The 144,179-nt window shown below is 39.4% G+C and overlaps 2 protein-coding genes across 7 annotated transcripts; one reads left to right on the top strand and one right to left on the bottom strand.

The window, feature by feature from the left end:
* Positions 1-67,899: 67,899 nt before the first annotated feature.
* On the top strand, positions 67,900-110,900 carry CEP162 (centrosomal protein 162). 6 transcript variants are annotated; one of them, XM_056486753.1, is made up of 28 exons: positions 67,900-68,131; positions 68,721-68,806; positions 69,646-69,749; positions 74,309-74,444; positions 83,028-83,180; positions 83,439-83,625; positions 84,563-84,621; positions 85,816-85,931; positions 86,745-86,775; positions 87,100-87,222; positions 87,934-88,125; positions 88,382-88,463; positions 89,297-89,558; positions 90,670-90,937; positions 92,563-92,705; positions 93,441-93,668; positions 94,265-94,399; positions 95,271-95,383; positions 96,130-96,235; positions 96,956-97,082; positions 97,935-98,098; positions 99,528-99,632; positions 100,701-100,925; positions 102,029-102,699; positions 103,518-103,659; positions 103,872-103,970; positions 106,775-106,909; positions 108,579-110,900. In XM_056486753.1, exons 3-28 carry the CDS (start codon positions 69,690-69,692, stop codon positions 108,795-108,797), a joined length of 4,281 nt encoding a protein of 1,426 aa, XP_056342728.1. In that variant the 5' UTR covers positions 67,900-68,131; positions 68,721-68,806; positions 69,646-69,689; the 3' UTR covers positions 108,798-110,900. The 6 variants fall into 6 exon arrangements, with proteins under 6 accessions (XP_056342728.1, XP_056342730.1, XP_056342727.1 ...); XM_056486755.1 differs by having other exon boundaries at positions 67,900-68,120; positions 74,309-74,447; positions 85,816-85,883; positions 108,579-110,899; XM_056486752.1 differs by having other exon boundaries at positions 67,900-68,120; positions 74,309-74,447; positions 108,579-110,899.
* A 3,833-nt stretch (positions 110,901-114,733) lies between these two features.
* Positions 114,734-132,656, bottom strand: MRAP2 (melanocortin 2 receptor accessory protein 2). The gene is made up of 6 exons (XM_056486760.1): positions 132,182-132,656; positions 126,661-126,755; positions 123,032-123,136; positions 122,471-122,614; positions 120,382-120,481; positions 114,734-115,985 (listed from the first exon to the last, which is right to left on the bottom strand). Exons 4-6 carry the CDS (start codon positions 122,592-122,594, stop codon positions 115,634-115,636), a joined length of 576 nt encoding a protein of 191 aa, XP_056342735.1. The 5' UTR covers positions 122,595-122,614; positions 123,032-123,136; positions 126,661-126,755; positions 132,182-132,656; the 3' UTR covers positions 114,734-115,633.
* Between the last annotated feature and the right edge of the window lie 11,523 nt (positions 132,657-144,179).

Raw genomic sequence — 144,179 nt, 5'->3', positions numbered from 1 at the left:
AGTTCAACCCTGCTCATATGTTTTTGCTGTTGTTGTTCATCCTGCCAGGAAAGTCATTCTGTTTGGTGCCTCTAAGCCAGCTGGCACAAAGGTTTTAGGATAGCACAGCAAAAATGAAGTGCAAGAAGATGGATAGTACCTGAAATACATCTCTTCCATGGGGTGCTGTGGGTCTGGGTACTGGCACCAAAGCAGATTTGCTGGTTCATAATGTTCACTGCTAGTATTGCTTTTCCTTGGGCCTTCTCATGGATGTATTTATTCCTAAATGTGTCTCTGAATACCTTAGCTGATACCACGTCTTGGGCCTATTTTCCATCCCCAGAGAATTGTCTTTAACCATCAAGTGCAGAGGGGACATCTTCCTTCCCACCTTCTTTCTTTGTCACCCCTTTAATTCTGAGGTTCTGTAGGCTGCTGGGAGAAGAACAGGACCAGGTTGTCTTCTGATGAGCCCCAAGCCAAGCCCAAATGCAATTGTTTTCTTTCTCCTCATATGTCATCATTGTGACTCTGGACTCCGCTGTTGTGGAAAGCTCTTCTCTTTATTGTCCTTTTTAATTATGAGATCCTTTCCTCAGTAATTCGCTGTGACTCGGTAAGTGACTCCACATGGCAAGGACGTGACTGAGCTGATTGAATTACTGTGGAACCGAGCGCCTGCGTGCGAGCCCTGGCGCAGCTCGGGCTCCCTTTGGCGGGCGCCTGCAGCACACAGGTGGGGACTGCAGCTCCTTCCTCAGCCCCCTGTGCCAGGAGCAGCCTGTCCCCCCCTGTGACCACCCCAGAGACGGTCCCCTCTGTGACCCTGCCCCTCCCTGAGGCACACAGACCCGTGGTGGTGTCTGCTCCTGGGTCTGGCGCGCTCAGGAGGAGCTGCGGGCACGCCTGAGCCACAGGCAGCACCAGCACCGTGCAGACACGACACCAGCACCTGGGATTTGGGCTCACAGTGGCACTGGACATGCACACACCCATCACTGGTGTGGTGCTACCCACCAAGCAAGGTGCAGCACAAGGCGTGCCATGGCCACCCTGGCACCAAGGATGGGCTGGGTGACAGTTCCGCCGCAGATCCACGTCCAGCTTCCTGGCTTCAAAGGAGAAAGGGGGTGATGTGCCTAGCAGGGATTCCGAAGCTGTGGGTGGTTTCCTTTAATTTAGGAAAGCATCTGATACAGTGTGTCACGACACATCACATTTATTTAATTCTTTCTTCGTTTGGATATGATTACTGTCACGTGGAATGGAAACTGAGTGATGCACCATGAGCAAAAAAATATTGAAAGATGGTTTAAATCAGCTCGTACTGAATTAGGACAAGGAGAAGAAACGTTCAGTGTAGGTCTGAGCAAATTAGGATTATTTAACTTTATTGTTAATGAGTTTAAAGGAGGAGGTGAAAGCAGGCCATTGACATAATAAATTGACAGTGGTAACTGCCTTCTTTAATTTACCCCAAGGAGCATTGGTGAGACTCAAGGAATTGCTTCATAAATAGGATTTGTTATGAGAACACAGAAATAGAATTCTAATAACTAAACATTAGAATTTAGCAGTTTAGTTAGGGAGCATACAACATAAGTCCTAGCAGTCTAAGGATCCCACAGTGCTAGATGAAGGGGGAAGGAAGTTTCATAGGAGAAGAGCATGGGTACAAGACATGGACCATTACAGAAGAGCTGCATAGATGGAAAGATGAACAGCAATAGTGACTTTGCCTGATGAAGACTGAAAAAGGAAAAAGAGAAAATTGAATAGCCAGAGACAACAATATTGCAGGAGTGACATGCACGAACATCCCAAAATGAGCATTCCATGAGCAAATTCAATTAAAAATACTTACTCTCTCTCTCTACATGTTTGAGATCTGAAGCAAGATGGAACCCATTTTTTCATGATGCTTAGAAATTGAAGAAAGATTGTCTTTTGTTGTTGTTGTTGTTTTTGAATTCCATGAACTGTTTTCATAGGGAACCTAAGCCAAAGACAAAGGGAGCAGTCACAACAGTCTCATGCAGCCCAGGGACAGAACACAGTGCAACAAATTGTCTGCTCCACTCCAAAGGCTGCAAGCTTGCTTGTAGTTTGGGACTGACATGGCATTTTTGGGGGGCAGGGGGGTAAAAAACCAAACCACATGCAAGTAGAAAAATGAAAAAGGCAGGGTGTGGTGGGGAGGGAGAGAGGGAACAGCTCGTGAACATGCCCAAAGATCTCAGTCAATGTTCAAACAAACCACAAGGGAAAACGGAGGTGCTGTGTCAATATCTTCCAAAACTATTTCAGCACATTCTCTTTGAGCTTTTGCCTTCTGCCATTATGTTGATCTCACCTCTCACTTTTTGTCTTACTGTGCTTTCAAGGAGAATCATCAGTACTGACAGAGATAGGGATCAGCATTTTGACAAGCAAGTCCTTTGCTGCCTGCAATGGGAGAGCACCAGTGGAGCAACATTTGGATATTTAATTTCTGGCTGCAGTCACAAAGATGAAAATGCCTGGTGAAGGCATGCCTTAGGCTGCCACCACATGGTGAGAGCAGGGAACGGGGGGAAGTGACCACTTCATCTGCAATTTCCCTGGCGTTGAGATGTTCCCGCAGCTTTTACTGAAACGAACTTATTTTCAAATCTAACTCCAGAGGGAAAAAAAAAAAAAATTGTATTTGCTTTATTACCTATAAATTCATTTCTTCCAGAACCTCCTTATGTCAAGTCTTTGTTTCATTTTTCTGCGTGGTGAGATATTGTTAGAATAAAAAGTACTAAGGCAGAAACTCCTTCATAAAATGATTTTGCAGATTCATTTGGTTGCCCTGCCCCAGTGTTTTGGCTTTCATCTGCTGTCTAAGTCCCAGGTGTTTTTTCTTAGCCTATATACAGATGCTAGAAAATAAAGGATAATCTTCCACATTATTGCAATTTTTCCTTTGTAAATGTTGACACTGATTAAGCAAAAAGGAGATTGCTTCAAAACACTAATATTTCATTTTTTAGTGTAGATTTTCTACAGAAATATTTTTATGAGAAAAAATGTGCTGCTGGACCTTTGTAGGTGTCATTTAAAAATAATAAAAATTTTAAATTTTTTAGACATGAGGTGAAGAATTTTTTCTGCTTGGTTGCAACTGCTAGGAGAATTTTTAGGGACATAGAGTGGCTAAAGTTCAAACTGTAACTGTGCCCCGGTGCCTGGACTAAAATATGTGACACATTTAAAAAGATTCATGAATTTCATGTGTCCTTTTAGTAGCTAGAAATAAGAACTTCATTTTACATACAATTTAAAAAAAACTTCCTGCCATGATTCTGAGCAAGTCACAAGCCAACTGTAGCAGGGAAAAATTTAATTTTATTTAAAATAATGCTGCATGAAGAACTTTTTTTTTTTTTTTTCCTACAGCAGTGGAAATGCAAATAATTCCAGGGGAAAAGTATTTAACTTACACTTACACCTGATCTTCATTATTTTAAAAAACCTGTTCCTAAGATAATTTGTACCAGTACAACTGAGGAGTTAAAAATTTCCTTGATGAATGAATGAGATGTGCTTCAGGACATATAACATGCTATGTTTTTGAGGAAAAGAGAGTAAATCATGTAATATGTCCACACTTTAAATACTTTGTATTGCAATACAATTGTTTATGAGCAATCTTTTTGTTAATATTAGTTTCAAAGCATTTAAACATCTGATGGAAATGCCTTCAACTGAAAAAATATTTCTATTCCCTCTTGCTCCTTTTTCTTGCTCAAATACACTGCAAAATAATGTCATTACTGACACAGATACAGATTTTTCCAAGCTCCCTCTCCAGCCTGTACCTATAAACAGTGATTTAAATAGGATTCCCACAACATATTCTTCTTATAGACCGTCTCATTTGGAGTTTTAACAGAAACAGCATGTGAATAAATATGTATTTGGGGAGTTCTAAAAGCCAAGCTCTGACCTGCTGTGCAAGGAGCTGTTGCTGGGAGCACACCCAGGCTCTCACATCTCAGTTCTTTTCAGCTGCTCGCAGCAATGAGCTCGTCACACGCTCAAATCCACAGGAAAAATACTGGGAAGTGCAGGTTTCACTTGAGGTGTTTCAAAACATTAAAAAGCTGTCCTTTTTTTTTTATTTTGTGCTTTTCCCATGATCTGCACTAGGTGCTAGCTGGAACTGTTTGCCATTAAAAATCCTGATGTTAAGCAGGAGCTAGTGGAAGTTTGAAATAAATAGATAAAGACATAGATAGTACCCCTCTGTACCTCAGCTTCAATATTGTCTTTTCAAAGCTCAGCAAAATAATAAACAAGTGAATGAAGACATAAAACCAGACTCAGGAAGTTTCTTGTCTCTTTTCAACCCAGAATAAAATTTTAATAAGAAATTAAAATAATGACAATCACTATGACTCTGCCCCCAGATCTCACAGTGCTCACGTTAGGATGCTCTGTGCCTGCTGACTCCATAAAGCAGTTGAAGGAAAAAAATAAAACACCTCCTTTCATATATAAGTGAAGAGGCATGGCTGCCCAAATGCTTGAACTGGTTTTCCCCTATATTAAAATGAAGCATTTCTTTTCATCTTGTGCTCAGAAAACAGAGAGAACAGAAGTAACCAGAGCGCCAAAGGTAGAAAGAGCCTCATCCACTTCTAACACACAGTGTTTGAACACAACATACAAATGATGTTTTAAATTAAAAACACAGACTAAAACCTAAGGCTTCTCAAGTGCTAAGGGCCATAATTTACTTTCTGCTTTGGAAGAAGGATAAAAAACAGCTAGGCACACCCATGGCAAACACCAGGGAGGAACAGGGCTACCTGACTTCTTCACCCTGTGTCAGCTCTGCCCCAAAGAAGCTGAATCCCTGAGCACTGCACAGCAGTGCCCATCTCCAGCAGCTATGAATGCTTAGCTGCTTTAGGCAGCAGGAAATGTGCTTTAACCCCTTCCACAGCTAAGATTTCACAGCACCAGCAGGAAAGCCCAGTGGCAAAGGAGCTGATGCTGCAGTCACGCTCTGCAGAGAGCAGCGAGGTGTCAGCAGAGAAGGCAATGGGTCTCAGAGGGTCTGCAATGCCCAGAATGCTGGAAGTCACATCCCAGTGTCCCCTGCCCCAGGTGCTGAAGGCAGGCTCTGTGCTCCTGAGCGGGTTTTCCACATAAAGATGGTCTGGGGCTGCTCAAACCAAACCCCAGAGGGGGTCTGTTACCCTCATGGCTCCTTACACAGCACAACTAATCCCTCACAAATTCATTATCTTGCTTTTAGTGCTCAAAGAGTAAGGAAAGGGCATTTCCAGAAACTGGAAATAAATGTGAAATATTGCTATGTCACATGATTAATTTCATTCCTGATGAGGAAATCTACCTAGTGCAATTTACCTTCTGTCTGGGACACATTATCTCTGCACAGAGGAGCAGCCCAAAACTTAAGCAGTTCTTAAAACTTCCAAAAAACTGATTAAGAGGGAGTTAAAGAGTTTATAGGTCTTGTGGGACTTTACTACACATGGTTGAATTTTAAGTTCATAGTGGCCTCAAGACAGAAAGTTCAGCTGCATTTTAGATCTTCTAAAATAATTTTGATTTCCTCCCTTCCTTTAACAACCATCTTAAAATAACGAGATTAAAAAGGACATTCTGCATTAGCACTTTCCACACCCATCTCTAAGTAGTATGTTATACATCTAGTACTTGACACACCAGATTTATTATTTTTCTCTTTTACTTCTAAAAGAGTTTAAATTGGGTTTAAATTGTTTTTCTCACAAAAAAAAAAAAAAAAAAAAAAAAAAAAAGCTTAAAATACTGGCCTGATTAAATACCATTTACACAGTCTACCATTCTCCCTTCCCCTGGTTTCCTTGAGAAGCCTCCTCTTTTAAACTATTCCTCGTAAATATTTGACTTCTGCAGGACTTTGGGGTGGAAAATAGGAAAAATTGTGTCCAGCTTCTATATGCAAATCAGTGGAAGTTTTGTTACTAGCTTTCTTAAAATTAAAGTAGATTTTAGAAGGATGTTTTTAAATGCTGTATTTCATACTCTTCAATGTACATTTTCAGACATAGATACAGCTGTGATATTATCTGATGACAGACATGCAGGGAACTGCCACAGAAAGAAAATAATTGGGAAGAGATCCTTCAAAAAAATTTTTGTATAATCATATAAGTTATCTAAGCTTTGAAGCTGGGTGTATATATTAAGAAAAAAAAAGAAAATAAAAAATAAAAGTCAAGCAGAAAAATTAAGAAGCTGTTTAAAATAAATCTGCCCTAGATTTCAACACAAAAATGAGGGCTTAACTAAACAGAACTCCTCTGTCCCAGAAGAACTCTGAATTCAGCTTTATTATTGTCAGCTTCCTGTCCAGGGATTTACAAAACCAGCTCTACTTGTTTATACGGTAAACAGCATTTGAAAGTAACAAAAGTGATCTGTATTAGCCGCTTTTTTTTCCCTTTTTTTTTTTTTTTTTGCCTTAGATGTGAAGTTGCATATCTTACACTTGCAGTGTTGGGTTTGATGAAGTGCGAGCTGTGAACTGCTGTGTGAAACTATTTCATGCTTGTTTCTTGGACTCCTTCATGTTCTACCAGTGTTAATTTATGAAACCACATCTCTCATGTGATCAAGAACTAAAAAACACTCTAATTTTAATGGTAAAATAAATTTTGCATTTCAGTGACAAATTTTGACCCCCAATCTTTGTACAGGATTGGAGCCCAACTTTTTTGCATTTTTGAAGCCAGTTTAAGATTTCAAAGGTGCAGGCACTGTCTGTGAGCCCCCCCACACACCAGCACTGCCACCACTTCGGCTGAAGATTTGCACAGATGCCTCCAGGCATCTTTCAGCAGCAGTATCAGATTTGCTTATAGTGCTGAAGCAAATGTTTTCATGGTCTGTCACCTTGATTTTATTAAAGGTGTTGGGCCAGGCTATTATCCAGTGCTGGAAAAGTCCTCTATAGAAGCTTTATAATAGCCTGGGAATTTAGGCTAAGCATTTTGAGCCCATAATAAACTTTTTTTCTTCATGGCACAAGGCAGAGTATTTTCACAATTAGTCCAAACCAGAAAAAAACCCTCTGCAGGTACTTCAGGCTCTAGACTTTTAAAATTTGCACCATCCCTTTTCACAGAGATTTTTTTTTTTTTTTTTTTTTTTTTTTTTTTTTTTTTTTTTTTTAATTTCTCCTACTGAAGAAAGAACCCATGCTGAAAAACACTCTTTCCAGATAACTGTGTGCTTAGCTTAAATGCATGGTATCATCGAATTAACATTTTTATAAACAGCTTGATTAATCATTGCTTTAAAGAGAATAATTTGGGCTTATTCTATAGGATCAATATGGATTTGTTGTTTTGGTTTTGCTTTGCTTTAGCCACAGTAATATAAATAAGAATAACTTGAGATCAAAGATTTCCTCAGAGCTGTAGGAAGCATAATGTGTGTGCAGGTGCCGTGCCCTGATCTGGAATTTGGGCACTTTGTTGAAAGGAGGCTGGGGTGGTGTTTTCCAAAGGCCACAGATCATCTTCACGAAAAACAGGGATTTTTCCAGGGCGAATTCTGAGGTGCTGAGTTAAATGCAATATTTGATTAAGACTGAGAAGTTCTTGTGTACCAACATAAAGGGTTCAGTTGTCTGCTGTTTATACAAAGAACGGCAAAGCCGATGTGTGCAACGGGACCCACATGCAAAGCAGAGGGATTGTGTGTGGTCCGAGTGGACTTTTTTTGTCATCCTGTTTGGGAACCAGTTCAGGATCTGTTTCTGTTGGCAGTTTCCTCCTGTTGTGAATATATTAGTGCATTTCTCAAGGCCTCTGTGCAGCTGAAAGGCTAGTAACTTAAGCCTGGAGTATGACAGACAATCATCTTCCATCAGTTCAGACATGGGTGATGGGATGAAAAAGAAGAGATTACATCTCTGAAAACAAAGGACCTAATGCAGGCCAAGACCAGCCACTAGGCTGTAATCTCTGTTTTACCATAAATGTACAAAAATGTCTTATCTCTGGTTTTGCAAAGTTGTACGAGAGCGGTTGGGTGCACCAGCCAGCTCTAAGTGGTGGCTCAGAAAAACAACAAGACTGAAAGAAACAGTTTAGGGAATGAAAAAACACACCTCATAAAATTTCAGATACAAAAAAAAAAAAAAATCCAAAAACCTCTGAGCATTGTTGCTTAATGAGTTATTTTAAACATTTCATTTCACGTTAAAAGAAGATTTATGCAAGATGTGAGACTTGAAAACACCCAGCCAGTAGAAGCACACAGGATTGCATTGAAATTCCTCATTTGCCACCCATGACAGTGGATTATGAATGCTAAAGATTTACACTAATTCTTCAATGGATAAAAATCAAGTGCCAGTTCCTTAATGCAAACCGCACTGCGATGTAAATGTGCCACAAACCTCTCCCACAGTTCACATCTGCAAATATTATTTCATACCAAGACGAGGAAAGAAAGCAACTCATACTGAATTTCCACCAAGGAAGAGGTTGCTTTGTGTATTTCTTCTGTGAGCAGTTCACTCAGCATCCAAGGGTTTGGAGGAATCATTTCCTGGAAAATTTGTGGATGATATCTCACGGGTGCACGGGGAGTGCTGTCCCAAGCAGCACCTTCCCTGTCTCTTGCTAGATGTCACCCCTCTGATTTTCCTCATCATTTTTTCTCTTTTTTTCCCCTTTTCTTTTCTTTCCAGATTTCCAGATCCAGGACTGAAAATGAAGCGTAAATCTTACTGCCTAATAACCACGGCAGTTACTTCAATAAAATGTTACTTAAAAGTCAATGGACTGCACATGTTAAAGACATTAGAGCTGTTAACAGACCATTGTAAAGTAAGCAGAATCTTTAATAACCTGCATGTAACGCACAACCCCGCGATTTTTGGCGCAGAGCAGACTGTGAGCCTGGCCTCCCCGTGCCAAGGCTCCCAGCAGAAACCACTCCTGCATTCTTCACTCACATGGCAGAACAGGCAAAAGGTGCTAAACACTGAACCCCACGGGGCAGCTCTGAGCACAGCCAAAATCCCGTGTTTCCCCAAGATGAAGTGTAAGACTAGGATGGCTGGAGGGTTCCTCGTGTTCAGGGGGCAGTGCAAGGTCTCTCAAACTCTTCTAGAGCTCGGCCTTGAGCACAGACACGGGAAGAGGAGCACTGCTCCAGCCTGAAGGCAACATAATCCTGACACTGCAGGGTTCTGTAGATGTTCTTCTTTTGGGAAAATCTTGCCCAGGAAGTGATCTGGGGCTGATTGCATCAAAACCAGCCAAGACCACGGAGAGAGACATCTTCTATTCTTTTCTGCTCCTGCTGCACTTCCATTCTCTCCACATCAGTGCAAAACACTGTTAAAGGAAACACCCTTTGTATTTGCACTGTCCTTGTCTTTGAAGCCTTCTCTCCAGCAGGGAAAGCATGTGCTCACAGATCAGCTAAGCCTTGGATGTGCAACATCTTCACTGTTTTCTCTGTCTTCTCCCATTTTTTATTTTTGGTCAAAGGCTCTTCACACTCCTCATCCCTCATAAAAAAGACTGAAGCTGGACAAAATAGCAAACAATTGTAATTTAAATTTTCTTTTAATATGTGCTAAGTGGAAACATTTATAAATAAGCTGGAGGAGGATTTATGCATCACTCTGCTATGACCTGCACGTGTGAGCATGAGGTGTGCAGCCAAATTTACACAAGCTTAAATATCTGCCTCCCTCTATCTCCCAGTGTGCACATACATGCATGCCCTTACCCATGTAAGATGAATGTACTGACCTCATCATTTACACCAGCACCTTTTCTGGCCCTTTCCAGATGCACATCAGCATTGTCAAAATGTTGAAAGTAAGTAATGTACCTAAGCTGTCCTTTCCATAAACCTTTGAAGCATGAGACAGGTGTTTTGTTTTTCCTTTCAAACAAGTGCCCAGTTACCAGAATTGCTGGTTTTAGCACACAGAAATAAGAGATATAAATGTGAGAGATCTGTTGGGACATCTCAGCAGTACAGAGTGTCTCAAAGCATTACTTTGCTCAATGTCATCTCTCACTCAAGTACTCCCCAAGCAGGAGCTCCATCACTTTTTGACTAAGATTGCATCTGTCGACTTCATAGATGGGAAACTGCTCTTATTTTCCACCTCAAGGCTTCCCAGTCAAGTTTTGGCCCCTTGTTCATCCTGCAAGCCTGCAGTGTCCACCCATTTCCATTATAATTTTGTCACATCTTCCAAACCACCTTGCCCAATCCTGGAGCTGAGTTGCAAGCACAGGTGACCTATCAACATGTCTCAATATTACTCCAATCTCTTTTGCTGCTCTCCCCTGATGTCTTCCAACATGCAGCACATGTGTTTGATGGGAGACCTTGAAATGCACACAACAGACCAGGGTAGAGTTCCAGGGAGAATATAAGATCTTTTTGTATATGAAATATGAGACTGATTTTCACATGAGCCAACTCTGCTGCCCAGCTATGCTGGAAGTGCCATTTTAATTAGTTCATTCTCAATTTTTTCAGCCAGCATGTGTCTGTCTGAGGAGCTAAGGCAGCCCTCGTGCCTCCTTTTTGCTTCTCCTTTAGCTGTATCCAGCACAGCCCCCACATCAGGGGTCCTGGGACAAGCCATGCTCCTGGCAACCTCCTTACCCACACCACAACTGCATCCAGCCCTGTGCAGCATTAACACTTTCCAGGTTTCTCCCCTTCCAGATGATGTTGTTTTAAAGCAAAGCACTGTAAATATTTTTGAATTCTTTCATGAATATTTTGAAAGCTGTCTCTCCTATCCCAGACAATTCTGAACTAATTTTGAGGCAAGGTTTTATAAAACCCTACATCAAATGTTCGAGCATTTATTATTTGTTATTTATTTTGCCAAATGTCTCAAATGCATCTATAGGCGACAGGCCAGTGCTCTGATGTATAAGCCAAATACCATAAAGCTGTCTCCATGCAATTTAGAGAACTCTTTGATTATGCATGCTTTGGCTATATTTTTTACTAAATAATGATCTGGGTAGTTAAATTGCTCTAAAAGGTTCAGTATTTGTTGGTTTTAAGTACCTCAAGAGTCAATCCAGTAATTTTTCATGCTTACTTCTCCAGACTCTGTGATCTGTAAGTGATGGTTACTGATTTCTTTCTCTTTCTCCTGTCCTTCACCTCCCTCAAAGACTCTTCTTTTCCTTGGTTTTCATAAAAACACACATATAAAAAACACATGGGAGAGTTGAAAGCTTTAACAATTTTTGATCCTTTCTAAAGACTAGACTTTGTGCCCTTATGTATCTGTCTTTGTGCATATGATGTATGTATACACATATATTTATGTATACTTAAGAACAAAAATACTCTAGTTCTGACTGAGGCCTCTGGACCTCAGATAAAAAAAATAAAAAACACAGTAAAACAATAATTCATAATAACTCCCTAATAGTATGCCACAAATGTTGTCAGTAATTCTGAAAAATAATGCCTGATCTTGGTTTTTGCCACATTTTGACTGTCTTTCATTGAGCATTTTCTAATCTGGTTATGTAAGTCTAGATTTTACAAAGGAATATGGGATAAACTTTTCTTATATTTACTAAAATCAGCATTTTATTTAGATTAATTAAAGAGCACTAATGACTACATGGAAAACAGCTTATATTGCTTTAAGTTTTTAGCTGGATTCACTTTTTGATGCACAAGGTCACCTTATTTTCCACAGCATCTCATCTGCATGGGCTGTTTTCATGTCATACATATACTCTAAAGAAAATACTGGAACCATACCTCTGTTTAAAATCCCAAGGAACAAAACATAGCAGTACAGCCTGTACTGTAATTTCTCAGATTTTGTTGAATATAATATAATCATCTTTGAACCAAACTAGATTTCTAGCAAAAAAAAAAGTGTGGACAGCCCTCAAAATCCCTTCAAATGCATGCAAAAGTGAAGCAATGAGAATATTTGACACAACAGCAATGAACAGCTGAGAGTCCAAAACAAAGTGATGCAGCAATAGGAGTATTATCAGTATTTCAAGAGCATTTTTCTCAAGAGTGTTAATGCACAAACACTCATAGGAGGAACAGATAGCTCAAGGCAGCAAAAAATCCCTGACCTTACTACTAATCCACTTGTGTGAGATCCTTTCTCTTGAAGAATGTATAAGTGGTCTCCACCACCTTGTCAGAAATTTAATCAAGTATTTTCTGTAGTTTGAACTGAGGCAGACATGCAAAGTTTCCTGTGGAGCTGTTTTTGGAGCAACTCTTGCTCCAAGCAGGAGCTCAAAAGCAAAGTGTTCTTTTGACTCTGTTACCTCTCTGTGGTCTCATGGTTGTACAAGCTTTTCCTGTGTAACCCTACACAACTTTTCCCAGAGGAGTTTCCTGAGAAAGTGATATCGACCTCCTGAAATGCCAGGATGGACCATACTCTGCCACATTTCATTTTATGCCTATAAATATATATATAAATATATATATATTTATATAATATAAATATATATATATAAATATATATATGTGCTGTGCACATTCAGGAAATTCTACAGTCCCATCCCAGGTGTTGATCTAGCCATGAAGTGAACACAATTGGATGGTGCCTGTTTATCACATTAGTCCACAAAAAGTACTTTCAGATTTGCCTTCAAATGTTACTGTGAAAGTGGGTGGCATAAAAAGCAGTGCACAAAAATAAAAGGAGAAGGAGGGGGCTGAAAGGGAGAAGCCTGGAGATGGTTTCATCCATCTGGAAGCAGGACCATCAGGTCAATCTCAACAAAATGTAGATTCTCTCCAAGACCATCAAAGTCTTTTTTTTTTTTGAGCCTCTTTCTGCCCAAGACATGCTTATAAATGGTAGTGAAGGGGATGAACTCAGTAAAGTTCCTGCTTCTCATCCATGCAAAATTACTACAAACCACAGAACAGAGCGAACGCCAGCTGCTTCCTTGGCTATTTAATATTACTTACTAATAAAAGGATTAAGTTTAATAGATTGGGGGAAAACTTAATAGGGGGATAATGACTGGTTTCCCCCAAGAACTGCCAGTCTAGCAGCCTCATGGGCTGCTCTGCTGTGCTGGAAGTAGACCTGGCTTTCAAGGAAAGATTCTGATGTCTGTGCCCAGAGTGACCTCCCCTGGGATCTACAGCCATGGTCTTGGAGAACAGCTGAAGACCACCCACACCACTGGCTCTCCTGCTCATCTGGAGAAGTGTTTGTGCAACCAACTGAGAGTGCTGGGAGGAGGTTCCAGCCTTTCTAAGGCATTTGGATGCCACCCACCTTTCAGGAACACACGGCAGGGATTGCCCCAGAGTGTCAGCATGTGTCCCACAGGATGGCAGCATCCATGTCTCCCCTCAAAGCATGATTCCAGCGTCTCTGTGTGCCCAAAGAGCTGCACTAGCCTCTCACCACAGGCCCTCACCATGCTGGGGCACACACCTCCTACCAGGCAGCCACTGCAAGCTCTCTCTGAAGAAATAATACAAAAACAACCTCATCCAGGCAATATTTCAATGCAAGAATGCTATTACCTGCACAAATATCCTCTGCTTATCCTATGCCATGGTATTTTGTGTAGTATATTCCCTGTTTTCTCTATAGACTTATGTAAAAATCTACAGAGAGTAATCAACTTTTAGCATTTACTATAAACTCATTCAAAAGATTATTGTAACCTTTTCTTAGCCAGTTCTATGCTCACTAGTTGGCCACGAGCATAATTTTCTTGATCTCCACTGAGTTTGCAGTCTCTGTGAAAGGACAAATATGTTTAATTTTGATGGTTTTTACTTTCTGTTCCAAGCAGTGCTTCTCTTCAGACTGGCCTTTTTGTTTGGTTGGTAATTTTTTTTTGAGGGGGGGTTCACCTCATCTGCAACTGCTGCTTAAATGTGGATCTCTGGGAAATTTCTTGCACTCTTCAGGGTAGTTGTTTGATTTTCCTGGCAAAGCCAAGAAACAGTATTTTTTTTCCCTTTGGCTATTGATTCATGCCTCTTATCTAACAGTTTTCATCCAGAATTCAATAATTTTGTTAATTTTGTTTTGAATGTCCAATAAGTCCCTCCATAATATTTTTTTAATTTTTGCTCATGTTATGGAGACTATTGCTTGCTCATTGCTTGCTCATTGAGGTTCTTGAATCAAAATTAAATGTTCTTAAATGCATTTAGCATTTCTACAGTGCCTTCTTCTTTTTTGTCCCTTTTTTATTATTTTTTTATTATTTTTTTTCCTTGCTTTATCAATCCACTGTTTTGCTTTGGTTTTTTTTCCTGTCCTCCTTGTTTCTTAACCTCCTGCCATTTGCATTCTGGTGATTTTGGTGGCCTTTCAAACCCTTCTAATGCTTTTTCAAAGTGGAAAACACTTTCAATTTCTTTTGCATGTGTAAGGTTCTTCCTGGGACTGGAGTGTCATGCATAGTTTACTGCCCTCTGACATGAGAAGTTTATTCCAGCAGGATGGCTCCAGACTTGATGGCAATGTTTGGCCACTGAGATAACTTAATAAGGTCTTAGACTGTTACTATTTCCTATTCCCTATTCCCTGGGACCTGGCCCATTCTCTTTGCTGACACCACTGCAGCCCTAACAGATAGGGATGGAGAAGACCCAGGTTTCTACAATGCAATATGAATTTATTACTGCCATTTGGAGAAGTGCAACAGCTGTCCCAAGGTAATCCTTGCCTGTCTGAGCCCTGACCAGTGCTGTGCAATTTCTGCAGCCTGCTGGTTCTCCCAAGTCTCCTTATGGCCTCTGATTTGGTCTATAATTTCTAAATTTCTCTGTTGCATGTAGTAAAGTTAAAAGACTTAATAAATCTTCTGACAGCTCCTAAAAACACCAGCTTAGGCTCTGAACATTGAGGTATTTCATTTACTCATAAGTTTTCTGGCTCCTTTTCCATGCTTTCTTCTACACCCTTGTTAAACTAAGTTCCTTTAAAAATGCCTCAGCTAGAGAAATTCTTGCCTCTCCAGGCTCATACACAGCTTTCCATTGGTTGGGATAATTGGCAAGAGTTTTAACACATTCCTTATTTACAACTGCTAACAGTTTGTTACGACAAATACCTAAAGCCTTTTTAAAAATCATTGATCTTTTAAATGTTTTTTTGCAATGAGTAATACCCTGAAAACAGGACAGCATATTTCAGGCTTATGAAATACTTCTGCCTGTATCATCTTCTCTCAGTGATTTTTTCACTACACTGTGCTGGTGTAGAAAATATCTACCACAACCAATAAATGTCTGCAAATATTTCTGGTGTGGGGAGTCTCCATCTGCCTGTTCATCACTCTCCTGGTGACTTTTGGGGCAGTTTGCACAGGCAGATGGGTAAAAGAAGATCCATGACTGCTTGGCTTCTGTCACACCTCTGGGCAAGGCAGAGACTCTGCTTGCAGAAGGAAGAACCAGAAGCACTGCCAGGGGAAGGGTGATGGGCATGCAAGGAGGATCTAGCAGAGTTATGAGGGGACACCTCTGCATTATAGGGGACTGTTTAAAACACAGGGATGAACACCAGCAACAGGAATAGGAAGGTGAGAGTGTGTTAAAACTGCAGAAGGAGAATATGGGTGCATTAGGCAGAATATATAGGAAGCCAGGCTTTGTTATTTCTGCTCTCACAGAACTTTTTAATCTAAGCCAGAAAGGAAAACGATAATGGGGTTAAGAAACACAAAATCAAAAAAAAAAAGGGGTGACTATGGCCTTGGAATCACCAGCTACATCGGAGCATCACTACTTTCTCCATAGTTTTTACATTTTTTTTTAAAAGCTTTCCATACCAGTCATGTCTTTTGAAAGCCTAATCACTTCAATCTTGAAGCTGCCAGGGGGGCAAAGCTCACATCTGAATACAAGACTCATGCTTTTCTCAAATTAGTGAGTATTTGAACTCAGTCAAGACTTAGATTGAGCTCATCTCTAGAAAATACATCAAACAGCCTGTGGAAAACACAGTTCTGACACCTCATATTTTTTAACTGCTCTGTCAACTGAGAATATTGGGCTTTTTCCTGTTATGTACTCTTACACCATATTGCTGAGTAGCAGATGGACAGTGGGTGTCAGTCTCTTCTCCCAGGTAACAAGTTATAGAGCAAAATGGCCTCAAGTCATGTTGGGCTTATTTAGGTTGGATACTAGGAAAAATTTCTGCACCAAAAGTGTTGCCAAGTATTGGAACAGACTGCCCAGGAGGGTGGTGTGTAAAAGAAGTGTAGGTGTGCCAGTTAGGGACATGGTTTAGTGATAGATTTGGCAGTGCTGGGTTAATGGTTGGACTGGAAGATCTTAGAGGTCTTTTCCAACATAAACAGTTCTATGATTCTATGACAAAAATCCCCTACGTGTTAATGGTCACTAAACCATGAACATAGCATTTCAGCTACATTTTACATATTTACTAGAGTTTGAAGGTCTTATTAACTATGAGTTTAGGCTCAGTAGGTAAGATTTATCCAACCTAATATCAAAGGAGATTTATAGCTAAGGTTGCTTGAATAAACAATGCAGGAAGAAACAGATAGATCTAGGAAAAAACAATCTTAGATGCCAAACACTCCCTGGACCTATCTCCTCTCCTGGCAGATAACAAAGGGAGCCTAAATGAATACATCAGACTTAAACAACAAACCTTTAGATAATGGAAGTTTGAAGAGATTAAGTCCTTTCATTTGAATAAATTTAGAGAATTGTAAGAGGAGATGATAGCTCACAATAAAGATGTAAATGATGGAAATGGTTGACGAGACTTAATGTTTTTTTTAAACAAGATTCAACAACTCATGCACCTCAAAGCATACAGACCTCTGGTTAATACATGAGCCCATTTTGTCATGCCTCTAGAGTCAGTTACATGAAAAAATTCACCATGAGTTGAAAGATACAAGCCCTTATAGAAGTTACTGGTTTCCCTTTCCTTTGCCTCTTTCCCTTCTCGCTTTTCATTTTCTTTTTTTATTTTTAAAACTTTTTTCTTTTCTATTTCTTTTTGCTTTTTCTTTCTTCCTATTTTTAAGAGTTTTTCTTTCTTATTGTCTTTTTCTTTTTCCCCCTCTTTTATTTTCTTTTCTTTCTCTTTCCCCTTGCTTTTTTCTTTTACCAGCACTGAAAGGAGCACCAAATGCACATTCCTCTTAGCATTTCAATGAATTCTGTGGGGGATGAATAGCAAGCGTGTACATAACCACACACATATGTATGTATAAATTTACAAGCTACAATATCCAGACATCATGAGGCTCTGCTAATAATTTTCTCAACCTTGCCCAGACTGTAGCTACATTTATGATCTGGAGATTTATTGATTTTAGTTATTTTATACCTCCCATAATAGGAAACTACCCTCTGGACCATTGACCTATTCTTGTTATAAATATACTTGAGCTTTCTCTCATCATAACACTATCCCAGGCATCTAAGGTGTTGTTATGAGGTAGTGGTGTTACAAGGAAGGTAACCATAACAGAATTCTAAAGAAAATAATTTAACTCTTCCAAATGGGTTTTCTTTTGCACCCGTTAGCTATTGGCACAGACTTTGCTCTGCCATGTATGTCAGGGCCCTGATTCATCACAAAAGCTTCTAGGTGTTTTGGTAGCCCAAATGATGCACAACAAAAGTTGCAATTTATAGCAACAATACACACAGGACAAATGTGTGATGCCACTCAGCAGCATCCCATGAGAGACTGCTAAAACTGCATGACCCTAGGACCTCCAGTTTCCAAAGGATTTCACAAAAAAGGCACTTGGAGCTCATCCTTTGGCCAAATTGCTGCATAACCCAAGCCCTTGGATGTGCCCAATGTGCTTGGTTTGGTTAATAGTACAGCCATGGAGAGCATCAGTTCTTTACATCTTCAAATAGGAACACCTCAAATGCTTGCTGGTTATTAGTGCAGATAGCACCAAAGGTTGTGCTGTATCCTGTGCTGCACTGGGTCAAATGGTGAAGAGCAAATGGTATCCTGTCCACAGTCCTGACAGGGACACCACTGTGTCTGTAAGCACCAGTGGTCGAGAATATCAAGGGCCCAGCACTGACTTGGTTGTCCACATACAATGCTGAAGTTCAGGTTTTGGGGCAGTGGACAATTATAAACAACAAGTAATTTTCTGACTAGCCTATGTAAGAGGTGGTGTTGAAAGGCTGTTATTTTTTGGCTGTGCTGAGGAGCAGACTGACACCCCACATGATTGAAGTGGGAAATTTATCCTTCAGACCAATTATATTTTTGTAACTGAGGCTACAGGCCATGGCTTGGAGGGCCAGTGTGACGAGGTCAATACCAGACACTCCTCAGAGCCCACCATGGAGCCTCTGACACAGCTGCAGCTGCCCAAGCTTCAGCACCAGTGAGCTAGGTACCCAAGAGAAAATAAAATCATAAGTTAGGTACTGACATTCCTGTTCTACATTGATGGCATGGCCACTGTTTGGAGTATTTTCCTCTTCTCATAACCTACATCCCAGTTTTACACAACTTTGAGCAACAGCTTTTCTTCCCTGGTAAGCTGTCAATATACATTCATCATGCTAATATCTTGTTGCTTCACCTTTCTAAATCTCTTCTGCAATAACACATAAAAATTAAACTTCAGTGCCATCAGAGTCAAAACTAGAACAAGACCCAGAAGAAATGTAAATTAGCCCTGTGAAATGGGAGTATGGAACATTCTCTGTTTTTCTTCATAAATTTTCCCGCTTGCATTAAACAAAATAAGAAGAAAGAAGGAATTCTTAGCAGTAAAGTTTCAACACATAAATAGAGAAGATTATAAGGATGGGGAAGAAAATATGTGGATTGTTTGGGGTAATATTTTAGAAGTGTATTGCCCCAGATTCCAGTCCTGACTCAGAATGCAAGTGTAAAGTTGAGGGCCCACCATTTGTCACAGTGTGAAGGTTTGGAATTGTAAAAAATCAAATCCTTTGAGTTTGCTGTGTTTTCTGCTATCTCTTTTTTCCATTGAGTGGTATTTATATATTTTCAGAAGCAAATTTAAATCTACCCAGCACCCTGCTGAGCACAAAGAATGGAAAGTCTGCCCATCCACCATCAGACTCAAGCCCTTCCTAGATACTGTGATGCTGCTTGCAAGATACTTATGAAAAGCTTTGTAGTAATTTAATTTATTTTAGGATGTGTTGGAATAGCAGAGGTAAAACAAATATTATCCTTGGCAGCTATATAGAATAGGGCATTATCATCACCCATGGATGGTATCATTCTTGTATTGATTAAATAAATTCATGGATTAAAAACCTAATGAATAGGTCTAGGCTGAATTACCCAGTGCAGTGATATTTGTAGGAAAGGAATTAAAAAAACTTATGTTTTAGCAGATGAGAACATCAAGGAACTCATAAGAGTACTAGAACAGATTCTGTCATGTTCTTAAGTGTAAAAAGCCAGGATATAAATACAATTATGTAGATGTGGAATTAGTGACTCCACTTCTTCCTTAAATATGGTTAGATATAAGAATATATTTGAACTATATTAGCATGAAATTTGAAAGTCTTAGTCCAAAATGGAAGTTAAGAGAACAAATAATTATATTAGTTCTTCCCTGAAAAATTTGCCTATACTTGGTATTATTGTTATTTCCAAAATGAGACCTTTGGAATTTCTGTAATGTTATTAAAACTTATCCAGATCATGAAAGATTGACATTTCAGATTTATTTCATCATCCTTTGGGTTTTGTTTGAAATAGCTTTTGATTGAGCCAATTACAGTATTCTGAATGGTTAAATATATTAAAAGCAGTAACTGAAATCTGACATTTTATTGTTTGCACTCTTCCAAAAATACATGGGCCATTTTTACTTGAAAAGTGCAAAAAGGGTTTGAGAACATGCTTTAAAAGAATACCATCCATTTATGTCTGGCAGAGAACAAGCTTATACCAGACATAATCTGAAAATAAAAGTTACTGGGGGCTTAAAGATTCTTGTGCTTATTTGTAAGATATGTAAAAAACAAACAAAAAAACAAAACTGAGGAATTTAAAATTACATAGGGAACGCATGCATAAGACTTCCCAATGAGTTTGTGAAAAAATTTCCATAAAGCACTAAGCAGGAGAGAAAAATCTACACTGCTAATTTACACATGAATAGGGAATGGCTGGTGTCTCCCAATGGGTACATCGAGGGATGAAGATGCTGAGGTGTGAATATAGGGGTTACCTTCAGTGCAATGTGAGAGCACGAAACTGTGCCTTGGTTTGGTGGAACCAGGGTGGGAGGGAGCCAAGCCTTGGTGGTCACAGCCTGTGGACCTGGACATGCTGCATGGTGTCCCCCAAAGCTGCCTGCTCAGCTTCCCCACCACATCCCCCAGCTTTGTGTAGTTCCCCATCAAATGGAGGATGAACCTTCTGTCCCTCCTGCCACCCACATTTTAACATTCTTTTCAAAATCCATGCCCATATTTAACCTTTTGGATGCAATACTAGAATATTTTGTTGCCTTGACAAAGGCAAAATCAACAGCACCGTTGGAAGAGCAATAGAAGAAAAATTAGATCACTTTTTTCCAAGCTCTTATTTAGCTGGCATTCACCATAAGACAGCCTCCTACGGGTATCTGTGGAAAGCTACATAATCCAAACCTCAGCCAGCTTTCTATTTCTAGTTCTTCTAGCTCTTTTCTTCTTGTGAGGAAAACCAGAACACTTGAATCTCTATTTTGGATGCATATGCAAAAGCTTCTTACCATCCCTTTCCAGATGCAGAATTTGTCTTAATCAAATGGTTTGGGTTATTTGATTGGAGATTGTTTCAAACATTATATTTAATAAAACTATTTTATATTTAAGCATACACAGCCTTCCTATAGATGAGACAAAGTATGTTGTTCACTCTAGAATCTCTTAAGTTTAGCAATTAATTTGGAGTTCAATGCCAAATCAGGGAAGAACTGAAAGATGATACAACTACCTTGTAGGAGGTATCAACTTATCAGCTTTTCTTGCAAGATTTCCTCAGCCTATCTGAAGCCAGTTACTGTTTAGCTAAAGAGTCCCAGGAAAATCAAGGGAAGCTGTTCAGCTAGGGTTTGGTTTGGCAAATATCCCTGCTCTCAGAGTATCCAGTGGTGTGTGTCTCTCTCTCTAATGCTGGACCACGACCAGATCTGTACTGCAGCTCAACAATACATGGCTCCAGTGTTATTTGGTAAAAGCCACTGAAAGGTAAAAGGCAGAAAATAAATAATTATCATTTTTCTAGTCCATTTTGTGCACTTCTCAAGCCAGGCTATTGATTTACATCTGCTCTTGCAAGCAGTTTTTCTTGTACTGGACCATCATTTGCTAGTATAGAAGAGGTGAATAAACAAGCTGTAATGCAGAACTAGGACACTAGATGGTCTATAACTAGAGGTGCAGGGCCTGGGATAGGCAAATGGGGATTAGTGCAATGCAATCATCTACACAAGGGCCCAGTTTCATTAAAGATGTGTTAGAGCACACATCCATGGCCATCTGTTTCTATTTTGCCAGCTCACTTGATTGGCCATCACAAGTATTCCCATGTGTGCTGAAGCATTGTTGAGCAGGACATCTGGCAATAACCAACACTGCTGTTAAAAAAACATGATAACAACAGAGGCATTAAAGCAAATATATGTACAATAATTTCATTGTTGAAACTTCTACCAAGGCAGGCCTGTTGTCCAACAAAGTGAACACTGAAAATGGTCCTTTCCTAAATTTTTACTTTACTAGGCATGCCAACACTTCAATAGGAAGATGCTTCAGTGGAATGTTTTGGGTTTTTTTTTTTTCCTTGGTCCTGGCTTTTGACATTGCTCAGAAGGCAATCAAAAAAATTAAAGCATTTACAAGGGAATAAAAAGCATTAAAGCAAGTCTGGACTTTTGAATAATTTTCCTGTATTAAATAGAAAAGCACATATTCATGCCATATGTTGCCAGAACATAGAAAAACTGCATTCTAGAAATGGGCCTGAAAAATCAAAACATCTGAATCTTTATCTTGGCAAAATAAAGAATAAGTGTTGAAGGAACCTAATGATCTTTTGGGAGTGAGAAAAGTTGCTCTCACTGAAAATGCATGGAATCCTTCCAACTTTACATTGATGTAACCCCAAGCAGAATTTGAAAAGTTCAGTCAGTAAGTAAACAAATGAATCTATTTACAGCTGCTTTTTGCCACAGACATAAACTTAATGAATAAGCCACTGGTTTTCCTATTCACATTTTTGATGATAACTTTTAATGAGTGATGAGGTATGTCATGTTGAGGAAAGCACACAGCTTGGAAAAAGCAGGATCTTCTCTATCCTTCTATGTTTCTTGATTCCTGTGTCACTTTATTTTCTTTTTCTTCACATAGTTTAAGCCATTCCAGAATAACCAAGCAGCTTCAAGAAGACAAGAAAAGATGGACAAGAGATATGTCTGTCCTTACAAACTGAGCTATGTTTAACATCCTTAAGCAAGCACAGCTGACATGCTCACAGTTTGTTTATGCATTTGAGCATTCACCACAGAAACCAATGTGCATTGATCTCACTTCTTACATTGTAGTATGTAACAAAAAGCTAAACTTCAAGATATGTGTGCACAGGGGCAAAGTAAATATAGCCAAAAAAAGTTGTTGTTTTTTTTGTTAGGCCACCATAGTATCTTTCAACAAGTTACTTAGAAGTGTAAATCCTGAGGCTGCAGGGCTAAAGACCTGTCTCTATATGCTGACCAGCTTCATTGGACAATGATGTTTTACCAAAAATTTCTGTTATACAGGACTGAAGAAGAAAGGAATTTTCTGCTTTTACATATTGCTAAAATAAAGAAATGCAAGGTTTCCACCCTCTTTCCTCTGGAGAGTACAAGAAGAGCTTGAGCCCTGTCTGTTCCTTCCCTCAGTGCCTGAGGATGGTCCATTTAATTTGCTAATAGTGACATAGTTTGGGATGCTGCTACCTGCTGGCAGCCAAGCATGAGGAGGGCTTAGGGGAAGGAGAAGGGACAAGAACCAAGATGCTTTTGCTTATTAACTCACAGTGCTGGAAGAGAGGGAACAGAGCTCCCCTGCATTTACTGTCATAAACTGTCACCTTAACCATACACATAGGTTGTTGCTGGTCCTCTATACCACTATCAAAAATCCTTTAATTTCACACCAGATCTGTGGAGAGTCTTTGCACAGTGCCAGGATAAGTTACTCTGTTCTCAGATACACTGGCTGATTTTAGAGGATCTTGTGGGGATCCCTGCCAGATCTCTGCTGCTAGAGACTGGCTCACATCCCCACTGCCACTCCAGGGGAAGAGGACCTCAGCATGAGCCATTCTCTCCTCTTTGTTGTGACTGATTTTTGCAGAAGATGGTTTAGTTTGTTCCACAGTTGAATCCCAAAGCAAGCTACAAATTGTGCAGAGACCTTGGAACAAAAAGACAGTAGGAATAAAGCTGATGGAGCTGCCACACCCACTTTGGACTACCCCAGCTGCTGAGACCTGGCCCCTGTTGCTGCTTTACAGCTCCTGGCAGAAGGATTAGGCAGAGTTGCTTTTACTGGCAAGAGTGAGATAAGGTTGAGAGGGAACAGTACTGATGCATGACGAAAAATGAAGATGGATGGTCACATTAAAAACACAGTGGTCACAACACAACTGTTAATAACCTCAGTGAATGTGATCACATTTCCCCTATAAGCACTTCTGCTGCCTGAGCAGCTGTACCACTAATTTCTTCCCCTGGTGCTTGAAGGCCCAAGTAGCTGGGATCAGTACCCAGCCTTTGCTGAGAGCTGCAGCACATGTGTCTGCTCAGCTGGTACAGGTTGGATCCACCACTTGAGCAGCCAGGAATATTTGCTTCATAAACATTAATTTGCTACTGAAGTAAATGGCTTGCCAGGGTATTTATTCCCAGATCAAACTCACATCAGTTGGAAGTGCCAGGCTCTCCAACCTGTTTTTCTGACTGGAGTGTCCCTTCAACTCTTCTGGAAAGGCACAAACAGAGGTAAAGAGACATCATCTTCTCCCCCTTTGAATCTTCTGCATGATTGAGGTTCCCACAAAATTTCTAGTATTGCTTTCCCACATCTTTTTTAGTATTGAGTTTTGGATCAGGGCCCCTAGTCTTCCTGCAGCTGTAACAACAGCAGCAACTTAGTGGTAAATTCTGTCAGAAGGATTATGAAATTCATTGATAAATGTTCCTGTATAGTGTGTCAGATTTGAAGTATAACTGAATGGGAAAAAATACTCTTACTCCACAAAGAGTTTTTAAAAAATGTGCTGTACATTGCACCCCTATTTTCTCTTTTTTTTTGCTTTGTTGACCAAGGAACCAATTTTGGTTAAATTCATATTTCTTTTGTCACTGGTTTGTTGGACCAGGTCTGGTGGTGGCTGATGGATCTGTTTTTATGACATTGCCAAGTCCACAGTCCAGAGGTGTGAGGTGGGAGTTCTGGCACTGTGGTCTAATAAAGAGGGGGGAAGTAGAGTCAAAAAGTGCATGTAGAAGTTTGAGAGAGTAATAACAGTTTGAGAGCTGCAATGGGGAAACTTTTTTTCCTTCTCCCTAAGCAACTTTCATTTATCATGACTTTTGGGATGGTAAACAACCTTAGCCAAATTATTGAATCCTTTCTCTTTTGTGACTAAGGCTTTGATGTTTTACTGTATTTGTGACCAGCAATGGCTGATTTTTAAAAAACAATTAAAAATTTAAAGAAACAAATAACAAAACTACTTATTCTTTAATACATGGAATCTGTCTGTGCCAGCCACTGAAGTGGAAGAAGACACGGAGTATTTCTCTGCATGAAGGAAGAACAGAAGTTTTCTCAGCATGTTGCCAGAGTAGAACCTAACAAAACTCTTAGGTTCAACAGCATATTCGAGAAATTATAGTTTCTTACTTACCAGTTTTTAGAATTTTTTTTTAAATGGTCAGATTTGGCTTAAATCTGATACCATTTACTTCAAAAGAACAGAAATAATTCATTGGTGAGTTCTGCATCCCTTGCTCTTCATTGTCATCAGGAAAGGAAAATGCAGCCCTAGGAGAGCAGTGGGTCATGTACAGAAGCTAAATGAAGGATATCTGGATTCCTAATTTTTTGTTTAGAAAGCCCTTGGATGCAGTGGTGAGTCAGAGGCATTACAGCAGCAGGGCCTGGTATCATGCACACATTAGAGATGCCAACCAATTCTCAGGGTAAACTAGGAATAACTAAGAATTCTTAGTTGGGAAAGAGAGATCAAGGGCTCGTATTTCACAGAATGGAAACATGCACTTCTGGAAGTAGGCTGCTGGGCTTTTTTACTGCAGGCAGCAAAATAAAACAGTGGAAAAAGAAATAGAAGCAGCCACTCTATGACTCTGAAATTTTTTCCTCAGCCAACTCTGCTCTGTATGAATGGCAGCAGCAATGTTTTGGTGGGTAACTGGGATGTCCAGGGACAGGAAAAAGGGAACTATGAGAGGTTACAGCAACTGGTGGTCCCCAGATCTCCTAGGATCCTTGTTGCTTTCTTCCCTGTGCAACAGTTGGACACCTGCAGAGCATCAGCCCTGTTTCAGTGGGTTTTCTCCCCTTGACTTCTAGAGTTATGTGGTACATACTCTGAGCTTTTCAAACTCATACCCTGAGGAGCTTTATATACTCAGTGGGGCACCAGGGATGGTTGGAGACCTCTGTGATACTTCCCCTGTGGGAGCAGCAGCCCAGTAACACCCAGTTGGTCCAAGCACACTGCCTCATTTCTTTGGTACATTATCATGTATTTTACACCAATAATGATCCTCAGATGATTTACTGAACCCTGCAGTTGGTGTCAATAAACTTAGCAAGTGAAAACCATGAGAATTTAGAAAGAAAATAATCAAAATCTTCTTCAGAAAATATTCTTCTACGGCTGTGTTAAGTTATGCTTGTGAATTGCCACTGAATTCAATGAATGGTCATTGATATCAATGGGGTTTTTGATGGGATAAAGAGACAAACACTACAGATTGTGAAAGCTGATCCAATATGTCAGAAAACACAATTCCATCTGGTCCTCAGTTGTACCAGCTATCACTGAGGACTTTATGGGATGTCCCCTGCCTCAGCTGCTCCTAAGTGTTCCCTGCAGGTCTGGGGAGTCACGCTGTTCACTACTGTCAGTGTTTCTACGAAGGAGATGCATCAGAGACTGAGATTCCACTACAAGTCATTTATCCATGAGTCCTTTGAACTGAATTGTTATCACTGTACCCTTCCTGCTTCACTTATGAAGCCCCTAAAAGACAAATCAGAAGCACTTTGTCACCTCCTCCAGGAGGCATATTCCATCCAGCAAGCTGCTAATCTCCACACCTATCCCCATGTACTATGGGTGTTTTTCACAAATATTGTCCAGCTTATCTTTTGATAGCTACAGCCCTGCTTTGTGTACAGCAAATGCTAAGTAATGTTAAGTAAATATATTAGCCTCAGATCTGTAACTTCACAAAACCTCATTATAGTGTGTAGGCTTCACTGAAACCTTACCCTGCAGTACTTAACATCTGTGATTCAGGGTGTCAAAGTGTTAATCAGCTGGCATGATCAAGATTAAACAAGTAGATTATTTTGATATTCTCCAGTAATATATTAAAAGTGAAATCTGATCCACTGGCCCTTGAGGTTCAAATCTCAGCACATGCAATTATACAAGGAGTTCCCTGTAAAAGTGATCTGGAGAACTGAAAAAATCAAGTCCTTCCCAGATGTGGTCTTAGCAGTGGGCCATATAATACATGACATCAATGAGTTAAACTAAGGAAACTATGGAAGGCAAACATGTTGGTTTTAAGTTTCAGATGAGGTTTTTGCTTATGCCCACCTCAGGAAATGAATATTGCATTCATAAATTGTTTTTCTTATCCAGGAGATGAACCTTAACATTTTCATTCAGCCCCAGAGTATTAGATTTCTTTAACACTTTGCCACATTAAAAGATGTTTTCCATCTGAATCTGATGATGCAATATCTGAAGAAAAAGTTGGCTGAGTGGCATTCCATAACAAGCAATAAAAGTTTATGATGCACAGAGTATGATAATTGGCACAAAATGAATTGAATGCTTCCTCATGGATAATATTTGATAAGATATAGCATGTGTAGCTATCATAACATTTCAATCAACCCACAATTGCTACTTTAAACTGTATTTATTTTATTGTCTCCATAATGGATTTTACAGTGCCAAAAATTGGTCTGACTTCACTGGAAAGATGAAAAATCAGCGTGTTGTTTTCCCTGGTGCATTTATTTCCCACTGAAATCCTTTTCTCTTATTTTCTTCTCATTTTTTTCAACCCACCTCCTTGCCATGAGCTGTTGACATATGATTTGTTGAAAGTCGAATCTAGTGGACACCAGTGTTTTATTTTTTCCCCTCCATTCTGGCATTATATTTGCATAGGGGCTTTTACAAGGTTAATTAAACTATAATGGGGAAATCATTCATGGACAATGTGCTTTCCCAGTTTCCAGATTTTATAAACCTCACACCTGTTTTTCTTAGGTTTTTGTGCTACGCCAGCCTATAAATCCTCCTGTATTTCCCAGTGTAGTTTCTTATGAAATAAAACTTTTTTTCCCTCCATTTGCTCAACTGTTTTCAATACTTGCAGTCAAGCCTGAAGTTGTCAATCAAGGAACAGCTTATCAGTCTGAGCTTTTCCTTTTCAAGCTTATACTCAGTGACTTTTGAGACCTGTCAACACCCAGTTGATTTTAGCCTTAACAATAAAGTCACACTCTATCTCCCACCTAGTAGCTTTAGATTAAATTCTGATGTCATATACGTCATATTTACATAGTTAAAACTCATAACAAAGCAACCCACAGGCAATAGGATGTAATAACCATGCAACAGAGCCATTTCCTGTCCCCTTTTTTCTCTCACACTATGTTTCGTGTAGTTTATTGGATGTGAATGTTTTGAAAATGAAAATCGTCTGGGAGAAAACTGCTAGCCAGGCGTGAGGTTTAGAAGAATTCAACTAAAAGAATATATAGAGTTGTAAATGCATGGCCACCTCTGGTATTGTAAAATAGAAACTCTTTCAATATTCCTTTCATTTCCACAAGAAGAATAGATGGGAGGCCACAATTATGTGCTCCAGCAGTCGATTTTTAATATCTTTAATTCTGCTCATATTAAAGGAAAACAATTAACTTGGAGTCAGAAAGCCTTAAACACCAAAAGTTTTACAGTTTTCATTTTAAAGCACAAAGGACCTACTTCAAATACAATGCAACGGGAACTTTAACCACGGGCTATATTTAAAAGACAAATCCACCATGGTACTTTAAACAATCAATTAAGGCAAGTTTAACAATTTTTTTTCAGCCTCGCAAAATAGCCCTATTAAAAGTAAGAAAATAAAAGCCACTATGTGTTTCTCTCTCTCCCTCTCTCTCTCTCTCTCTCTCTCACACACACACAGAGTATTCTTTACCCACAGTATTCTTTAAGTCATATCAAGAGATTTTGTGTTATCTAAACCTAAAGAAAAGAGCAAGCCTTAAACTTATGTGAACTTTATGCAGAGCAGTGCAGTACTTTCTGCACACCGTTCTTCCAAACAGAACAACTGAAATGCTGCCATCAATTTGATTATTGATAGCCCTCTGTTTGAAAGCAAAATATCCCTTCAAACTATTTATTCAGAGAAGTTTGTTTTTCACTGTATTGATTTATTTTAAAATTTGAATCTAATGCCCAAATAAGAGACTGCAAAGAGTGAAGGAAAAAAGCATCAGTTTCCATCAGAAGGCCAAAGAATCTCCCCTTCTGATGGGAGGACCCAGTGACTCTCCCCTCATACCCTTGCTGTGCCCTTCTCCACGATGCTCTAGCATGGAAATGAATGGTCTCCTAACACTGAAGAGGGCCACACCAGGGGATCCAACTGCTAAAAGCTTACATGTAGGCTGGACTTAAATGCACATGTCTGTTTGCATCGTGCAGGGCTTGCATCACAGGCTGTGTGCAGTGGGCTTGCCCAGATGTATGGCCAGCATCCAGATCCTACAAACCTCGCTGCTTCTGTTTTCCTTGCTGCCGCCACTTCTGCTATTGTTCCTGCAGCTTTCTTTGCTGCAAGGGCCTGGCTAGCAGAGGTTAAATTAAACTGGTTTTGGGGCCAGACAGCTCTCCATGGACTTGGGAGAACAGTTTTATTTGTGCTGAGTTCCCCAGTTCTTGCTCAGTAAATAATGGTCCATTTCAAAATGAATCATGTGTCAAAGCCCTGGCTTTCTAGTTTGTTCTGAGTGCTTTATTTCTCAGCAACTGGCAGCCTGAATTCCTCAGTAGGGACAGCTTGTTACACAGCAGGCCCCACAGAAAGGGGACTGTGTGGGTGACTCTACCTTATACATCAAAAGTGAGCTGTTAGTGCTGGGAATTGCAGAAAATGGGAATGCTGGGGGTATAAGTAGGAGTGAGACACAATTTGGCATCACTGGAGGACTTCTGCTGAAGTATTGAATCTGGCCTTGGATGCAGCACTTCAAAATGATGTGAAGGGAGGGACTCAGAGAAAGACAATAAGAATAAGCAGAGGTTATAATAGGCAGAAAAACAAGGGAAGAGAAGAAATTTCATAATGCTTAGCCAAAAAAAAAAAAAAAAAAAAAAAAAAAAGGAAAACTGAGATGAGAAATGGTAATAGGCTTTGAAGGACAGCTGTCAAAAGAGAAAAACCTATTCTTGCTTTTATCACCTCTGTTACAAGCAGTAACATACTTAAATTGGAGCAGAGAAGAATGAGGCCAGGCATTAGGAAAATGCATAAGGATCTTTAAACACTGGAAGGTGTTTGTGACGGAGGTTGTGCAATTTCTAGTACTGGCAGTATTTGTAAGAAGAAATGCATCTGTTAGATACTGTTTCAGTACAGAAGATCCTGCCTTGAGTCAAGAAGATGGATAATGTCCTCCCACAGCTTCTCACACCTTTGCCATCTCTATGCTTGGCCTTTGTCTCTCTTCCTGACTAACTTCATATCAACACCTGTTCCTCCTCCTAAGCCATCCTGCTCAACACACCAACCCTCCTAAGGTGAAGTTAATTGTCAGCAGGCAGTAGCACTCATTGGAAAAAGCTACCTCTATTCCCCCAGCCCCTTCTGGTGTTTCCTGGCAGGAGCTTACAACTGCAGGGAAGGGATTGACCAACAGCAGTAGCAGAGAAGGAAACTCACCCAAGGTCAATTTACTGGTCAGCAGCTCTGCAGTTATCTTGGGCCTCCTTTGCTCATAGACTTGTGAATCCAGTGGATCATGTTATGTCTGTCAGTCAACTGGCCTTCAGTACCAAGGTTTGGCTATCTCTACAGAAGGAAAAAATATATGGGTATAGTTAACATGTGTAACTCTAATGCATAACACATGTAGCCATGTATGTAGCCAGAAGGTGTTCATTGTGCTTGCTGGAGTGATGATTGCCTCAGCTTGCACCACATTTTTTTGTGCCACTGCTGCATTTCCTCCATCAATTGCCTCTTTGGCCACAGAGCATGAGTGCTTCTTTCTTCCCACATATGAAACAACTGGTCCCATGCCAGCACCAAACCCACTGTGGACCTCCCTGTACCACAGGAGACTCGAGGATGTCACGCAGCCAGTCTGACATTCAGGCTCGCTGGGCTCTTGCTGAGCTTTTGCACAGCGCGCTGAAATCAGCAAGAACAACAGATGTTCAGCAACTCTGGAAACCAAGCCAAGAGCATTTGCTGGGGCTGCTCTAATGGCAGAAGGATCCTATTCTGTGTATGTGATTTAAAGCCTAAGCTGTAGACTCATTGCTCCTCAAATGGACATGCCATGTAGATTGAAATTGCAGTCTAAGTTTCCTGACTGCTTTATTTCATAAGTATGGAAGTTGATATGAAGCCTTCAGAGAAAATATGAAGCCTACAATATTTGACTGAGTTGACACAGACTGCTTAGACCTACAGCAGGCAAATTTTTATGGGAGATGAGGCTTTTCTTTCATTGAAATTATGTGTTCCCATAGAAATACATGAGCTGCTGCTCATTAGAGAAGCATGAGGCCACTGAGCAGCCTCCAGACTTGTCATGGGCTGACATTAATGAAGGAGGGGTGCAGGACCTGGTACCTCTCACAGACACCCCTTTCACAATACTGTGGTTCCCATCTTCAGACCTTGCACCAATCCTGCTGTGTGTTGTTGACTACCTGCTGTAAGCTACCCACAGGTTCCCAAATCCTCAAGGACTCAGTGTGAGAGCTTTTCTGCTAACCTGAAGTAGCCTATGCATATATGTGAGAAACAGCTACTTGCCTTGGCGTTTGAGCTTTTGAGCCAACAAAATAGCTGAGCAAGAGCTCATGTTAAAACCTTGTGGATTTCAGTCCATCATGGCAATCAGCCTTCTCACAGAAGGCTTCTCTTGCACACAGAATGGTGCTGAGGAATGAAGTCCCTGGTGCCCTCTCAGCTAACAGTAACCTGGGTGTGCAAGGGCTTGTCTCCAGCAGGGGTGGGACACTGGCCACATCCCTGCAGCCTTGACCCTTAGCTCTCAAAAGCCACCCATACTGCCTTCTCTTCTTACTAACAAAGCTTTGTCACAAAATTTCAGAGAAAGTATATGTTTCTTCTCTACTTTCCTTGCCTTCTTGTTTATTTAATCAGAACATTTCCTCATCTCATCTACCAAGACTTTCATTTGTCTATGACAGAGGTGCTTGCTTTCAACATATCAATCATTTGTACTGTGGCTGAGAAAACAGTGCTCTGAATCACTACTGTTCTTTAAATATTAAAAGTAGGGGTTGATGATAAGAATAACAAACTCTTAAGGCTTTATATCTCAGGGAGTCATGAATTGGGAGCTCCATGCTTGCAGGAAATATTGGGAAAAGGAAGCTAGAGGTGACTTGCTTAGGAAAGAGATCTCTACATTTTCCTCCATGAGTTTGCATCATGCATTAGGCTTTCTGGTTCCTTGTAGAATGAGATGCAGTGTGCACAGTATGGAAAGGAGACACTGCACATGAGAATTTTGTGATGATTATAAGGGCAGAAGCCAGAGTGCAGAGTGAGTTTCTTTCAGATAGTCTTCTACCAGGCAGTCTAGGAAGGAAGAAATACAGGGTTAATAAATTGAGTTAAAAGAGAGGAGTAACTGAAACAGTTGGAGGAAAAAAGCAGATTCACATTCAGCATGCCCAGTTTGTCCCTATCAGATGTGTAAGTGATAAAATTATCAGGATAACAGAATAGCCTCAGATATGGCAAACTGTTACACAAGTCAATTCTGTGTGTCACGTTATTGAGTATTTATAAAAATTACTGTGAAACAATGGTAAAAATCAGTTGTTAAAAAAATGACCTGTCAATTGCTTCTACAATTGTTTTCACTACATCCCATGAAACAAAGAACATTTGGAGTCCAGGCCTCTGCATTTTGTCCCAAGCTTGTGATATGTTTTTGCAAATTTGACAAGATGAAAGAAAATGGTAGTTGGTTCCACAACCAGCATTTTCCATCACACTCCACAAGGACACTGGAGTGAACTGTCTCTTCTCAGAAGAGTGTTGCTTTCTCTAGTGTGGGCCCAATGACATTCTCCTGTCCTCAGTTATGAAAGCCAAGCCCTGGGTTTTTCAGCTAGGAGCTAGGCCCACAGACATGCTGTGAAGCAGCAGAACAAATGGTTGCATCCAGAATGGAGGCTAAAGTTCTATTTCTCTACTGAAGCCAGTCAGACCTAAGGACCTCATTGGTATCATCAGCATTTATCACAGATCTAGAATTCGCACCCAAGGGTATCTGAGATTAGTGTGTTTTTTCTCTACACTTTGGGTAGAAGGTATCAGTGGTTACAATGAGGTAATGACTGGCCAACGCTGATTTTCCAGTGACCTGTAAGGACTCTTGCTCTTGATCTCAATTCAGCACTCCTGCTGCTATGTTTTCTTACCCTTTTCTGACTTACACTCTTGGACTGGCTCCCACACATCCACACTTAATTCTCTCAGGCTACATGTAGAAAATGCTGTACCCTTTCTGCAAAAGCCCTTTTTTCTAAATTACATTCTAGTCTTCAATATGTTTTATTCCCTTTTTTGTTCACTTCCTTTCTCCCCTCCATAATTCAGCTTTCCCTACAGAACACACACATCTCAACAGACACATTCAGCCTTCATTTCCACCTTGGGCTTTCTGCACTTGCTGTGTCTTTGTCTGGGGGCTCCTGTTCCTCCATACCTGGTCTTTCACTGTCTCACAACCCATCCCTCCTACTTTCCAGAAGAAAAGATAAATATGTTACAAATCATATTCTTGACTTGGGGTTTTTCTCCTCTTTGGTCTTGGCACCTTCCATTCTCCTTTCATCTTATCCATACCTCCTCCATATGCCATTTCAGAAGTCAAACAAAATATGCAGTGTACAATAATAGAATCATAGAATAGTTGGTTAGAAGAGACCTTAAAATAATCTAGTCCCAACCACTGTGTCATTGGCAGGGACACCTTCCACTAGACCATGTTGCTCAAGTGCACCTTTTCCTTGCCTCCTGCTTTTGACAGCTTCCTTGCTCTCAGAAGTTAAACTGCCACCACTCTCTCTTAATATCTGAATATAATTATTCTTGGCTCCCCTCTTGGCTTCAAAAGTTTTGGGTCTGCTTCTGCCCTTTGCCTATGAAGTTAACCTTACTACTTAGGATACAATTGAGATGAACGAAGACCTGGGCAACTGTGATCAAGTAAGAAAACTGATAATTTGAGGAAAATAATGCTACAGACTTTTAGGAACACTTGAGGAAAAAAAAAGTTTCTTTGTTTTTTACAGAGCTCTTCCTCCCAAAAACAGCTGCAAAAGACAGCTGCAAAGACAGTGGGGATTTTTTGATTGTTTTCCTGGCTCAAATGGTAGATTTATACAGAAACCTGAAAAAAGTTCATCTTGGCTCTAGATACATTCAGTTGTCACCTGCTGTTATCTCCAGAGATAAACTAGTAACACAAGCACAACTCTGAACACAAGTGGAGTCTGGACATAAATCAGACTATGCCCATCAGTCCCAAAATCAGTTCTCCCCCATCTTGGGGTCCCACTGGCACCACCAGCACAGGCAATGCATGGGTTTAAACAAAACCAGGAGGGTTGGAGCCAGCCTGGATGTTTCAAGTACCTGTTCATACTGCCTTGTCCAAGCTCATTGTCCTTCATAATTGCCATCATATGTTGCTACGTGCAATGTGACTGAAAGATAGCTTTATATCCATCCTGCCATTTGCTTCTGCTGCATCACACCATGCACAGCAGAAGTCCCTCACAGCTGCACAAGAGTGGGAATCAAAGTGTCCAAAAACAAGCACAATCAGTAGCTTGGAACAATTTTCATGAGCAATTATATTTCAGTTGTGTGTTTTGTGAGGGAAAGTAGTTAAAATCAGCTCTCTACTTCAACTTATATTAACCATAGAGTTTTCCCTGCTGTAACTGTGTCTCTTCATTTAACTGTTGTTTATTAAAAGCAAAAGTGTATTATAACAGATTCTAAAGAAATATTTCTTCCCCCCCCACCCCCCAAATTTAGCAATAATACTATCTTAACTACCTTTTTCTGCCTTAAGGCAGAAAAAAAAAAATGCATTATTTAATTCTTAAAAAGCTTATAATGGAAGTCCAGCTATATGCATAATTTGTCTCAGATTGTTTCTCACTTTAATGACAACACTATTTTTTTTCCACATGTTTGTTAATTTTAACACTCTCTAATCTCTATTGCCATGAGGAAACTTTCACAATTCTTATACTCAACGGAAAGTGATGTTACTCCACAAGAGATTTTTCTGTTTGGAAGTTAAAATGAAATAATTCTGAATGGATAGCAGGATGAAGTTATAAAATGAAAGACACTGTTGCAAACTTCACAGTACCACTATAAATCAGGATTTTTCAATCTCTAAGTCACATGATCACCATGGTTCCTTGCTTCCTCAACAAATTAAGAATATCCATCAAACAACAAATCTTTCCATCGATAGAGAAAATTGTATCCAGGATCAGTAAATATATATCCAGATACAAAACTGCAGTAATATCAAGAAGATACTGAACACAGACAGAAATTAAAAGTGTCCTACATTTTTCTCATCATTTTACCCAACATCACCCAGACAAATCAAAAATCTGAAATCTAAGGACTTGGACTTCACATTACTTGGAAAAGAGTAGATCATTCAGCAGGCAGACTGGAGACTTTGGTAGCCATTGAAATATCTATAATGCCTACTACCTTGTGCATGGCCAATTATTGCTACAGTGCTCCATTAGATAGAGATTTTAATGCTTAAATAATTCTGGAGGACTAGACAAACATGTCTATGCAGATCTCCATCTGCATCTCCTGGCCAGCTCCTTGTAGATATCAATAGAACTGTGTTTTCTTTCTGCATCAAAACATCAAAGGAGGCTAAACACAGTCAGGGAATCCATTAGAAACCTCAAACCATGGTCCAACCTGCTAAATATTTATTGAATTTGGAAAAATGTGAGACAAATTTAGACTGAACTTGGGCTGATTTATTGTGTTTGGCAAAACGTTGTTGTTTTGTAGATTATGACTCTCAAACCAGACAAAGCTAAGTGGTTTAATTTGAATGAAACTAAAGCTTAAATCAAAGCTGGAGAGACATTACTGGAACAAAAGTTGTTGGATTTTTCTTTTTTTTTTCCCCTTTTTTTTCTTTTTATTTCTCTTTTTTTATCCTGAGCCAAACTCTACAAAATATTTTATCTGTGCCTTTCGTCTGCCTGCACATATGAAAATGGAAAACCATGCTGATTTTTAATACAAGATTTTTCCTGATCAGTATTTACCTATTTTCACCAGAATGTAACAAGCCCTACAATTTTGTCAAGGTTGATTTCTTCACAGCAAACAGATTCTTCCAGAACACAGAACTGCTTATGCCTAAAATATGCAGTCTTTCAACCAAAAAGACAGAGGGAAACTCTTATGTTTTATTGAAGAGGTTAAACCAAATTACCATTCCAAATGTTAAATTACAGGGAATAGGCACGTGAAAGCAACAATAAAATAGCAACAGAAAGATTTTAAAAACAGTGTAATTCTGCTATTCTGGAACTGACATGCATTGCAAAATTTATAGCACTTCCTTTTTTCATCATCATCATTGTTATTATTTGGAATCATCAAGTGGAATGTTGTTTTCCAGACAGAGGGTTCGTAGAATGTATGTTGCAAGCAGATTTATTTTAATTTCATTAACATTTTTGCATAGACTCTATTTTTTCCTACCAAAAAAATAATTTGAAATGTAAATATATTCATATCTTGAAGCTAATGGAGATACATAGCCAACTATTCAGAAAAACAGACATGAAATAGCTAAATATGAAGAACTTGGGCAGGTAGCAGTACATTTTTTTCCTCATATGTTTGCACAAAAAAATTTCCTTTCAGGTTTGAATCATGAAATTCACCAAAACAAACATAATTTTGCTTTGAATTGCAGATGCTTGCCCTGACAGCAGACTAATTTAATTCGATTTAACTTAATTTAATTTAATTTATAATTCAGTCAATGCTGGAGTAAATATAGTTGTACTTCAATTTGTCTTAAGAGACAATTAAACTATATTCACTATTTTCCTCACTGAAGGCTAAAGAATATTTTGGTATCACTAAGGCCAAGTAAAGCAGAATATGATGTAGCTATGAGTTAATTTTCATTACTAGATGTGGAATCAGGGCCTTTTGGGTGCCATCCAAAAAAATCTAGCGATTATATAGGGTTTTTAGATAGATAATGAGACTATGTAGAAATGCAATGCATTATGCTAAGGAAAGAGATGGTAAGAAAAATCTCAAGCTGTGTCAAGGGAAAATTAGGTTGGATATTAGGAAAAAGTTTTCCACAGAAAGAGCGATTAAGTACTGGAATTGTCTGCCTGGAGACATGGTGGAGTCACCATCCCTGGACCTGTTTAAAAAGAGATTGGATGTGGGAATCAGTGCCATGATTTAACTGAGGTGTTAGGGCATGGGTTAGACTCTTGAAGGTCTCTTCCATTCTGTGAATTCTGTGAAAATGTACCTCAGATCTTTATCCTGGCTTTGTTTCTCCCTCTAATCCCATGACCAGAGCATGCCCTTGGAGGAGCTGGATGCTTGTGCACAAGCTGGCTGTGCTGCCCAAATCTTGCTGCAAGGCTGATGGGGACACTGGGAGGCGAGGCTGGGGCAGGGGCCACAGCAGCTGCTCTGTGCAGCAAACCCAAGGCATGACATGGCAGCAAAAGGAAAAACCCTGCAAGGTTTCAGCACAGCAGAGGCTCTGAGGCAGCTGCTGGCCAGCACCCAGCCCAGCCAGGCTCTGCCCCTGGCTCCTCTGTGCCCTGAGTGATGTCCTGTGCTCAGGGGGAGATGCTTCACAGCCTCGCCTCTCACACCCTCCCTGCAATGGAGTCTTTGCAGAATAACAGCAGGAAGGTAAAGCAGGGAGATTTTATACTCCACAAGTATATCTAAAACAATACCCACTCCCACTGTGGTGGGAGAGGAAGGCTAGCTGTAATTAAGTTGCTGAAGTATAGCACTTTCATTCATTAAAAACAATTCTTTGATTTAGCGCTTAACACAAAACACCCACAGACCACAGGAAATCTCTGGGCTAATTCTCCTGCCCTTTCACCTCTCACACATTCGAGCTTTCTGCTTTCTTCCTCCTGTCCATCTGCTTTAATCATTAGCAACAGCCTTGTGCAACACCTCTAACAAGTAAAGTCAGCTGTCATCAGAGCATATTTAAACTCTGACTGTTAGTTTCCACTAAATCAGCTCTATGCCCACAGGCCTCATTAAGCACAGAGAAGGGCAGCAGTTGCAGGTCCCAAAAAGCTCCAGGGGAGACCAGCCTTTCCCAGGCAAAATTGTGGTCCATGCAGTCTGCAGACCAGGCTTATTCCTTCCTGAGCTTTCCAGAAGCTTTGAAGTGGAAAAGCAGTCTCTGCAGAAAACCATCACTGCGTGACCGGCATGCTGGGGGTGGGTCTGAGCATGGTGGATTGGCACTGCAGGCATTTGACTGCCCAAATACACCACTGCATGAGAGCACTGCAGCACAAGACCTGGAGAGGGCTTGATTTTGCTTGGGAAATGCATAACATTTCATAACTTACTTGCTCCTCACAGCACAATGACTGTAGGAATAGAATGAAGGCAATGACAGGAGAAGATCTTGGTGTTCATCCAGAAGACACTCATGGGCAAAGAGGTTTGGAAAAGTCACAATGCTTCTCCTTGAAAACAGCACTGGCACTCATAATAGAGCACATAATGTGAAGATGCAGTCCTGCATTGTGAAAACATTTATACACTTGGATCTGTTGTTCTGTCTGCTGGAGAACAACAGATGAAATCAGAGATGTCATGGAAACTGCTGGGTTAACCCAAAAAACCAACCAGGCAATCAGGCAAGGCATCAGGTAATCAGGCAAGCTGAAGGGATACCAGGGCACTTTAGTTTCAATTGTCTTAAAAGAACCTTTGGATTGTTTTGCCTGTAGTCCCAAGTGTACACATATTATCTGCTTTGCACATATCTTAGAGTGTTGAGTCAACCATTGGGTAGACCTGGAGAAAATATATAAATGGAAAAAAGTCAAGTAAAAATCTGAGACATTGGTCCTGGATATTAATATTAAGTGTATATGTAAGTACACATCTTTGGATCAGGACCTCAAATGTTGGGAATCTAAGTAATAAAATTAGAGAAAATGCCAAGACAGACAACCCAGACAACCACACACAGAATTATAAAAATAGTTTGGACTGTAAGAGACCTTTAAAGGTGACCTAGCACAACTCCCCTGCAATAGTAGGGACATCTTCAACTAGACCACATTGCTCCAAGCCCTGTCCAATCTGATCTTGAATGTTTCTAGGGATGGGGATTCAGTGTTTTACCATCTTCATGGTAAAAAATGTCTATATAGTCTAAATCTACCCCCTTCTGTTTGAAACCTTACTTCTTGCCCTAACACTAAAGACACTATCAAAATTCTGTTTTCACAGCTCTTTAATAAGCTCTCTTTCAGTATTCAAATGCCACAATAATGTCTCCAAAGAACCTCCTCCAGGTTGAACTACCCCAGCTCTCCCAGCCTTCCCTCATTTGAAGGGCACTCTGGCCCTCTGCTCATGGTCCTAGCCCTCCTCTGGACTTCCCCAGCAGATCTTTACAGGGTTGAGGACCCCAGAGCTGGATACAGCACTCCCCAGTCTCTTCCCTTGGCCTATTAATTACTCTCCTTGTTATGCAGCCCAGGACACAGTTGGCTTTCTGGGCTGCAAGCACCAATTTATGTCCATTTTTTTCATCTTCTAGCACCCCCAAGTACTTCTTGGCAGGGCTGGTCTCAATCCCTTCATCCTCCAGCCTGTGCTGATACCAGGAGTTGCTCTGACACAGGTGCAGCACCTTGAGCTTGGCCTTGTGAACCTCAAGAGGTTCTAACAATGGTGGGCAGCAGGCACTGCCCACTTCTCAACTTTGTGCAGGTCCCTCTGAATGGCACCCCATGCCTCGGGCACATCAGCTGCATCACTGACACAACACCTGCCACTCAAGAGAATACACAGGTTGTGTGTCTTCACAAGCACATTTTGGGTAAACAACAGCAGAAAAGTGGTATTACAGAGCAACAGACAGCATTGTAAGTGGCATGGCAAAGAGAAATAAGAAATTCTCTTTGAACCTACTCTTTGCCCTGTGCCACCTGTGAAATTTTCACATTATTAAAATGCCTGTAGAGAAGTAGTTTTTAACACTGCATGTGGTTTAGCTACAGAGTCCAAAAAGAAACAAATGGATTTATGGGAAGTAGGTCTATCTCAGGTTATTGACCACAGTAGATGATGGTGTTGGGCAGTCACTAAGGCACTGATAACTAAAGGATAACTAAGGGAAGATGGGCGAAGCTCTACATGTCTTCTGTTGGTATTTTGTCCCTTCATGCCTGCTGCCAACCACTGCTAGAAACAAGATACTGTGTCTGAGTGATCTTCAGCTTTTTGCAGTGCCAATACCATGTTCATGTTCTGAGAACTTAACAACTCATAGGACATCTTGCCAGGTATTGAATTCAAACATTAAAGTTATAGACTGAAACAGTACAAATTAATAAGCAGTGAAAACTTATGTTCCCATCACAGGATTGCCAAATTATCACCTGATATCTTGAATAGTGCTTTTAATCTCCAGCACACTTTACTTATTAGCTGGTGGAAGGGCAGCAAGTCTACGGAGGAAATTACCCTGAGCTTCAGAAAATAAGAATATGCTTCCCTTAGGGCAGCAACAGATTCGGGTTACCCTGACTATGCACTCTATAAATGGATATATTGAATTAAATAAGTTTGAATGTTTCAATAAAGTTGAATCACTAGCTTTAATAAAAGCATAATTAAAGTTATATCAGCACCTCTGTTCTGAAATTGCATCTTAGTGGGTCAGTTTCAAAGGTGTATTTTGGACAGAAGTTTTATTGTGCCGAGGATGTCCTAGAGGTTCTCCAGAAGGTGCAGCTACATTCAAAGCCCTGGACTTCAGGCACCAGGCTCCTTCCCTCCACCTCCCTCTGGAAAACCTGGATCTCTCAATGGTTAGAGAGTGAGGGAATGCCTTGGACCAGCCTCCCAATGAAGGCACTCTTCCATATATCTGCTGAAATGAACCTGACTGGTTTCTGCCTTCTTACACCTCTCTAAATGGACACATTTTAAAATATACACAAACACAGTGCACATGAGAACATTTCACATTTGGTTTTCACAATGTAATTGTTTTGCTTGCTTTGTTATGGTTTCCTTCACCAGATGTAGGAATGTTGAGACATATGGAAATAACAAAATCAGCTACAGAAGAATGAGCTACCAGTCGTCATTGTAGGTTCCTCAGAGATAGGTGAACAAGATTAAAGACAACATCTACCAACTGGCAGAAGGATTCTATGGAGCACTAGTGTTTCTTCTTCCATTATCAGCTCCCACAGCCCAGAACACTGTAATGCTGTGCCATGCTTGCTTGATTCTTCAGAGGAAGCAATTCCAGAAGAAATCCTGTGATGACAGTCTGTAACTATATAATCTGTTGCAAGATGATAGGAATTAAAAGAAATCTAAAGCTCTTCATAGCCCTGTTTGGGTCTCTTCACCAAACAGTTAGGGAGGTTAAAGTGTTCTCTTATGAGCAGTCCAGACTTAGAGATGATATGTAGAACGAACACCATCAGACAAAGGTTTAAACTCTGTACTATGGGAGAACTTGGACATAGGGTGGAAAAACTAGTAATGATCTGCTTAGTCCTGGTTTACAGCTTAGCACAGTGCCCTACACTGCACTCCCCATGCTTACTAAATACCATCAGTTCTCCAGCTCTGTCTGCCTGGGAGCCTCAGTGGAAACACGGACCTTGGAGCCAGCTTTATTCCCAGCCAGCCAGCCTGTGGATGTGGATCAGCACAGGCACAGCATCGGCTGCAGGGAGCCTCTTGGGGGGCAGAAAACACCCACAGCTGTGACATCTGCCCTGCTGCCGCCCTGAGGTGGGCACAAGGAGCAATGCCTCTTGCTGAGACAGCTGCCAGAGCTTTCCTGCAGCACTCCCTGCTCCTCCTGCCCTGCTCGGTGCAGCAGCCAAGCCAAGCAGTGCTGCTGAGAAGCTCGGAGGTGACGGGATGCGTGCAAGAGGCTGTGGCAGCCGAGAGCAAGGTGGGTCCCTGCCCTGGGCTTAGCCAGGCTCTCAGCTGGGTTTTGCAGCCCCAGCCTCCTCTCAGTACCTCAGCCACCTTGCTCACAACTGGCTCAAGGATGTCTGCACCGCATCACGCTGCCAGCTGCGCTCACCATCCCAAACACACCGCAGGCTCTCCTGGCTCCAGAGATAACCCTGCCTGTGGTCATGCACAGAAAACTCTGGCTTTCCAAGGCGTTGACTCAACCCTTCAGGCAGGCATTAGGATCACTTACAGAATTATACAGAATACTTTGTTTCAGCACTCAATGGTCTGTTTGTGTGTTTACCAACTGGAGGGGGGTGCAGCACGCAATTTTGGCGAAGCAAAAAGGTGTTCCAAGAAGAGCAGCAGCAGCTGTAAGCATGCTCTGGGAATTAAATAATGGCATCTTATAAAACTTCACAAATTGAGCCAATAAGTGTGCAATAAGTCAGTTTTGAAATTACTGTCTTATATCAAGTTTCTCTAATAAAAGTCAAATTTGTGCTTAGAAAAGCTTAAAGCCCATATGTAGGAAAACTTTACAACTCTAATGGGAGCCATGATAGAGCAGCATGTTAGTAAATACATGTGTAAGCAGCACAGTACAAAGAGAAAAGTAGCAATATGTTAATTATCTCCCTCCTGTATTATTTTTAGTTGTCACTGTGGATGCAACTGCAGCAAAACACATGCACGTTCTGACAGCTGCTCTGTTCCACAAGGATTAAAACAGCAGGAAGACTGGCAATGTGAAAGACAGAAAACAGAGACTTTTCTTCTGTAAGAATTTGTTACGTGTCCATTTACAGATAAAAATAACCTTTGTATGTTCTCAGTGATTGATCCAGAGGCAACATTTTTTAAGGAGATATATGGGCTGGGAAAGAAAGCTGTCTCCTGCTGGAGAACTTATCCATAGAAACAGGTTCCTTACTAACTGCCATAGGTTCTCACTTAGCTTGGGTGTGTTGCAAACAGTCATGCTAGCATTGACAGAGGGGTAGCCTTTCACATCCCAAAGAGCTCTGGCAGGCTCACCCAGCAAGCCTGGAGCCAGCCTGGAATCGAGGTCTCCACCAGACAAAAGGTGAGCAAAGCTGCTGCTGCTGCTTTGCAGGTGTGAGACTTGGACACTGTGCAGATCTGTCCTGTTGCTGGAGAGGTTCCAGCCATTCCATATGGAGCACCACTGAGTAATGGCAACTCATCTGCTGGCTAACTGCATTTCCCAAGTGGGCAAACTTTGCATGGCCTGGAAAAGAAGTGAGCAAACTCGTTTTGCTTGTATTTTTTCTTAGCCACAGTACAAGGCAGCACCACTCTGTGCTGTCTGAATGAGGTAACCACTACTCCGTTGGCTGAGGTATAATAATAAAAGTCTACCTGAAAGAATCTAGGCAAGTCCTTTGAAGCCCTCTCATTTGAGCTTTTAGAGGAAAAAACATCTGATAGAACACCTAAATAAAGGACACTGTATGCCTTTTTCCACTGGAAGACCATACCCTTAAATAGGAAAGGTGGAAAGACAAAGAACAGAACAGTTTACAAGGTGGTTTCAGGTGCTGAGTTAATCCAGCAAATTATGGCATAAATAAAGCCCATTATCCATACAGTCATCCCTACATCCACCAAACATCATCAATCTATCACAGGATAGAATCACTTCTCACCCAGAAGACATTAAACACAATGAGAAAAATATATAGAAATGCTTCCCCAAAGCAGTGCATAACTAAACTGAAGATGTTGCATAAAAAAGGTTACAGGGTACCTAACTCCAGAGGGACATTCAAGGGTACAAGTCTTTACAAGTTCAGACCTAATAACCTAAATTCCACACTAGGATGAGTCATTAGGATACAGCTTCATCATTTCATAGTCTACTGGATTTTGTGATTTTGGTTCATAAGCATTTGACCCACACATCACGCTGCATAAGTACCAATCATAATATTTTTATATAGATAACGTCTAGAATCTGGGCATTGCAATGCCTAATTCTTTTAAGGAACTACACTTGGACGTAATGTAGGGGACCTTGTCACCAATTTATGGTTTTAAACCAAGAAGTTTTAAACAAAATATTTTTTGTTTAATCATTTTGAATTAATAGACAAGGCCATTTCAAAGATTTCCTTTGCCTTTGAGGTTTAAAAAAAATTAAAAAGACAGCTTATGTAATTTTTTCCTTATCACCAGGTCTTCTTAAGACCTACTTTTATGCTTTTAGAAATTGACAAATTATATCCTCTTCCTGTGATATGGTGACTAAAACTGTATAAACAAGTGTTTCAGATAGTAACGTGTAAACAACAGATCAGGTCCACCCACTCTGCAAATATAACAGGACCCCAACATTTCCTGGGCCACAGTGAGGATGTAAGCAAAGCAACTCCTCAAATATGCAGAAGGTCTGGACTTGGGGGCCAGAAAAAAATCACCTTACCTGTTATATTCCGCATAACTTTGGTCACAAGAGTATGCAAGTGTGGAACCTCTTCCCTTAGCACAGTTCTGTCATGTATGGCCCATTGTCTGGACAAGAGCTGTGGATGTGACAGGGCTTTATTTGGTTGTTGGGCTCTTCCTTTGCTTTGCTTTTGGGAGCTTGGATGTGCTGGAAAGACACATACCCTCATCCTCAGTCAGGTGCAGACAATCCTCTGTTCTTGTATGGGGTAATTCCACAGGCATGGAAGGTCCCTGCCTCAGCAAGTCTTCAAGGTGAAGACCAACAGCCATCCATGGTCTTTCCTCCCCAACTTTTGGGAAATCCTCTGGAAAACCTGAGCTCAGGTCCTGCCTGTTTTTTGAAGGCAAGAATCGGCACCTTGAACACAATTCATAATTCAGAGGGAAAACTGTTTTCCTGCACACCCTTAAGATGGAAGAGCTCCCTATAGCTCCTTGGACCAGGTTTTGGGCAGCCTAATTTCACATAAAACCCTATGCTTGGGGTTTCCTGTGGTGGGCTATAGACCTCTGGGCATCCAAGGCAATAAAAAACACTTTAAAATTGGTTTTGGAGGCAAATGGGGCTTACTGACCCTAGGCTGTAGGTTTCTACTCCTAAAGGTGTGGGGTTGTTTTTGAAGCTTTATTCTACAGCACGACCAAGATGGGCAGGAAGTGTCCTGGATAACAGCAAATTACAGAACCAGCTGCTGCAACTACCTTGAGCTAAAAACCCCTGAATTTCAGTGGGACTTTCAGCCCTAGCACTCTGGATCCAACTGCTGCTCTTCCATTCTGCAATACAGCTGCAGCCTCCACTGGGTGCAACAAGAGGAGCATCTCAGGATATTTCTGTCAGATGTAGTGAGAAGGGCTAAAATAAATAAGACTTCCAAAATCCTGAAATAGCAACTCTTGACTATACCTTTGCAAATTTTTATCTATGACATTGTAAATTTTACACTCATTCTCTTGAATTTTTTGTGTGCCTATACAATGTGAAATGGAAGAAGGTTCTGGAGCAAATAATACAGTTTGGTTTCGTACAATAATTCACACAAATCTGTGAAGTTGTAGTAGAATTTTATTTGCATTCTGTTAGTAAAATAAATACACAGCATTTTCAAAAATATTTTTATTTTTCCATGAGAGTATTTTACTGTCTATTCCTACCTTTAGAAGCTGTTTTGCTTTTGAGATGCTAAGGCTCCACAAATGTGTAACCAAGAGGTTTTTTCCTAGAATGTCACAACATGTTCTGCTGCTAAAATGGAAAATATCACTGTCTCCATATTTCATGATATTCTGGGGAAAATGAAGTGAGCTCTTTTATGGACTAGGACAGAGGGGCATTGGAACAGCATGTGCAGGAAGTCACAGTGCAACCACTGGGGATCTGGTGAAATGCAAAAAAAACCCTCACATTTTTACTTACAGTTCTATCTGGGAAGCAATTTCCCAATAATATAAGAAGATATATGGATAGCCTGACCTATTTTTTTGTAGAGACTCACTGCAGCTGAGTATTTCCTGTACTGACCTGGATCCAATATCATAGAACCTAATAAATCAGTTAATATTTCAGGTAACTAAAATATTAAAAGATGCCTTAAAGATTTAAAATTTTTCCACACATCATACTCCAGCTTAACAAACAAAGGTAATGTGAAACATGTAAAAAGTCCCCTCCTTTATTAATTTTTCATTCTTTTTTTTTTTCCTTTTTCCTTGAAAGCTATCCAACTAAGCAAGAAAGCCATGGCCTTAGAATGTGTTTTTCTCTTTACCAGAGTGTTCAGAGACAATGTGTGTGGCATATTTAAGTGATACATAATCCCCCAGTTCTTTCCCTCAGTCTCTAAGGAATAAAGACATAATCTCTTGTTGTGGTAAGAACTATTCCTCAGAATACAGATTTCATCTATGCAGTGTATCTAATGTTGCTCCAGTTATTAAACATCCTGTTATGTTCTTATCTGTTCCTAAATATAGGATTTTTTTCTGTGATTTGGCTCGAGTTCAAATTTTCATTTGTGTCACACAGGTTTCATGATGAACCCTCAGTTTTTCTGTGTATGGTGACTCTGTGGAAACACCCAGGAATAAATACACTTGGATTAGAACCAACTAATTTCACTTTGTTAGGCTTTGCTGACCATGATGTAACTGCACAGGCATCACACGGCTTAGCCCAGGAGCAGAAAAAAAAAAAAAAAAAAAAAAAAAAAGAAGCCTTCCTATTGTTTTCCTAAAACAAAAGGATCTCAGTTTCATAGAACCAAGGCTTTTGTAATAATCCAGCCACTATATTTCTTGGAAGTTCAAGAAACAGTTAATTCAACATGATCACTTAGAAAAAGCCTAGTAGCAGAAGAGCACTTGCTGAAGGCATTTTGCTCTTTTCTGGGTTTTAGTTAATTTTATACATGACAACTAGGTCATAATTCATTCTAGCTAATTTTCACGCCAAGAATTCTAGGATTTGTATAATTCTTTTGTAAAAGGGCCAATTTCATGCAGAGCATGCAAACATTCAGAATTGCAACTGTCAGGAGAGCAAATTTGACAATGGCCAAATGGAATTAAATTCAAAAACATTTCAGTTCCTATATTTTCTATTAGGTAAGCACAAAACAAAAATTTTACCAGAAAAAAATGGTTGTGGAGCCAAAATAATATTTTGCTATTGATCCACAGATATTAATTCAACCTTGAATCCTTAAAACTCAAGGCATTTTTCATGAAACTCTGATGGAGGCTTCTATGCTTTCCAGGCTTTCCTGACTCTCCCAGCCCTGCAGACAAATAGAAAAATGAAAAGCCCTTGGTATAGCCACAGCTAACAGCATGGATACAGATTTTAGGTTTTGGCTGTTTTTTTCCATTTATCAGTATCATGTGAACAAGCTGTAATTTGACTGCTTATTTCTTTAATATAAAGTAATATCATTTTCAGGTTGCAGACTAGACATAGAATATTCACTGCAAGTATCAAGCAAAATCCATCTAAGATTTGAGCTAGGATTTCAGATCATCACTGTCAAAGCAGTAGATTAAGCCTAACTGTGCTTCCATGAAATCTATCTATATAATATCATTGTGTTTACAGATGTACCCAATGCTAGAAGACAAGTAGTTAAGCTTTCATCTGGATCAAGGAACTTGTCACATGAGGAACACCAAAATGTTCTTTGGATTTTTTTTTTAATTTAGAATAACAAATAAAAGGAGTTTTTATTGCATTCGTTTTTGCTGTTGTGTTTTTTTAATAAATTCAGACTTGACAGCATAAGGTTTATAAGCACATCAGGTTTATGAAGGCACACATTTTGCTTTAAACAAATCACTTATAAATTAGGAAATCCTTAAAAATGCTAATTGTTCACAGTGACATTATATAAAATACTTTTATATTTCCTAATTAAAATAGGATGTTTCATTTCAAAATATCCTGCTATTTGTTTTATATAAAAAAGGTTAAAAAGTTTACAGATCAATAATAATTTTTAATGTTTTAGGATCTTATCTGTGCTATCCACCAAAACTATCGGAATGGTTTAGATTTGGGATAACTTCATCCCTGTCACTCCAACCCTGCCACTGAAGTCCAAACAAATTATCTATTCTGAAAGACAAGACAGCCACAATCTTCAGTCTGCACTTAAGTGGAATTTCGGTCCTCCTCAATGCTACTAGCAGGGTAGGTGATGCCCATGGGATCATAGCAGCACCTTCCCATGAGAATGCAGCCCCCTCAGCCCATGGCTTGGGGAGGAATCCCTTCAGCCACTCAGTGTGATTCTGTTGTCACAGGTGAGCCAGAGCCTGAAGACTCCCTGGGGCAGAATTGCCACTTCACACCACCCTTGCTCTGAATCTGGCCAAGTCAAGCAGCTGCAACCCTGCATTATTCATTTGGCAGGCAGGTCGATCCTACAATTTGTTGAGCACATATAGCAGTCCATTAATCAAACTTTGATGCATGTGAAGTCCTCAGATTCAATGGGAATATTGCAGTGATTGGGAGATTTTGGTTTCAGGGGTCCCATCCTTCCCGTACTGGTCCATTCCCAGTACGTGGGAATTTTGCCATTGAATTCCACTGGTGTGGGGGGGGCACTCCAGGGTCAGGTCAATTCTGTAACAACATGGAGGAAAACATGCATTTAACCACACCACCTGTGGTTTAACACAGCACTGATGTCCCATTACAGAAAAGTTTTCTGCATGCAAAATCCTCATTTTCAGTTTGCAACATCACAGTTACAGCCTTTGCAAGTGTCTGCTTGGATCCACTATGAAAGTGGGTTAAAACTGAAACTAATTGCATTAAAGGTGTTCCATGTTTGCATTGGTTTAAAATGCTTTTTTCCCCCCAACTCCTCACAAGATACATCCTCCTGGCTAATTCTGTGAATCCAGGGAACAACAAGCCACTTCACACAGTCTGTTTCAACTGTATAATCAAATATCCAGAGGAATTAGTTTGGGCAAATGCTTTGATTTGGAGTTGTTTGAAGGCAGGGCAAGTTAATAGTGCCACTGGTGAAGACAATCCAAAGAATCTGAGATAAACATCAGGTGAAATGTCTCTGGTGTCATGGACAGCTGAGATCACACCTTGGTTTTCTTTCTAAAAGTCTGCACTTACAGAGACTGTCAACAGCACTGGATACAGCAGACTGAAGCTTCCTCATATCCACCAGACAATACTCATTCCCAGCTACCACATATTCTTTGACTTGCAGCTACTTTTCAAAGCCTGCTGCTACACGAGTGCCGACCTACCCCAGTTTCAGTGCACGTGGCTGCTGCTGTTCCGTGAGCACTGAGAGCTGGCTGGAGGCTCCACCGTGGAGCAGAGGAAAAGGTCACTACTGAAACAGCTTTCCAACTACAGGCCCTGTCTGCAGGGGCAGATGCATCTTCTCACACACACTCTGCATCCCTCTGTGATCCCAGGGCTCCAGGAGGAGCAGCTCGGTCTACCTATACCTGGAAATAGGGAAAAAGTGTGGGTACACCTCTATAGATAGAAAAGATGGGTCCAGAGAAGAGAAAATGAAAATGGATTGGGAGAGAAACCATGCTCATTATAACGATCTGGAAGCCAGTTTGAGTGATTTTTTTCCTCTGGTTTAAAAATGCCTTTTTGGAAAGAATGCATATAAGCCACTTAATAAAATTATAGCTTTTTAAGGAAGTGATTAAAAGAAAAGAATATAAAGGCAAAGCCACACAGTGACTCCAGGCAAAGGAGCACATATTTATCAATGTTGCTTTATTTGCAGAAAAAAACAATGCAATATTGGTCAAGTAATTTCTCCCTGCTGAAGACCACAAAAATATTAATTGAACAACTTTCTTGACAAAAAGCTCCGGCTATTATTTAGTCAGCTGTAGCTACAGCCTAATTTATGTTCGTTTCCATTCTCATTGTTATGAGAGCTTCCCTCAGGAGCTAACAGTGTGAGATAGTACAAAAATGTTTTTATTTATTTTATGTTATTGCCTACACCCAGATGCTTGATAATCGTACTAGGTTTTTTCAACACGACAAGAGGAACATGCTGAGTGAGAATTTTAACAGCAAAAATTATTTAAGAAACAAAAAAAATCCTGTTTTCCTCAACTCCCAACTTCTTGGACACCAGCAAATAACTGAGTAGAAAAACATCAGCCAGAAAGAAGCATTTGTGACTTCAACAGTGCATTAACTGGCTTTAATGAGATGACAAAGTACCCAGAATACAGCTGTCTACAGCAAATCTTCCAGATCATCAAGCCGAGGGTACCTCCAAGTCATAAAACTGCCTGAGCCTCCATACAGCAGGCCCTGAGATCCCCATTTCAAAGCATCCCTACAACCTCCTCTTTTCACATACACACAAGGCACAGAAGTTGTTTTTAAAAGGCACAGAAAAGTAAGCACTGTGTGAAACAAAAAATACAACAAAGTCCACGGGTATTTGGGGCCACTGGAGTATTTCCTCCCTTTTTTTTTTGCTTTTCTTTTTCTGCTTTTATCCTCCTGCTGGCAGCAGCCCTTTCTTGCTCTCAATGCTTAGCTATGCTACCTCGCCTGCCACCCCCCAAACATTCCTGCACATCCCTGTGCATCCCTGTGCATTCCCACACACCCTGTGGCAGTCTGCAAACACTGAGCTGGCCATGGCCTGCCTACCCAAAAGGGAGCAGCTGAAACATCCCCTCCAGGGTTTCCCTTCAGCATCTCCATCAGGAAACTTGCTGCTGACAAAGGCCCCAGGAATCAAACAGTGGCCAAAGAGCAGGGGCTCTCCCTGTAGCCCAAACAAACACAAGTTATTGTAATCCCTTGCTGCCTCCTGTGCTTGTGCAGTACAGACCTTCTTGGGTTACAAGACACTTTGAAGATCTCACCTTCTCCCATTACTTGTCTTTTATATAAAATGTCCACAGATGTGAGTCTGCTGGTGTGTCAGAGGGCTGCGGTTAATAATTTATAAAGCAATACTTCCTATCGGGCACATTGCTTGAGGCAGGGCTGCATGGCAGCACTACCTTGCTGCAGGAGCACCCTCTGCTGACCCCACGAGGGGCCACAGCCCTAGGGAGAGAGGTGGCCACCCTGGGCACCTGTGGGGGGACAGCCCCCAGCTGCAGGGACACTGTGTGTCAGCTTCTCCAGGGTCACAGAGACTGCTAAAACCCTTGCCCTGCAGCAAACAGCACAGCTTAATGTCCCAGCAAAGATCAAATGAAAGGACTCAAGTGGGAATACACTGACCTGTTACCCACAGAAACGCCATGCTCGTGAAGCATCACCTGCAGACAAGCCAGCACATCTCTGTGTGCACGCTCCAGCAATCACACCAAAAAGGCTCCCGGAGCCAAAGGCACAAGGAAATGGTCTAGACAGACACAACTGAAAATAGGCCATTGTGTGTGATACTGTATTCCCAATTCCCCCCAGGCAGCACAGGAGAGGATGTGGGCCATGTCAGATAACTCTGTGTAGGTGGGACTGATGCTCTGGGCCAGCAGTCCCAGACTGAGAAGAATCTCCCCTAGGAGTGTGCACTGGGTGGATCTTCAATGCCTTTCATGACTGTGACAGCTCACATGGCAGCAGTAATGGTGAGAACAGTCAAACAGCATCTTCCTGCAGGGATAGTGGAATAGATCCTCATAAATAAACAATGTGGTGGAGCAATGGCTGCTCAAGAAAGGACCATTGTGTAGCTCAAGAGAGCTGGTGGCAAGGCTTGTTCTTCCCGCTCTTACCACACCTATCTCTATGAACAGTAAGTCTAGTTACTATTTCACTTTCAAAAATATTTTTAAAATATTCTAAACACTTTCTAATTCCTTGCTAATTGGAGAGCTAATGGCTATATACCTCACCAGGAATCCTTTGTGGCAAATACTGAATTCTTTCCCACTCATTCATCCAGGGAGAACCAATACCTTCACAGAGGAGAGACTTGAGCCACTGCAAGGACAGACAGTAAACCAAGACCAACCACTGTAAGAAATACAGTGCATGTTGCACTTCATGGAGAGGCAATTTATTGATCCCTGCTTCAGTGTATCAAGATATTTTATATTTTAAAGGAGGTGGAAAGCATAGAGACAGCTTACTTCTGTCAAAAAGTACCTGCTAAGAGATCTTGAGGTATACTTACTTGGAAAAATATTCTGGTTGATCCAGCTTTCAGATTTTGATTGCAATTCTGTTAGTCAGTGCATCAAAACCAAACACACCATCTCCATCCACATTTATTATGCACAGCCAATCATCAGGTAGGGACAAAGGGCTGTTTTAAATACACATTGTTTCACTAGAGATTGGTACAAAGCATCATCTAACAAACTCTCTGACTCACTAAGACCAGAGTCCACAGAAAATGAGGCTTTCTGACAGAACAACCCCCTTGCAACAGCACTAAGAGGATTTGTTCTGAAGGTCTTTTATTCAGGAAGAGCAGCAAAATGTTAAGAAGTGCCAGGATTTTTCTTTTGCATATAAATCCCCTCACATTTTTTTATTTCAGGGGTCATGCACCGCTGAGGTATGTGGTAAGGAAATAGCATCTTGAACTTTCCTTATACTGAAAAATGAAACAGATCTTCAATATTTCATGGAGAAGAGGGTGTGCATCGTTTCTTGAGAATAAGCCCTTTGTGTCTCTATTATTTTTACAATGCACTTTAATGACCTGAAAGCATGTGTGTGCCTTCTTAAATCATCACATACAAAACTACAATTTGACTGTAAAATATATCAAGAGTCTTATAAAGGAAGTTATGCCATGTGTGGAGGGTTTTTTTCCCGCTTTTCAAAGATAGGATGAGCTTGGTCGATATTACAAGGACAAGCTCCAAAACTGAAAAAAAAACAATAAAGAAGGAAGGGGAAGATGGTTGGTTTGGGTTTTTTTATAAAGAATAAATCCTAGCTCTAGACACCAGTGTTAGAAAAGTCAGCCTTACCAGATGGCTAATATAGACAAGGGAAAATAGCCAACTTGATTTCAAATGTGAGAGTGATTTTTAAAATGAATGATAGAAACTACTTCAGATTCATTATTTTAAGCAGGGAAACTCATGTGTTTAGCTTATGGGTCTGGTTTGAATAAAAGTTTGTCTTTCTTGAATAGAAATCATATGTGATTCAGGCAGTGGCCTGGACCATTTGCTAATACTAATTGTTGAGGGTTGAAAGTAGGGTAGAAGATTGTTAAAGTCTTCCCTGGCAGTAACTTGATCTGTGGAAATGTACTTTACAGGAACTGTGATGAGGTTTACAGCTGGCAAAAGCTTGTGATAGGATGGCCACGACTTCACATCTCCCTTTTAATAATGGAATAAAAGCTCACATGACACAAGTTTGGTAGGTAAAGGATGGCAGGGATTGTATAAGCTGAAACACGAATATATCTTTTTATAAATATTTCACATCCTGAAAGATACTTGATGATGTGGCTATTTTGAAATAATATTATCACAATATGCTGAAGTAAAGCTGGCAACTTGGAAAACCACCAACTCAGGCCAGATGGGCTGCTGAAGTTCTCACATGAAACACTGGCAGAGAAAAAAAACACAAGTGTGAGATTTTAATCACATCAGTTTGCCCTTGCCCAGTCTCAACAGAAACCTGGTCAGTTGGTAAACACTTCATTGGCTGATAAGGAAGAGCTCCAACCTTAGCTGAAAAGACAAAATGTGATTATTCCACCTAATTTACATGTTAGCACTGGTATCCTGCTAAATTCCAGAGTGAAACCTTATCTTCTGTTTCTGAAATACCAGTGTTGCATATATTCAACCTTCAGCCACAGCTCACAGTGCAGTGCTGCTATTCACATCCACATCCAAGCTTGCTGGGGCTTACTGCTGTGTGAAACACCTAGGGCATGATTTAAGTAGGTTTTGGTGCCCATCAAATGCCCTTCTGTGTCTGAGACATGCCCATGGCTGGCAGAGAGGGTGCACAACCCACTGCTCTCCATGTCCCTGCCTCCCCTTCCAGAGCAGTGCCCAGCTGCCTCGGGGGAACACACACAAACAGAGCAGGTCACAAGAGCCAGACACCAAAGGCTGAAGCACTGAGCCAAATCCTCTACATCTGTGGTGTAAACCTGCTAAGTCCTTTTGGAATCAGGCATTACAGTGACCCACCCATAACAGAATTGTGGCTGCAGGGCAGAAAGGAGTTCTGAGTTTGACGCCCAGGTAGAATGCCTCAGCTCCTCACCCACGAGCAGCAAAAAAAGTTTGGTCCCAGTCAAAGGGATGAGTGGCTTTTGGTTAGTGTTCATACTAACAACACATCGTTTGTGAGTGTGTCCAGAAGAATTTCAGCCTGCAGTTCCAGTCAGAGAATCACACACTTATTTTCATTGCACATCCAATCCATATCCCTGTGTTTCCTGAAGCTTTGTCATGCTCGAGTAGACAGCAACTATTCTTTTCACTAATATTTGTATTGTTTCACATCTGGTTTGTAATAGTTCTCATGCTATTGTCAATGGAATTGCTCTGCCATTTCCTTTCATGATGTGCTTGATGGCTGCTCTGGAAAACAGTTTATTTACAGGTTCAAGAAGATGCCGTTGGGTGTATTTTCCATTTGGCAAACTACAAAAGTAACATTTACAGTTATAAACACCTGCATAGACTAACACATATGCTGTATAACTTTCTTCACACAGAGGTATACAGCATAAATGTCATGTAAACAGCTTTCCACAAATAAAAATGAACACAGAAAAAACCCAAGACTCTTAGGGACATAAAAAACACAGAACTGCAAGTTTTTCAAAGCTTTTCACTTCCATTCCTTCCCAATCCTAGTAATGGTTACTTCAGATTTTCTCCACTGACTCTCTTTTGAAAGTATTGAATATTGTGCATTCATTTTGTATTCTACAGAAAAACCCCAAACTTTCAAAAACACTGATTTTTTTTTTTTAATACCAGCTGGCTGTGAAAATGCTCTGTGTTGCATCCTGTTCTATGTGGTCCTACAAGAAGTTTTAGTGTGTTCTTCTTTGGAGGAAGCTGAGCTCCTTGGTTGAGTTGTGTCCACATCTAAGTCTGGCACTAAGTTCTTTCACATTTTGCTGGTTCTTACCTGACCATCCTCTGGCATTTTTAGGCAGAGCAGTGTCCTTGCCCCAAAACACAGCTAATCAGTTTTCAGACCTGTTGTTCAGCTGGAGAGCAGAGTTGGACATGTAATGGTCACTTGTGAATAAAGAATGCAGCACCCCTGACTGTGGGGTTTCCAGAAGAATGTAACAAACTCACAGTTGCCCACAGTAAAATGCCTGAGAGAAAATTCAGCTCTTACACTTATAAACCTGACATTGGTGACTGAAATCAACCTCTTGTCTGCATATCTCTGAAAAACTATGGAAATGGCTGTGGAACAGACCTTTCCTGCTCTGCTTCAAAGACCAACATCTCAATTATTTTCCTGGCCCTCACATTCCCATTGGAGTACATCTTTTTTGTCCTGCTCATTGTATGTCCTTCAGTCCTCTTCCATTGACATTCCCAAGGGAAACTGACACAAAAGAAACCAAACCCTCGTATCTCTGCCTGTGGTGGGTGGGGTCCTACCCTGTACAACTCTCCTGCCTCTATTCCTGCACACTTCTAGGAGGTGCAAAGCTACACCAGATCAAAGGACTAGCAATTTATAGCTGCTCATTATAGAGAAGGCTGCAGCATGGACCTCTGGGCAGGGTCTTGGAAAGAAATGGTTTAACTTAACTGGTCTCCAGAACTGCTAAGATTATAGAAAAGACCACTGAGACCCCTGAAGAAGTACAAGATAGAACGAGCCACCTGAGCCCCACACTTCCTAAGCCAGCCTCTGAGAGTTTCTGCTCATGTCAACCTTTCACAGGCAGTTGGGTACAAATGCTGAGCAAGGAATGTAGGCCTTTGCCAGGAATATGCTTTAGAGAACAGCGTGGACAAAGGCTAAGAAAAGCTTTCACAAACAGCACAGAAAACAGGAATTAGTGAAATTCCTTTCCCAGCTGTAATTCGCATGTGTTTTAAGCACTATTAACACAGACAAAAACAAATTTTCAGACAGTTTCTGTAATAGCAAAAGAGGTTGCTCTTGTAACAGGTTATGACTCAAAGTTTCATTTTCTTTCATGCACTACGACTTACATCCAGCCATCTTTTAGCTGGTTCTGTCAACAAGTCTTGATTCCCTTTTAAACCTCAATCCCTGGCACTCATAACTAAAGCAGTGAGACCAAGTCCTTAAACTTATCCACCAAATGTGTTGGCTTTGAGAGATTTCTCCAGAATTATGTCAACCCTCCACTTATCACCTATCTTCCTACCTCCTGCAAGTGCCCCCATTCACCACACTTTGTAAACAGCCTGGGACTTTCAGAGATCATCATGTAACATATTAAAGCCATTCTAATCTGCTGCTTCACACATAACCCCTCAAATACAGCTCTTGATTCCAACCAGCAGGCTTCATAATCTTTGTAGCATATTAGCCAAAAAGGAAAAAAAAAGAGAAAATCCATTTTCATTCTATCTTATCCACAACATGTGCAAATATTACCTCATCCATTCTTGAGCTGGCTCCAGAGATTAACTCAAAGTTGACATGATAGATGTCTAATTTAAAAAATAGTCTGTTTCCTGGCAGTTGATTTTGTTGTCAGTTTTCTTTTAAACTTCAACTTTGGGTGTAACACTGCTACCAGAATTTCATTTTTTTAAATACCATTTCACTTTCAAAGGCTGAAGCCAAGGATGATGTCATGTGTGCTAGTACCTTAGCACATATCTGCAGTGGGAGCTTAAAGATTAAAAAGAAAATTTTCCTTCCAAAAACAAAAGCAGGACACATAGGAAAAAGATTTTTGCAGGAAAGCAACATTACACTATTTAACCTTCTGATTAGGTAAAGCATTACATGAGTCTTTTAATTGAGGGAACATCACTTAAGGAATTTACTGGGCAGGAAGTGGCTACTGCTGCCTGTGGAAAGCAGGCTGCATGAGGTTTGACGCAGCATCCTTTTGAAGAGAATGGAAAGAGTTTTATTGAGCTCAGTGGAGGTACTCTGCATTTGTACTAACACAATTCCAAGTACAATTTGACCCATGGGGACGAAGGGCACTGGCTAAATGAAAAAATAGCATGAATCCTTTGTTTATGTTACAGAAAAGCTCTTATTGTATGCAATATTACTAAGAAATAAAATCTCCTTTGCAGTGAAACAGTTTGTTCTTCCTAATCCAGTATTATTGTTACGCATGTGTTAAATCATAGGATACACATGGTTGTAAAAGCTGATTTATTAACTAACTAAAAATCAGAGGCATCCACCCAAGCGCCACCCAGCATCTGCTGGGACTAATGTCCCTCAAAAACGTCCCATATGTCAAGGAGGGTATAGGTTCAGAAAAACACTAATCCCAGCTTGTCAAAAGGAGCAAAAGAAAAACAGGTTTAGCTTTATAGACTACAGTATTTTGTTTGTTTTCATTAAACACTCTTACTGATTTTAAACATCTGTATTTGTTAACTTGTCTAGCTCGTTCAAACTTAAGAGCACAAACAGTGCCATATGTGCTCACTGCTGGCATTTCTGTTCCCAGTCCTAACATTTGCCTCTAGAGACCGGCTTATCTCTGACAACTCAGTAAACATGGCTCATGACGAAGTCTGAACCATGCAAGGTAGTTTGCTGCCTAGAGAAGGCGGGGGGGACACGTGGAAATCTCTCTTAAAGCCTGCAGCAGCCCTGTGGCAGCAGCAGCTCAGCTGAAGCAGGGCTGGCAGACGGGGGACTGCGTGTGGCCGGCTCTGCTGTCGCTGGTCGTTAACTTCCCCATCGCTTGCATTTGCTGCTCGGAGCCCGCACAAGCAGGTGGAAAGGTAAACTCCACTGACTCCCACTTCCCACTGCTCTATTACCACATAAGCTGGTTTAAAATGAAAGCAGTAGCTCCCCACAGCAAGTTTGCTGGCTTTAACTCACAGCTGGTCAAGAAGAAGTGGTTTGGCTTCAATATATTTGTACTGCCACAGAAAAGAAATAGAGTGCGCTTCTCAGCTCTTTCATCTAACAGAGGGGGTCTCACAAGTTGGAAGGCTCAAGTCAAACACATCGAAGTGCTGAATTAGATGTTTTTTTACCAAAAGAAGTAATCATTACTGACCAGAACCAGTTCCTAGGGAAAGCAATGTCTTTATAGCTGCTTTCCTAGAGGGTAAGTCATGGCCACACAAGTGACCCAGTACCCAGTACCACAGTACTTCCAATGGACAGAAGATCAAACCTATCCATTCTGAGAACCCACCATGCTGTAGAAACACAACTCACATTCCTCAGAAATAAAGGGAAATTACAGTCATGGTTCTTCTTTCACTATGGGATCAATGGAGAAAATAAACCCCTAAATTCTGCTCATTTTTGGCAATTTGAACAACCTGCTCAGAAAGAAAAGGACACATTTAAGGCATTTCCCATAGACTGCCCTAATTTTAAATATTCAGACCACTTTTTGCAATCATTAATCTAATTTCAGGCTGATCTCTTTTCCAAAATATTTTGACTTAAATATTTTTTCTCCTATGATCAGCTTGTCATATTTAATTTCAATTTCTAATGCATGCCTCCCTGGAAGGCATGAAATCTTGGAACCTGGCCTAGAATTATCCAACCTAATTCTTGGCAGAAATTTTCCAGCAGCATGGAAATGGGCACCTCTTTAGAAATTATTCTTAGCTTCTTTTCTTAAGTAGTTTACTCCTTTACTCAGAATCCATAGAGTAAACATCTGTCTATATTTAGAATTAGGGGAATATGTGTGCCTTTTGTCCTCAATACCTGTCCCCTTTGCATTCAAGATTTATATTTCATACTATGTCTTCACTAAACTGTATCCACGTTATAGAGATGCAAGTCCACGTTCACCTCTTCTGCTTCATTCCCTGTGATCCAGGGGACCCCTCACTCCTTGAGACAGGGGGGCACCTATATATGAGAGAATGTGTGTGCATATGTGCATGGTCATGGACACACACCCACTCCTTAAAGACATGCAGCAACTCTGCCTGCCTCTCTCCAGCGATGACACTGGAAATACTGATCCTACATAAAGGTTGGGGAGACAGCAGCAGAGACAGAGGGTGATAGGCATGTGTATACATACATTTCTTCAAAGGAAAAGAGGAATGGTTAGTGGAATATATACACATAGGGTTTTCTTTAATGGAAAACAAGAGAGGAAAAATAAAGGAATGGAAAAGTTTACTTGCCAAAGGCAGAGGACACAAAGTAGGTTTGTGAATATGGAATTTCTGGGGCTCACGTGCAAGTGTTTATATACTTTGGAGTAAGGGAGAAGCATGCTGCAAATACAGAAAAAAAAACTCTCCTGATCATCCCTGGACACATCCCATGTGAATTTAACAGCAGCTGGATGAGGCAGCTAACAGAAGATGAGGTCAGGCAAGAGATATGATACAGTCTTGGATAGGTGAACACTTCCCAAAGACAGGAATCCAGTGTTAGGCGAGGTGCTTTACAGTCCTTCAGAAGTTGAGTAAACAATCCGTCAGAGACACCGAACATCACCACCACTCCTGGAGACTTTCTGAAGCCTCGTTCAACATTTCACTAACAAAAGTGTCTGAAATTGTCTCTTCTACCCTTGTACTTCAATACAGGAGGCACCAGCAACGTGAGCTGATCAGAGAATGTATAGTTTCATGTACATGTGGTCAATATCTTTTTCTTGTTTCTCTTTTTCCTGCAGCATCCCTTTCACTCCATCCTTACCTTTTGCCCCCGTGACAGTTAACTTTTGGCACATCAGTAAGAATGTATATGTTAATTTGATTAGACTCAAAGCCCCCTAAAGAGAAAAAACAGCACCTGATGAGATTATCAAAAGTTTCTAGGCAGTTAAATACCTCAAGAAATCTGTCTTTACTCTCCTGGGTGTGGACCGTGGCTTGTTTAAATTTCTGAAATGAGGGGCAGGTGTCTGGGAATGCTATTGCAAATAAAATATGCAGGGGATTCTAATTCATATCACTTTTCTGAATTTGCACCTCTTTCCAAGCCCAGCTATTGGGTGGGTTTTATCGTTCATTACATTTTGAACTTGACACTAAAGATCAAACAAGCAGCCAGTCATCAATTAACTTTTCAGAGCAAATGCTTCAATATTCACAACACATATGCATTGCAGGCATAAAGGAGGGTGGTGAGGAGTGGTGGTGGGGGGTGTTTTGGGGGGTGTCCACACATGTAGAAGGAACCAGGGAATGGGCTGCTCAGTTAACACACAAGTTTCCAAACATGTGGATTATACATGCTTCTACTTCTATTCCCCACATCTTTCACTCCAAATGCAGGCAGATACATATACACACACATGCTGACCTTTGATATAAAACTGGGCCTGGCCCTTGCTGTGAATGTAATTTTCTTCTGCTCAGTGGCTCTCTTAAATACTCTTCTGTAAATGGTCTGAGGGAGCCACCAGGTAAGGGAATTTTGGCCCACCATGTTTTAAACCTCATCACACATTAGACCCAGAAGCAGCAATAGCTTCTCATTGTAAATTGTGCCTGTTATTGTAATTTATCAGGATCAAACAGTTGCTGGCAGCCCTTTCCATAATATCCAGTTTCAGTGTCTATATCAGCATCGAGCAAAATCAAACATGGCTTGCGAACAGAGGTTTAGCGATAAATAAATCACTCAGGGAGTTTAAAGAAACAACTCTTCACACACACCAATGTTATGGTACTTGTCTTTATTTCTCTTCCAGCTTTCCTTTCTTTTCTTTTTCTTTTTTTTTTTTTTTTTTTTTAATTTGATTCACAGTGTTCAGATGACATGTGTTTTGCCTTATTCAGCCATTTGGAGTACAGGTGCATGACTGTGTTTTTGATGGAGTGTTGCTATTCTGGAGTGCTCATTCCAAAACACAATCCCACACATGTAATCCAAACTGCAGAAGATGAGTCAACCATCTTCCCTTTTCCATGATAATTAGACTTTTTTTTTCATTCAAAGTTACACAGTTATTAGTTACAGATGCTATGCTTGAACAATATTGTTGAATCTTAAAAGGCTTTCACACCATGCTACTTTATCCCTCAGAGTGGAGGAAATGAACAAAAAGTCCAAGCTTATCCAACTTAAAATTAAATCACTTCAAATATTATTATAATGCAAGACAATCGTGGCACCTAAATACCTTTAGTATACATGTAAAAATCGTAGCCTAATATTCAATTAAATATATGTAGCACTTGCCAGGGAAGGTTTGTCATAGTTAAGGGATTCTTGGAACAGCAGCTTTCAGTCTTTACTAATCCAGGCAGGCCACATATCTAAGTGTCTTTTCTTTGAAAACATTTCAGTTTCTTATCACATTAAGAAAATGACCATTCCCAGAAGCCTGAAATAACAAAGAACCCTCAGTAGGTTTTAAATCCTTAAGCTAGGTATTATTTTCCAGACAAATGCTTGCAAAAGGCTGTTTTCACAGGTCTTAATATACACTGTCTGAACCTTGGGACTGCTAGTGTTTATTTCTAGTATACCTTAGGAGCTAATAGGTGATTAGTGGGGTAGATATGGAGTGAAAGAGAAGACACAGGACAACAGGTGTCATAGTCCTTAGAGGCAGCTTTAAGGACTATTTTAGTCCCACAACAAGCTGATCTCTTGGTGGCATTTTTGGTACTAGGTGGGTGGTAGACAGACACCAAAGGTTCCACTGCTGGAAATCTCTAAGTAATGATAGGTCATATCCCCAAAGCACTGTTTATAGGGAAAAAAAAAAAAAATAAATCTGCCTGTCCACATTTGAATTCCAGAGTAGTGAGGTTTTCTATTCCATAGTACCTATCTTTCTGGCTCTCGTTTCATGTACACAGAGCATCAGTTTAGATTATCTTTCTTTCCAGGGAAGGAAAAATTAAACCAAAAAGCAGGAGACACATGCTGACTCCAGAAAGGTTGCTTCACCTGGTGCAGAATGAAATCTCCTTATACCAGCACAAGGCAACAAAAGGTGTCATGCTAGAAATGTGCTCGAGGGGAGGGACCTGCACCTACCTGAAATGTCCCTGAGCAGAGCTGGGGATATGGCCACAGAGAAGGAGACATCAGATTCCCCTGACTTCCTCATCCCTCATCTCTGTACTCACAGCATCTGCACAAACAGCATGGGACTGGGCCTTTTGTCTCCATGAGTGAGAAAATGACAAGCGAGACAGCTACATTAAATTGACAAAACATGTAAACTTGCTTGTCACAGAGAACAGACTTGTAATAGTCACCCTGTCCCCCTCATCAATATTGGTTAACACATCCCAGGGTTTTTATTATTACACGTGAACCCAGTTTTGAGGGGGTTATTCCTTCACTGGCCAAAGACAAAGGGGTATCCATGTCCACTTTATCCATCTTTTTTCCACTCATAACAGGAAAAGGTCTTCCTATACATTCACCTGGGAGGTCCACAGATCAGCTTGTACAGGCAACAATTCCTGGCAAGAATCTGATTTTGCCCTCTCAAGCTTTTAAGATCTGATGCTCAATTCCCTGTGCAAGAATGTAAAACTGAACCTCACAGAGAGATTTCAAAGAAAATTAAAAACTGTGAAGCAATATACTTTCTGATGAAATTACAATGAGAAAAAACTTGAGGAGAAAGGTAGTAGGGATAAATTTCACAGTCCAGCTCTCCTGCCCAAATGTACACTGTAACTACCTTTAGCCTGATGAAAAATACCACTTACAAGCCACTTAGCTCACAGGCATACACTCATGAACACCCTCAGGCTGGCAGGGGGGCTGAACCTCCAGAACAGTGCAAACTGGTATGGGATTAGCGTTAGTTATCACACCTGGATGCATCTTCTGTTCCATCTGTCCCACGGGAGACACATTTGGAGTTACCGGAGGAATGCCACAGTTACACACAGGGAAAGAGCAGTTTGGAGGGACTTTTCTCACGTGCCTCCAAGATAAGGAACAAGCACCACATTCCTCAGCTGCAGGACAAGTTTGGGGCACACTTAGAGTGGGCTTCAAATAGGTAACACTCCCAGCCTTTGACGTAAACAAAGCTAAACATCATGGATTGACAGCAAATTCAAAAACATTTTGACTGATTTTCCTGAGGAAATGCATTAATCTTCTTTTGATCTCTTCCAACCCAAAATAAGCATCCTACACTGAATGAAGGGAAGAACAATCCTTGTCTGAGTGGGTGTTTCCGGTTTCCACCCCTCCAACAACAGATCATTTTTAAGTCAAGCCCCCCAAAAAACTGAACACTTCCCAGTCGCACTAAACACAAGTATGAGTCTTTTTCTGGACAGCAGGATAAAATGTGGTGTTATGATTAGCTGTATTTTAGGGGAAAAATCTTCTGTGTCCATCCCTAAGCTACCTAACTTTCTGAGGAAAACACTGAAAATTGCAAATCTGTCCCTTAAGATCTTATACCACTTCTGTACCAACAAAGGTAATTGCACTTGCCACACTGTACTTTTTCAGATACTTATCTAAGAGAAACGATGTTCCCCTAAATCAGCTCTTTAATATAAACACACATGCATGTGCTGTTTATTGTACTTAAAAAAAAAAAAAAAAAAAAAAAAAAAAAAAAAAAAAAAAAAAAAAAAAAAAAGTGGAGCGCAGAGAAAGTTCTTCAAACTGCATTTGGAGAGTGACCTAAGATGTGGGAAAGTTGTCTATTGCTTATGTTATTTTTTCACCCACTTTTGAGTGCTTTGAGGCTACATTTCCCCTGAGTTATGACAGATATTGCCACCCACCTTAGTTCTTCCTGCCTCTGCCCTAACAGAACCTCTTTGTTGTTTTATCTAATCAGATTCAGAGGCCCTGCTAGAGTTGGCTCTTTCAGACTGTTCAAAGAGGTTATATTTCTTATTTCCCAGGCTTCAGAAGGACTAAAAATAACCAAGTGAAAATCTGAAATGCAAAGCTAACATTCCTGCCAGTGTTAAGCAGATATGTTATCAGGATCAACGAAAGATGTTACAGATCTGAAAAATTTTAATAAAGAGAAGAAGAATACCTAGTTTTTCTCTGTAGAATTTTCTGAGTTTGATCTTTCCTAAGCCACCAAGAAATTTTTATAAAAATATTTACCTTAACTTCTTCTGAACAGAACACATGCAGTGTGTTTTTGCACAAAGAGAAGAACTTATTACAAAACTTTCTATATGCAAAAGAAGAATATTCAAGGCCGATGAGAGTTTGCAGCTCAATTGATCTCAGGTGGAAGCAACCCAAGTCGTTTCTCCAGTCCCACAGAGTAGGAATTGTAAGCATGTTGCCTGATGCCAAAAACTGAGAATTTTCACTGGCAAAGAAGGACCCACAGTAGGCACAAGGCAGCATCATAAGAGTAAATCAAAAGTGCTACAGTTAGTCAAACCAGCCATGTTTGTATCTATCTTTGCAAAATAATTTTCTCAAAAGCAAAAGAAGGGATCTTGCTCCACTAGCTGGATTACATAGTGGAGCAATGCTTTCCAACAAGCTTATAGAGAATCAGGAAATAAAAAAAAAATTAAAAAAAAAAAAAAGCAGTGTTAAATGTTGGCAAATGCACTTTAATCTGAGTGAGTGATAAGCACCTTTAATTATCAACTGCAAACAATCACCCTCTTGAAAGAATTTTTAATTGCTTACAGTTGCTGGCAATAGGAGGGTTTCCTCTATGATGGTGAAGGTTTTATTCTTGCAGCCAGTAGTTACAGCAACTTTGCACTCTTCCAGAGAAACTGAGAACTTGGCAGCACAGGGCACAACACTAAGGCAATTAAACATTTACACAAATAAGCCAGAGGGAGGATCCATTTTCAAAAAGCATGAGAAACAGTGCATGTCTGCTAACTTCCAGAAAATGGGAAATGGCCAGTGACAGCCCAGCCCCCAAACTCCAAACTTTGCAGCTCCCTTCAAGGGATGCAAGAAGAAATAAGATTTGTGACCAGTCTGTGTCTCTGGAATAATTTGAAACATGACACAGAATATAGTTCTCAGCCCATGGAGAAAATTCATGATGGAAAAAACGCATACAGTGAGACGCTGAGTTCAGGGTACTGTAACTGAATCAACCAAAAATCCAACCCTTGGGATCTGAGGACTTGTTATCAGTGACAGAACAAACTGAGACCTGCAGTGAACCAAAAGTGAAAGTATTAAAAATACTTTTAAACTACAATAATAGTTATCTGAGCTATTTTACAACTAATCCTAATCTGACTACCATTTTCTCATGGAATACAGTTCCACAGGATTCTTTTTGTTTTCTGTGCAATTTTTAGTTATGGAAGACTTTTCTTTTTTACGATGTGCATACTGGAAAGGGCTTTTATTGCATCGTCACTTCAGGAAGTCTCATCATGGTGAGCATACACAGAGAATGCAATTTTAACGTCTTAGTCCACCACTGTTTGTTTGCTTTTGATTCAGTAGGAAACTGTTAACCCTTAAAAAAACAGAACCAAGAATATGGTAAAATATTTATTATCGTAATCTTGTATTTCACATATTTGCAAGTTCAGTACTGAAATACTATCTGATGCAAAGCTTCAGCCAAAGTGAATGTGGCAGAGGTTTTTGGTTTTTATTTCATATCTTTTTCCCCATTGACTTTTATGGATGATACAGAACTGAAATTAGACAACAGAATAAGAGTGTGGATATTTTAATCCTTTTAATTTTGCCATTTATCTCTGGAAATTACTATAATAATCCATGAAGTCTCATATTTTTGCTGTTTAGCAAGAAAAACATATATGTGTGCACATGCCACATATTTAAATGAGAAGCCAGTGACTACAGCAGCAAAATTTGGTTTCATAGAAGCCAACAAATGCTCCCTACCCATGTCAGCAAAGCCTGAAATTTACCTTATAATTTGGGGCTCTGTCCAGCAGGATCTATTTTAGAATTTGCATCCATCCTTCTGCTTTATTAGCACTGCTGCTTCAATTGCCATGTTCCTGGCTGAAATTCATGGCTAGCCCCACTCTCCCATTTTTTAAGTTCTGCTGTTAAGAGCTCTTGAGAAAATTGCTCCAACTGGCTGGCATTAGAAGGAAATGAAAATCTTTTAAGTGGCTATTGTGCATGTTATTTGAATGCACTGGATGACATTTCAACACCAAGCAATGCCTCCTCTCCACCACAGTCATCAAGAGTGGTTTAGGTTTTTTTCTTTTCCATATGGGCACTGAGGTTTCCAACAGCATTGATCCCTCTGCACATTTTTCAATACTCTGTATAAGGCTCTTTGAACATATTTCTGCAAACAGAAAAGCTTCAATGTGCAACAGTTTTTTAGCAGCTTGAGGGACTGAGCCCTTGATGTGATTATTTGATCATATATGAAGTAACTCTCATGATCAATGAATGATGTCACAGCTATCACTTTGAAGTTAATAGTAAAATTTGCATTGGCTTGTATCCGAGCAGGATCAAGGCATGAAAGCATGATTGGCATTCTTTTAATTAATTTCCATACTTCCTTTAAATTCTAATTTCAGGCTTCATGCTTTTTCATGCAACAAGAGAAAAGAGTAAATGCTGGAAATTGAAGTTTTCATCAGTAGGCTGTCGTGTGTAACAAATTGTTCTAGTATATTAGTTTATGTGGGCATTCTGTCCTTGATCAGCTCCCACATTTCCCACAGACAGCAGCAGAAGTTGCACATAAAGATGAAAAAAATACTTTTCAAATGGAAACATAATACTCCATCTGCAGACAATAGGTCTGATTGAAAGAAGTCCTGCAGCACCTTTAGCAAAGTAATTCCTACGGATTCGTGTGGAAAAAAAATACAGGGCCCATATTTCTTTGCTTCTTTGAATTTAAACTATAATTTATACTAGAATTACAAAATCTGGGATACATAAAGGCCATATTGGGAGTGCTGTCTTTATCTCTCGAGCTAACAGGAAATGAGAGGCAGTAGTAAGACTTTAACTGGTTTCTCACTTGCAACGAGTACCCAACCCTCGCTGAAGAAAACTTCAAAATCTTTTCATTCCAAGTCTGCTGAATAGAGAATCAAAACCCATGTGTGTTTTTGTGTGTGCGTGTGTGAACAATGTCCATTTGTATTCTTAAGTGAACTTGTTTTATTTTGCCATTTACTAAATGCTGGCATAAAAATTCCTGAAGCAACGTGACTCTCACAACAAACACAACTGACAGACCCTCGCTGGAGAGCACATGCAAGCACAGACTGCAATTGTTCTGTGGTTATTTGAGAGGCAGTGGTCAGGGAAACAGGGGTCATTAATTTCCCTGCGTGTCTTAAACATTTCCAGAGATGTGCTAAAACGTATTAAAAGCACAACGGCCGACATCTAAGGCTGAAACATTAGGAAAACTTTAGAAAGGGATTTCTGTGAATAAGCGAGAAGGGATGCTTTGAGTTCGACCCTTGCATTAGGGAATGCAACACTTTAACTCTTTCCTTGCTGCTTTTCCTGAAGTTGTACGACTTGCGGAGAAGTGCCTGGGGTCGAGGCGGAAGGAAACCTGCTCTGACCGTGTGACCGCGGGGTGTTGTGGCTGCTAAGGGGCTTCGGTCCCCGCTCGGGTGGTGCGAGTGTGGTGCCAGGGCTGTTCCTGACTGCTCGGATGTGCAAATTCGCTCTGCCGGGACGTGGAAATTCCCCAAAACCTGTCCGGCCCTCACCGCTCAGGGACCACCCGCACCGCCACCCCCGCCCGCCAGGGGGCGCCCTCCGGCACTGCCGCCTCTCAATGGCGCCCGCCGCCTCCCCCTCCCCGTGCCCGTCCCCTCACGACCCGCGTGTCCCGCGGCGGGCACAGCGCCCGTCCCCGGCCCCTCCCGTCCCGCGTGGCCACCGGGGCCCGCTCCCCCCGTGACGCGTGTCCCGCGGCGGGGCGGGCGGAGCGGAGGGAAGCTGGCGGATTTGGCGGAATCACGTGGCGCGGTTCCTGCTGGCGGGCGGGACGGTGGCCGGGAGGGTTTCCCGGGCAACCGCGCCGCCGGCGAGCGGGGCGGCCGTGGCGGAGCGGGCCCGGCGCGGGGCAGGTCCGAGCCCGGCTCCCGGGCAGCGCTGGGCTCCGGGCCGCGTCCCCTTCCCTGCCCCGCTGCTCCCCGGGGCGCACGCCGGGCCTCGGAGCCGAGCCCTGCCCGCCCGTGCCCGCGCTGCCTGCGTGTGCTGCAGGGAAAGCCGGAGCAGGAGGAAGAGGATCCGTTCACGCTAGGGTGATTAAAAGGTTGCGTGAAATGTGTTAGGCTGTTTCAGCTTCCCTCCATCCCCCTGGTTTAGCCATGCCTCCCCAAAGCTTCCGCTTTTTGCGCTGTGTTTTAGCGTGTATCCCAGCAAGTGCCGCCTTTGTCTTGCGCGCAAAGTCATTTATGAGCCGCCAGGTCTGAAGATATGGCTGACTGTTACCGAAATTGTAAACGTGTCTGCTGTCCTTTTAGTTACATATTGTTAGTTTTTGTAAAAGATGCCATTATAAGGTAGGCAGAAGAAAGCCGTCATTCTAATGTGGGAAGAAGTACAGATAACGTCAATTCCTTTTCTGGCAAGGCTAGAATTAAGTATTCCCCACTTGCTAAAGCTGGCACAGTTAGTAAATTGCTAAAGCATCCTGCGTTTCACATCAAGTGTTCTTTGATGTGAAAGTATAAAAGGATACAGGATTATGTGTGCCCTGAGAGGTAACATTCTTAATCTCCTTACCATGTTTTCCGAGATACTGTCCAACTGCTTACATAGGGATATCGTGCTCAATTCAACGCCTGGGCAGTGTGCTATATATTCTTTTTTTTTTTTTTTTTTTTTTTTAACTTCCAAAGCCAAGGTGTCGGGTGGTCTATGGATGGATAAGGAGTGAAAGCAGGAAACAGTTGTCACAACTCGCCTGTCAAAATCAATTTACTAGGTAGGTAACAGTCCTGTGTACTGAGTGGGCTCCATACTGGGAGAAGTTTTATTTAATGGTAAAAGCACTTTTGCAAATGTTTAGCCCTTTTATGTTTACATCGCACTTCTCAGCCTAGAAGATGCTAGTGCAGTTTAATGCTGCCATACATATGCAGTTTTGAAGGGAGCCATATGTGTTGAGCAGTGTGATACATAAAAGCTTTGCAGCCTTTTGGTTGTGGGTCGTATTTTATACCTGAGAAGTTGATGCAGACTTAGGGGAAGGAGAGGGGGGCAAGTGTCATTGGCTTTCTGTGTCAAGGCAGATCAAACCCAATGCCATTCCCTAACCTTAAAAAGATTTACATGTATTTGTTGTTTACTAAATCCAAAGCCCAGCAGAGATGATGAAATAAAACTAACCATGCCAGATGTTCCCAGTGCTGGAGAAGAAACATAGAAAAGAATTAAAAACTCTTAAAATAGAAATATTACTTCAGTAGATTGTCATTTGATTAATAACAAAATGCTTAATTGTGGGTTGCTAAGAGAGCTGGTTTTTGAAGAAAAATATAAAGATGCTGAATTGAATCATATTTTATTTATCCCTCAAAGTTTAAGTGCTGAAGCTGGTGTTTTGGAATGAGTATTTTGCTTATAAAGAATTTGAGTGATCTAGGTACATTTGCACTGATTTTCTCATTCAGTAAAAAGTTTTATAGGGGATGGGATAATGCTGTTTTGTCATCTCTCAAATTTTGGATTGGGATTTTTTTTTTGCTTATAGCTATATTCAAGCAAATCCTTAGGTTACATCAATTTCAGAATGCATTTAATTAACTTTAATTTAAATTTTAGTTTTTAGGCTCAGTTATTTGGAAGATAAAACCCAGCCACAAATTATGGCTCATCGATTTTCAAAGGAAGATTTAGATGCACAGTTTGAAGAGTTTCTGAAAGAGGTAAGTTTGAGAGCAAGGTCACATCCCCATTTCTTTTAGAAATGAGGAAAATTGAGTGTGGAAGAATATTGAGTATAAGATTCAGCTGTGCTTTTATCACATAATTAACATAGCTGTCTTATGTATGGGTCTTTGCAAGGTCTTAATTGCTAAACTAAATTCATAATTTTTTGCTGTATTGAAATCCAGAGAATAGTTTTGTAATTAGATAAATATTTTGTTATTGCCTGGTTGTATCTCCAAAAAGAGCCCTTGATTTTTCTTTCAATTTTATTATTGGTGCTACTAAGTACCGGAACCTTCAAATTGATGTATAATTGAAAATGAGGTAAAAAAACTCTGCCTGCATATAAACACAAGCTTTTAAAATTTTTTTTTGTTTTAAAAATTTCTTTATTTTTTGGTGCAATGCTTGCTCTCAGTGAATTATATTTAAACATTCTTGTATAAAATGGAGAGTGTGTAGTGATTAGAAGATTAGAATTGGATTCCCTTAATTCCTCATGGTTCTTCATGGTTTTGAGTACTGGCAAAATCATGCAAGTCTGTGGGTTTTGACTTAAGCTAATTATTATCAGACGTGATCCAAATGCTCTGACTAGGTATGGCTTTTTCAATGCAAATAGACCTGTAATTTCAGAATTCTGATCTGTCAGACACACTGTGTGGTAACTCTAAAACATAAATACTGCTACATAAGGCCTTTACTAGAATTTAATTCTGTATATAAACATAACTAGTGATGGCAGAGAATATTTGTGTTATATGTAACGTACGCTTGAAAATCTTTTTGAGTAGAGACTGTGTTACAATTTAATGACTTGTGAAAAGTAATTTAATTTAATGATGTAACTAAGTTAGCACTCTTGAACTCACTGAAATTATTAATGTTAGCAAAATTAGAAAACTAGTCTTTGCATTTCCTTCAAAATTCTTTTCTTATTCTTGTTTAAAAGGGAGTTGCTCTGGGGAAGAGAAAGGAGTTTTATTCTTATTTGTTATGCACATCTATCAAAACTATGTATGTGATTGCTTCTAGTAATTTATTCCTCATTTGACATACTCTTCTTCCTCCTCAGCTATTGCCCACATTGAGAATGCTCATTAAAAACAAAATCCAAATAACTATTGAATTATTCTACCTGGCATTTGGAATATCCCAGAGAATATAACTTTAACAATTCATGTCTTAGTTTTTCTATAATTTCAATCCAAAACCATTTTCACACTGCTAATCTAGTTGTTAAAAATATGCATTGTATTTTTTGCCAGCTAGATACAGACCCAAATAGCAATGACATTATATACTCTCTGTTGTTTTTATACATGCATCTTCTGCTATGTCCTTCTCCTTGCTTCTGTTTTTTATAAAAAGTGTTTTACCTTTTAATATTAGAAAGATGAGAAACTGATGGGCTCCATTTCTTGAAATCTCTCTGTAGGAGTGATGTTTGTGTTGAGTGTCACAGCAGGTGTGGAATAGTAAAATCTGTTTCTCAGTCGTTTGGGGAAGACTTAATATTGTTTGAGCAAATCTTTCAAAGAGGAAATGGAGCAGGATTTTTCACTTTTAAATAACTCTTAATGAATCTGTGTTTGGGGTGAGGCTGTGTGTGTATGTTTGTGATTAAAACATATGAAGTTAAAAGAGAGGCTGTATATACAGCTGGATGATGCAGGTCTAATGTGAGGATTAAACTAAGTCTTTTGGCATATACACTGAACTTTAAAAGCTATCAGTGGACTTCCAGACTATTACTGTTTTACAGAAGGAAACACAAATGTGTAATAACAAGGACTGCATGCAGCATAAATCCTTTAATGATTCCCTCTGCCTGGTTATGCTTATTCCCAACTCCTTGCCAAAAGAGCCTGTTGTAATCCTTAATTCCTCCCATAATCTTTCCTCCTCCACTGTCTGTGTTCCTGTGGTCCACTGACTCTTCACCATCAGTATCTTGGTGTGCTTCACCTGTTGTCAGTTGGATTTCCCTCAAGCATCATCTGTTACATTGCTTTAGCTCCAGGTTTTCGATGTTTGCACTGTTGGCTGTGACGTTCTCTTGGGACATGCAACATGAGGAAGTCTTTCTAATGCACAGTGCTTCAATTAATTGAATTAGTTGCCTTTTCTTGATGAAGCAAAGCAATTTTGTGAAAAAGCTGTTGTCTGCTTCTAGTATTTTCAGTTGACCTTTGTTCTACTTGATATTAATGGGTACTTGAGAAGGAAGACTTTCAAAAGGAAAGGCTGTATCATCTTTATTAAAATATCTGTAGGGTAGTGTCTGGAAGGGAAACACCACACATTAAGCCATGTTTGAAAAACATTTTAAGTTTTTGTTAAAGATAAAATAGATTAACATATTATTGTATAATAAAAGCGTATTTTGGAGTAGACTTAATTGAAAAACAACTGGTTTAATGAATTAATTAGGACAACTGCTCATGAAAGTCTGAGTGGTTTAGATCAAATTCTGTATTACCTATCTTTTTAAAGTTCCTTCACGTGCACAGGAGGTGATAAGCTGGTGATGTGCCGTGTAGTTGTTCTAGTTCTTAAAACTGTCTGTTTTGGCTTTTATTTATTTATGTTGAGATTAAACAACTGACACTTTCTGTGTGTCTGTGTGTTCCTGAAAGGCTGAGAGGCTGTCTTATGGAGGAGGGGAAGGAAGAAATTGGTGCCACTTACTGGTGCTGAGAAGTCATTATGAGTCCAAAAAGTTGATTGATGATTGCTTGATAGATTTACCTTTTTATCAAAGGAAGGGGAAAAAAACTGGAAGTTTCGCTGTCGAGACAACTGACATCTTGGGAAAAATCCACCAGTATTTTTGTGTCAGCATTTCTTTCCCAGCTGCTGCAGCTTTACTGTCTGCAGTTGACAAGATGGCTGGACTTGGAAAGTTTCCAGAACGTGAGCACAACCTGTGGGAGTTGCAGGTTCTTTAGTTACAATCCACTAAGGAGTGTGAGCATCACTGAAGTTCTGCTTACAGAGCAGAGGATACTGTTGGTTGTAAAAGAAACAGCAAGTGATAACAGAGCTTGCATCAAGGACCTGTCAGTGCTTCCAGCTAGCAGGAGGCTGTCTGACCTTTGGGGACAATGGCATTAGTGTTGTGACTAATATCAGGAAATTGTTATTTATGGGATATTTATTAGAAATCTAAAGCTGTTTTGTTCTATATCACAGAGGCAACTTAGAAAAATTGCAATACATCCTGTTGTCTCTCATTTTCATAATTTATTAAAATTGTGTTTTATTAAAGTGCAAGGCTTAGAGCACTTCTTTCTAAGATGTACGACAGTCATTTAGTTCACTCTAGTGAAACTGAAAGCTCTAAAGATGTTCTTGATCAGAGATACTAATAAGAATATTTTATTACAATTATTTTTTCTTACAGTTTTATGTGATTGGCATTTGATCTTTGAATGTTCTTATTAAGCCCAGAGGCAGTGGATTTGCAGAGGCTTGTTTTAATAAAACATACCCTTGTGTTTTACATGTTAAGTATCCACAATCCTGTTGCCTCTAATATTGTGTTTATACTATCACAATTTCTTATTTGTGGCTATTAAAAAAGTGAAGTTTTTGAAATTTTCCCATGCGATGCATTTCATTTGTGAATTCCTTGTTTATTACCATTTATAGCTTTTGCTGACTCTGTGCATTGTGTTCTTTAAGACATTTAGGACAATTGGTTTTAACAGTTGCAGCTAAAAATTTAGATAAAAAGTATTCTATTCCCTTTAACCCCAGTTTGCTTCACAAAGAATATGTAGAATATAAGGCTGCAGTACACTAGTTTAATGAATATTTCCTTGTTCAGTGTGTGGATAGCTGATTGTGGCTCTGAGCCTGCTCTAGGCCACAAAGAGCTTTATTAAAGAAAAGAGCAGAGGTTAGTTGTCTTTTCCTTCCTGTTACTTTTCAGTAACTTAAATTCATATAGTATCTATACTCATAGATTTTTTTTCATTGATTTGAGGCATAAGTCAAAATCAGCATGGATGGCTAACATGTGTGAAAGTGTAATACATAGCTGGGTAGGAGTGGCTCTGGCATTTCTATGATATTCCATAAATAAAAAATAAAAAATTAACTTCTGAAATCGGATTTGCTGGCAGCTAGAATGTTGCTAGTGCACATTTATTTTTAGAATATTAATAATAATGTTCATGTACAAAGCAAGGACAAGGCAAAATTGTTTCTGCTCTATTTCATTATGTTCAGGGATGTAGTCAGAGTTTTATTTCTTATATGTCTTGACTAATTGAAAAAAGAGCTGATTATGCTGTTCATTTGAACATACATTCTCTGAAGCAGTCAGCTTTTAATATATCCAAATTCTGGCAGCAGGATTATTAAAATATGCATTATTATGCCACATGAATATAGTTATTGTTTCTTAATCAGTTTTTTGATGCATATACAATAAAGACAAACAGTGGGGAATAATGAGAGGCATCTGGACTCAGAAGTCCAGAATTGAGTGACTGAAACAATGTAAAAATGCAAAAACTCTCTTTAATCTTGTCTGCAATTGATTCAGTCTCTTTCAGATGATTCACTTGGAAATTCAAAGAAAAAGTCCAGCATTCTTGAGAAATTGGGACAGCCCAGGAAAAAAGAAAAGAAGAAAAAGGATTCAGTGCCGTGGTGGTTATCTGAGGAAGATTCAGATGATGGTGGTAAATTGAAAGTTTTGCAATGTTTTGGCCACAGGGGGTCAGGCTAGTTCTTTCTCATACTGCATGTTAGGCCTGGTTTCAGATTAAACTGATGCCACTCAAGTGTTTCAGAATGTTGCAGTGCAAGTTTGTAAAGCGTAAAAGTCAAATAGAATTGTATTTTTTAATGGTTCATATTCAAGCTGTGTGCAAGCTGTCTGCTGGTTTTTATCTGTAGCTTTTGAGTTAGTAAAACTTGTAAAAATAAGCACATTATAAATAGTAAAATAATTAGAAAATATAACTTACAAACTCCGCAGAAATATTAGTATATGTGTTTTGTAGCCAACCTGTTCTTTATACTGACTTTTTATAGCTTTCTGTTTTCAAAACTGTAGTGGAAAAAGACCGGTTTGTATGCTAACTGTAACATTTGTAGTAGGTTGGAAAAACACAGAAAAACTTTTCAACACCAGCTAAATCCAAGATGTATGGCTTCAGTATTCTCAACAGTTCCCTTGCCAAGAATGGCTCAAGGCAAAATGGGCTGTGATGACATGATTGCTGGTTTGGTATTGACATGGTCACATAGTTCTGGAAGAAAAAAATATAATTGTTTGCAAGCTTTCCACCTCTACGTTTTTATTGTCTACATTGTCTTCTTGTTGGGTAGTAAAGCCTATGAGTAGTGATTTTACACAGGGTGATTGCCTCTTCTTGTAGTAACTGGTGGTATCTTAATTTTCATGACCCATGTTAATTGCAAGTGGACTTTACAGAAAGTTACAAAAATCAGTTTTTCATCTGACAGAGTTAAAATACTGCTGGTAGTGTCAGGTTTTAAGACTAGCTGTATCCTGTCAGTGTTGTCTTAGTGAGGAGTCAAATCCTAATCAGCAGGTGTGCCATTTAATCTTAATCTTGGACTTTCTTGGATTTCTTATCTGTCCGTGGCCTTTTAAGGTGTTGATGTAAAACTCGAATATGAGAAAGTTCTTATCAGATGGTTATGAGATATGATGATTTCCTTACAGCTTTTCAAATAATGTAAGGATGGAGTGTTTTTGCTGTGCAGTGTGAGAATTAAGAGGTTAGCATGATTTCATTTTTCTACATGTTATCAAAGAAAATTTTCTGGTGACTTTAGAAGTTCAGCATGTTTACATGGTTTTTCTGAGATGCTCAAGGCAACCCAACTTCAATACTTCTTGTGGCCGGGAACACACTGGAATAGGTTCCTAAAGCACAGGGTGATTACAAGTATGAGAGAATAGTGCTTGTGTGGATTAAGTAAAGTTCAAAACAGAATCATAAGAAACAATGTGATTATATCGAGATGTTTCATCCAAACTATTTCAACCGCTGTCATGCTAAAAGTTTTTAAAGCTATTTGAGAATATCTAATCAGCTGTGCAGGTTAGCTAGAGGTAAAGCTTTTAGAGCTGTAACAAACCTGATGTGCAATTTACTGATGTATGAAATATCTAGTAATCCTTTTAGGGTCTCTCTTAAGAAAAGCTTCTCATTTTGCAGAAAAATATTCAGAAGGTGAGCCTACCCAGTTTTTCCAGTATGGAGTCAATTTATGTGTAAAAGAAGCTAGCCTGTTCATATTCATACTGTTGACGAGGGGCTAGTTTGTTTTGGTTTTTTTTTTTGGAGAGAGCTGAAAGTAATCTGTGTGTAATGCATTTTGAATCCAAGATCCAACATCTTGGCTGTTGGACATAACAAAACTGAGAATATAGGGGTGTACGCCAAAGTGCCAGGTCTGTGCACAGAATTCTTCCTGGAGCTCCATTTTTGCCAGGCAGGTTATTAGTTCTATTTCATTTACTGCTCTGTCACCACTCTGTGTAGAATACCATCCTCATGGAGCATATGCAGTAAGCCATATCCCACCTACTACTTTAATATTGCCAAGCAGAGTGGCCTTTAATTCCTTTGTTTATTTCCAAGAAGGTGGTAACGCCATGGTATGAAGTGGATCTCCTGGTTGTGTTATCCCATGAGGAAAGGGCTGTGTTTGTCACACTGGACTCTTGCAAAAGGTAGCAGTTGCAAAATGCTGTGGTGAATGCCTTTCTGCAAGGTAGGGTCTAATTGCAGGGCAATTGACCTAGAGTCAAAAGAGCCATTTGCAGAGACCACCTTGGCCACCTTTAGGATATTTGAGTTTTCCTTTACAGTTTTATATGGCTATAATTTTAGTTCATGTAGATGTACTTGTGGTGTTTTAAAATGACAGGTCAGATGACTGTAAGGAATTCAGTGTGGATAGGCTTCCAGAATTGCTGATTTTTTTCCTCTGTGTATCTCTCTGTTTGTCTGGTGTGCTTCCAAGTACTTTGTCAAATACCATTTTGCCATGTCTAGTGTTCTCAGCATGTGTATTTTGTGTAATGTGTTGTTCAGACCTTTTAAAAGTAGATGATGGTACAGTAGCATTGCAATGTAAGTTATTGCACTGGATTACTGAGAAGAAGATGATTCAGACTTGTAGTTCTTTGTAAGGTTATATTAAACATCCCATAAACAGCAAAATAATTTCCTATGGGAGAAAATAATTACAGTGCTGTGATGCTAACAAACATAAAAATAAGCTGAATTTAATTTCTATAAAGAGTAATGTCAGCATATTTCAAAATTTTGTGGAGACCCTTGTGTGTTCTTCTGGGCTTGAACCTTCATGTTGGTTGCAGACAGGACATGATCAATAGACTGTCAGCTAATATAATTCATATTTTTAAAGTTGTTTTATCATCATGAATCAAACTTTTATAAATGCATGAATCTGACCTTCACCTACAGTGTGGCACTGCATTCATTACAAATGAGTGTTCCATATGTATAAGTTGATGTCTTTGGGTGTGACTGTATAGAGATAATGTTGAATAAAAAAAGCCTGGATAATTAGCTGGTGTAACTCACCAAGCTGATATGTTGCTTGCAGTTTGAGGTTTTGATTTTGAGTTACTTCATTATCTATATCATGCTTCCTTGAAAAACGAATAAAGGAAGATTAAATATGTACTCTACACTTATTTGTTGACTGTTCTTTTTTTTTCCCCAAGGCATCTTGTTACAGAAGTGTCAGGAAGTAGGTAGAGAGTTAAACTAGTAGCGTGTTTTGCTGAGAAGTATAAAGTATATTTTGAAATAACTCCACTAGTTATTCTAGGCACGTTTAGACTGTTTCTTCTTCAGCTTTAAACTGAAATGTGCAAATTATGATTCAAGACACTGTCTCCCATATTGGACAGGTTACAGACCTAGGTAATGTCCTTTCTACTTGCTTTTGTCATTTAAATGATAAAAAGAAATTGGATACTAAGAATTCTTGTCCTGTCTTGCTTGCATGTCTGTTCCTGCTGTTTGTCTTTTCAAGATTTTCAAATAAAATTTGTTAAAGTGAGAAAAGAGAAGAAACTGACAGAAAGCCATGCCGAAGTAGTGGAAAATACTGAACAAATGAGTCCCCATTCAGATTCCCAGTCTGGTATTTGATTAAATATGTTTTGATATGTTTTCTCAGTATCAACCTTGTATTACTAGTGTGTTTCCTATAGAAAATCCTTAGCAAACTGTCCATTTGACCAAGCTGCCACATACTTCTTTTATCATTTTCAGAAGAAACTAACAATTGTGTGAACTTTTGCTCAATCATTGTATAATCATATATGACTGCATATAGTGATGTAGTAGGACAGACAGTATTGGATGTCAGCCTGGGGAGAAGGGGAGATAACTTCAATGAACAAAAAGCTCTCATCTGTACTAAGCACATGCTTAGTAAATAGAAGGTCTCTTACACTTCCTGCATTTCATACTCAGGAAATATTAATTTTCATTGTTCTACTTGTTTAATTTCAAAGGCAGCAGTCAGATAAGCCTTTTACATATTTTATATTGATGTAGTTCTTTTCACTTTGCTGACAACTGTGCTGTTTTGTGCCTGCTGCCCCTGGAATGGAAACACCAGTTGGTATAAATGAAAAACTAAAATTGTTAATCTGCAGGATTATTTTAGTCAGTATAACTTTAGATTCATCATTTTATGTGAATCATTTTATGTTCTCTGAAAAGAAATTCCAGCAAATAAGTAGGAATTGTAAGCATTGATCCATTAAATACTTCTGTATAAAAGACAATAGCAATTAACTTGTCCAGATTTAAGCATGACATTGGTGTTAAATTCAAGCAGATTAGTAATGTTTTGAAGGGTCATGACAATGAAATATTTGGCACTTGGTCTTTGGTAATCTAGTTTGTAGACTATAGAACATCTCCCTGTGTTAGTTTTCTAGAGTGAATGTGCAGCTCTAGAAAATGTATGTATATGTATGTTTTCATTTGCATAGAATGGCTGTAAAGCATCTCAGTCTGGCAGATAAATACAAAAAATTAATTTATTTCTCAAATTAGGATTAATGTTTGAAGTATGAGCAATAGGTGGACCTCTAGTTATTTCAAATTACTGTCTTAAAAGGTATCAGGTGTTTCCATTATTTACAATAGATGGTATGCTGTCAACACTTCTGGTTTCCCAGTAAATGTGGGAGAATATAGGTCTAGAGAAGTAGTGCCCTGCTAGTGAACTTGCACATAAGTTGAGGGAATAAAGGACCTATGCATTGTATCATAATGGATTTAATACCATTCTCTTCTTGCTAGACCAGCTTCCTTTAGTTATCATGGATGTTTGAGCTGTGTTAAGTTCTGGTCACATATCCCTGTTCTAGAACTCCTGTTCTAAATAGCAGAAGTATTTGGCTTGATGTCCTGGACTACTCTCTCCTGTGTCAAAGTAAACTCAAAAGACCCATAACTAAGAGTTTTATCTGAGTTATTCTGTTTTGAAGCCTCTTCCACCATGACAATTTCAACATGGCAAAATGTAACATAGACCATCTGGCTTGCCTAAGGTGTTTAAAGGCTGTAGTGTAGCTGTCATATAGAAGTCCAGAGGAGGCCACTAAGAGGATTGGAGGGGTGGAGGACCTCTTGTATGAGGAAAGGCTGAGACAATTGGGTTTGTTAAGCCTAGAAAAGACTTCAAGTTGACCTAACAGTGCCCTTGCAGTACATGAAGGGAGCCTGCAAGAAAGATGGAGAGAGACTTTTGACAAGAGCATGTAGTGACAGGACAAGGGGGAATGCTATCACACTAAAAGAGAGTAGGTTTAGATTAGGTATTAGGAGGAAGGTCTTTGGTGTGAGGGTGGTAAGGGGCTGAACAGGTTGCTCAGAGAAGCTGTGGATGTCCCATCCCTGGATGTGTTCAAGGCCAGGTTGGATGGGGCTCTGAGCAATCTGGTCTAGTGAAAGGTGTCCCTGCCCCTGGCAGGGGCATTGGAACTGGATGATCTTTAAGGTACCTTCCAACCCAAGCCGTTCTATAGTTCTTTGGTCATGAGTTTTCAGCATAGGTGCTGTTACCTAAACCTTAATTCTGCTAATGTAAATGGAAAACATTTGTTGTATTTGCTGCTGAGCAAGTCCCCACAAGGGTTTGAGCAACCAAAAGCAGTTCCTATATCTGACAGTGATAAAGACAGTGATAAAGACAGTAATAATTTATACTCATGCACCTGTGTTTCCCACTTTTCTTTGAACCAGTCTAGATGCTTTCTTTCAAACCCCGTAGTAAAAACCTTTTACTGTTGAAGTAGTTTTACTAGTTTTCTTTGTTTTCAGGTCATTTATTGGGCTCTTAGAACAGTGTAATTGAATACGAAGTATTCATGTATGAATAAATGATCAAGAATATTTTTAAAAATAAAAAAAAGGATGCAGAAGAGGAATTCTATTTCCAGAAGTTATAAGTATTAACTTTAGTTTCTACTTATAGGTAGAAAATGAGAGATAATTCAATGTACAAAAAACTGAGCTGTATGACTTTTTTGGAAGTGTCACCCTCACATCTTATTCTTCTCTTTATTCCCTGTCCACTATGCATTAAAATTGATAATGTTTATGTACACTTAGAAGTAGTTCCCTCTAAATCTTCCAGTGCATCTCGCAGCAAGGCTTTGTCTAAATCCAAAATGTTGGAAAAATTTCATAAAGACAAGAAAGATTCCTACTTAGACAAAGAAGAAGGAGCCCTCGCTTCTGACAGTCAAGACAATTCTGAGGGTAACAAATTTACTGTATTTTATATGGTATTAAAAAGGTAAAACTACTCAGTTCTGAAGATTTTGATCAGATCAGGGAAAAAAAAGTTACTTTTTGAAGTAGATGTTTGTTATTATCAGTTTGAGTCCTTTGTACTTATGTTTTTAAATGTTTCTTTGCAAGTGTGTAATTAGAAATATTCTTCAGAGTAAAACTCAGATTCTTTAATTAATTTCAAGTGGTTGTACTTTAAAAAAGTTTGATAGGTTTCTCAGAGTTCAGATGGTGTAGGACAAGAGAAAACAAATACTCTTGCCTTCATCAGCAATGGGGGTATGTCTGGATGTTAAGAGTGGCTAAGTTGTAAAGTTTAGTGGCTGCAGAAGCAGTGTTTGATTTTCAGATTATTGTGGAAGGTGCTTTTTTAACAAAACGTCTGATTTGACTCAAACCCTGACTAGCAAAATAATTAAAAATTATTAGATAGCTTACATAAACCCCATGAAGCCTTCAAGATCAATGTACATCTGCTGAGAAATTTCACTGGATATGAGACAATTTAAATTAAAAAAATACAGGGAGAATTTTTAAACTTTTGTTCAATTAAGCATACTAATTTTTCATTTTTTACTCTTGTAAAATCCTTTCTCCTTGCTTGCAAATCTCTACCCTAGGAGGTAGTTGCAGTTAGCATTTGATTCTGCTAATATATTCTCATTCAAAAATAGGTCATTGTGGGCCTGGTGAGATTATGGCTAATCTAAAACTCTGCAAAAAATTTGTGACCCAGCTGCAAAAAGACTCCTATTTGCTGTCTTGATAACTAGAGTGTCATCTGCCATCTGAGTAAATTACTTTAAATTACTGCATTTGGCTACCTAAGAAATGGGCTATTCGTAGTTTTTCACTTCTCTTCAGCACTTTGAGCTTTCCATTTTCTACTTGTCAATGTAGCAATATGTATTTATTTAGGTATTAGCTTTTTATACATGTAGGCCTTGACCTTTAGACAATGTCTCTGACATTTATTTGTTGCATGCAAGGCAAGTCAGTCAGTGCTCTATGTTGAGAACAGAGCTGAGGTTAAATACAGGAATGTGGATTTCCAAGATGTGGAGTCTTATGCATTTAGCCTCCCAATAAGACATGCAAGGGGACTTTTTCATTTAAATCAAGAAAGTAAACCTATTCTACTTTTTAAAAGGAGGCTCTTACAACCAAAATGAACATGCTGAGGGCTGCCCAGTAGGGAGGGAAAAGGTGTTGAGACTCCTACTTTCCCAGCTTCCCTCACTCTAAGTACATTTTCAGTACAAAAGAGAAAGGATGGTCCCTTGTCATGATACAGGCAAGTAGGGCCTTTTTAAATGGGACTCGTATGGGCCTGTGTAGAGAACAGAGGAAGATCCCGGAGCTGAAGCACTTGCTCAGCACATGGAAGATTGATTTAGTGGTATTGATGTATGGATCTCCTCCAGTCTCCTGCAGCAGGAAATGAGCTGTTGTCGGTGTCTTCACCCCTTCTGGTGTGTTCAGCACAAGGTCACAGCACAGCACAGCTACAGCTACAGTCTCAACATCATGTGGCCAGGCAGAATGAAAAAATTCTAAAGTGTTACCAACTGACGATTCATGTTGGAAAAGACAGACTTAGTTTCTGTTCCTTTCTGTGAGGTTAAATAATTTAATATGTCATTTGATAAAATGCATAAGCAGCTTTTCTCCTATCCCTTCTCCAACAAGAACTTACTTAGAATCTAAGTATAAACCTGAATGGTCTGCAGGCAGGCAGAAAGGACTTCTTGAACTAGGAATATCCTACAATATCTGGCTTTTAGTCTTCCATTAGGAAGTAGGTATGGCAGCATTCTGCCTGAGAGCCAGCATAAAGTTCTTAGGTGATGTTGAACCCTCACAGCAATGAAACTGCAATTAAGAGAATAACTACAAGTTGTAGTTGCATAAATATACAGAATGGGAGAACTGGGTGTTCATCAGTGACTTTTAAGTGACTTTGATTACTGGTTTTTTTCCTTATAGCCTTTAAACAAAAAGTGAAATGTAGCCAGTGCCTTAGGAAGTTTAAAAAAACTCTGTGGTGATCTGAGGTAGTAGATCAAATAAAACAAACTGGGTTTTAAGAAAAAAACATCTATTTCTGTATAGGGTCTGCGTGTGAGATTGTCTTTCACCAGTAATGTGACAGTAACTCAGTTTTTTGTGTTTGGCTCGTGCTGAACTTTAGGTATGTTTTCAAATATGAAGAATGGGAAGATAACATTTATAATAGCTTAATTAATTAAGATTTATAGATAGAATCAGTGGAAATTAGGTGAATGCATATCGTGAGACTGCATATCTTTGCAATTTCAATATGAGATTAAAACTGGTGGTTCAGGAAGGAGACTAGAAGACTGATGAATGACAAGACTAATATAAATATCTTTTAGATGGTAGTCAAGAATATTGCAACTTTATTCCTAGGAATTCTTGAAGCCAATGGAAACTTTGTCAAGATGCAGAACACTTCACAGCCTGTGGGAGAAAGCCATGAAAATATGGATGTAGAAAAGATGCAGCTTCAGAAAAGTAATGGAGATGCTGTCGCTTTGAGTAGAGACAGCCTGGAAACAAATGGTGAGAACTGAGAGCCCAATCATTTCATCAAGTTAATTGGATCTAAATAAGTTACTATTAAAAAAGTTTACCTTAATTCATTTCAAGATGGGATTCTTCACTTCTGTCAGCTGTGTCGTGAAGTCTCCTAGTACTAGTTTGTGTTGATTTGATGCCATTAATATTTTATGTGTCTGTCTGTAGTTATTATTAACTATTATGGCTATTCTGTGTAGACATACAGCACAGACACAGTTTATTCTCTTTTTTGAAATTTAGATTCAGTTTTAGCTTCTGGGCCTAATCAAAGTATCATGGAAGTTGGATTGGATACTCTGGAAGAACAAGAGGAAAAAGAGATCTTCTTTGCCAAGCTCGAGCAAGAAGCTTCCTCTACCATTGATTATTCAAGATTAAATAAAGAGCTGGATTCCAATGATTCTGTCATACTAGCACCATTTGTACGGTAACTTAGAGGGAAAAAAAAGTTGGGGACTGTGTTAGTGGGCACATATGGCTTGGGTGTGGCCACTGAGATTTCATTAGATGGTATCCTGTATATGATTCAGTCAGTTTTTTTGTTTATTTATTGTGATTTGGCTTTTTTTCTTAAAGACAAGGGCAGAAATGAGCTTAATAAATAAAAGCGAGAGCACGACTTAGTGATGAGTCAATGTAGCTCCACAGTCTTGTGCATACCTCAGTAATACCAACTCAACATTCATAATTGGATAGAGTAGCTAAAGAAGAGGTAGCGACTAATAATAATAAGGAAGTAGATCAGGAAAGATTCTGTCTCCCTTTAGACATGATATAACAAATTAATTCTAGAGAAAAGATACTTAATCTTCATAGACTAGGGCATTTATAATCAGTTATGTGAAAAGTTCAAACATCTGTGAAGAGAAATGGTTGAAGGGTTCAGGCTGCTGTTGCTGAAAATGCTGAGTGCAGAGGCAACTTCCAATTTTAAAACAGTTGGGGAGGAAGAATTCTCGAGAGCTTTAGATAACGACAGAACTTCTGTTTTATAGGAAAAGGGGAAAGAAAGGAGAGGTGGGTGTTTTTTGAATTTATTTTGTTAATCCAGAATGACAGGGTCAGAACAGGAGGCAAACCTTGATGATAAAAATATTTTTTGGGAAGTTAATGTAAATGTTGAAGAGAACGCTGAAAGGGAGTTGTTTTAAGAGTTAGATTGAGAATTTTAGCTGGGAAATACTTTCTTTTAATAATTGCTGACACTTTACCACTTTTCTTACCTTTGATTTAATTTGTTGGACAAATTAAATTTTTTCTGTTATTACTAATTGTAAGAAGTATCAGAGTGTAGTGTTCCAAGAAAAAAAAGGATATTTATTTGCTGTCCAAAAAGAAAGTAGAATTTTAATTTTATTTCTCAGAAATGAAAACGCTGAAAAAGAAGAAGAAGAAGAAGAACCTGCACATGAAGAGAAATCTGGTAATACAATCTTTTCTTTTACCTGTAGTTCTTACATCAGCCTTTCAGGCTGTACTTGCATTATGTCTCTACAGCTGTTGTTCTTACAGAAGGGTTAAGGGTTTTACTTTTGCTTCTGTGTTTTTTCTTTTCTTTAGAGTATTTTTGATATATTGTAAAACAAAAAGACAAAAAAAAAAAAAGAAAAGCGAAATAAAAAGTAGTAAAAACCCTGCAGCAATCATAAATGAAAAAATAAATTCTGATGTTGAAATTTGATTTAATGTTTGATTTACTCCAGCATCTTAACTATCATCTGTATTTTTGTGCCATCTTCTCATGCCTGAGTTTAATCTCTGTAATCTGCAATATTACTCTTATTTGGTTTTCACCCCCAAATTTCCATGCTACATTTCTTGCTCATTTGTCTTTCACTTGTCATGTCTCTTTATTTCATACTTGATGGCTGGCATATGATAGATTGTATTCAAGTAATTTAATAGATTGTATTTTCAAATTTATATATTTAGCTGAACTGTTGAGAAGTCTTGTTGTCAGGCTTGAATTTCCCAAGTTTAATGGGGATGACTTGTAAACCATAAACACATAAAGAGCACATCATGAACCAGTGTTTTGCAATGGGTTCTGGTTTAAGTGTTACAGATAATACAGACACTGGAGCCTGTAACCACAGGAGAACTGAAACTTGTGGAAGGATCTAGGTAACTGAAGGAAAAGCCTTTGGCTTGCTTGCAAAGTTCATTCTCTGACATGCTTGTTTTTAGATAGTGCTTACTCTTGACAGTGGCTTTTGGCCCACCAAAGCAGGTCATAAGAAGCCAAATTACAGATTCTAATCCTTAAAACTGCTAGAGTTGTCAAAGTGAATGTACAGAGTACTTTATCTACGGGGTTGGGATTGGAAAGTGAGAGAGAATAATTGTATAAAAGGGGTCAGTTCACATACACCTTGAGGAGACAAAGCATTCTGATCACAAGGCAAGCTTCCTTTGAATTTAAAGATATTATGTTTGACTTTCACTGTAGTTTTAGTACCAGACTCAGTTTTGGAAACTTTCTGTTCCTTTTCTTAAAGGAGTAACATTAGCAGTAGCTGTTCTTAGACAAGTCATTGGGGAAAAGGAGATTGCTGCCTCTTACTGCTTTATCTTCCTGGAGTATTCATTCTATTTGATGTTTACTTTACTCTTTTAGGTAGCTACAGTGAAGATTTTGAAGAAGAAACAGATACTAATCCTGCCCTTAAAACTGAGGGAGATCAGGTAAATCAAAACATCGTGTCAGAAGTTGATCTAAGTCCTCAAGAGCAGGCATAGCTTGCTAAATGTTTATATTACTTGCAGGAATTTTGAAAGCTCTGTAGTATGTAACTGAATATAGTAAACCTTTATATGGCATGTATTGTCTGAAATAAAATATTGGCCCTCAGACTATATCTTTCTATTAAGGATATGCACTTTCCTGTGATAGATCATAGAATGGGTTAAGTTCTTCACAGGGTTTCCTGCTTACTCTTCCTTTGAGTTTAGAAATGAGGATAGAAGTGCATAAATGATGAGCTCAGGTGGAAACTCAGACTCAGAAGGGGTAGTGATTAATCTCTCAGAGCTATTGAGGTGCAGTATAGTCCTGGATGTAATTCCATAGGTGCATCCCTGGAGCACACATTCAGATTTCGGTTTTTTTCAAAAGAAGTCTGTAGAGCACCATGTATTAATTTTCACTTGGTAAACTTATTTGGTTTTTAGTTCTTTTTAAATAAATTATTAGAGTAGTAATTCTAATAAATTTTTGAAAAGTTAGAATGTAACTCTAAATAATGTGCTTGCTGCTACTTAACCTTCTTTTCTCAAATTACAATAAAAGAAAACCAGGAAGGTGCAGAAATGCTCCTCTGTACAGAGGAGCATTTAATTTCTGTTCACTTATAAAAAGGTTTATAGAGTACAGGATGTTGAGAATTTTGGCATCCTAAGGAGAGTTTTAGAAAGTGCATATTCTTGGATAATGAATAACTGCTTAGTTCTAAGTTCTGACTTTTAAAGTTTGTCCAGTTTTTTTTTCTCCTGTTATTCAAAAAGTAATTGTTTGGGTTTTTTGGTTTTTTTTTTTTTTTTTTTTAGGAAGAAGCAAACACTGGCATGCTGGCAAAAGGTAAAATATGAATTTTGATCAGAGGAAGAAGATTGAATGTAACTTTTTGAAACTTGCTTATTTAATTTTTACTGTTTTGATATTTTTCACCTTATTTTATTTTTTCTACTGAAAATGTGTTGCATTTAAATAGTTACAAATAATCAACATATTAACACTTCAAGGTGATCATGGACGTATTTTCATATTTATTACACCTGCTTAGAACTCAGATTATTTTTTGTATGCTTAAGACATGAAGATATGCTCTGGTATACTTCTAATTCCAGTGTGGCAAAGTATAAATAAGAGGATTTGTGTTTTCTTTAATATTTATCTTCTTAGTTGTATTGCTTGATTCACAAGATTCTACTGTAGAACTTCAGAAGGTCATTGAAACACCTGATGTAGCTCCAGGCAAGCATGATCAGCCTGAAGAAGTCAGTGCAGTTGAAATGAATGAAGCAGGTAAGGAGTGCTTTAAAAAAACCAACAAACAAACAAACAAAAAACAAATGACCACACAGCAAAACTCAAAACCTAAAATCTTACTTTATTAAAATAGGTGACTCCAATGTCTTCACCTGTTCTTAGATTATTGGGGAACATGAAGCCTTTGGCTTTTGCCAACAAATCTTAAAACCAGGAGGAACTATTTCAGGAAAAAGTGATGCTTCTGCTAAAAAGAAGTCTTTTTACACCTGGTTATTGCAAAGTAGCTTTTGATGCTGCAATTTCATGCTTAAATACCATCTCCTTTGGTTATTTCCGATATCTAAAATTTTTCTTTGACAGCATTGAACTGAATTATTAAATACATTCTCTTATCAAGCTTTGCACAGCAGTACAGGCCACTTATATCCAGATTATGGCTGTGATGGCACTTGTTAAAATAGTCATATAACATAAACTGTTATTTTTAGTACTGTTAAAATATTGAGATGGGGGAGAATGGAGGAGAGGAATGCAAACTATAGATGAGACCATTTAGTAGGTACTAATTAACTTGGAAACTGTTTCTTTTTATAGGAAAAATTAGATTTTTAATTATGCTTTTAATGTAAGTGATATCACTGTTTTCCCTACATAACAGACCAAACTAGTAACTGGAACACAAGTGGGATGTTTCCCAAAAGAGAAAATCTAGTAGTGTCTCTTACAAGCCTGCTTTTTTCTCAGGTACTTCCTATGGACAAAGCACCAGTGACATGGAAGCACTACACCAGGCATATCATCACATTGATCAGTCTTTGCAGGACACTGATGAGCAGAAACTGCACAATTCTGCAGTGGCAGTCTCAGAAGGTTTAAGGCAAAGCATTTCACAAAATAATGACATCTATGCAAAAAACATGTCAACTGTTGATTCAGGTAAATAGCTGAAAGGAAGGCATGTATTGTACAAGCTTGTGAAATGAGTGAGCTAGTAATATCTGTAATACCATAAATATATATATATCCATTTATTCAGCATTTTAATATATATAGTAACAGTATATAATATACTAATATATATAATACCAATATAAATATCCATTTACGAAACATTTTTAAATGTTGTCCTTGTAATAAATTTTTTTTCTAGGTTGTTTTTACATTTAGTTTAGATTTATTTCTCATTATTTAGATTTACCTACTGTGGAAGAATTGATGAAAACAATTAAAGGACATATGTGTAATATGAGAAATTTTGATGTGGACCCTGAAAGGTATTTATTTCAAGGTGCTTTTTAAGAATTGTAGCAACTTAAAGCTGCTAATGATTTTGAAAAATACCTTACTGAATAACTCATCTGTCTCTTTCTCTTAATTAAATACTGAAATTTTGTTACATCCTGCACTGGCATTTTGGCATTTGCAGTGAACTATTAAATGAGTTATACAGTGTTTATAAGTTTAGACCAGGGATTCCCATACTTACTTTTGGGTAACAAGCAGCAGCGTTTGTCAAATCATTTGGAGGAGTGTTTGTCACTCTCACACTAGAATCTTCTGCTCTTTCCCCTTCTCCATACAAGGATTTCAGCCCACATCCTATTCTATCTCACCAAACTCCATGATCTTAAATTCAAATCCCCTTAAGATCAAGCCCCACTGCTATGACTCTTGCTAACCTGTGCTCCATCCTCGCCTTTATTTGCTGCACCTGTTCTGTCTAGAGCAGACAGCATGGGCCTTGGGACTGTCAGAAATACAGCTTATGCTGAGCAGATGAGTTCAGGGAGCTTATCATGTAGCTGCACTCAGCAGAAATACTGCTCATTTTTTGACTAGTTAAATTGCAGGTTTACAGGTGTTTATCTTGTAGCCAGTTTTTCTACCTCCACAAAAACAATCGCTTCTGGGAAGCAGCTCCCACAGTGTGGGAGTGAATCTGTATGACTGAGTCTGTGAGATGGATCTTAAAAGAGGCTTAGTATCTCTTTGTAATTCAGGCAGTCTTTACAGCTGATACCTAAGGAAAAAATGCCCTGCTTTTTCCAGAGTGATAAAAAAGCAAAGGGCAAAAGTCTTATTGTATATTACTTTTTTTTTCTTGTAGTCCTGTGAAACTGGTAGGCAGCACAGAAAATGACCTCATGAGCCACTCACCCTTGGAAGACCCCCAGAGTAATACAGCTTGGGAGAAAAACTTAGTTGAAAAGTTTAACAGAGAAGAAAGCATCTTTCTGCAGACAAGTGTGAATGATAACTTTCAAAGGATGACTGAGAAAGAAATTCAGACCAGTGAAGTACAGCCTGATATACTAAGAGAAAAAATAGGACAAGACTCTCTGCTTTCAAAAGGAAGCAAAACTAAAAAAGTAAGTATTACCAGCCAGATTGTTGTTATATGGAAGTAATTTTTAAAGGTATGTATTTTAAACTGCCTGTCACTTGATTATGCTCTGATGTTAAGAAATTCAGAGACTGTTGTTCTTTTTCTTTAAATTCTCGTGTTGCCATTGCTAATGTTGGAGGTCACCAAATCCAGTGATTGGGACCAGTGGGATTCTTGTCCCAGCCCAGCATGTGCACGGTTGCTGCAATGCCATGTCTCTAGCTCAAGATAGTGATGTCTCTGAGCATGTGACCATTGAAGGGACATATGTAAATGCATTTGCACAGTTAGAAATGCAGTTCAGTGAGAATATAGGAGGGACTGCAGTGCTCAGTGCCCAGCTGAGTCAGACAAGTGTGCTGACCAGCAATCAGATTATGTCACCAGCTTTTTTATCTGATTTTTTGTTCTATTTCCCAGACTTGTTTCTTTAGCTTGTTTCTTTCCCCTACAGATCCTGTACATTTTGCACATTCTTACAATCATCTCAGACATTCCAGAACAAGATTTACATAATTCCAAATCTTCTCCCTACATCCCCAAATTCTTTTCTCCTTGCATCCCTTAAATTAGCTTCCTACTCCTTTAGGCAATCATCTCTTGTGTGTGCAAAACATTGTAGGGACAGAGGTTTGGCTGATTCATCCTGGTGGATTGTCCACCAGGGCAAACAGACTAAACTTTTTCATTTGTTGGTCTTGGGAGGTGTGTCCTTTGTTTTTGATGATTGAGTTTAGCAGGGTTCCTCTGCCTGCCACTGTTCCTTTCTTCATGGCTGACTTTCTATATTCACTTAGCCTTTAGTCATGACCTACCTTATTTGGCAAGTAAAAGATCCTGTAATATCTAGTACAATTAAAATAAAAATAAAATTTCCCAGATCAATTCAGCAGAGCCAGTATAAAATATTTGCCCTGTGTTGTTCTGAAGTAGTGCAAAATACTACAGATCTGGTTAAAAGTAATGTTTGCCATCACCCCGAGTCTTATAATTGTGTAGTTTGGTAATTGGTTCTATGTTTATCACTGGTGAATGCTACCCTCAGTTTACAGCAGAGCCTAAAACTTGTTTTAAACAAATGTATTCTGTCACAGGCTCTTCGGTCTTGTTCCTTGAAGAATGAAAGATCAGAATCAATGACAACCAAACCAATGTCATATAAGAATATCAGAAGTCCAGCACCTGTACATAAAAAGAAACCTTCACATGGTCCTCATGGACTGGTTAGAAGTTCTGGCTATGGGAAACCCAGTTTACTTTCAAAGCAGTCTTTTCCAGTTAGTGAAAAGAAAACACCAAAAGAAACTTTCAAAAAGACCTTTATGAAAGCCAAAAGTCCTGCAGATAGAGCAAAATCTAAAGGTAATTCTAAGTTTTAAGAGTTTTAATTCTGAATTTAAGAGCCAGAGAGATTTGCTTTTTATGCTTCACATTTAAAAATCCCCAAATGTCATAGAGAAATTTAAGCTCAAATGCACTTAAGTACTGATTTTTTTCTGTATTAGCGTGCAATTGCTGTGAGGGGGACTTTTATATGAATCTTTGTAGTCTTGCTTCATTTCCACTCAAATTTAGCACCATTATTTTTGAGACTTATCTATTGTTCGCCAGTAAGACCAAAAGAAAAAACAAACTCTGGTGTTCAAAAATTACAAGTTGACATTTTCATTGCAATAAATGCAAAGATTTGCTGACTCATTAACTTGTATGTTTGAGGCTGAATTCCTGTTCTCAGCTTCTTTTATCTTTGCTTTCCTAGATTACAAAAATTTACTAAAAATGAAGTCCTATTTTCTGTTCATGTCTCTTAGAAACCCTATGGAAAGGAAAATACCAATGTAATCCTGTCTAAACTGGGTTGCCAGTTAAGGACTGAACCTTTTTATTTTGGGGTGAGGCCTGAAGATCATGAGATAGTTCAGCTTAGTGTCTTTGCAGACAGTGTTTGCTATCCCTGAGGCATGGACAAGTAACTCTACAGGTACCCAGTTTTAGTGCACTTCTAGCATGCAGTGCTTTTAAAAACCCTGCAGGTAGTGTCAAGAAAAGCAGTTTAGGATTATGTTGCCTATCTTAAGGAGATGCTTCAGTGGCAGCTTTTGAACTGAAGGACCTCAGTTCCTCAGTACATTGTTGTGTCTCTCCCTGAGGAAGAGAAGATTTTACAGCCTGGTGAAGGTGCTGAAGTAAATGACAAGAACTGAGAAAATAAGACCGCTGGCTTCATTCAAACTTGCTCTTCCCTCTCTAGCTATAACCATTCACAATAGCAATTCTAGGTGATTTCAGAGGAGAATAGCACTGAATCAAGCAATTCCCAAGCCATCAGTGCTAAGGGAGCACCTTTCTGAGGGGTGTGTGACACTAAAAAGGCGTGAAATTTGGAAAAGAATCATTGTCTGATGGGGGATTTTTTCAGGTATAACATTCCTATGCAGGAGCATTTGAAATGGGCAGTTATAGTTACTATCTGTATTTAAGAAGACTGAGATGTTAACAGTTGTATGGATGTTAGTGACTCCTGGGGGAACTTTCCTAATTTCTTATTCCAGTCAAGTTGTTATTTGATGCAACAAATAAATGTTGCATTTCTTTCTGTGCTGTCTGCATTCCAAAGTCTATTTTGAAAATTGCTGTCTTGTCTTCCCCATAGCTTGAAATATGTTGTGTTTCTGTATGCTTAGATAACTGGCCACTTCTGGACTGGAGGAGTGAGGTTAACCTTGTTTCATGAAAGATTTATTATCCAGCTACTTGTTTCAGTTGTTTTCTTGGGTTTTGTATTATCTTGTCATCAGTTCATTACTGGAAAAAAAAAAGCCCTCCAGTTTTTCCATAGTATATCATTGTTCTCAAGTTTCTGTATTTCATTCAAAATTCAGGTTGTAGAATACTTTATGTACCTACAGGTTGGATCACATATTTTGCTTAAAGTACATAAAATTCTGAATTTAATTTGTTCTGTTTTACTTTCTGCCTAAATGAAGAAGCCTTGTTTGCTACTAGGATAATAAGATCTGCAACAAATGAACCAACTTTGGAGGGAAGTATTAACAGAGTTTTGTCTGGCCAGTCAGTTGTTAGTAATCTTGGACACCAGGCTGTGGATTATAACAGGCAATATCATCATGTGAGTAATGATCAGTGATGCTTCCAGTTATAGCATGTACAACTTGGTTTGCAAGCCAATTATCACAAGATTGGCAAATACTGAAATATTGAGTGAAATTGGTCAAACACTAGTTTTGCTTTTAAAATATGCAAATATAATCATACTGCTTTTCAGTTGCTTGGATAATGCTGTTGCTTTGGTGGTTCTGTATAATTAAAGTTGTTTATTAAATTCTAAAAATTACTATTTTATTATAAAAGATGGTTAAATATAACTTCTACTTATAATATTCTGCTATGAATTTTTAAATAATACTACTGTTCAGGGATTTTTTTCCTATTTGCATAGCATTTAATATTTAATAGTATCTTCTGACTTCTCCAAGATAACTGAATTTAAAGTACCATAATGGTTTTTCCTTCTCCCTTATCAACTGCATGAAAAAGCTATTCATTACTACCTGAAGCACTGCTGCTTTTCTAAAAGTAAGATGCATAATAGAACAATTCTGGTAGCAATATAGTGACTGTCATGTGTGATCTATTTGTTTCTTGTTGGGTTTTTTGTCTTGTTTTCCACATATGTTTTGCAAATTAAATAAATATCGGATGTTTTGCTATTAAGATGTTGGGAGGGTTGTATTTTGTGTTGTTTTTTCAAGTGCCTTGTGTTGTTGCTGAGAGCCAGACAAACCAGTTAAGTGAAACTGATTAGCAAAGTTCTGATAAAGTTCCCTGAAACTTTTTACCCTAGGACTTGCCATTTTCCCCTTTCAAAAGTTGTGATAGAGAGCTGTATTTGTTAAAACGAGTGCAAGCAGCAGAGGAGGAGCTGAACACAGCTCGGGATTTGATTCAGCAGATGGCCAGCAAGCTTTCACAAAAAGAGAAGGAGATGGAGGCCAAGGTAGCGGAACTGAAAACACAGCACGAAAAGGAGCTTTCCCGCCTGGGTCAGGAAAACTATGTTCTTCAGAGTAAGGTACTTTATCATCTTGTGTCCTGTGCCTATAGAAGAGAAGAAACATTGCTTCTGAAATTAGAATCAGTGTTACCTTACATGAGTGGTTGATGAGCAGAAAATCCAAATTTACACAGACACTGCAACTTTATGAATGCATAACTGCTGTTGCATTTATTGCTTGTAAGACATGATTTTTTTTTCCTGGAGATAAGCCATGTTTTTCTGAGTTCCCTTACTTTGTTATTTTTAGTGTCCTGCAGCAAGTTTTTTGCAAACATTTAATTCACTCTCAGAGATACCACTTGTTATAGATAAGCGCTATATGCTGAGATATTGTTTATAGTTCTTGATGCATTTTTCAATTATGTGTTTTGTCTGTACGAAATATTCCCAGAGTTATTCCACTTACCCTTGTTGCAGATAACTCCCTGCTTCATAACATACTCTCCTGTCTAAACACATAAGAACAGAAACTTTTCTCTGTTTCATAATGTTTATGTAAAACTCCAGTAAGAGCCACTCATACCTTAATGAAGAGATTGGACTGTAGTCTTATAGAAAATTCCATGTTGCTAACAAAACTTTCTTATTGCTTGTGTGTCTTTTTCTGAAAGCTAAGAAATATGGAAGAGATGGCCCAAGAAAAGAGGTGGAGCCATTCAGCAACAATTCCTGTAACTGAGGAAAAACTGGCACAGATACAAAAAGAGATTGAAGATCAAGAAGTCATTATTCAAGGTTATCAACAGGTAACACCACACATCATGTTGAGCTGTGTTCTATCGAGTTTCAGAAACAAAATTATTTAGTGGTTACTACTTTTGTGTTGAAAACAAGTACCTTGTTTTCTAAAAAGTGGGTGGAATTTGAGTGTGAAGGGCAAACATATTGCAGGTTTAAAAAGTCTTTCACACGTCTAGTTTGGACTAAGTTTTTCCACAATTCCATGTAATGTTCTGAATTGTTAAAATTGATAACTTTTCAGTTGAGAACTGGGAAAATACTTTATGGTCAATGAAGAACCACAAACCTTTTGCCCAAATGTAGTTGAAAATTAGTACATTTAAGCAGTATTAGAAATCTGAAAAATTTTGGGTTTTAAAATGTTTTTCTCAAGATCTGAGCGGCAGATTTCAAGGTAACCTATTAGTGTGCCTGATTTATATTACTTAGTCAAGTGGAGGAGATAATTCAAGCTTAATAATCCTTTTGAATACTTGCAGCTGTAAAATTCAGTAGGTAGCTCACCCAGCTTCCAGCTGATGCTCAGCATAATTCCTTGATATATGAGCATCCCAAACAATGATGGTTAGTGTCCCCAGGACTGGAGCTGTACAGGCTGAGCTCTGATATATCAGCACTCAACCATGAGCACGTTTTTAGAATATAGTTGGGATAGTTTGTAGAAGATCTGTCTTAGCTCCTTCCTGCAGAGTGAGCAGACACTTGGATGAGATTGTAGATAATTAAAGTAGATATCCATTTTAGAAGCTCAGTTATGAAATATTTAGTGTTTTCTTCCACTGTTTCAGCAGAGAAACTATGTGATTCATAGAAAATTGTTTTATAACTGTGGAAAACAGTAATTTATGAACATGCTTTTACTTTATCTCAACTTAGGAAAATGAGAGATTATACAAACAAATGAAAGAGCTACAAATCCAAAACAAAAAAAATGAGGAACAAATGTTTAAGGAGAATCAGTGCTTAAAGTCTGAATTAGTACACTTAAGGTAGGTTCATTTACAGATCTGACTTAAAATCTCTGGAGTTTTCTTCTGTTTATTGTTTTTTTTTATGAAAAACCATTGCAGAGTCTATCAGGTGCATGTTTTCTAGTGTTTCTCAGGTTTGTGGGTTTGTTTCTTCTTTTGAGAATTGATTTGTTATGGGCACTTAAATTCTTTGTTTTCTTGATGGTTTTGCAAATGCATGGGAAGATTAGAGACTTCCACTTGGGAAATACTTCAATGTTCTTATTCATACCAAAATGCATAATACATTATACTGCACTTGTTCTGATATTATGGCTCTGCTGATGTTTTTAAGATGTTTTGATGCTGTTGTAAGATATGCGGTAGATCAGGGGTCACAAGAGGTTCTGCTAGTTCTATTCACTGCATTGTAGGTCCTGTGAGATTTGCATCCTATGTTAGCAATGAGGAAAAGCAATCTATCATTTGTGTGTACTTCTAATCTACAGATCTTTGCTTTGGAGAGGCCTGTAAATGAGTTCCACTGATGCAGGGTAGATTTTTATTTTCTTCCTTTGTGAAGCCCAAATAAACAAGTTTGCCTTACAGTGAATTTTGTTTGCATACAAATGTTGTGCATATTTGCTTCTTTTTTTGTTTTGAACCTCCACGGATTGACTTTGTGGTATAGTTTGGGGGGCAGGGGGTTGTGATTGTTTTTCAGTAGCCATTGATAGTATGCTGATTCACCACATTGCATAACTGCTTTTGCTGTTACTGTTTAGAGAAAAGATAGAGAAGACTAATAACCACTCACGAATCATGCAGGATTCTGAACCAGCCAGAAATCAGAGTTTCACAGAATTGATTTCAGAGCTTCGGGCAGCACGGGTAGGTATATACCAAGCCTATAAGATAACAGAGTAGTGCCTTTGCTTGTAGCACAGAAATACAAATAACACTGCTGGAAACGTGTGGCCTGATGCACACAGGCCTCATGTGGCCTGCTCAGCAGATCAGGATAGAAGCTTACTAGCAGTAACATACCTACATGCACATGCCTAGACACTTAATCTGTTTACTGGCTGCTGCCAAAATCTCAGCCCCCTAGTTGATTTTTGTGCATACCTAAAACTGAGGGGCTCCATCTCTAGAGGTGGCTCTGGCACTGAGACCTTTTGTCCTACTTGGTCTTGAAATTTGCTAGAGTTCATTTGTAGCAAAAAGAAGAGAGACTGCCTGCAGAAAATGGCAAGAAGGAGAATGTAGTAAGGTAAACTGTTGGACAATACAGCTGTCCATTTAACCTACAGTCTTCAGTCTCAGAAGTAAGTCAAGCCAATTTCTTTACTGACCCTCTCAAAAGGCAGAAGCTTTCTACTTGCATGACAGTTAAGTAAGGCTTAAAAAATCTGGGGTTTGGGGTTTTTTGATATTTAGCTTATGTTTTCCCATGCTCTGCTATAGCAATACCAAAATTAAAAGACTATTGTTGCTGTGGTTGGATGGAAGTGTTGTGATTTAATCATTGTTTGATGAAAAGACATGCTCAGGTTTGTGTGATATTATATCCTTAGTTTTTCATGTTTTACTATTTTCTCTAAAATCCAGAAAGAAGAAGCTAAATTACAGGAAGAGATAAGACGTCTAAAACAAGATAAGCAAGCTCTTGAGGTAGACTTGGTACAAGCCAAGAAAGAGAGAGACTTAGCGAAAGTCCAGATTGCATCTACATCAAGTAAAGCACCTTCATTTTGTTGAATAAATTTGCTTCCTTTGCATTTCAGTAAATAAATACAAAACGAGTAACAAAAACTTGTTTCTTATTGAAGTATTACTTAGAAATGCATCTAGAGCTTTTTCTAAATATTGTCTAAGCTTCTAACAAAAGCATACGGTGAAGGACATGCTGCAGTACTTTTGGTACTCTATTAGAAAGTATCTTTCTGTATGCAACCAAACTCTTTGTTGTGGCCTGTTAAGTTTGATTTCTTGCCCATCTTTCACTGGACATGGAAAACTGATGATTTCAATTTTGTGACTACTTTGTTCATAAGAAAACCTATAATTTATGCCTTGGGACTTTTTTCAGCATTCTTATTATAACTTTTGCCAGTTTGAATTAATGAGGGAGAGCTCAAAATTGGACTCTCTCGTTTCCAGTGCCAGGCATCACAAATGCTAAGTGCAGTAATATTTACCTCCATGTCTCTTCTGAAAATGTTTGATCCCTAATGGGAAGAGTATCATCAATATGTATCTAAGCATATATTTTATGTTGTCATCGTGATACAGAAGAACTGCTTACTAGAGCTTGATCAAGAATAGATCTCCCTAAGAATCTGTTTAAATATTTTCTGTGGTGAACTGTAGACCATTGAGTACTGCTATGTATGAGAGAAATAAAGGGGTTATTACAAATATTGCTGCTTTTAAAGTCTTATTAGGATCTGGTTTTAAAACTACTGCAGTAACAGTGTTGTCAAAATGGTAAATATATGAAAAATGCTGAGGAAGACTGTGTTGACTAATTACTCCTTCAACATGTAATTACTAATAAAACAATTCTAAGAATGTTTTATTCTTGTAGGTGAGAAGTCTTATGAATTTAAAGTTATGGAAGACTCATACAAACAGGAAATTACTCATTTAAAAAAAAGACTTCAATGGTATGCAGAAAATCAAGATCTTCTGGATAAAGATGCAGCCCGTCTTAAAGATGCAAGAGAAGAAATTGAGAAACTAAGACTAGAGGTGGTAATATGTAGCTTTATCTAAGAAGTTGGAACTGTAAATTGTTTCTTTTTCCAGTGATGTGTGTAATGTAATTATTTCCTTTGTAATAATCCCTTTTTTTTGTTATATTAGATTGGTTCTATTGGACATCTTGGCTATGCTTCTGGGAACAAAAGTAACATGCTTCCCTAAAACCTTCAAACTTCTTGACCTAAGGGAAATAAGTACATTGTTACATTAACAGCTAGGAACACCCCTCTTCTCATTCTCTTTTCCTCCTTTTTGCTCCATAGTAACTTAGGCAACACTTTTTTTTCCTCTGAGAACCAGTTCTACATTTTTTCTTAGGGAAACATCCCTGGTTACTGTAGTAGAGAGGTAAAACCCAAAACACTCAAAATATAAAGCAAACAAAATTGATACATGAGTCTTGAATACTGCTGAGATTTGCACTGTCTGCTTGTCAGTACATTGGACTTAGGATTCACAAAATTAAAAAATTTTACTAGTGCTAAGGTATAACTGATCTTCAAATTTTTTATCGTGTTTTATTAGAGAGATTGCAGATGAAAGGAGGTGCTTCTGAAGGAGCAGCCAAGGATGGACACCACCATATCAAACTTTGATCAATATATCATTTAATCAGTCATATCATTTGATCAATATATCATCAAAGAAAATAATTTTATTGCCATTTTCTCTGGGCTGGACTAGTGTCTTAAAAATTCTGGTGCCTAGAGCTGTGACTTCATTGAAATAATCAAATCAGTCCAGTTATAAAATGCTGACATAAAAGCATGATTTATGCTAATATTACCAATGTGGGATAGAATTCAAGATAGGAATATTTTTAAATATCCAAGGTAAAATATCTCTGTACAGAGATCATAGTGGCTAATAAAGGTAGGAAATTCAATTTTAGATTATAGCTTTGAGTCCTCATGGCCAGACTTCATGGGAATGCAGGAGCATGCATTATCCAGGTCCTTCCCCTGATTCTGGGACTCAGATTTTATCTAGGCACAATATAATGTTGCCTTTTGGCCATTTCTATATCTCATGACATATTGTAGCATTGCAAATCACAAACCATTTCCGAAACTCATCCTGAAGCATGGAATGCACTGTAGTACTTTATATGACAGCTTATTAATCAAGCCTGCATACTGGCAGTATGAAGGAAAGAAACAGTTTTATTGGTATGAAGACAAGAGTGTCCCAGAGCTGAAATTCTCTTTTAGATTTCCTATCTAGTTTCATTTGCTTTGGGGAAGGAAGCTGTCATGTGGATTAAGAGTCTGAAGAATCATTTAGTACAGAAATTACCATTACAAGTTTTTAAGTGGCAGAATATTTCCATTTTATCACATGTGTTTGAAATGCTCTTGTACTACAGGGCAATTTCTCTGAATACATATTTCAATTTGTCTCCTCATAAATTGGGCAGGTTGAGAAGCTCAGAGCTGATGCAGGAGATCAGTGTGTGCAACAGAAGAAACGTTTGCGAGACAGAGCAGCGGATGCTAAAAGAATTCAGGATCTTGAGCGACAAGTATGCAATAAAATAACTGTCTTTCCTTTAATCTCTGTTTCAGATAATGTCTCTTAAAACCCCAGTGCTTTCATAAGGATAAAGCATAGCATGAAGTTCTGTGATAAAGTAACTTGTGTTATTGGACACTCATAAACACAAAAAGCTGCAATTATTTACTTAGACTGCCTCTTGCCACTGTATTCTAATAAGATGATATCCCTTTTAAAATCTTTTAAATTAACTGTTTAGTTTCTTCAAAAGGAAAAAGCCAAAGCTTGCTGCTTATCTTCTAAGACTCCTGCCCACCTTCAGTAATTCCTTAACAGCATGATGAATTTCAACCAAGCTGATTCAAGAGTTGAATGAATTCCTACAAGATTCATGAAAACTGTGGAAGTGGATACCTTAAAAACCGTGTTTCTACTAAAGAAACATCAAGTGGAAGTGGGCCTGCCTGAATTTTAGGAGGTGGCAATTGCATTTGTTAGGGATGTGGGACTCGTGAACAAGAGCCTTTGCAGAGTTCTGATATGAATATCTTATCCATAGATAAGAGAGGGACTTGTTATTAATGTTGCGTGCAAAGTGTTAGTTTTACATTATTGCAGACTACAAAATAAAAGCCATATAATCTGGTTTTGGGATAATATCTCTGTTATATTGGGAGAATATAATCTCTGTTACTGGGAGAATAATTCCAATATCACTATGAAATATATGTAACAGTTGGAAAAGTAGAATGTGAATACAAATCCAGAAAAAAAGTATAGTCACAGCATTCAGAGCCATGCTCAAATCCCTTTTTTTCACTTTCTTTACACAATTGACATAAGGCAATCTGAAGACCAGAACAATATTTTGTTTAAGATCATGTGTAAGTTAGTCAGTAAGAGACAATGACTCTTGCTTTTCTGTAAACAAAAACATAAATGGGAGGTATAAATTAATTCTCAGTATATGCATCTATAGTTTTCATTTTTCCACCTTAAAGGAATAAAATTTGTTTACATTTTGTCACTTATTTCTGTTCCCTTTTCATTAGAACTTTATTATTTTTGACCTTTGACTTAATTTTCTTATGAATAGATCAGAGAAATGGAAGGAATTCTAAAAAGAAGATACCCAAATTCTTTGCCTGCTTTGATTTATGCTGCTGCTGCTGCTGAGAAAACAAATGATCTTTCAGCTAAAACAAATACAGTTGAATTTTTGGAGAGAAGAATAAAGAAATTAGAAACAGAACTTGAAGGTAAAGATGATGAAGCTAAGAAAAGCCTCCGTGCCATGGAACAACAGTTTCAAAAAATAAAGGTAAAACTTGAGTTGTTCACTTTTGCAAGTAACAGTCACAAGGCAACTGGAGTCTAACACAGGGTAATGGTTAAAACTGAAGGCAAAGACCATATTCAAGGGGGAAAAAAAATACTCAAAAGAATTTAGACCCAGAATTTCAGTACCTTCAGCACCTAAGATAAAAATAGCACTGAAATTGCTAGGGGAGTATTGAAACAAAGAGGACATGTTCTTGAGGCATAATAATTTAATTCTTACAATCAAAGTAAGTGATTTTCACCATGTGGGTCACAGTAGCTGCTCATCTAATTCCTTGCTGTACCAAAGGCTGTGATTTCAAAGGTCTGCTGACTGAGCACTTCTGCAGGAAACACTGGGAACCACTAAGCATGCTGTCCAAAAATTACATGATAGTGAGCCTAAAGGCTTAGGTTAGGAAGCATGGAAATCTGGCATTTAACTTCAAGTAAAAGTTGAGCTGCACAGGTGCTTAATGAGCAAGAAAGGAAAGCATTGGCCATTGTTTCACCTCTTCTACACAAGTCAGTCACTCATCATACTTTCCTCAAAGGCCATCCTAGCAATTTAGAAGGTTATGTTTTCCTCAGCTCATTAAGAGGAAAGATCCTGTGTCTCTCTGAATTCATACTTCTATCTTCATACGCATAAAAAGAAATAACTGTTCTATTAAAAATTAAGATGTTTTGAAAAATGTGAAGTACAATTTTGAACGTGTGACATGAATATTTGTCAGCTGGCATATAACAAGTACATACATAATGACAAAGTTAACATTGGTAGCATCTGAAGAGAACTCAATTACATAAAAATGAAACATTTTCTTGTCAGTATAATTTTATATCCCATAGTTACTGCATCCATTGTGATTAGATTATTTTGTCTTAAATGTTCTGAGTAATTCTGTTTTACAGCAGACTTAATTATTTCACTCACTAATTTCTGAACTGATTGAGTAGTTTGTTAGTAATCATGATTTGTGTCCTGTCTTCTGAAATCTTCCTTCAGACGGGCAGCAACTTTAAAGAGTAATAGGAGGAGCTAATAGTAACACTGCACTTATGCAACTGCTTTTTTGTTCCTGCTTTCTACTGCCCTCCCAGATACAGTATGAACAAAGACTTGCAGAGCTTGAGCAACTTCTTGCCTATGAATTTATGAATGAAACACCAAAACTGAATGGTGATAAAGCCACTTCTGCAGAACTTGAACAGGAGCTTCAAAATCTAAAGGAGACCCATCAGATCACTGTTGGAAACCTGCAAACAGAAATTGAAAATCTTAAAAGTCAAAATTCCCAATTAAAACTCAGAAGTAAAAATGATAATAAAGAGTTAGAATCCATGGACCCTAAGATAAAACATGGTAACACAAAAGACAGGTTGTTAAAACTAAATGAAGAACTGGTAACCAAAAATAGAGAAATACAAGACCTCACAAAAACTGTAGAGAAACTTCAAAAAGAAAGGATGGTGATGTTGTCTGAAAATAATTTGAGAAATAGAACAAACACTAATGGAAACTCTCCAGAGGTCTTGAAAAAGAATACCTCAGCAAGAGATAGAAGGAATTCCAACAACAATGAACCCTGTCTAAGCATTTTCAGTGATGACAAAATACAGCAACCACATACCTTTTCTGATTCTCATCTCTCGGAAGTTCTGCAAGAAAATGCACATCTGAAAGAAGAGCTGGAGAGACTGTCCCTAGAGATGAGCCAGCAGCGGGTGACGTCTCAAGCAGCACTGGCTTATTCTGAAAGTAACATGCGAAGGTAAATGTTCAACATTTTCCTTTAAAAACCTTCTTAAAGTGTTGGAAGACATAGGATTGAAGTAGCACTTTAGCATATCAGCCATGTGTGAAGGTTGCTTATGCCTTCATTTGTACTTTTTTCTGGCTTTGGGAGGGGTTTGGGTTTTTTTGTTACTTTGTGGGTTTTTTTAAGCAGTGCACTGTTACAGTTCTTTCTACAGGCAAACCTGCATTCATGCTTCTATTAATACTACAGTTTCTTATTCTTTTAAGTAAAATATCTCAGTGTAAATCATCATTTCTTAGATGCTTTTTGTTGTATAGCATTAATACTTGATCCATGTTCTTTTCTTCAAACCTGGGGTATGCTTTCAGTGGGATTTACTTGGCCAGCTGTAGAAACCTTATACTTCACCTAGTGTATCTTAAATCCTTTCACAATCAATCTAGAAGAAATTGGCATATTTAGATTGCAACACATTATTTTCTAAAATAGGTACCTAAGAGAAGATAGCTGCATTATGATTAAAAAGCATGTGTTTTCTCGACACTGTTTTTAATAAGAGGAACCAGCAAAGATGATTGACTGAATTTTCCTTATCCTAACAGCCTCTAGTTAGATGATACACATATCCATCACTGTTGGTTTCCCTCCCTTTCCTCCTTCATAGCAATAGGAGTAATGGTGGTCCTGTCTTGCAAGGTTTTATTATGAAATATCAAAGATATGCCACCTTTAACATTTTTGTTATTTAACATGTTCAAGTGAGAATCTGCTGCATTTTTGAAGAACTGTCTGTAGCTGCTTTATTACATCTCTTCTCTTGCTCTGCTCAGGATGCAGGAAGACACAGCAGAATACATTGCATCTCTGAAGGCTTCCCACCAGAGGGAAGTCGAGAAGCTGGTTTGCCAGCATGCAAAGGAACATTCTACTTCTAAAGTAGCTGAACTAAAGAACAGAATTTCAACACAGGAGGTAAGATACATATATATCTCTGGCTTCCTTGTAGGCCCCTTCAGATACTGGAAGGTTGCTATGAGGTTTCCACACAACCTTTCCTTCTCTAGGCTGAACAGCCCCAACTTTCTTAGTGCTACTTATTTTTTTCTGTACTTCTCCTGCACAGGTTTTCACATGTTGTCATGGGTGTGTACTCTAATGACAAAATATTTTTAAACCTTTTGTAGATATTAATAAAACATCTTCAAGAACAACTTGGTGAACAAGAGAGACATCAAGAAGCTCTTCTCATTTCACAGATAAGAGAGCAACTCCTACAAAAAGAGGTATATTTAAATTTCAATGAGGGTACCTTAGGCTAATAAGAGTTTTCATCTTAATTCATGTCAAGCCTCAACTAATATATAGTAAAATATGTCTTAGAAACAAAATCTTTGTCGGTTGCTTCTACATCAATTATCCCTGAGAATGCAAGGTTTTTCCAGTGTGACCAGGAGAACAACACAGAACAGAACATAGAACTTTGACCCTTGTTGATTTTAATCCTTTTATTATTATTCTTATTTTGTTTCAAATGTCTGACATCTGTATGAAGTTTGATCAGCAGGTTAATCCAGGTTCTCTTATTCTCTGAGAGTTATGGTGGGTAGTGGTAAATAGACCACAGGACTTTTTCTTTACTCCTCTTTATTAAGAGGATTTTTTATTACTATTTTCCAAAGCTTTTGTTTTTTCATCCTCCATTGCCACAAAACTGACTTAGGCAGTTGTATACTTGGCTTTCTTCTCTGCTGTCTCTGGAATTTAATGTGTCTTAAGAGGAGAGTTAGCTATAAAATTATGAAATTCAGTGGTTTTGAGAGAAGAATATAGGTTTTTTTCCTAATTTTCTACTTCTATTAGTTGCATATAATCTAAGAATTATAGTTGTTCTTACCTTTGCTTTTGGGTTAATGTAGTGTCAAATTGCTGTCTAGCTTCTAGCTCAAGCTTTTAGAATCATTGGCTATGCTTTTCTTGTTCTTGAAGTATTGCCAGTCTTTTTGTTGCCACCTCTTGTTCAGGAGGAGGATGTAGCCTATCTCAGCATTCTGCCTATGCTTCATTCACCATCTCCTTGATGTATGAATATCACTAATTTTGACTTAATTTTTATAATAGTCTAACTTGCCAGGGTTATTAAAAATGATTAATCTCAATCTCACTAAAACCAGATTTATCTGAGTATTTTATCTTACACATGCAAAATTCCACCTCTGTTGTGATGCATTTGTATAAAACTGTGGGTTTGTAGGAGGAGAAAAAGGATGTCCTATTAAACAAGTTCTGTGTTTGCAGAAAAGAGTCTGAGGCTTTGAATTCATATAGATGTTGGCTTTCCTTACAAAGTTTGTTTCATCCCAGTAGTGTTAAATTATGTAATACTTCTTCCTGGAAAAACAGGGCAATAGTACAATGAGACAAGTGTTTTTGTTTCCTCTGTGACTGCTTTACAGATTATTGACAGTGATGGTTTAAGAGAGTGATCATCCAATCTGACCCACATGGCAGCTTCAAGGTGCTGGTATTTAAGAAAATGTAAAGGAGTATCTTTGTTACAGAAATCATTGCAAGACTGTACAGAGAAAAATATCTATGCAAAGCCTTGCTTTTGCCCTCTAGCACAACTTCTGTCCTGCTCTTGAAATACATCTTAAGCATCAAGTGGTTAAGTAAGTTTTGCTGAGAAAAGAAGACAGCCAAACTTGCACATGGAAATAGTAGTGATAGGGCAAAGCACATCACTGGCAATAGGATTGAGTCCTTTATCTGAAATAGTGGTACATCCAAAAAGGCAAAGCTTTTCCTGAGGCTTCTTGGAAGATTGTTATTTGAATTCTAATCTCAGAAATTCTGTTCATGGATGTTTTCCATTAACTGAGTACTTCTTTTCTTTAACAGCTTGCATGTAGCATTGCATTGTATTTGATGTGGGTCTCTCACTGGCAAAATATACATAGCCCATTTTCTCCTGGGGATTTTTCCCCTTGTGAGATCTTTTCTGTATGATTTTTTAATTGTATTTAATTGTATACTCAAGACTTCACATCAGCCCTTCCCTTCAGAGGGGCAACTTAGCAGCCAAGCAGCAGACACTCAGCTGCACAGACCCTTTGAAAGGAAGACTTCTGCTCCTCTGACAAATGTGGCTTAACAGGTTCAAAGCTGCTGAAGTAAGGGACAAGCAAAAATGTACTGATATAGGCCTTGTTATTTTAGAAAGCCACCTTAAAACGGAAATAACAGTAAGCTGCCTTAGAGTCACATCTCAATAAGAGTGACAACATCTTCTGGAGACACAATGCATCCAGCTACTTGAATTCACAGCAGAGAGCCAAGGGGGCTGAGTGCTTGAAGAGGGTTAGCAGCTCTCAAATACATTGGCTAAGGGGAGCTAAGGACTGTCATAAAGGTTAAAGATGTCAAAGTTTTCCCTTTAGTTTACTTATACACATTAAGAGTGGCCATAAAATAATTTGGATGTTAAATTAAGGAATGTCAAGTTACTTAAAATAGGCAAAGAATGAGAATAAACCAGTAGGGCTTTATAAGAATTTCTGAGGAATTTCTGGAGGATTAGGAAATGAGTTGTAAGTCATTGTCAAATTGGTTTTACCTGGTAGTTATTAAACTTACATGCAGGCTTGTAATCATCTCTCATAGCAGCATATCTTTAATTAATTGAGTCCTTAGAAATGCACTGGTATCTTTTATATTTGGTCTTTATCTTGGGTGTGAGAAGGGATTGTATAAGAACATCTAATTGTAATATTCTCTGTTAACTTTTTGTTGTATGAATTATAAAATGTGACAGAACATAATCCCTTCATAACATTATTAACAGGACTGGATTTATCAAAGAGGACTAGACTTTCACATCCTCAGGCTACTTCTCAGAAATGAAAAATCCTAATATAAGTCCCTGAGTCCCTGTTAAAGCTTTTGAACAAAGGAGATTTCTCTTTATGTCTGCCTTTCTACAGCTTTTGAATGTAATGATTAAGCAGTGCAAATACATTTTTAAAGGAATCAGGTATATACACTGCCTACCACAATGATATCAATTTTCATCAATTCTCTCTGACTGTAGGTTACAAAACTGTTGGAAGAACTGAGAGAGGCTAGGGAGAGCCAGAGTCCTGAAATGAAACATTTCTTGTGCCTGGAAAAGAAAATCAAGCATATAGAGAGCAGACATGCAGAAAGAGAGCATGAAATTCAGAAGGTACACCTTGTATTTACTTCTCAAGAGCAATTTATTGGTTTAATTGTAATTTTATGGTATTTATTCAGGCTTATTTAGCTCGCACTGCAGGAGGGAAGTAGCTTTTATACAGCCATGGTTTTGTCTTTGCTGATGTCACTGCTAATGCAAGTGCTTGTAGGTGCAGGCCTGGTCAGCTTGACCCTGCTGTGGTAATTAAAATTACTTTGGTAACTTCTTTTCAGTCTGGCCTAAGAAGGCCTTGCTGTTCCAGAGGGTTGGACAGTGTGACCTCTGGAGTCAATGTCATTATTTCATACTTCAGTTACACAATGAAAGCGAGCTCCTGAAAACTGACAAGAGTTTGGATTCAGAGTCTAAAGTATGATGTGTTCCTCAATTGAACTGTAATTATCTGGTCCTATTCAGAAAAGCCCTATTCAGAAAAGCTACATTAAAAGTATAGAAGTACCTTGTTTTATTTTAAATTTTAAAACCAATTCTCAAGGAATATACTTCTAATGCACAGATTTTTTTTGATGTAGAAGGATTTGTTCTTGTACATTCCTATATCAAATGCTTATTTTCTTTCAAAAAAGACCTGTGCATAAAACAAGTCCCTGGGTTAAAAGCAAATCTTGTTGCCACTGCTGTTTTCACAGTTATTTTTGTTCACATTCTGCCTGCTACAGGTGACTGTAATACAGTTCATTCTTTTGCTATTAATTTGCATTTATACAATGTGAGGATGTCTTTACCATTTTACTAAGATGTTTTGTAATATTTTGAGGTTTTTAAAAAGTAAATAATAGTATACATAATTAGTGCTAAATAATGTTATCTTTTTGTGGTGCTCCTGTCCTTGTTATTTATTTAGCTTTGGGTTTTGTTTTGTTCTAGTTTTTCTCCTTTAACCACCGGTACTGGGCCATTGAACAGTTGCCCAAATGAATTATATCAAAATAAAAAGAAAAGAAAAGGAAATTGCTGAGCATGAAGTTAACAGATTATCCTTAGTATCAAACTGCAAATATGATCATTATGGCCTTTAAGTGATAGACTTTCTTTAAAGAATCTATTACAACTAATTGTGGTGTGGAGATTTTGATATTTTATGACACTTCTTACATTGTGTAATTTAATAGGATTATGTCAGGGATTTGTGTGAAAGTTATTCAGACCTTTATCTGCAACAGCATGAGATCTTTGTGACTACAGGACAATTTCTGATGATTCATAGAACTTGTGTTTTTTAAAAGTAGAGTAGTAGGCTACAACATGTCATTGAGATTTAGTTTGTTTTGTGGAGTGTTATTTAAATTCCCACATTTAAGTAGCAATTCAAAAAGTTAATTTTGATTTATAGAGGGTTTTATGTTATGTGCTCAGCTTTGTCTTAAATATTCAAATTTAATAACTACTTTGGAGAGGATAAGTTCTCCTGAGGCTCATTAGTCAATAATCAATTCTACCCTTTTGTCATTAATGCAAATATTTAAAGGAATTCATTGCTATCAGAATGATTTTTGTAATATTCAGAAAAAATTGCTTCCACCTATGCCCACAATGTGAGCATTCAGCTTTGATACTGAGCATCAGATAAAATGATGTGGCAGATTTTTGCAAAGTGGCAGCACTGGATGAGTATTAGTGTAGGAAGTCACAGTGCTGACTTTCTTCTAATTTGCAGGCAACCCAACTGACACGGCACATTTCTGAAGTAAGGCAAACCCAGGAGGTTGAGAAGTGGCGAAGGCTGGCACAGCAGAAGAATCAGGAGCTGGAGAAATTTCGAATAGAGTTGGATTCAATACTAGATGTCTTACGGGAGCTGCAGAAGCAAGGGGTTGTTATTCCTGCACCTGATCCCAGTGGATTCAGAGTGACAGACAGCTGTTGGAACACATGATTAGGTAGTAGTTAAGTAGAGCAGCAGAATTTTAATATTCAGAGTTATATATTGAAAATGTTGTTGAAAGTCATTATTCTAAGGTGTATAAATTGCATTGCATTCTGATTCTTCACTCTCATATCCAGAGGCAGATTTGCATTGAGCAATATTCTAGTCATACTGTAATTCTTTTATTTTATTAGTAATAAATTTACATTTTTTTAATAATAGGAATGTTGAGGTTATTCCATAAACTCAACTACCATTGAAAAACTTCCTTTTTCACAGACTGTGGAACATGCCTGAATATTTTAAAGTTTGATTTCTTACTTGTCTTATAGTGATTGCTTTGCAAAAAATTTGAGTAGTAAGCTGTTTGGTTTGTATGTTTAGTGTATGGCATTAATGTATTTCATTCCATAGGGCAGGAAATGCATCTTTTTCCAACATTTTCTTCTCTCCCTCCAATTCATATAATATTCCTTCCCTTACCTTTAAGACCCCTTTCCACTTTAGTGAATGATTGGAGGGCTGGAACAGAGCAGGCATTCCCTGCTGGTGCTCAAATTCAAGCTGTTCTTTCTTTCTTTCTTTCCTTTTCAGGTAATTCCTACTGTGCTGGTAAGACTGATGGCAGAGTGGGTCTAGCTGAATTCTTACAGGGCAGAAAAAAATCTATAAAATACAGTGTGAGAGTAGTTATTGGCATCCCTTTTAAAAGGGAAGGCTGTACTGATAAGTTTTTTACAATGGGCTGTTCAGGATGTGACATAGTAACTACCCCTGTTGGTGGTCTTGACAGACCAGTCAGATGTGAAGACTGTGCTAAAGCCCAGACTTCAGGGATGTGTAGGTGGGGAAATTTAGAGTTAAAATATTGAGCAAGTTAGGAAGTTAGGAAAGGGGCTGGAAAAAAAAAAAACAACAACAACCAAAAAAAAAAAAAAAAATCAACCCACATAACTGAAAACCAGACCAAAATATCAAATGTGGAGTTAACTTTCTGCTGGACTGACAGGCATCATGACAGGTAACACACTGAATGTTACAGGTATATAGGATCAATTCCTGTGACAGCACAAATAATGTGTACCTTAGGGTGCTACACTTTTGGGCTCTTCTTTCAAGAAAGAGATGGACCCAGGGGAGGGGAAGAAGAATCATCACTCCAGAAAATGTAGCCCTAGGAACCTCTGAAGCCAAAGGAGCTGCATTTGGTGGTTGGAAGGCATGCTTTCCCAATAAATCAGTACATTATTAGTTTGAAGTTTCAGTGGCTGCAAGTCCTTAAGAATTCCAAAGCATAAATTGAGGTTGTATCTCAATCAACTCTACTTATTTAGGGCAAAGAAAAGATGAAAGCCAGAATCTTAGATTCCTGAGAACCTGCAGTATTGGTTGAAACTAGCATTTAAGTCAGATATGGAATAGTTCAGGTCTGTGCATGTATGTTTTTGTATCATGATCTTCAGGGACCAGCTAGTAAATGTGCATTTTCTCTCATACAAGTATGTGGCTGAGCATGCATAAAAACAGAAGAGTATAAAAATTATATCATATAGACATCAACAGTGCTTAAGGATTTTTTTCTTTTTGGCCCATACACAAACTTGAAATGAGCCTGTATACACATATATAATATATATACATATAGTAATTTAAAAAGGATAGTCGATTGCCAATTAATATGGTAATCTTGGTTGTTCCATGTTCAGATATTTTCAGTATTTCTATTTTGTCCCCATCTAAAAAAATATTAGTCTATATTAATAAAATGTGTAAATATAAAAATTCTCTGTATATAAAATGCTAGCTGTGTGTAAATATGATGCATTTTCTTGATTTGGGTCTGTTTTGCAAATAAAAAGGATAAAAATTGAATAATTTCAACTAATATATTTCCTGTACAATTTCCTATATAGATAACACTACATTAAAATGTGTGACCTGAAGTTAAGGATGTTTTTTCCAGCTACTGCAGCCCTTGTGCTTCCAGAGAGGCCAGGTCCTGGATGGAGTTCCTAGGAGAGGAATCCTAGAGAAGCATTTCTGCTCACTGGAAACTCTCTCTCACGTATGTTCATGTATGCCCTAATGTTCATGCAGTTGATTCAAACACTTTTTATAATTTGTACAGTCAATTCTCAGCCAATGCTGGTATCTTACATTGTTGGAATTAAATTCTTTCTCTGTTTTACTGAGCAGGGGCAGTATTATTTACCATTACTGTAAGCTTTCAGGTGGTTTATACCATTTTCTTTCAAGTATTTATGCAGTTGTACACTCACTGAAGCATGGTCTTCAGTTTTTAGGCATTTATCATGAAGTGGCCACTCTACACAGTAGCACACTCTCTCTGGGCTTGAATGGCTGCAGTTCAGGTGTCCTTTTAGAGAAATAAGGTACAAGTCTTAAGTTCTCTTCTAGAGTTGTTACTGACTCTGAGGATTTCAGTGTGATCTTTCAAGGAGTTATATAATTATATACTCCTCGTGTATTTTTCATCTTTTTGTGCCATCCTGTTTCATCATGCATTTCCAGGAGCCAGCGTAGTGGATTGATTAACAGAATCAAACATAATGTCTTTAAATCATTGCCTAATGCTGAGCTGGACTTCATCTGTTTACAGCAAAGCAGCTGGAGCATAATAATTTGAAGTGTCATGTTTGAAGCTTTTAAGAAATCCCATGAACAGCTGGGTACGTGACTCAGTGACCTAGATTGCTTCAAGAGTGGAAAACACAATGTGTAGAAAAGGATCAGATTTCATCATGGTACTTGGGGCAGAGACAACAGCAGTGTGTTCTGTTTCAAGTTCTATGGAATACATCTCAAAATTGTTCATGTAACAAATTAAATAGATTATTGTGAGTGAGGACTTTGTTTGATAGCACATAATACATTTTGAAATCTGCCCCTCTACCCCTTATTTAACCTATTCTGGAAAATACAAGGAAAAAAGACAAGTATACCAGCACTAGCTGTGCACATCCACTTCTGCAGGGAATGGGGGGGTCAGGCATCAAGTGCTGCACTGACTCTTGAACAGAGTGAATTGAATGCAGCCTTTCATACAGCTAACTACATACCTCTCATCCAAAAATAAGCAAGCAGAGGCCTCCAACTCTTATTCTCATTGGAGAATGTGTGGTAGAAGGCTCTTCTCTACTGTCCTTGCTACCTGTCAATATCCAAGGCTAAAAAGTGGCAAAAAATGTCGGCATGTCAGTGTTACAGTATTCAAGGTCAAGGGTTCAGGTGCATAAATACTTAATTTCATGATACATATACCTTATTTACTTCACCTTGCAGCCTCAGAGACTGTATAGCTCTGGATTGTAATAGAGACGATCTGAGTTTTACCATTCTCTTCTCTGTGGGCAGGCAGTTACTGATTTTACCTTAGAGGTTTTGGGGTTTTGTTTTTGCTTTTTTTTTTTTAAGATACACAACTAAAACTTGTTTACACATGAAGAGCATTTTGGAAGTATTTACCTTTGAAAACTAGGATAAATACCTTGACCTAGGGAGTTCTTGCAGAATACAAGACCTGTTTAGCAAACAAACATGTAGCTGTTTAGAGGAGCTATGTCTCTCTGCAGTTAAATCTGGTGATGCATTTATGCTGAGTTTTGAAAAGGGGCTTGAGGCCAAGCATTAAGAAAACTCACAAAAATTCAGTTTTCAAACACCATTAAATTCCAAGTACTCCTTTGAAGATTATTCTTATCAGAACATTTTCTCTTCTGTTTCTAGTGCACCAATGACTCGATTTTCTGAGAAAAGATGAATTTTTTAAAATAGGTTGTGTATTGCCCTTTCCCCTGAGGCAAAATGTGTCTGTTACTCTTAAAATGAAAAAAAAAAAAAAAAAAGGAAGGACAGCCTTGAAATAGCTGCTTTTGAAGACCTCAGAATGTTTTTGGGTTTGCCTTTGGCTGTGCTTTAAGGCAGAGGCAGAGCAAAAATCTCCATCAGACTATTGCTCCATAGTGTCCCTGAAGTGGTGTGGGAGCTTGAGAGCAGGCATTGACAGGTTATTTTTCTGAGAAAAGCAGCATGAAGGACTTTATATATAGAAGGGAGATAAGATGAAAAAAAAGTAGAACCATCATCAGGAAAGAGCAGAAGCAGGGACCAAACACTTAAATAGCTTTACAGGATTAATACATGCTGCAGAAGGATATTAACTATGCAATTTAAATGTGTTTTAAGTTAAGTTGACATCATCTCTGGGTCATTGTATTAGGTACCTTTCATCTAGGCATTATTGCCAATACCCATACACAAAATGCTTCCTTTTTCTCCCCAAAGTAGTAGTTATTTACCCAAAGAAAGCCACTGAGATTTAAGGTAGCAGAAGAAAAGCACAGGATAGCCTACAGTGAATAGCAGCATCTTCTTTTTTTTAAAACCCCACCTGTATTATTTTGAAACTACTGAAACTTTTGAGATTTTTTTTTCCCCCCAAAGGAGTTGTGGAGCACCATAACAGACTGCCCTAGGAAGCAGTGGAGTCACCATCTCTAGAGGTTTTAAAAAGCCATGTGCCACAGCGGGAGATGATTTATAGGGGAACTTGGCAGTGCTGAGTTAATGGTTGCACTTTATGATCTTAAAGGTCTTTTTCCAACCTAAATGATCTATGAAATGTAGTTTTTAATGCCTTAAAAATACCCTTCATTTCTCAGTTGCAAAGGATATGGATTCCACATAGATTTGCCCTTCCTTCAAGCAGCAGTACTGTTCTCAAGCACACCAAAGGAAAGAATAAAATAAAAATGAGCTCAAACATTACTTTAGGCAGCTCACTCGTCCAGAAATCAGCTATAAAAGCCCCGTTTAGTACAAGTCCCACAGCGTGTTAGCAAGAAAAATATTGAGCTTCAAAGTTTAACCATCAAATAGCTAATAGTTATTGAGGTGCCTCAGCAGGAGGTAGATATTCAGAGACAGATTTCCCAAATATCCCAAACTTAGGAAAAGGAAAGTTGCCACCTACAGCCTTCATGCTTGTAGTTATGTACTTCCTGTGAAAGAAGGCCTTTTCTGCTCCTGAAACATTTTACTGGAGATGTGCATTGCAGCCCAAGGAGCTGTGCTCATTCAGAGCAGGGTTCATCTCAGTCTTCTCTGGAAACTATTTTCAGCAATAACCTGCTAGTTTTAAATAGTCTATGCTTTGTTTTGAGTGTAATCCTGTTGCTTTAAACCCTAGCAAATCCTGCAAGAACTACATTTGAAAACAGGAAATTAATCTGTGAAGTGGTATGTAATAAGGGCACAGGACATAAAAACAAAATATGTTTCCTGCACTCTTCCTACACAATTTGTATTCTTTAAATGCTCAACCCATCCACTCTTTTTTTCCTATTTGTAAGGTGAAGAAGGAATTAATTAATCAGCATTTAAGTGGCTGAAGGTCTCTAACCTCAAACGCAGATATGTTGGATATAAAGCATGTTAATTTCAAGCAAATTCAATTAGGCACAGCATCTGGAATCCACTTACCTCAGTTAAGAACTTCCTGCAGAGCATACTAGAAATCCAGCAAAAGGTTTGAACCTGGTACCTCTGCATCTTATGCTTGCTCTAAAACCATTCAGTCCTTAGCTACCATCTTTAGAAGAAAGCTGAAACATTTTTAAGTACTCTCCAAGGTTCAGAACTTAATTCCATCTCTGAAAAATAAAGGTTTAAACGATACCTATTCAAATCCTTACCATATCTTTTCATTGGGAGAACAGCTGAGGTTGCAACACTATCCCAAATGAGTGCAAAAAGAAGGAGCAAGCACAGCTTAGCTATACTTTTGGAGCTGGGCCTCTCAACTCAAAGCCTGCTAGCACTTCACTGGCCAATGAGTAAAGAAATGACCTTTTATAAAGGCAAAAATCATAGGAAGGTTCAGCCTATTAGCAACACGACGCCAGTTTAACAAACCACCACCATTTGCATGTACTAGCTTTATTGGCCAAAGAAAAATAGGTCTTTTTCTTATTTCCTGTGATTTAGCTACTGAATCCTGTAATTACTGAACTGGAAGTTCAGATCAGCAATTAACAGGGGAAAAAAATTAGAAGAAAAGAAAGAGACAAATCAGAACAGAATACTAATTCCATGTCATCGTGGGGCAGTTGCTGAGGTGTCATTCTGAAGGATAATTACAGGCACCAATATGCTTTTACTCAGCAGCAGGTGGTGATAGCAATTTGTCAACACTGTAACCAAACAATTTAATTTGCAAGGTATTCCCTCTGAAAGCTTTGTAAATTGGGTTGAACCTGCACCAAAAAGCAGTTAGGGATCGGAAATTTGCGTTAGTCCCATGCAGGTATTTACTGTGCTGCTCAGCTTCAGGAATCCTTAATGGGAGTAGCAGAAACTACAGAACCTCCCCAGGGGCTGTTTATTCTTTTCTTCAGTCTTCTTTGAGATTTACACTTTTCTTGGCCAGTGAATTTTCTTAGACCTCCCAATGCCAGGTTCCAGCCTTCACAGTCCTTGTGAATTATTATCCGTCAGAAGCTGGCCATAAGTAGTTGTATAAAAATGAAGAACAGTACAGGAAACAAACAAAAAAAATCAAAGAGCAGAAAAAATACCGGGCAGAAGTTTCAGATCTCAGAAGGCATCAGAATAAAGCATTCAATGTCTTTCTTGTTGTCTAAACTGAGTTCTGTCACTATAGCCAGTCTTACATACAATAAAAAGCACAGGTCTGAAATACCGTCTGTCAAAAGAGCAGCAGGCCAAGAAGGGCTTCAGACTGGACAATAGCGGTAATGTTTACATTAAAATAAAAGATATTTTCAATCAAGGATCCAATGGGAAGATTGCATAATCAGCTTGCTTTATAAAATGATTGGTGGCTCTGAGATGAGGAGATCATCCTCACCTAATGAAGAGTTCTGCTCAGTGTTCACAAAGTTAGGAATGTTAAATTTTGTAAGACAATGTAGGTCTTCCTCAAACACTCCACTGCTTTTGGGAACCTCTTGGAAGTGGGTATTACTATCCAGACTTGGACCTTTCTGACTCTCTTTTTCTTTGTTCATATGGTCCACTTCATTAATGCAGAAATGGAAAAGTGACTGGGATTCTTCAGTCATTTGGTGAGAAAAGACTTTCTCAGACTCCAAAGGTCTTCCAAAATCTGCCACAAAGCTGTTCATGCGAAATCTTTTTTCAGAAAGTTCTGCATTGCTGTGGAGGAAAAAGAAAAATACAGTAAACACAAAAAATAGAACTATTTGAGTTCTTATCAACAAATTTGGTTTCAGCAACCATTATGATCAGGAGAAAAGGAAACCTTATAGTTTATCTACCTCAGACTTTGAATGCCAGCACTGTTTATTATTTTCTGCTGAAGCAATTTTAAGTCTTCATTTGTCATGATAATCTTCCATGGGAGTAAGTTAATGCCGGCACTCTAAAATGGCACTTAGAGTAATCAATATACTAGAATAATCACCTCAGTGAATGAATTTATAAGCACTCTTAATTTCAAATAGTAACAATTGTTTTAAATGGCTCATAAGAACAGTTTGAGCAAAGTCCTTGATAGACAAAATGTTTTTGAGGCACAGGCAGCTCTGCTGCCACTAAGGGCATTGAGTTTGTCCAGACATCAAACCGTCTTTTCTGCTGATTTCAATCAATTAAATTCAAATTTCCGAATAAGGAGAGTTGGAACTAAAGACTACTTTAAACACTGGCAGTCTTAAGAATCCAGGTAGTTTAGGAAGGATAGTTTAATGGTTTTTGGCAGTTTTCTCTATAAATCTTATCTCAAGCCAGCATCAATCTGCATGGACTCATGCAGGAGCCATTTTGCAGCTGGGGGTGAGAAGAGCGCAAGCTAGATAAGTTTTACTGATTCATTCTTTGTTAGGCTGATGTTATATCCTGTCATCACAAAATGCAAGTTAATTGCATTTGGAAGGCAGTAGAGGTATTCAGAGAATGAGCAATGTAACATGTTCTCAGAACATGAATTTTGTTAAGAACTAATAAATCATAGTTTACATCTGAAGACGTAGCAAATGACTCTGGAGTCAGATAATTGGACACCTAAAGGTCCACCCAGCAGTGAAGAGTTTCAGTGTAATTTCATTTCCTCCAGCCTGCAGTGGGAGATAAGAGCCTACAAGCTTTTGAAAGCCTCAGATGACACCTTCAGAAGTCTACCCACTAAAATTTTCAAGTTCACAGGATACCTACCATTAGTCTTTCAGGCACAGTTAAAGATCCCTGCTTCTCAAAAGTTAATTTACTTCCATTACACAATGGGGGAATTCTGTCCTCACAAAATTGCTTCCACTAGCCTAGAAATAACAGCAGTTCTCTAGTTTGTCAAAACTGTATTGACTCACTCTGCATTTCATAGTGAAGCAGGTAGAAGAATAGCATTTAAATTGCTGTAAGACTGACCAGTAGCTAAATAATAATCTACTGTATACACTGCAGGGGGCAAACAGCCTGAAATAATTTTGAACTGACAACTGATATTTATGTATTTATAATGCAGTGAAAAGCACCACTCTGAGTTGAAGTTTTATATATAAATTTGGCAAATCTGTCCCAAGGATTTCTAGGTAGTGCTGTGGCACAGGCAGTAGAGGTGACAAATAAGCACAGGAAGAAAGAACAAGCACTGTAAGCCCAGGAAGGAGCAACTGCAGAAGAAAGTTTAAAATGCATCCACTGCAGAACTGGAATTGTTTCATAGATGTGGAAAGTGCTTCATAATCCAGTGACCTATGAAGGAGCAAAGACTGACCACACAGAGGGGCACACAAAACTGGCAATGGCAACCTAATCCTAATGGAAGAACAGAAAATGCGAATAAATTTTACAATGACCCAGAATGCTGAGGACATATGATGAAACATAAACCTGTGTTCATGAGCAGGGAGCACATGGTCTAATATACTGTGATATTTTTGGATTTTGAAATTCACAACACCATCCTTGTATTTCGGAGAGGAATTCTATTACATTTTTTTAAAACTAGACTAGAAACTTGCATAGTCTTGCTCATTACAATCTGCAAAAATTCCTCAGCAGGTATCTTTTCAGAACACCCAAAGAAAAGCAGCCTCAAAAATCCCAGGTTTGCTTAACCAAGATCAACTGATTTCTTAAAAAAAACAAAGAAAAAAAGAAAAAAAAAACCGGAAAAACAGTTATCTAACATCTACTGCTTTAAGATTACATCAGCCACTATTTTGTAGAGATAGTTTGCATGATCTCTCTCATTTGTTGCACAAATGTCCTCTTAAGAATATTTTCAAACACAGAAACAAATATGGCATGCTTTCCTCTCCTGAGTGATGAATGAGAGCACTTTTTGGAAATTCAGATATTACCAACATTTTTTCTTTTTTTTTCAGTTGCACAAGCTAATGTTCCACACATGCTTATGTATGCAAGCAAACAAAATAGAAATGCAACAGACATAATCCATAACTGATTAAATTTCTGCCAGTCCCCATCCCTATCCTGTACATTCTGCTCTGAGAATGTACCTAATTCTGAACATCTTGTATAGTTTTGAAAAGTACATCCTATCATGCCCCTTTATATTGAGCCAAGAAAAGCATACTACTAGGGAAAAAAAAAACATAACAACAGAGTATTCTACTTTGGATCCATCCATCTGAGCCCAGATACACTTAAACTCTCACATTAATGGTACTTTAAAGAACAGCCAAATAGCCTTACTGAAGTCTGAGACTTCAGAGACTTCATCCATCAGTCAAGCTGGCTTTCTCCTAGGACATAGGAATCCTATTAACATCTGTTTCTAAAGGAGGGCTCAAGGCAGCCCACTAATGAAACAACAAGTCATGAAGAGTCCAGTCAGGTATCAAAATAGAAGATTCAGGCAAACTAAAACCAGTCTGCTCTGGTTTTCCAGGTAGTTGTTTTCCAATTTTTATATAAAAGTACCAAAAAAAGAGAACACAACTGTATTCACTGCCCTTAGTGTATTCCCAGAGGATCCATGTTCAGTACCATGAGCATTTCATTACCAAATGTTGGAAAAACAGTGCTCAAATTTGTTAAAGGTGCCAACTCAGCATACATAGCAAGTAGGCAAGCGCTCAGGGACACAGCTCCCAAAGCTGCAGAGATATATAACAGATACAGAAAGGAATAATTGGTCTCACTCCGGCAACTGAAGAAAAATTATATTAGGAACAGAAGGGACTTCAAAAAGTCTCAAGCCAAATGATGAAGACAAGGGCAAGTTTGAATTCTGATCACGTTATCTGGATGTAGAAGTTGACCAAAGAAGGACATTTCACAAACTCTCTAGGACACCATTCCAAGAAAACTGATGAAAAAAGCAGAAAAGAGTGGAAGATACAAAGCAGGCCTCTGCTACCTGAAAGTAAATTTTCACAAGTGTAAAAATTTTGACAAATACCCATGTTAAACTCTCTCTGTATATGTATTTTTGACTTCACCACTTTTCCCCTCTCCAATTGTCCTCATGGGATCCAAACTCATGCTCAGCTAACAAATAAGATCTTTGTGAAAAGACACCAACAGTCACAGGGATTTAAAATCTGTTTGGGAGCAATGTCTGGCTAATTCATAATAGTCTGTAGGGGAAGCAAAATACCAAGATGTCATTTCTGGTAAGCTGGATTCTTCTGCCTCTATTTTCTTCGCACTGGAGCAAAACTATAGGAGCACAGAAGAGGCTCAGGATGTACATCTGCCCTCTCTAATGTGGCCCTGTCTCTGCAGATGTGCTATTACACGGAGTTCCAGAGCCACTTTACGTGTGATTAAATAGCAAAGGAGGCAGAGATAGGCTGCTTTAGGAAGTGATAAGCACCAGCAATTGCCTTTTGCAATCAGCTTCTCATCATTGCTACCTGCCTGCAAGCAATCTCACGCTCCAGAGAGGGTTTTTTATCTCCACTTTATGGCACACAAGCCTGAGAGGAGATGTGGGTTCAAACTTTCTCAGAGGAAGGGACACTGACAGCCTGCATCCTGTGCAAATGCAGATAAACCACTGAAGCAAGGCATGGTCTGCACATACTTATCAGCCAGAAAGAATAAAAAATAGAGGACTTTCAAGGGAGTCTGGCTTTAAAGAAGTGTCAAGCTGGTCTCTACTTCAGCATCTATTGCAATTTCTCAGCAGAAACTAAGACACTCTGAGGTCTCAGGGGTTAAGGGAAGATTTTGCAAATATTACCCAGATCTGTCTCGGGACTTGAACAAAAGTTTGGGAACCAGCCAGGCAACAGCTTCCTTAATTCAAGGTCTGCACTGCATTTTATTTGTATCTACTCTGTTGATATTTGCAGTATCACTTCATGGAAACTTGAGCCTACTTTGAACCATCCCACCTGTTTGCAAAGCATCTGAAGACACCTGTTTGGCAGCCTACCCAAAACACCCTTTTAGAATGAAAATGCTGAAATGACTTGAAATGAAGACAGACCCCACTGTTTCATAAGAACAGACTAGAATAAAATGGTACAATGTGAGCACTGTCACTGCTTGTTTGGGGGCTGCAAGAGCCCAGGTGTGCCACTTAGCAGGCTAGATTTGTTATTCCCGTTTTCAGACTCACTCTTGATGTGGTGCTCCTGTCTTTGTCAGCAGAGTCAGGACAAAAAACATGAAGATGACAAAAACTGCAAGACCAACCCAAAATCCAATCACAATGGAATCTGATGGGGAGAAAGAAAAAAAAAAAAAAAAAAAAAAAAAGTAAAAAAAAAAAAAAGAGAGAGAGAGAGAAAACAATATGATCAATATTTTTCTTGCACTTGCAAAAAGTTGCCTTCCACAGCAGCATGTGTGCAAACACAAAACCATTTGCAGCTTATTTCTGGGTGACAAAAGAAGGGATAATCAAATTTATACTTACCTATTTTTAAACAGAAGGCTGCCATTGAAAATCTCATTTTAAGGCAAAATTTTACTGAGATCTAGACAAACTAGATAGTTGATAACATAGGGAAGACAATTCTCTTGGTGAGTAAAGTAAGAGGAGCTCTCTCACTTCCAAGCATTGAAATTCAGTGCTAGAGCTAGGAAGAGAGGATTCTTTGATTTTCCTCAAAATCATCTGTCTCTGTACAACTCCTGCCATTTTAAGTTACTTCTGCCCCAGACCATTAGGTTTCTGGATTTAAATGCATTTCTTCAACAAAATATGTTTAGGAAGACCTTTTAGTAGCAAGACAGCATGCTCTGCAAGAAACAGAACCACAGATAAAACTATTTACTACTTCAATAAATATCAATAACCAACAGATACAAGGTGTTTTTGAATGGTTTTCAATTTGGGTTTCCAACTTAAGTACAGAGAACTGCAACACAATGTCAGGGGAGCGCAACAGATTTAGACAAAAAAGTCTAAAGGAGATTTTAATCTCCTTTTCTGCTTAAAGCCTTCTGCCATGAGTTTATTTCTGTAATTCCATATATTATGTGCACTAAATTACTTTCAGAACCATTCTGGAAGCACAGCCTGTGTTCACTGGTTAAAGATACACCTATGGTCAATCCTCCTAATACAAAACAGCTCATCTTGTTGGACTTTGTAGTACCTGAAGATTTCATCTAAAAAAAAATAATCCCTTTAAAATTTACGCTTGAACATTTATAGCTACTAGTACCTTCCCATTAGTCAGACATACTTGGATGGTTTGCAGCTGCATTAACAACCAGAATGCAAAATGCGATCAAGATGACTAAAAAATATGCACATAGATTATATCAATGAAGCTGGAAAATATAACTAAAAGGTAAATTAAAAAAAAAAAAAAAAAAAAAATCAAGACTCTACTAAACTACTGCTCCCCACAAAAATGTCACCTGCTATTATGTGCTGAATAACAAGCCTGTTTTGTGGTTGGTTTGGTGTCCCTGCTCCCAACAGAATTCTTCAGTTTACTGACCCTAATACTAATCTTCCTTGCTTTATTGTGCCTCCTAACATACTTCATTATTTGAATTCTTTCAAAATTCAAGCAGGTATCCTAAGTTCTCTTCAATATTTCGCTTAGTCTCACTCACTTAAGTGGAAATTATTCAAACCTACTAAATTCTAGACACTTTTTCATAATTAACATAATTTCATAAATAACCCAACTTCTGTTCAAAAATATGATATGAAGGAGACTTATACTGCTCAAAGTTACAAACAGATAGTCCTGAGATACTTTTTCAAGTTGCAGCTTTGGCCATCCTTTTCTTCATAATGCAGACTCATAACATCCAGATAATTCCATCTCCCCTGATCATTCCTACCTATTTTGCCTCTCACTAACATTACTGAGGCTTCCTCATTTTCAAAGGCACAAAAAGTGATTTTGTTCTCATCTCTGCCAGTCACAAGTATCTCCTGGCAATCTTTGTCTATTTACTTTCTAAAGCTTTAATGTTCAAAATATCTCGTCCCTACTTTTCCAGGTTTTTTGATTTCTAGTTCCTGTCTTCACTTCTCCAGCAGAAAAAGAAAAATTCAACATAAGGATACAGAATAATAAACAATAATGATGATCTAATAAGGAGAGGGATACTACTAATTGCAGAGAATCCTAGGAATTAGGAGAGAAATGTTTTTGTACAATATTCAGTCACAAGTGAAGAATAGGAACATGCAGGCAGGAAGCTCAGCTGCAATGAAGTAATGTCTCTGCTGAACTTACACTTATGAGCCTTCAGGCCTTCAAATGACACCGGTCCATACTCATAGTACTCATAGTCCCAGGTGTAATCAGAGTTAGACAAGCCCTGGGAGGTTCTGTTAGAGATCAACCTCAGGGCAGACATCTTGCACCTCAAATACAGACCTGTGGGATATGAAAGGTGTTAATGGAGACTACACTTAGCCCAGCTTTTGGGTTTTTTGTTCTTTCTCGTCTACTGGATCACTTTCTCATCACTGTTCCCAAGAGCAGCCACTGCCTCATCAGGCAAGGCTATCCCATCCCTCCCATTCCTTCCCCTAATTATAGACACAGACACTGGGGCCCAGTGAAAAGCAACCAAGATGTTTAGGGAGCTGAAGCACAGGAGGCACAAGAGCCTAAGGGTCTGTTCAGCCTGGAGAAGAATCAGTTCCAGGGAGACCTCAGTGCTGTCTGCACTTAGAGGGAGCAGAGATGCAGCTGCCAGGCTCTTCTCAGAGATGCACAGTAAGAGGACAAGAAACAATGGACAAAAACTGGAAAATAGGAAATTCACATTAGATACAAGGAGAAATTTACCTGATCTAGTCGAACATGCTTCGAGTAGGAGGTTGGACCAGATGACCACCAGGGGTCCCTTCCAATCTAAATTTCTCTATGCTGATAAACAGGCTCAATATGCCACTGCAAAAGGAAAATAAAACAGGAGTGATTTCCCTCACAGATTAACAAAAACTGCAAAGCAACACTGAGCATCATGAAATTAGCTTGATAGATATCTCTGTCATTACCACCATTCTGTACTAGAGCCTTGCATTTTGCAGAGTAATTTTTTTCAGAATATGAGACAGTTTTATGCACACCAAAAGAAAGCACATCTCAGGATAAAACATCTGCTGCAGTAGCTGGAGTCAGGAAATCCAAATGGAAACATATTACAAAATGCGAGTAAGCTGAGCTTTTGGGTAATGTTGGATTCAATTAAAACCAAACAGGATTGACTAAGACTTCAAATGCTAGGAGGGCCATACATAAAGAACAAAAAATCAGACACAAAATAAGAAACACTTTCACTCATGGAATAGGAACAGCATTTCAAATTTGTGAAACAGTTATTTCTGCAGCTATTTTACCATTACCAAGTGCTGGCAATAGTGCCTCAAAGCAATTTTAAATAAGAAGCATGCCTGAAAAAGTAAACTTCACACTTAAATGTGTGAGTTCAGAACTTCATACACCTTTCAAAAAGCTTGACTGGCAAGTTATGAATCTTTTAAAACAATAAATGGATCTATTTTTCAACCCAAAACAATTTAGTTTTCAGAATGAGCAACCTGACAGCAGGAAAGGTGAAGGGGTGGGCTGGGGAGAGGAGTGACCAACCCTATTCTTGGATCAGGACAGAAGCTTCACCATATTACCCTCACCCTTGCCTTAGCCTTTCAGAAAGCATCCAGCATGAATAAATAGCCTGAAGCACAGAGGAGAAGGAAAAAACACACGGATTTTGTGGACAACCCAGTTCATGGCATTGTACTTCCAACCCTTTCAGAATGGACAGAGAGAAAGAGGTAAGTCTAACTAGAAGTGCCTGTGTTGGCAGTAAAGTTCTTCCTTGGCTTTTCCATTTCCTCAAATTAAAGAGAGAATGTCTGATTAAGCTCTAGACAGATTTTTCTTATTTTAATCAACTAAAGCAACTGCTGCCTCTGGGAGAAGGAAGTGGCACAGAGAAAATCCTAGGATCCCTGTCCTAATTTGCTCCCTTCTCAGCTGTCAGTTGTTTATTACAAGATTCTGTGTTTTGTTTTGTGACAGTGCTCCAAGAGACTATATGGTGCCACACAGCATTCCCATCACCTTTTCCCCTTCTCCTCGGTGTTTTGTTGATGACATGTCTCTTGACAACATTGATTATGCACACCAAAAGGAAGCAAAAGAAATTTATTAGTCCTGTTTGAAGGCTTTTTTCTTTTTTATAACTTTCCAGAGAAGTTTTTCATTTAAATATTCCTCACATGGGATCACTAATGGCCACTGTCACCTCCCTGCTTTTAGTATTGCAAGGAGAGCTGAAATCCACTTGCAGAAAACTTCAGAATAGAGTATGGGCACAATCTGAAAAATGCTGTTTCTTCTCACCTCAGGTGTTTCTTCCCACCTCAAAGCAGATGGGGCTCATTGGGCCACATGCAGAGCTCTCTCCCAATCTAGTCACGAGTGTCCATTTATAATTTATGGGGAGGACAGCACTTCCAGGACACAAAGAATCCATCCCAGTATAGCATTAGGTTAGGATTAGAAGCTCCAGCCTTTCCACTGGCTGCATGCACGAGGAGATTTACTCTCACTGTAGACAAGCCACTATCAGAGGGAGAGGTGCTAATGAAAAAACTGAGTCACCAGCTCCCTGGCTAACATATAAATATACTTCTAAATCAACCAGTGGGGCTAAGCATAAGCACTGTTCCAAACCAACTTTCAGCTCACTTGGAAGCTTTGTCTGTCCAAATGCCTCCAAAAACTCAGCCTCAGACATGCCAAAACCTTTTATTCTACTTAAAAAGCCAGTCTAGAATGATGCAAGGACCAGCACAGTGAAAGAAGTGACTATTTACACCTTGCATCTCCTGAGGAAGAGCAAAGCAGGCTGAGCTGGCACAGTAGCAGCCTGTCAAGTGCATTTGCCTGGCTGCAGCAGGTCATGAAGGGATTCAGGTAAGAGATGAACACTTCCAAGAAGGAATTCCTCCAGGAGGTGCTCTCAAACACTCCTCCTGTCAGACACAGAGAGCTGTGATTCATCCCACAGCTCTGAAGCTTCACAGGGACCTCCTCTAATTGACTTTGCTGAGGGTTCTTGTGGAAGGTACAGGGGTCTTTTGAGGCAAACATGAAAGCCCCTCTATTGATTTTGACGTGTAGGGCTGCAGACAGGCTTTCCTCGCTCCAGCTCTCTTCTTCCAGGGGCAAGTAAGTCAGGAACAAAGAGCTTCACTTTGATTATTCGAGAAACCCCAAAGCAGGACTGTGTTCAGTGCTGCCAACCAGAAATTTAGGCAGGTCGGTGTCCTGGAAACTGAAAAGGGCAAGTGCTCAGAGTTTTCTTCGGGAGCATTGGGCTGCTCTCTGCAGATAAATGTAACCAGATGTTCCCCATGGAGACCCAGCTGCAACTCTGGGAGTTGAATTATGCCTTCGTGAGAACTTGTTTGTAACATGTGTGGAAGTCTGTAAGGTCTCAGCTGGCCTGACAGCTGCCAGTGGCACCTGAGCAAGTCTGGCTGTTGGGCTATGGTTGCATAAACCCCATCCCTTGAACAGCAGCAGGACATCAAACACTGTGCAGCTGGTCTATTTTCTCCAATCTGGACATCACTGATACCTTGAATGAAGCTCTCAGCCACTTACCTTTCAAAATGAAAGCAAAACTGAACATACATCACAACTTTATGCCTTAAACCACCACTAAGATCACAAAGGCATATCTGGTTTTTTGTATGTCTGAAACTGACCTTGTAACCAGCAATAACAACCTCGGAGCTGAGCTGCATGCACAAAAAGAAAACCACGTGGATTGTTCATGTACTGTTTGTTTCTGGAGCAAGAGAAACTACCACTATGGTAGACACAAGGAGCTTGTGAATTTTCAGTCACCAACTACATCTATTTTCCACATAGTTCTGTTCTGCTTAGTGCTACAGAATCGAAGCACTCAGTGGTTTCAGAAGAACAAACAAACTTTATTTGCTTGCAAACTCTGAAGATCCCAAGATCCAGATGGGAAAAAAAGAAGGAACATGTTGAACTGTGAGAAGTCCCAGCCTGAGAAAGATTAGTGCTACATCCTGGTGCATCAGCTCCATCAATTAAGCAGCACAGTTAACCCAGAAGATGTTGGCTATGAGAAGTTAACAACTCAGGCTGTTGCCATATTTTCTATGTCCTGTACCAGCACCAATATTCTGCATGGGGAAAAGAGAGTCAGCCACCCCCACTCCATCCCAAAGACTAGGAGGTAAAGTCAGAAAAAAACAAAAAGAAAGAGAGAGAAAGAGAAATAAACAAACACAAACTTATTTACACTGCTACACTGCAGCAGGTGAAAAGTAATACAGACCCCATCTTTCTACAGCCCTATCATGTGGCTTTGAACAAGCTGAGCCACTCCCAAGCACAAACAGGAAAGTCTGCAGGAAATACTTCACCTAAGGGTCCTTGTCTCTTGCAAATTCTCAGTATCCTAGGTGGGCAGGGTCTGAGTTCCAACTTGTGGTCTTTTCAGGGGAATACTCAATCCCACCTGCAATAAAAGAGAGGAAAGCAGGCAATAAAAATTAGTCAAATTTAGGAAAAAAACAAAAAGAAAGAGAGAGGAAGAGAGAGGAAGAGAGAGAGATCAGAAAAGTGACTTTAAAAATCAATCATGAGTACCAACTCTGATACCTAGGTCTTTTCTTGGAGAGAAAAGAAAGTACAGTGTTAACCGTGTTTGTCTTTGTTACTGATGTTCACAAACAGCAATGTCTGAGCTGTTGCACTGAAGTAACAAGACTAATGTTAGATTCATCACAAAAGAAGTCTATAACAATGAATAGGAAAAAAGCAAGTTTAGTCACTGCTTAAACTGTCACCAGGATAAGAGGTTACAGTTACAGACACCTTTGCCTCATAGCACCATTACATATCATATTACATGCATTTTATTATCCTTATAACTGTGCAATGTAAACTCCAACAAACTTCTGACACACCCCACACAAACTCCACACCATTATATACAGTTTGCATGCTGACTGTACTGTTTGTACCTAGTTAAAAATATGACATGACATTATGACTTTAAAGTGGAATTTAATAAAGGCTAAAAAGATTTGCCAACTATTTTCCTATAGACAATAACAATATAAGCAAACAATAATGCCCACTTAGCAGTCCATCTCAGTAAGTGGCACCTGGAAGTTAAGTCAGAAACCAACATGAAGTCATAATATACTGTGAGTTCACTGACGACTGTATGGTTCTAAAATAAATAAAGCAAATACTATGTAAGCCCACTCATTAGCTTTGTCTGAGAAGGCAGATGAAGTATACCTAATATGGTGTCACAGAATATCTTCATTCCACTTTCTCTTAAAAAGTTTCAGGCCTGCACTGACAGTAAATGGACATGGAGCTGTTAGTAGGGAGATGCTGGGTCTTGCTCCCAAAACAGGCTGAAGCTTAGCTTAACTCCAGTACCAAAAGCTCTAGATACAACAGCCAGAACATGCAGTCTTAAGACACAGCATTTTCTAAAAGTAATAAAGACTAGCCATAATTCCATTTATTTCCTGCATCTAGGGCAGGATTACACAATCAGTAATGAGCCTATTTTCCTCTCCCCACTATAAGCCAACCTCCTCTTAGATGTGCAGGCATGACAGCTGCAAACCCAAGTTCCCTCAAGACCAACTGGATTAGAAAAAAGCATTAAAGTACCAAGACTTTTTCAGTCCTGTAATGTTATAAATGCTGACACCAATGGTATATATACATATATATTCAACACTTCACAAAGAAAGGCTGTCTTTCCTTCAGCTATTTATAATATTGCTTATTTTAACCTTTCTCACTACAATCTCAGGCTGATTTGTTGTAGAAAACCCTGAAGTGAAGGAACCCTAACATATCTACTATTTAGGTAAGATTAAACTGTGAAGCAAATTTTATTAAATGTGTCTTTTTATTAGCTTTATTCTCACAGAAAGCTCAGTGCTGAGATAGGGATGTTCTGAATTCCTTTCTAGGCCTGAAGTCTGTCAATCCTATGCCTTATCCTGAGCAGAAAGAAAGGAAAGCTTCCTCCATCCACTTGTACTGATCAGCACACTGCAGGTCAACTGGAATGGCTCCATCAGAATACAACCTACCTACAGGAGTTGTTTTTAAAATACCTCCTATTTGTGCTACATGTAAGAACCAGCTAAAAAACACAAAAAAAACCAGCCTCCACAGAAGGCATAGAATGTTGCCATGTTTTAATAACTAAAAGATGGTATTCAATTTGAAAGCAAAAACACCTCACTGAGAAATTATTTCAATGCAGAGGATTACCAAATTAGATTGAGTCAAAGTGGCTAATCTGCAAGTCATGAAGAAACACTGGAAATACAGTGTTCTCCGCAGCCAGAAAACTCAACCAAACCCAAGAGCAGAGGCAGCCAGGTGTGTTTCAAATAACCCCACCTAAACCAACTCCATTTGTAATGGGGGCAAGGCTGAAGGAAGGAACTACCCTTGTGTGATATTTCCTGGAAAATCACAGCACTGATTAACAGCTAAAATGACCTGGGCTCCCTTTGTGCCAGTGACCCGTGCCTGGAGATGTCCTGCAGTGTGCCAGGCTCAGGTTTTATGCAGTTGCTTGTTGGGCTGCCCAGAAAATGGATTCTTGAAAGTAGATAGCTTTTTTGTTTTGCTTTCACTCAGAATTAAGATAGAATGCTCAAGAGACAGATGTTTTGTTTGGACTTGGTTATTAAATTTTATCTAAAGTACAGAGAGTTCTTCAACACTTTTAGCTATGAAGCTAAAAGTAAGCAAAAATGGAGGTGAATTTAGTTAGTTACAAGGTCTTTTAAAGCCTACCTATCCAATTAAGAGCTAGCATCTATATTATTTATACTTTTGACTTAATGACCAAACACCTGTGACCTGCACTGTAGTACTTTCTAATCAATTAAAAAAGTACCACCTAAAATCATGAAGAAGGAACAAGAAGGAAGGAGACAATGCCCAAGAACATCCATCTTGTCCCACACCTATTACTATAATCTGAAACCCTGCATTCAAAACCCTTCACCATGTGAAATTGCACACCATGTGAAATTACACACTTCTATTTCAACTACACACTAGTGATTTTACCTCTATCACTTAAATTTGGAAGCCTTCTCCAAGGCCTCAGGTCAAAAGCAGTGTTCTTTTGGAGGTCAGAAAGTTCAAAACTCCCAGGCTTCAGGGTTCCAACAATGGATGAGTGTGTTCAGGCCTCATTTCATAGCTCTGTTTTAGCTCTGCATCAGTGAAAAAGTCACCACAGAGCTGAGGAAGAGCTGAAAAGTGGAGTGGAAGCCAGTGACAATTTCCTCTCTCCCATTACAAAATAATTCTCTAATCTTCACACAGTGTTCATCTGGTCTGAAGTACAAGCCACAGCACGTTTCCCATAGTACCTCTTCACTTCTCAGTGTTCTCCCTGCAGAAATTGTACTGTTCCCATCCTCTGCTGAAGCCAGAGCAAGCTAAACCAGCTGGCAGGGATGAAAAAACCCCAAACAGAACAGGTATGATAGACCATTCATCAGAGCTACTTCCATACTTGGGAATCTCACAGCTGGGGTTTGACAGTGCTGTGGTGGAAAAACCTTCAGCTTGTGCTTTCACCCACACAGAGTGTGGAAGCCATTATCCCTCAGATGCAAAATAACACATCAGCTTTTTAATTTGAATCGCATATTACATTTCCTCAAAAAGTAATAAAACAAAATTACAGAGATTTTCTTTAAAATTTCCACACCTGTATGACAAATATTTTCTTAACTTTTGTAGTTATCCTAAAATGTAATGCAGAAATATTGCCTTGATTGGTTCAGTGACAATAAGCACTCACTGAAATTGAATTGTTCATCCAAAGTCAGACTGGTCTGGGGTTTTCAAACAAGAACTGGAGGATTTTTTTACCCTGTCTTCAAATCTGTGTCTTCCCTCCAGCACTGCTGAGGAAGCAAACAATTTATTGTAGTGCCTGAAATAAAAATTTCTCCTCAGGTAAATCAGGCAGCAGTACACAACTCACAGGCACACATCTGAATTCTCCCATTCTTACCCCTGCCATGTCTCTGTGTTATAAATAAGTAACCAGATGCCAAGAAAACATCATTGAACCAGTACAACCAGAGTACATTGCAGTGGGTACACAGAATAAAGCCTTCATTCATTTGCAATAAGATTTGTAGTATAATTTTGCCAGTAATAGCTCCTATTATAGGTTCAAAGACTTCAAATTTTATTTAAATTGTTGAACAAGCTGCAAGAGTATCATCTGTGCTTCACTCAAAACCTTTTCCATGACAAAGTGTACATGGGCAACCAGGGAAAGAGTAGGCAGTAAATTACTTTGTCCAGCTCTTAATATTCTGGAGGTTTTTCCCTTAAAAAAATTCTTGCAATGGCTTGGGTTTTTTTTAATACATATTTGGTTGTGATTGATACACCCAGAATATCTCATTATTTTTGACAAGAATGGAACCGGCTGTTTTCAATGGATACTTGCCATTCTCCTGGCATTTGTCCAGGCATTTATTCCCGTGGTCAAAATTATCTTGACTCTCTGATTAAGAACCTGAATAGAAAGCCACAAATGGACAAGAAAAATGGACCATAACTGGGGGCTATTACCTGATTATCTCTAAGTAGAAACCAAAACATCTGTTTGTTTCCACAGCATTTACATAAATCTGCCCTTCTGTATGCACAGCCTCTGGGAAGCTCAAATGAGAGGAGCAGACCAAAACAGGGAGTCACTGCAAGGCAGAGCAGTGGGCTGGGAAGCACATCTGGAAATAGAAGCACCTCAGTGCTCTGTCCAACAAATTCCAAGCAGCTGCCTGAGGCAGTTTGAGGCAGCATTGCCACTGATCTCCCATCTCTCCATGAGCTACGCCTGTCACACAAGTGCCAAACTTGTGGTGTGTCTATGCTTCCAGTCACTGTCCAGCTTTATGTGCCAAACAAGGTTATATGACAGGATGAAAAGGCAAATGCCAGGGGACAGGGACTGCTCACAGATAAGTTTTGCAAGCTTGTCATTGAGGTGACTGTTTCCAGGAAAAAAAGAATGGCAGCTCAGGAGAGGAACCTGAACTTACACATCAGTCGCTGTCAACAGAGCCTGAAGCCAGAGAAGAAACCACTGAGATGACAACTGTTAAAAACAGAGAAGGGAGGGAGGGAGGAGACAGAGGGAAAGAATGAGAATCAACAGACTAGGGAAGAGCACATGGAGAAAGGGAAGAAGGAAGACAGAGCAGAAGTAAGCTAAGGCTGTGTGGAGGAGAGATGATCATACCTTCAGTCAGCACAAAGGAAGAGAAATGCTACCTGGAGGGGGGAAAGCAGCAAAAAAACAAACAACCCAGAACAAACTTATCTTGGTGTTTTTCCCCCAGCTAATTTTTTTTTCAAAGGCTTTCGGTTCAGTTGTTAAATTCACTCCCAATACTCAGCAGTGTGCTTTTTAGCTGTTCTGCTTTCGAATACAGAGGGAATTGTTCCGTTACAAATTCAGAAAGGAGACACAAGCTTTTCTACAGCTGACATTGTCCACCTCACCCAAACGAACAATGCCACCTCCTGCATTTTGTTCTCATTGTTATTAGTTAAAATGAAAGAAAAATTGGCAGAGCGCTTCAGACCTTAATGCTTGCGGGAGCCGCCTTGTCCCTGTTCGGAACCGCCCCGGCCACCTGTTAACAGCAGGCAGAACTCCAGGCGCTCGGGCTTCATCCCACCGCCCAGCCGGGAGCACCCGCGGGCAGGGACACGGCGGGACAGGACAGGGACAGGCGGGCTAGGGCAGGGGCAGGACAGGGCAGGGACACGGCCGGACAGGACAGGGCAGGGCCGTCCTTTTCTCTCTCCGCTCGCTCCCCCCCGCCCGCAGCGCCGGCCCCTCGCCGCCCTTACCGCCCCAGGTGCGTCCGCCCGGCCGGATCCCGGAGCGCCGCTTGGTCCCGGCCGAAAGGCGCAGCTCCCGCGGAACCGGCTGGGCGAGGAGAGGCGGGATGGATGGAGCGGGCAGTAGGGATGGAGCGGGATGGATGCAGAGGGCAGGAGGAATGGATGCAGCGGGCGGGATGGATGCTGCGGGCAGTAGGGGCGGATGGAGCGGGTAGGAGGGATGGATGGAGCGGGCAGTAGTGATGCTGCGGGCAGGAGGGATGGGTGGAGCGCGTAGGAGGGATGGATGGAGCGGACAGTAGTGATGCTGCGGGCAGGAGGGATGGATGGAGCGGGCGGGATGGATGGATGGCTGGAGCGGGCAGGAGGGACGGATGCTGCGGGCTCGCTCCCCGGCAGAGGCGGTGAATCAGCAGCGGGCGCGCTGCCCCGGCCCGCGGGCGGCATGGAGCGGCTGCGTGATGCTCCCGCTGCCATCCACGGGCGGGGAGCGGGACACGGGGCGGGGGGCGGAGAGCGCCAGGCGGAGCATCAGCTGCGAGCAACACCTGCCTGTGGCTTGCCGGGCAGGAGCTCACGCATCCCAAAGGGAAACATCGGTTTTGGAGGGAGAGGGATGGCGTGCTCCCGCTCGGGGGCTGAGGGACCAGCACGCTTGCACACGGGGAGTCACAGTGAGCGGGGCTGCTGGGGAGCAGGGAATGCTGTCAGAGGCGCTGTCTCAGCCGCCAGGAGGCAAAGGGCAGTGCCCTAAATCTGCAGGGATTTGGTTCAGGTCTCTGCTACCATGTCACAGGATGGATCAGGTTGGAAAGGACCACAGTGGTCCAGTCTCCCTGTTAAAGCTGGGTCATCCCAGAGCATGTTGCACGGGATTGCATCCAGATGGTTTTTGAGTATTTCCAGTGAGGGAGACTCCACAGCGTCTCTGTCCCAGTGTGTGGGCACCAGCACAGTAAAGGATTTCTTCCTCATGCTCAAGTGGAACTTCCTGTGCATCAGTTTCTGCCTGTTGAAGAGCCTGGCTCCATCCTCTTGACATCCCCCTTTAGATGCCTGTATACACTGATGAGGTAAACCAGTCATCTCAATTTCCAAACCTGTGTGTTGTTGCTTCTTAAAACAAAGAGACCTTTTGGAATTGATGATATCTGTAGCTGGATCTGACAGGGGTTGGTAGCTTGATCTCTGGAGGTTGGTAGGGCACCTGGAGATCATCTAGGCTGCTGGGTCATGTAGGGTGTTTTGCTCAGGACATCACCCCCACTAGGAAAAAAAAAAAAAATTGTCATGTTTGATGGAAGTGTCTGCTTTTCCAATTCATGTCCATTTTTTTCTTGTCCTGTCACTGGACACCACTGAGAACAATCCCACTCCACCTGCTTTACTCCCACCATCAGCCTTCATCCACACCAGTGAGAGTGCCCTGAGCCTTCTCTAAGCTGAGGGATCACAGCTCCCGTAGTCAATGCTCATACATCACAAGCCCAGGCTCCTCACTGTCTTCATGGCATTTAATCACCTTCATGGCAACCAGGTGTTGGAAGGAACGACAGGGCTTCATTTTTCAATCCAATGCTAGGAAACAAGACTGAGATACCACCAATCCAACAAAGCAAGCAGATCTCTACAATTCCCACCCTCTAACGTTACAGTGGATCTTTGCTCTTCTGACACTTGTTAGCACTGTCTGCATCTATTTCTTTATAGGCAGGACCTGGGTCTTGGACAGTGCTGTCCCTCTCCAGCAGTAGTCATAAAAGCTGCCAATACTGGCATCTCCATCTCAAAAACACAGAACTGGTGCCTATGCATGCTGGTGATTGTAATCAGAAATGTGAATAAGCACAATGGCAAGTCAGGAACTTCCCATCTCCTGCTATTTTCACTGCTGTTGAAAAGGCAGAATGACTCAGGGTTTTGCTCATTTTTCTGAGCCTTAAAAAAAAATTAGCATTCAAATTCTCTCTAAAAGGAAGAAGCCTCATGTAGCTAATACTCCACTTCCAACACTTCTATGTCCTGTAAGAAAAGATTTTACAGCTTTTATACCAAATGCCAAAGAAGCCAAACAAAAACAAACCACAGACTGATGAACCAGAATTGTAGCGTTTCCCCAAGATTCTATATTTTGTTTCTAACAGTTCTTATTAGTGAAAATGCAGAATTAATGACTGTTCAGTAGTAGCAATGCAGCTGAGACTGCAGCAGAAGAAACACAGCATTCTTGCCTGATGAGATGTGGAACTGCAGGTGCACAACTGCAATGTGCAGATAAGGGTGCTGCACACTGTTTTTTCCATTCCTCCTGTTGTTTAGTTTTCTGGCTCTTTATGTTCATTGTTTCTGTCTCTTCCTCTTAATAGGGACAGCAGTGGGAAGTCTTAAAATGCAAAGAAGCTCAGCTGAGGGAAGAGGAGAGGCAGCACAGGCATTCCCTTTGTGGCTGACCAGAATGAGGATGGAGTTCACCTGCAGCAGCTGCCCTCTTATGAGCTCATGGCTCAGCAGATGAGGGTTTAGTGACACACAGCCAGAAACTGCATTTACAATTAGAGCACATGTTCTGCAGAAATTCATTCTACCAGCCCTTCTCACTTCCCTAATCTTTATATTTGTGTGTAGTTAGCAGCTGCCTGGGGTTTAGCAGACACCTAGAAAGCAAAGTAAACAACACTTCTCACTGTAGCTGATTTAGAACTGACAACAAAGAAACAAAACCCAACAAAACAACAGAAAAACATCTTGAAAGGAACATTATTACAGAGTAAAAGCCTTTGAATTCCTTCCAGATCTGTGGTGGTTTAAACAGAAAGAATGAGAGGAGGTTTCCTGCACCACTTACAACAATTATGACTATGTTGTAAGAATAAAGCTGTATGGTTGCATTTTCATGTTAATAAAAATTATATAAAGAAACAAGCTTCTGAATTTTTGCCATTTTTCTGTACTACACGCTCAAAAAAATTTCTCAAGGTTGCAGATCTACAAACCAGCTGCCAAACTGACTTTTAACAGTGTCATTCACAGTTGTACCTACAAATTCAGGTTCCAAAGTTGCCAAAAATTGATTCTGTTTTTCCTTCAAACTCTGTTGAATTCCTCTGTTTGTCATGTTTTAAAATAAATATTTTAGGGCAAAGCATATTTTATATACCTTTCAAGATGAAACCAAATTAGAAACTGAGACTAAAACATTCATAAATGAAGAGTGAAGTTTTAACAGAAGACACCCCTTTAGGTTAGATGCAAATCTACAGATATAAATAATTTGTAAAAAGTGGATTACTCACACACTGTGTTCATAGTCTGTAGTGACATCACTTTCACAAGGGATAATTTTAAGATGAAGTTAATATTTAGGGGAGGCTGCAGAAAAGCTGTGGGGAAATGATGTATTGTGCCATGGAATAGATTCTGAGGCACTCTCCTTGCCCATAGAGAATCCACCTCCCTCCACCCAAGCATCTTCCACTGCTCCTATGCTCAACTGCTGAAAATGCTGTCTCCTTTCCTGATGGAGTTTAAAGCTCTCAGCATCACTCTGTGAGTGCTCCTTGGTGTATTCTAATGGTGACTGGGTAACTATAATTAGCATTCTTTGAATAAGGTTCATAGCCTTGAACACTGCATCCCTTTTTTCCTTTTAGTAATCCATTTTCATTTTTCAATGAAGGTAGATCAGAACTTAGGCATTATTCCAGCACCAGCCACACAAAAGGTGCATATCATCTCTCTAAGGATCCTGCACAGTCCTCTTTCCTGTAGGATGTAGAGCCAACATAAGCACTTCATAACAGCACTTTTGTCCTTAACTGCTAGTTTTGTCCTTAGAAACGTCTTCAAAATCATTAATTTTTAGCATATGCCCCTTTTTGATTTGTGTGTGACCTGCAGTCTGTGTTCCTCTCTCTACAGATTCCTTTAACAATGTAATTTAAAAAGCCAGGTAAGTTCATGACTATGCCACCTTTCCACGGATAGCTGTTTAAAATCTGAATCAGCACCACATCTGATATGTTCTTACTTGCATTTTAATGCAATTAGTTGTGTTATCCAAACATTGTGCAGATCAGATTATTGGACAATTGTCCCAGTTTCCCCAATACTTGCAGTTACCTCCTAAAAACTTTGAGTTCTGAAAAGAAAGAATAAGTCACACACAGTGCTTGCAGTCTCTGCAGCCAGACTTTGCCCACCTGTGGGAACCTATCTAGGTTGCCCGTGTACAGATCCTCTCATTTGGTCCTTTTGGTAATGCCTTAGCACAGCATTCTTTTTCCTTGGTGTTTTGATCACAAAATAAATTCTTTTGAGATATCATATTACACCCTATTCATGAAGCATCCTATTCCTGAAAGAGCTCCTATTTCTGTGAGGAGTAGAGAGGGAAAAAAAACCCTCAAGGGTTTCTGGTTCAATTTTGTAAGCCACACAAGGAAAGAGGAACAGGCAGACTTCACTCCAATAAATTCCAGGTATTGTTTTCTAAATATTGTGTTGTATAAGAAGCAGCTTTATTCCAACAAAACTACTCATGAGTCACAAGCATTATATCCTAGTTTATCCTGCAGATGACAGTTCTGTCATAATTTAGCAAAATAACCTGCACTGCCTGCCAAGCCCAGCATTAGTGAGTAATAAAACAGAAATGTGCTCCATGTCAGGGATTTGATAAATACATCCTACAGATCAAAGCCTTACCAGAAAGCCATGCTCACCCACTCCAACTGGTAAGCCACATCAACTGGTGGAAATCACGGGTGTGCCTTACTGCCCAAAGCTCCTCCAGGTTATGTTTGCTTTATTCTGAAGCCTGAGAAACAGGTGAACCTAATTTGCTTTTACTGCCCAGATTTTGCTGTGCTGTGCCACTTCTGCAGTGGCAGCCAAGGCAGTTGTGTCTTTCCACAGACTATTGGAAGGGAAGGAGGAAGCCTAAGTCCCATTCTGCCTTCAGACATCAGGCTCACCAGCCCACACAGACCCTGGCACTGAAATTCAATTGTCCTGAAGTTGTCTGCAAGGAGCTGGCTGATGTGAGACTGGAGGAAAGGAAGTGTTTCACTGCAAGTATCCCCAGGCTTCCTAGCAGTGGCAGCTCTCTGCAGCTCATCTGCTCTCTTTTCACAGATTCATGTCCTGTAGGCAGGGATGACCTGCCAAGCATATTAATATTGGTGTGCCTTGCAGGTATTGACTCAGATGTTTTACTACACCTACTGCCCTGCTCAGTCTTTGTTCTGCTTCCTGTAGCTCAGGCCACAGCTCAGATGGGGCTGTGAGTGGGGCATTGTCCCCTGCAGGGATACCTGGGATGTGATCAGACTGCAAAGGCAGGACATGAATGCAATTCCAATTCCCTTAGATATGAGAGAGTGGACATTCAGATACTCATCTCTGGCCCTTTACAAAGGCTGTCATCTTATGCTGAACCCATAGGGCAGGTTGTGAAGCTTCAGTCTAGCCTAGAATTTGTAGTGTTTTCCCTCCTGCAGTCTCCTCCATAGTAGAGGAGGATCCTGACAGTGGAGATCACCTTCTGCCAGAAGTGTGCTTGCTCACAGGAGATTCAAAGCCATGTATTCACTGATATAGGGAGGATCTTGATCAACCAGGTCTCCTCTTGAGAAATCATGTCATTGAACTACCAGGCAACTCACCATAAAAATTATTATACTGCCTTCTCTGAGGCATTGTTTGCTGCAAGCCAATTTCTTTTTTTAGATAAACCAGGAGAAACTAATACAATCAGACAGGCAAACAAACATGCACACAGTCCTTCTGGTCTAGGAGAAGCTACATCCTCATAGCTAAGTGCAGTTTGAATGAGATTTCAACTTGATTTATGTTAATCTGTTAAATGGTTTGAAAGAATATGTGATTGAAAACTGTAAAGCAAAAGTTGGTATTAGAGAGACATACATCTCCAAGGTTGGTAGCTCCAAAAAAAGAGACACAAGTAGTTTACTCCTTAGAGAATGGATCTGTAAAGGATTAATCAAGGATGGGAACTTCAGTCTGTGGTTTTCAGTATGCAGTACAGTTATGAACTATGCTTGCCAGACTCTTCTGGTTAAGGTAAGCACTTTGAGGGTCATGAGAGAGGTGAAAGGAGCCTGAAAGTGCTGACAATATGACTGTAAGGAGTAGTTTGGTTTCTTCAAAACTCATAGACCAACATACCCACTTCTGCAAATACAGCTACAGTCCTACATAACAAGATCAGATACTGAACAGTCATTGTAATGACAACATTCATTTAAGAAGGATGTTCCTTCTATGGCACCAGCACTGGTGAGTGTATGAAAGAAATACACAATCAAGAGTGACCCACCATCTACAGACAAAGAAAAGATTCTTGGTGGGAAGGAATTGCCTCCTTTCTTCAAGGTGGTCAGCAGAGACTCCAAGAATTCTAACAGTTTCTATTTCTCTTTGGCATTTTAAATACTAAACATCACTTTAAAACATCTCTCATTTAACCCCCAGTGAAAATTTAGCTCTTTAAAGGGCTTGCTGTTTTAAAAAATTAATTTTGGATCCAAAGTTTGTATAAAACCACAGCTCCCTGAAGTCTGCATGGAACTGGCTTTTAGCCATCTTCAGCTTTCAAAAGTTTCCCTTGAAAAGGCAAGATATTCTTGCACTACAATCAGGTTTTTTAGCCTCTAATTTTTGTAGCTCATATTTCTTCAAAGAAATTATCTTTCTGCTTGGACTAGGATAGAGCTTGGAAATAGCTATTTATATTGAAGAACATGCTATTTGCATATCAGAACAGCTTTCATCTGGAGGTGTCAAGACTTTAGGCTAGCTTCAAATCTGACTCTTGAGTTCAACAGAGTTGAACTGTGTCAGGAAGGCCACAGGCTTTTTTATCTTCTGCACAATCAGTCTTAAAGTGCTCCAGAGGTCAAATAATCTCCATGGCTGTGGAGCATGGAGAACAAGGAGGATCGATACAGGAGCCCTTCTGGGCAGCACGAGGACAGGAGGTCAGAACTTTTCACCAGCAGCTAAGTGAGGTATATTCATCCCTTCACCTTTAAATGAGGCTGCCCCCATCACAAAGGGCTTGCTAGTAAATTGAGCTTGCTAACCTGAAGGCCTTCCCTCCCTGAGGGTCTGGCAGTTGCAGCTTCCAACATTTCAAAGATTATTGTGCTGTATGGAAAAGTTTTTCTCTACAGCATTGAAAGCCCTGATAGGTAGCTTGCAGCCTTGCTTCAGTGAGAGTCTTGTGTCAGAGGAGGTGTGAGTATGGAATTTATAAGTCTGTACTCAATGAGGGCTTTTGTACCTGTCCACAGTCTTTCTTAGTCAGAGAAAAACCAATTCTTTTCAGCTCACTTAGGTCATAAACAATGACTCTGCCAGGCATAACCCAAGCCACACTGTGAAGTCCACACTGTTCCCAAAATCCCCATTGACAACTTGTTCTCAAATAGAGCTCAGAGGGACAGAGGAAAGGGCAGAGGTGAGTGCCACCAGCTCCAAGCAGCTTTCAGCCCTCTGTGCAGTCTGGGCAAACACGTGACACAACCATTCCCAGAAAGAGCAAAACAAACCTGCTACAGGAACGTGCTGTAGTTAAGCAAATGGGTTAGAAAGCTAAGCTGAGAACACCAGGTATGTTTAAACTGGCAAATATGAAAAAGCCCTTCAGTGACAATAGGCCTGATGTGCTGTTCTCTTGCTAGGGTGGTGTTTGAGAAGGGAGTGAGGTTCTAACAGCTCAGTAATAGAAATAACAGGCAGCTTTATGGAGTCATACTGTGCACCTCCTAATGAAACTAATGGGCCTTATCTGTACAAATCAAAACAAAATAAGATTTTAGTATTTAAAAAGAACGTAACAGTCATCAATTGGCATCAGCTTGATATGGATATAAATGTGAAACAATTCACAGTGCTGGTTTTATGATCAGTGTCAGTGGAAGTGATATGCCTGAAGCCTCCTCATGAGAGGCACAATTAATGCTGCAGTGCAGTGCTTCTCTCCAGCAAGAGCTGATTATTGACTTCTTGCAGCTTTTCCGTGTCTTCAAGAACAATTTTTGGATTATGTGTGAGAGAATGAAAATGAAACTTATAATATCCATATATCTTTCTTGTAACTTAAGTTCCTAGTAAGCAAGTTACTATATATATTTGATAAGTCCATTATGATAATGAAAAGTGACAGAGGTCCTCTGAGCTTGTAGGATATAACAATCCTTATATCTAATTTAGAAGTTTTTTATAATGAGTGTGGCAAAACCCTGGAAAATTTCAAGGCCAGATTGGATGGGCTCTGAGCAACTTGACCTAGTTAAAGATGTCCCTGCTCACTGCAGAGGGGTTGGACAAGTTGGCATTTAAAGGCCATTTCCAACCCAGACTGTTCTATGTTTCTATGATTATAACATCCAGAAAAAAACCCTTGACATACAAGGGAGGTAAGGAATTCCAAATGAAGAGTTTTGGTTCTCTATCATGAGAAAGTATATTCTGGTAAATTGTTGATGGAGTATCCTATCAGTGAGCTACCTTGTTTGGTTTCAAAAACTTCTGTGACTTTCAAGGAAAAAAAAACAAAAGTCAGTTGTAGGAATAAAATATAATTGAACTCAATTTTCTTACCATCTTCACAGAAGCAACAAGGGCACAAAAGCAAGACATGTCAGGAGAACATAAGGCTGGAGATACCAGCACAACCTCCTGGTTAAAAACACCTCTCTCAGATCTTCAAAACTTACAATTGTTACCAGAAAAGGTACAGATGTGGTGGCTGAACTACTCAGAGTGCTACTAGCTAGTACTGAAACTTGCAGGACTGGTGGCACAATCTGCTTCTTTGCTGAGAAGCTGACTCAAAGGTTTCCAAAGTTGATAGATAACAATGGGAAAAATTTATGTCATGAAAACAACTCATAAGCAAAATACTGGACAACATCCAAGGAAGATGGAGAAAAGATTGCTAAAGCTGGGAAATAGACTGTGTACTAAGTATTAAACAGTAGGAGAGTGAAAGGAGTTAGGGAGTCAGACAATAAACAAGTCACAAGTGGAGCCCTAAATTAATTTAACCAGACAGTAAAAATCATAACAAATTTTGAAGAAGAGTGAAAGGAAAATGCCAAGAGGCTGAAAATTAAATTAAGGTGCAGAGAAAGCACAATGGGTTTAAATTGCTTTAATTTAAAAATGAAGCCACTGGAAGAACATTTATCATACAGGGCAAAAGAGACAAAGAGCTCTCTATCATTCTCCATTCAGCTTCAATTTGGGCAAGTCAGCTTCAAAACACAGGATAAATCTACTTGCAGCCACAGTGTGTATCATTATTTGAGGCTGATAATAAGCTTTTCTGAGGCACCCTCCCACTGCCATGGTGCCAAAGCAGGTTGATCCATGGCAGAGATTTGAAGGGTCTTACCCAAGCAGTCCATGGCTACACCAGGAACTGAAGCCAGGTGGCACTGGAAAAGCCATGAGCCAAAAGCAGCTGACACTTGAGACCATTCTTTCCTGCTGGTGCATGAGTCTGGCCTATATATTGGCATGGCTAGACTGGTGGTCCCTGAGCAGCACTAGAAAACAACCAGGCTTGCAAGTCATTGTTTACAGCTGTGGAGAAGTCCCAGACTCCTCCATATGTTCCCAGATCCTCATGCCTGTGTATCTCCAGAAGCTCTCTGACTTTGACAGAGAGCTGATTACTGCATTCACTGTTAGACCCATCCTGTAAGAGCTGCTCTGCTTTGGTGGCATCAGAGATCTGCTATATATGAACCTGCTAACAACTACTATTCCAACCAAGGCTTCAGAAACTCACACAGCTTGACTGGAAGGGGAGCTGTCTCCTCAATGCAGGTATTTTGTGTTTTGGGTTAACCTGGCAGGCAGCTGAGCACCACACAGCTGCTCACTCCAAGCCACAGTGGAGCAGGGGAAGAGGAAAGGAAGAGAAAAAGTAAGGAAAAAAACAAACATTTAATATGCAAAGGAGAAGTGGAAGAAGAAAGAAAGAAAACAAACTGAACCAAAACAAAACAATCACCACCAGCCACAAGTGGACTGATGCCAGCCATGAGCAAAAAAAAAAAAAAAAGAGATGGCTCATCTCCCTAAACACTCTCCTGTCCATTCTGTTGCTGTGCATGATGTTCTATGGCATGGAATATCCTTTTGCTTAGTTTGGGACATCTGCCTGGTTGTGCCCTCCCCTCAATCTATTCCCTGGTGAGGGTGGACATGAGGAGTGAGATGCCAAGGCCTTGATGCTGTGCAGACACTGTTCATCTCTAGCTAAAACATCAGTGTGTTAGCACCACTCTGTGGTCACAAACCCAAGCAAAGCACCATATGAGCTGCTATGAAGACAATAAAGTGCATTCCAGCCAGGATCAGTTCAGGGAAAGTGGAGGGAAAGATGGGAATCATTGCCTAGTGGAAACATGTCTGTCTGCAATTAAGAGACACATCCACTGCAGGAGCCCTTTCCAGTCCTTCCCCCTGACAGGAGTGAGCTGAACATCCTACACTTGATTTCTGAGTAGTCAAGGAAAGTGAATCATGCATCTCACTTTTCTGTCACCCCCACTACATATAAAGGTAGAACACCTCCCTCTTCACTGAAGCTTTTGTTTGAAGGCAGATCAACAATGGCAATTACTGAAAAAACAAACACACCAAGTGGAAGAATTGCATTTCCTACAGCCTGCTTGATGAGGATTGTCCCAGTTTTGAGACACTCATAATCAAAAACTGAAGGAAAAATTCAGGTTCACACACCATGAGATAGCCTGCAAATTACATTGCTATGCAACTCCTGAAGAGGTGTTTAAGTTCAAATCTTACCCTCCCAAAAGGGGAGAGTAATACCAGGTTTACATCTAGATGAGACCTGCTGTTATAGATGTCATAACTTAAAAAGGAATTAGGGTATGTTGTACAGTTTACATATTTCCCATCCCAAGCTCAGTTTTTCTGTTATTAGAACAATACACAAAGATTTTCTATGCAATTTAACAGAAAACAGCATTTCTGAATGTCTGCTTGCTGAATATGATTATTTATCAGCCAGCTTAAGGGACAGTGTTTGGGTACTACCTAACATATGAGAAATGTCAGATTCATAAGTGTCAGAAATAACTGCAGGATACAGCCCACAACAAAAAAAAGAAAAGTTTTCACGGGAGTGTGGAACTAGAGGATCTTTAAGTCTCCTTCCAATGCAAACTGTTGTGTGATTCTGTATAAAACCAGCTGATAAAAAGCTGAGTCTTGGCACATTTTCACTTCTTCAGCCTTTTCTTGCACACATCCCATCTCCTGCCCAGACTGGTCTGTTTCATACTTACCCTTTTTCACTCTGGAGCAGATTGTTAACATTACAGCTGGGAAGGGAATGTGGAAATCAGAGTAATTAGCAGTAAGGATCTACCCCAAGCTAAGGTTCACCTTGTCAATGCAGGCTCACTGAGGACCAGACTGACAGAACAGTGAGCTCCAGCTCAGCAAGACTCAATAAAGACACTTCAACTATTCCATACTACAGGCCAGTGATCACTTTGGAAGAAATATCTCACATCTAAAGAGGACAGAAAAGGACAGCTAAGAGGTAACTTCTTGACAATGCCATTCTTTAGTGCCAACCTACCAGAGTATGGTTTAAAAGAGCATTATGCTGCACAGCAGATAAAATAACAATTGAAGTATCAAGCTGGTGGGTTTATTAACAGAACTAATGGCAATACCAGCCACCTAATTTGTTTTACCAGATATTTCAGAAAGTGACTTCCACAGACAGGATAGGTCCATAGTGCCAGGAGAATTCTTCAATGGTAGTCTGTAGAAGAAAAGGACAGTGTAAACAAGTCTTGACACATTTGCTCTGTTATGCACAGTATCTTACCAAGAGCAAGAAGCATAAAAGACAAAGACAGTAATTGGAATAAACATAAGACAGCTTGCCAGGAAATGTAGTTGTTAGGCAAAATAAAGATGTTGCAGAGAC

Source organism: Oenanthe melanoleuca, chromosome 3, assembly GCF_029582105.1.
Source record: "Oenanthe melanoleuca isolate GR-GAL-2019-014 chromosome 3, OMel1.0, whole genome shotgun sequence".
Classification (NCBI taxonomy): Eukaryota; Metazoa; Chordata; class Aves; order Passeriformes; family Muscicapidae; genus Oenanthe; species Oenanthe melanoleuca.
Note: the sequence above shows the minus strand (reverse complement) of the source record. Positions and strands in the feature narration are given on the sequence as shown.

Excerpts from the sequence above, each read along its gene's own strand:
- CEP162 (XM_056486752.1), top strand. The coding sequence starts at position 69,690 with ATGGCTCATCGATTTTCAAAGGAAGATTTAGATGCACAGTTTGAAGAG. Across the intron at positions 93,669-94,264 it reads ACTATGTTCTTCAGAGTAAG|CTAAGAAATATGGAAGAGAT; the intron begins GTACTTTATCAT and ends TTTTTCTGAAAG. Across the intron at positions 94,400-95,270 it reads TTATTCAAGGTTATCAACAG|GAAAATGAGAGATTATACAA; the intron begins GTAACACCACAC and ends ATCTCAACTTAG.
- MRAP2 (XM_056486760.1), bottom strand. The coding sequence starts at position 122,594 with ATGTCTGCCCTGAGGTTGATCTCTAACAGAACCTCCCAGGGCTTGTCT. Across the intron at positions 120,482-122,470 it reads AGGCCTGAAGGCTCATAAGT|ATTCCATTGTGATTGGATTT; the intron begins GTAAGTTCAGCA and ends TCTCCCCATCAG. Across the intron at positions 115,986-120,381 it reads ACAGGAGCACCACATCAAGA|CAATGCAGAACTTTCTGAAA; the intron begins GTGAGTCTGAAA and ends TTTCCTCCACAG.